This window comes from Hirundo rustica, chromosome 2 (assembly GCF_015227805.2).
Source record: "Hirundo rustica isolate bHirRus1 chromosome 2, bHirRus1.pri.v3, whole genome shotgun sequence".
Classification (NCBI taxonomy): domain Eukaryota; kingdom Metazoa; phylum Chordata; class Aves; order Passeriformes; family Hirundinidae; genus Hirundo; species Hirundo rustica.
Window position 1 is genome coordinate 117625403 of NC_053451.1, and position 140622 is coordinate 117766024.

Sequence of the window (140622 nt, forward strand, 5' to 3'; positions counted from 1 at the left end):
GTTTTAGCCATGATCACCTGAGTGTCTTAAAGATTTGGGATTTTAAGCTCCATTATCACCTGAGGATCCTAAAATCGAGTGGGGTTTAGCCATTATCAAATCCGAAAGGATTTGGGATTTTACCCACCATTATCACCTGAAGATCCTAAAAGGATGGGGTTTTAGCCATTATCACCTTACTGCCTTAAAGGATTTGGGATTTTACCCACTGTTATCACCTGAACATCCTAAAAGCAATGGGGTTTTAGCCATTTTCACCTGAGGATCCCAAAGGATTTTGGGATCTTACCCACTGTTATCACCTGAATATCCTAAAATCGAGTGGATTTTAGCCATTATCAAATCCTAAAGGGTTTTGGGATTTTACCCATTGTTATCGCTTGAGTATCCTAAAAGCGATGAGGTTTTAGCCATTTTCACCTGAGGATCCTAAAGGCTTTAGGGTTTTGCCCACAGTTATCCCCTGAGCATCCTAAAAGCAATGAGGTTTTAGCCTTCACCTGAGGATCCTAAATGACTTGGGGTTTTACCCACCATTATCACCTGAATATCCTAAAATGGAGTGGGGTTTAGCCATTATCACCTGAGGATCCTAAAGGATTTGAGTTTTACCCACAGTCATCACCTGAATATCTTAAAATCGAGTGGGTTTTAGCCATTTTCATCAGAGGATCCTAAAGGCTTTAGGGCTTTAAGGCCCATTATCACCTGAGGGTCCTAAAGGAGTTTGGGATTATACCCAGTTATCACCTGAGGATCCTAAAAGCAATGGGTTTTTAGCCATTATCAAATCCCAAAGGATTTTGGGTTTTACCCACCGTTATCACCTGAGTGTCCTAAAGGATTTGGGATTTTACCCACAGTTATCACCTGAATATCCTAAAATGGAGTGGGGTTTAGCCATTGTCAAATCCTAAAGGATTTGGGATTTTCCCCACTGTTATCACCTGAAGATCCTAAAATGGAGTGGGGTTTAGCCATTGTCAAATCCTAAAGGATTTGGGATTTTACCCACAGTTATCACCTGAAGATCCTAAAACAATGGGGTTTTAGCCATTATCAAATCCTAAAGGATTTGGGATTTTACTCACTGTTATCACCTGAGGATCCTAAAGACAATGGGGTTTTAGCCATTTTCACCCGAGGATCCTAAAGGCTTTAGGGTTTTAAGGCCCATTATCACCTGAGGATCCTAAAGGATTTGGGATTTTACCCACTGTTACCACCTGAGGTTCCTAAAGGAGTTTGGGATTTTACCCACCTTTATCACCTGAGGATCCTAAAAACAATGGGGTTTTAGCCATTATCAGCTGAGGATCCTAAAGGTGCTGCAAGTCCTTGGGAAGTTTTTCCAGGATCCCAACCGATCCCATATTTGGGGTTAAGTTCTCGAATGAACTCGGGTTTATTTCCGGGTGAGCCCCACAGGGATTTGGGGTCGTTAGCAGGGATCAAAGCCAAGATTCCTGCAGGGATCCCGGCACTTCCCAATCCTTGGAAGTCCGGGAATTCTCATTCCCGGCGGCATTTCGGATGATTCCCAGTCGTGTGCCAGAAACCTCTGCAGGAAATAAGGAGGACAAAAAAAAAAAAAAAAATCATAATTTTCTTTATTTATCTGTTAGTTTTCCCTGTGCAATGTCACATGGATTTTAATAATTTAATTTGGATTTATAGGAATTTTATTTTTTTTCTCCCCAGCTCGGGCAGTGATTCCAATGCCGCCAATATTTGGAGGGAGGATTCAACAACCTGATTTAAAAATATATATATTTATAGCGGTGTTTTAAACGTGTTTTGCTTCTGGCTGTGAACCAGCAGCTTCATGAGTGGATGAAATCTGTAGGATCGAGGATTTTTTTGGGGCGAGGGCACAAATTAAAGGAATTCCAGGGAAGAATTTGGCCAGGGAATGTTTACCTGCGTCTTTCAGGCCGGTTAAAATTCACCCCGAAATTTTTGTTGCCCCTCTCTGGCACTTCCAAAGCTTTCCTTGGCCGCGGTGCGGGAAAAACTCGGGGGTTTTTGCGCTCGAGGAATTCCCTGGGGGATGGAGATTCCCTCGGGGTTTGTTTCCAGCGGACATAAATCGGTGTCAAAATACGAATTGGGAAAGTCGAAACACCCGTGGCGGTTCCCAAAAAGGATCCCCAAACCCCCTGTCCGTCGTGAATTTAGGGATTTTAATTTAGGGATGCTAAAAAACCCCTCTTCTGGGGAGAGGCAGCGCCAGCTTTTTGCGTCGTTCCCTATTCCCAAAAGCCGCCGAATTCCCATTTTTCCCGAGCACCTGCGCACGGGGACACCGCGGAGAGCCGCTGTCCTTATCACGGCAAAAACAAAACGAGAAAGGGAGAGGATGGGTGGAATTGGCTAAAAAAAGAAAAAATTACATATATATATATAGGGGAGAAAAAAATTAAAAATCACTAAACTGAAAAAAAAAAAAAAAGGAAAAAATATATTTAAAAAATCACTGAACTGGGGGAAAAAAAGGAAAAAGTATATTTAAAAAAATCACTGAACTGGAAAAAAAAAAAGGAAAAAATATATTTAAAAAAATCACTGAACTGAAAAAAAATATTAAATAATAATAGTAATAAATAAAAGCAAAGGTGTGGTGCTGATGGGGCTGTAAAATAAACAGCTCGATCCGCACCAAAATCTCCTCCCCGGTCGCTCCCTCGCCCTCGACTCCTCAACTCCCCTCGCGGAATCTTCCGCGCACTGAAATAAGAAAATCTTCGCCTCAAATCCGCGTCGAAGTCCCGATAACGCCGGGAATTTGTGGTGGGGGGGGAGAAAAAAAAATGTAAATACGGGCGGATTTGCTAAATCGTGGCGTTTTCTGTGTGTCTCCACGCGCGCGTTTGTTTTTATTTTCTGTTTGTTCGGTGTTTATTTCTGTTTATTTGGTGTTTACAAAGGGGCGCGGTGCAAAGCAGGGAGCGAAGCGAAGCTCAAAGCATCCTCAAAAAAAAAAAAAAAAACCCATAACCAAAACCAACCAAACAAAATGAATTAAACGCTATTTTTTTTTTCCCCCCCCGCCCCACGTTTTAGCAGATGGATGCGCGCATCAGTAAAAGAACTCTTCTTATCTCGGCCGCGCCAGTAAAAAGTTATCGGCCGCTAATACAGCCCAGATGGTTTTTTAAGCTGCGGTTTTGTAACAGCCACTCGCCTGGATAGTCCTTTTTTTTTTTTTTTTTCTTTTTTTTCCCACCCGCCCCCCCAACTTAAAATAGAAAAGCGATTCAAATTCGGGATCGTCGCGCGCCGGAAAGCTGGAAAACGCGGGATTTAAAAAAAAAAAAAAAAAAAGGAAAAATAAGAGAAAAAAAAAAAAAGTTAAAAAACTTAGAAAATAATTAGGAACTTGGCGTGAAATAGCCGAAGAGCCAAATTCGGCTGCTTAAAAACGGGGACCTGTTGCAAGTGCGGCGTGCGGGAGCTTTTTTGGGGAGGGTGACAGGACCCGAAAATCCAAATCCCGGGCAGTGCCAGGGTGAGCATCCCCGGGTCCGGGGACAGCGCGACAGAGGCCACCCGGAGCCCGGGGGGATGCGGGAAAAGCTTGGCTCGTGCCGGGAATTCGCGGCCCGGAGGCAGGAGCAGAGTTCTCCCCGCCGGTTTAATTTGGGTTATTTTGGGTTTTGGGGTTTTTTTTGTGGTTTGATTGTGTTAAAGCTCGCAGCATCAAAGGCGGTGACTCCGTCCCCAAAGCGGCTCCCGGCAAAGCCGAGCATCCCCTGGTCCCGTGAGTGGCCCGGGGGGCTGGCCCGGGGTGCTGGGGGGTCTCAGCGGCTGTGGGGAGAGGTGGGAGCAGCTCCCGAGGCTGTAGAGGTGGCTCGTCCCCAAATCCCAGCCGCAAACCCCGATCTCAAATCCCAAATCCCGAGGGTCTGTCCCGGGCTATGCGGGAGGTCTCAGCCTCTGTGGGGACAGGAGACGCCGTGGTGGGCACAGCTCCTGAGGCCGCAGAGGCCGCTTGCAAACCCAAATCCCGACCCCAAATCCCAAATGCCCACCCCAAATCCCAAATCCCGACCCCAAATCCCAAATCCCGACCCCAAATCCCGGGGTCTCTCCGCTCCCCCGGTGCCGCTCAGCCGGCGAGCTGCGCGCGCCCTCCAGCGGCCACAGTCGGAACTGCACACAGCGCGTCCCCGCCGCCCCCAGCGCGTCCTGACGGGAGCGGCCCCGGGAGTGTCCCCGCGACCACCTCCATCCATCCATCATCCATCCATCCATCCATCCATCCATCCATCCATCCATCCATCCATCCATCATCCATCCATCCATCATTCATCCATCCATTATCCATCCATCCATCCCTCCACCCATGGATCCATCAATCCCTTCATCTCTCTATCATCCATCCATCCATCCATCCATCCATCCATCCATCCATCCATCCACCCATCCATTCCTCATCCCTCCATCTATTCCTCCATCCATCATCCATCCATCATCCATCCCTCCATCATCCCTCCATCTATCCCTCCATCCACAGATCCATCCATCCCTCCATCCATCGAGCCATCCATCCCCCCATCCATCATCCCTCCATCCCTCCCTCCATCCATGGATCCCTCCATCCCTCCATCCATCCCTCCATCCATGGATCCCTCCATCCCTCCATCGCTCCCTCCATCCATCCCTCCATCCATGGATCCCTCCATCCCTCCATCCATCCCTCCATCCCTCCATCCATCCGTCCATCCATCCCTCCATCCATGGATCCCTCCATCCCTCCATCGCTCCCTCCATCCATCCCTCCATCCATGGATCCCTCCATCCCTCCATCGCTCCCTCCATCGCTCCCTCCATCCATGGATCCCTCCATCCCTCTCTCCCTCCCGTGCTGGCGCGGTGCCCGCAGGAGGCCCGGCCATTCCGCGGGCCATGTGGGTGAGATTTGTGGCGGGGAAGCGCCGGGAGAGCGCCGAGAGCGCGGCGGGCACGGGTCGGGATCTCCGCGCTCCCGCTCCGGGTTCCGCTCGCGCAATCGGCGACCAGCATGAAAAGAAACCCAGAAAAAAAAAAAAATTAAAAAATATATAAAAAATAAAGAAAGCCACCCAAACCAAACCCAACCCCCCAGCCCTCCCCCCGGCATCCTCGCTACCGGCTCCGCGGGCCCGGAGCGAGCCGCTGCTGGCCGTGCGGCCGTGCCCGAGCTGTCCCCGGCGGTGCTGTCCCCGCGGCTGGGCTGTGCCGAGCGGCGGGAGGAGGAGGAGGAGGAGGAGGAGGAGGAGGAAGGGCTGGGAGGGATGGCCCTGTCTGCCAGCGCCGCCGCCGCCCCAACAAATCCAGCGGCGCCGGGCGCCCCTCGGGGCCGCGCTCCTGTCCAAGGGGGGCTGCGGGGACACCAAACCGGCGGTGGCCGTGTCGGGGTGTCCCCAAAAATCCCGGAGCAGAGAGCTCCGGCAGCTCGCCCCGGGAGGAGCCGGGGACCGCCGGGGAGAAGCCGGGGACCACCGGGGAGAAGCGGGGGGCCACCGGGGCAGGGCGGGCATGTGGCGGGGCGGTTGTCTGCGGGCACCTTGCGGGGTGCGGGCGGTCCGTGGAGCCCCGAGCGGCCGGGGCGGGCACGGCCGGGGCTGGCAGGAGCGGGGGGCGCCGGCGGCCGCGGAGCCGCGGTGCCCCGGGGGACGAGGCGCGGTCGCGGTGTCCCCGCCGAGGCGGCGCTGGGCTCGAGCCGATTCCGGGAGCCCCCGGCCCCGCGGCCGCGCCCCGGTAAAGCCGTGATTGGCCGGTGCCCTCCCCGTATGCAAAGCACCGGGGGAATGACATTCCTCCGCACGCCTCCGCAGCCCCGACTCGCTCCCGGCCACCTCCAGCCAGCCCGGCGGCCGCCGGCCGGGCGCGCTCCCACCGCGCATCCCGGCAGGAATTCTCCTTCCCCACGGGAAGAAGCGGCAGCTCCCGGCCGTGGGAAGGCGCCGGGGCCGAGCCGAGGCTGGAGCTGCTCTTTAAACCCGGCCGGCGACTTCGGGGCTCGATCGGTGCTTTCCTCCTCCTCTCCTCTCCTCTCCCGCCGCCTCCTCGTTCCGCGGAAGGAAAGATTTCACCCGTTCCAAAGCAGCGGTTCCGTTGAGCGGGGTCGTTCTGAGGTTGTTTTGTTGAGGTGGTTTTTTTTTTTTTCGCTTTTTCAATTTTATTTTTTTTAACTTTACCGCCGGTTTTGGGTTTCGGCGTGGCGCGGCCGGCTCCATCCCGCAGGACGAGAGGGAGAAAAAAGCGGGTTTCCACCTGCTGCGGTTCTCAAACATTGTTCCTGCGGCCGAATTGGAGGAAGACGGTGTGAGATACTGAAAAAAAAAAAAAAAAAATTAGAAAGAGAGAGAGAGAATTGGCAGCGAGCGCCGAAGTTGTTGCAGACTGTTGGTTTGACTGCCGGGGAGGACGTGAGTGGGAGAGAGAGAGCGCTGTTGCACACACAAAACCACAGAGAGAAGCCACAATTTAACCAACATCCCCAGCCCCGAGCTCGCAGCTGTTGGACCTCTCAGCTCGGCGCTCGCCACCGGCTCTGACTTTTTCCTTAAACCGATGAAAAGCGCTGTACCAAAGGCAGAGAGTGGAAGCTCGAATTGCCGCGCACTGAGCTTTTCTTTTCTTTTTTCTTTTATTTTTTCTTTTTTTTTTACTTTTTTTTTGCGCAAGAATGACTAAAAGGTCATGACACGAGCGCTCTCGGAGCGACTCCGACCGAACTACTGAAGCTCACTTTCAAGGCTGCTTTTTTAAAAAAAAAAAAAAAAAAAAAGAAAGAAAGGAAAAGGAAAATCTCGCGGAGAACATTAATGGATTCCCGTCGTGTTTAAATCCTCTGCAGATTCCATTGTAAATATTTGATGAAGTCCGGTAGATGTGCGTGTGCGTGAGTGCGTGGCCGCGAATTTACACCCGGCTGTAGCCGGCTGACCTTTGCTCAGCGAGCCGAGCCCGCGATCCGCCTCCTCTGAAGAACAACCCCGAATTTCCCTCAAAGAGCGATTTTTAAAAAATTTTTTTATTATTATTTTTGGCCTCCAGAAGACGCCGGCGCGTTTTGGTTTCTCTTGGGACCGGAGAGAAATCACCTGGAAGAAACCGGGAAGCGCAGGCTCTGCGCGTATTTCTGCCCGCGTCTCCTGCTTGCTCGCCTCCCTATTTTTTTCACTTTTTTTTTTCCCCCCCATCTGGGAGTTTGGGATGAGCTTTATCCCCCCTCACTTTCCGCGTCCCGGCAAAGCCGCGCCCGTACGACCCTCGCGCTTATCGGATTAACGGGATCTGTTCCGCCTGGCCAGGAAGCCGAGAGTTAAAAAAAAAAAAAAAAAACCAACAACCAAACAAACCAAAAAAAACCCCACCCCAAATTAACTCTGCGGGGAAGACGGGCGCAGGACCAGCTCCAGCCCGCTCCCGTTTATGTTGTTCCCCAGAGAGCGGCTCGCCCAGGAGTTGCGCTCGCCTGGCCGCTCTGTAGGAACTCACTGGAGGTGTTGTGTGGCCCTAAAGGCTTGTTGTGATGCGTATCCCCGTAGATACCAGCACCAGCCGCCGCTTCACGCCGCCCTCCACCGCGCTGAGCCCGGGGAAGATGAGCGAGCCGCTGGCGCTGCCCGGCGCCGAGCACAGCGGGGCTTTGCCGGGGAAGCTGCGCGGAGCCGACCGCAGCATGGTGGAGGTCCTGGCGGATCACCCCGGGGAGCTGGTGCGCACCGACAGCCCCAACTTCCTCTGCTCCGTGCTGCCCACGCACTGGCGCTGCAACAAGACGCTGCCCATCGCCTTCAAGGTAAGAGCCGGGCAGGGCTGGGTGGGGGGAAAGAAATCGGGGGAAGGATGAGCGTCTCGGGGATGGGGGCTCGGGTCTGCGCCCGCGCTGCTCTCTCCGTCAGTCCTTGCCCTCCTTCCTTCCGTCCATCCTTGCGTCCTTTCATTTCCCCCCTTCCTTCCATGCTTTCTATCCCTCCTTCCATCCTTTCTCTTTCCTTCCATCCTTTCCCTCCTTCCTTCTATCCGTCCTTCCTTCCATCCTTTCTCTGCTTCCTTCCTTCCTTTCCCTCCTTCTTTCAATCCTTTCTATCCCTCCGTCCATCCTTTCCCTCCTTCTTTCCATCCTTTCCTTTCCCTCCTTCCTTTTCCTTCCTTCCATCCTTTCCCTTCCTTCAATCCTTTTGTCTCCTTCTTTCCATCCTTTTTTTCCTCCTCCTTTCCATCCTTTCCCTCCTTCTTTCCATCCTTTCCTTTCCCTCCTTCCTTTTCCTTCCACCCTTTCCTTCCTTCCATCCTTTTCCTTCCTTCAATCCTTTTTTCTCCTTCTTTCCATCCTTTTTTCCCTCCTCCTTTCCATCCTTTCCCTCCTTCCCTCTCCCGGCCGCGCTCGGGGCAGAAGAGGTGGCAGCCGGGGGATGCCAAGGGTTGGGAAAAGCTCCCTGCAGCCGCCGCCTCCCTCTTCTGCCCATTCATAACTCCGGCAGCGAGAGGCGGCTCCGCTCAAGGCGAGGGGGGGGGAAATAATAATAATTTAAAAAAAACCCAGAAACAAACACATTTTCTTTTCAAAAGCCGTCCCCGCGGAGTTTGGCCGCGCTGGGGAGAGGATGCCGCAGATGGCTGAGGGTGGCCCGGAACTGAAGGAGCCCCGGGATCTCCCCAGAATTCACCCAGGGTGGTGGCAGGTCCCTGTGTCCCTGTGTCCCTGTGTCCCTCTGTCCCACGGGGACACCGCCCGGGACGCGCCGGGTTTCCACCCCACCCCCTGCCAGGGACTCTGGGAGGGAGAAAACACCACAAAACAACCCGGCCACAATCCCAAAAAACCGCATTTCCTCTTTTCCCTGCCCGGCTTTGAGAACAGCAGAAGCCGCGGCCTAACCCGGGCAGAGCGCTTGGAGCTCTCTCCCCCTCCTCCTTTCCAGAATCCCTCTGCTAAATCCGAGTAAAATCCGGGAAAAAAAAAAAAAGATGGGGAGGAGGGAATGCGAGAGAACATCCCGGCTCTGCTCCTGTCCCGAGCGGTGCGTGGGATGCTTGTGGCGCTTCCCTCCCTTCCCGTTACCCGGCTCCCAGGAAAATCCTCCTTCCTTGGAGTAAAATCCTCCTCCCCTCGCTCTCGCTCTGGGTTTTTTTTTTTGACCCGGGACTGTCGCTGACTCCCTGACCTCGCTGCTTTTCTCGCTGTTCCTGGGGATTTGCTCCGGAGCGAGGGGAGGAAAAGGGAATTCTTGGCGTTATCCTTTTATCCGAGCCGGGAGCCGCACAGACACGCAGCTCCTGGGAGCCCCGGGGCTCGGTTTAGGATCGGGATTTGTCAAGCCCGGGCTTTTTATTTATTTTATTTTATTTTATTTTTCTTTTTTTTTTAATTTTCGCGGTCACTGCTAAGCCCCGGCTGCCTCTGCACAACTTTTTCTCCTTTTCCTCTCGCTCTTTTTTTTTTTTTTTTTTTTTTTTGGCCACCAGACTGGAGCCTTTGCTCCGCTTTGGGGGCGAGGAGAAAGGAGGGAGAAGGGAATCGGCTCTGCTTCGGGAATTCCCGCTGCCGAGGGAAAAGTTTTATTGTGTCTGCTCTTGTTCCCCGCAGATAAGAGCGGGGCAAAGGGAGGAACTTGATCACGGGGTCACTTCCTAAATTCCCACATTTAAATTAATTATTACACTCTTCCCCCGCGCAGCGGGCTGTTAATTAGCCGAGTTTTCCTGCTGGAAGGTAAAAGTCCGGCAGTGAAAAGCGCTCCGCCCCGCCGGGAAGGGAGATAAGAGGAATCCCGGATTTTCCTGGAGGATTCCAATGCCATCCCGGTCACATCCCGGCGTGGCTCTTCCCTCTCCTGCCCCATCCTCATCCCTAAGAGCTGGGAATGCCCCGTTGATGGTGGAAATTGCTCCTGTATAAAAATAAAATAAATTCCGGGGGCGGTTTCAGAGATGCCCGCAGCCTCTTTTCCCTCCTCTGTCCCACGCCCGCAGCCTCAGCTCCCCCCGCAGCTTCTCTGGGAGTTTGGAAAAGCGGGATAATTTCACCTGGAAATAGCCAGGAGGCGGGAAAAAAACCCCAAAAATTAATCAAACCCGCCCGAAAATTAGGAAAAGGTTTCATTAGGAGAGACTGGGAGGGTGGGCTGGGAGGCACCTGCTGCCTCTTCCACCCCCCAAATCCTCTCTGCTGAGAAATAGATCCTGAAGGAATTTGCCGCATCTCGGTGGCTTTCTACTAAATATGAAGGATTTGCAAAGCTGTTGTAAAAATCGGGGTTTTTTTCAGATTGTTTGGCCCCCGGAAAAAAAAAAAAAGAAAAAGAAAAAAAAAATCAGTTCAGATGATTCCTCTGCTGTCAATATTTTAGCTTGCATCCGGCAAAAAGCGCTGAGTTTTCTCGAGTGTTTGTTATTTTTATTCATTGTGGGGGTAAAAAGAGGCAGATGGAGAGTTTTCTCCTCACATTTAGGAAAAATCCACTAAAAAAATCTGGTATTGGGATTGGGGTATTATTTCAAACCAAACCGATCAATTTTCACTGGCTCCTCCTAAATTTAAGAATGATCCTGAAAGACTTAAGAAGTAATTCACAGTAACCAATAAGGTGCCACGTAAAAATCCATTGTCCAGACGCTGCTAAGAATCCAAATCTTAATTTAAGAGGCCAATTTGGATTAATTGGTGCAGGAGAAGGAAATTTAGATACCCCGCAGCTCTGCAAGCCTGATATTCTTCTCGCTCCTCTGGAAATACAAATTTTTAGAGGTGAAAAGTACAACAAAGTCCTTGATAACTCCGGTAACAAGTCCCAGCTTATCTGTTTAGTCTTTTTTTTTTTTCTAGTGTCAATATTTGTATTTCTGTTTCTATTGTCTGTGGCTCTAAAGTCTAGTTTCTTTTCTGGGCTGGGTCAGTTTTTGACTCGTTTTTCAGATTTTTCTTCCCGTTTTTTTCATCGCCGAGGTTGGGATCTGAAGGCTTTAAAATATTTCTGTCAGAGACAATTGGCCCTGGATCCGTGAAAAAGTTTGTGAAAGCTTAAAATCCCGGCGTAAATTCCCTTAAACCCAACATTTGCGTGGCAGGGTGATGCCCTGATTTTCCCCTTTCCCTGTTTTTTTTCTCTGTTAGATGTGGATGCTTCAAGGTTTTGCAGGACTTTTTAAGAACTGGCTGAGGAGCTGCTGATTTTGTGAGGATTTCCAAGCTTCGACATTTCCAGCAGGGCCTCGTTTCTGCCAAAATCGGGGAAATCTGAAGAGCCGAGCTGAGAGCAGGCCCAAAAATCAAAAAAAAAAATCAAATTACAGCACAGAGAGGAGAACAAAAACCCAAAAATCAGGGCCAGGGAGGAACGGGGAAAGGGGAAGTTGAAATCAAGATGTAAAGAGGGAATTTTGACCCAGAGATTTTAGCTTTGCATGTGGAAGTGAAAATCAGGGCTAGGGGTGAGCAAAGGGAGAGGACAGACGTGAAAAGCTCAGCCTCCTGTGGAACAACAGAAAAAAAAGCTGGGAAATACCTGGAAATGGGAAATTCTCTCATATTTTGGGAGGTGGCTGTGGCTGGGGAATAAAAATCAGGGCCGGATCAAGTAAAGGAGCCGCTGCTCCTGTTTCTAAAGAGCAAACGGATCAGAAAAGAGAAATAAAGTCAGGTTGTGACAAACTTCAGCCAATTTTAAGTGCCTGGACTGAAGTCAGAAAATGTCAAGAGGAAGGAAAATCTCGAGCTGCAGCTTGGAGGACGCAGTGCAGGGCTGGTTCCTCTTCCAGAGGGCAAAAGAGGAATTAAAAACAAGCTGGGTTTTTATCTCTGGGTTTGTTTTTCTGAGTGTGGGTTTTTTTTCTTTTTTTTTTTTTCTTTTTTTTTTGTTTTTTTTTTCTTTTTTTTGTTGTTGTAGTGCGTTGGAATTGGGGAAACAGCAATGGGTTCTAAAGAAAATCAGACAAAATAATTCAAGCTCTGATGTTTGTCAGAGGAGAGAGATCCCGGATACCCACGGAACTGAGTTTGTTTGGGGAATTCAAAAAGATGCTAGAAAAATTAAATTTTTCATCGTTAAAACAGTGTGAGCAGTGTAAACAAATCTGAATATTTGTGTTCAGAAATCTTTATATTTCTCATCAAACACCCAGTGAATCCTGTGTTCCTAAAGTTTCGATGGATTCTGTCACCCAGGAGCACAAACCTTTTAGGGAAAGAGGAAAGTCCTTCAGTTCAGGTCATGATTTCCATCCATCCACTCAAGGGTGAGGTCTGAAAATTATTTGCTTTATGCTCCTGAAGGAAAAAAAAAGGAATTGTTCAGTAATTTAGGATTAAACGTTTGATTGAGGCCTGATTTTCCGTGGCCTTGCTCTGGATTTCTGCTTGGGCAGCTCTGTTAAGAGCTCCTGATATAAATCAAACCATCGAGGGCTGCTACTCGAATTTATTTATTGACAATTACAGAGGTTTTGGAGAGCTCATTTTCTGTATTTTAACTCTCAGAGCATTTTTCATTTCACATCACGCCGGGGGTTTCGGAGGTGCACCAAAGAAGAAAAATTTCTGTCCAACCATTAGGAAAAATCGGGTTTGAAAATGGTAGAAATCCATGATGAGTTAAAAAAAAAAGATGTATTTTCAAGAATATAAGTTATCGCAATACAATGGTGTTCTAAAAATCCACTCTCTTAGGTCCTTTGGCTCTCCAGGAAATGGGGAGGAGAAACTTTTTATCCGGATTGGAAAACATTTTAGTGCAGCAACAAACCAAATCCCGCCATTTAGCGGGATTTATCGTTTCAGAGCTCAAATTCTATCCCCAACCTGAAAAATCCCTCGATTAGAGAACAACGAAGGGCACAGCGCTCGGGGGAAGAGGAGGATTCCCATCCCAGCAAATCGGGAATGGTTCCCATCTCCTCCAACACCCGCTTGGGCCCACCCAGATTTCCACGGCGGCTTCTTCCTCCCGCTTTTACCTTTCCATGAAACGAAGGAAACTGAGGGTTCTGCTCTTGCTTGGTTGCAGGTGGTGGCCCTGGGGGACGTCCCCGACGGGACCCTGGTGACGGTGATGGCCGGGAATGACGAGAATTACTCGGCGGAGCTGCGCAACGCCACGGCTGCCATGAAGAACCAGGTGGCGCGGTTCAACGACCTGCGCTTCGTGGGCAGGAGCGGCAGAGGTACGGGGTGGGGTTCCGTCTCCATCTTCTGTCCCTGGAAACAGAGTTGGGAAATTTTTTTTATCCGCCAAGGAATGCTGGAAGATATAGCACCATTCCGTCCCAAAGGCGCGGGGTGAGCTGGGGGGGTTTCCGTGTTTCGTTCCCAGCCCGTTTTCCGCGTCGCTCCGGTTTTTAAGCGCTGAAATCCCATTGGGGGAAAAAAAGGTGAGAGCCCACCCAGAGAGTGACATTTCGACTCTGGCAGCCGCCCCTGCTGATTTAGGCCGCGCAGTATTTCCCGTGGTTAGGTTTAAGTGGCAGATTTTCAAATTAAAGCGAGAATTTTCAGCTCGTGGTCGTCTCGGGGCTCCCCAGCGCTCCCTGCAAAAACTGATCTCTGCAGCAGAGAGAGTCAGGCTAAAAACACAAATAATTCCCACACAGACCTAAAAATTTCACAGGTTCCTGACGTGCTGAAGGCTCTTTCTCTGACCTTTTTTTTCTCTCAAAATTCAACGGTCATGGCAGCTGATGTCTCCTGAAACATGGAGAGGAGGGACCAGGCAGGACAGAGGGGTTTAAAATCTGATTTATCTCTGCCACGACCAGTAGTTACCGGTAGGAAATAAAAAGGCTTTTGGAGCGTAAATAACAAGTAAGAGTTGAAGCTGACTTAGAGTGGGACTGTGTAAAAATATTAGGAAGCTGCAAAGAGCGCCTGATGTGAGTGGGCAGTGCATAAAGCTTCATCCCGAAAAAAATCAGCAGAATTCCCTTTAAAACGTCACTCCTTAATCCGATATCCTACAAATTCCAAGAGAAGCACTTAAAATAAACCGATGGAATGGTGAGGAGACTTCAGGGAGGTTCAGTCAAACCCCCAAACAGAAGCCAGCGAGCTGTGGCACAGAAAAAGCTCAGGAGAAGGAGCAGCCTCTCTCTTTTAAGGTCAGGGATGAAAATCTGTCACATTTCCAGTGTGAACTCAAGGTGTTATTTTATTACGTGTCTTCCTTCTGTTTAATTCGTCTTTAAAATTGGAACGGGGCGTTGCGGCATTCCAGCGTTATTCCAGGACAATTTAGTGACAGGGCAGCATCTCCTGAACTTCAGGAGGTCTCATTTTGGAGCAATCTGTGCTCTGGTGTCCCTCGGAAGTCAGGGGTTGCTGCCCCTTCCCCACCACCTTCCCCTCCCTCTGTTCCCATGCGACGCCCGAGCCGCGTCCTGGTTCCACACGCGGGTTCCTGATTTTCAGGAGAGCCCCAAAGCTGACCCACTTCTGGCTTTTATTCCAAGCGGGGGAGATGTGTCAGGCTGGAGAGCGAGGAAGTTCTCCTGATTATACACAACAGCCTTTCCTGGCCTTTGAAGTGAAAAGCACCCGTGGACACCCTTCCAACACAAACACCGCCGCAACACCGCGAAAGCGCGGCCCCCGCCGGAGCGCTAAATACATTTTAGGAACAAAATCCCCATCCAGTTTTTCCTCTGGGTCCTGCAGGGTTTTTAGCCGAGGGTACGGAGGCAGCAAATTGCGTTGTTTGGGCCGTCCTCAAATGGAAAACACCCGCAGCTGAGAACGTCGCCTTGTAATGCCAGTGAGGAATAATGATAGGGTAATGCAGAGCAAATTATATCCATTTACTGAAAACATGAGAGATGCTGTAATGTCTAAAAGTATCAGTCATTAAACGCGGTCATTTGGAATATTAAAGGTACCACCTTTTCAGTAAATGGAATTTGCATTATGATTCAGAGCTGACTGTTTAGAAGATTCAAATGAATAGCTGGCAGAGAGCGCTGGAGAAGCTCATAAAAACAAACCTGTGGTTCAGTTCCTGGCCATGGTAATGAGGCTGGAAATCATAACAGGCAACTGGGGGGAGCCTCAAGGTCAAAATCCAGCGGCTGGGACAAAGCAGGCCCTATTTCTTGGGAATACGGATCCCTTACCCCGCTCCTTTCGCCGCTCACGGACACCAGCCCGGGGTTTCCAGGCGTGGTATCCCAATCCAGGCGCTGAGGATCCTTTAAGTGGAGGGATTTGGGAATGCTGCGTGCTATTAGTCAGGTTCAACATCCTCACCTGCCCATCTTTGGGGCGGTGACTAATGGATGCTTTTGTTTACTCCTCCGCCAGGGGATTGTTTTCCAAAGGTGGGGATTGTTTGCCTTTGTGCGGGATTTCGGGAGCTGCTGTTCTGCGGCATTTGCACAAAGCCTGCAGCAGAAGGTGGCTGCTTCAAAGGGCACTGCTGCCTTTGATACTCGGCTGCAGGAAAATGAGCCCCGACTTTGTTTGCCGTGGAATATTTGAGCTGGGATCAGCTCAGTGCCACCGGTGATAATGCGGTGCCAGGGGCGTTGTGCGAGCAGGAACCGAGAGTTCACGTTGGTTCAGGCCACGGTGGAGGCTCCTTGTGTCCCTCAGGGGATTTAAAATCCTTGTTTTGAATCCCTGATGGAGAATCAGGAGTGGTTTTGAGTGGCGATCATCAAGTCCCCATTAAAATCCCCTCAGCAGCCGCAGCTCTGTCCCTTCCAAGGAGGAAATTCCCGTTCTTGGCCCTCTTCATAAATAATTTCAATGACTTCCATGAAATCCAGCAAGGCAGGTCTGTGTCCAACATTATTTTCCCTGTTTTCCTCCTGGTTTTGGGAGGGATCCCCCTGATCTGGGGGCCGATTTCCCCTCATCAGTATTTGGCACCAAATATCAGCCAAACTTTCAGCCTCGTTCCGCGCCTGACACCCGCGAGTTTGCCCCGTGCCGCTCGGCCTTGTTTAGAGTTAAAAACCCAAAATGTTTCATTTTCTTTGCACCCAAAATAGGAGCGAGACTGTCACAGGTCACCCTAAAAAGTGGAAGAAAAGCAGTTTGGCTTTTGGTGGGGTTTTTTTGTGGGTTTTTTTTTTTTTTTTTAGTCTCAACCAAAGAGATTTCCATTGGATTTGGCCGGGATCCAAGGCTCCGATTCCTCAGCCCAGTCGGAGAACGCTACTGGGCAAACCTGCCCGTCTGGCTCGGGAGCCCCACCGAGTCATTTCGGGAAGAAAAATGTCCTTTTAAAACTCCAGCCAATCTCAGCCTCCCCCCCCTCGGCCTGATTACCTGCTTAAAACAAAATTAATCTTGATTTTTCGCCCTCCGTTCGTGAACGTTCCGAGCTTCCAACTGCTCCTGTTGCAACGTATCCCTGGGGTTTTTTTGTTTTTTTTTTAGTGGATAAAGAACCGGTTTAGGTCACTCTGATGAAATGGATCTGATGCAAAAAAAAAAAAAAAAAAAAAAAGCCTGACACCGTAAAAGTTCATTGGTTAAAATTAAAAATAAATAGTTATTTTGGAGAAGGGAAAGCTCCGTGGCTCGGGGAACGTGAAATATTTTCCTCATGGAATCATTAATCCCAGTTCCTATCTTCTTTGGAGGACGTAAGATTCCAAAAAATCCCAACAAATAAACATGTTTTCCAGATGAAAATGATTATTAATGGGTTATCCTAAGAGTAGCTAATGGAGAAGTGTCTTGGCTTGCTGCAGGAGATCTCAATCTAAACCTGAGAGCTGGAGTTCCAGGAGAGTTTTAGAAACTGCACCTTGGAAAGGACGGAAAATTAAATCCATGCGTGTGTTTCCTCAGGATTAGAGGAACTGGAGCAAATTTTGTGGTATTTTTTCAATTTCCCCGGAGCCAAAGCAGGTGTAGCTTTGTAGAACACCAGAGCTTTCACCGAGCGCAATTTCCCCCGTCAGGACTCCTCCCTCTGGATGTCATTCCCAGGGAAAAAAAAAAAATATATATATATATATATATCGCTCTAAGACAAAAAAATCTCGAAAAATACTCAAACTCCAAAAATTACTGGCCAGGATTCCAAATGCAATTATTTTTATTGGTCTCCCCAAGCCAGAGTTTTGCTCCTTCTTTGCGGGCTGCGTTATTTGAGCACTCGGTTGAGACTGATTTTATTTTTTTTGACCGAAATGCACTCAAAATTATAAAAGTATGTGCAAAACAGAGGATGCTGCCCTTCAGCAGGGTCGTAAAACCAGTATTAAGCAGGCGTCCAGGTTCTGATCCAAGCCTTTGGAATGCTGCAGGGGACGTGGGATCAGATCCTGGAGTCGCAATAAGCGGAGTTTGCCAGATGGGATGGAAATCGGAGAAATCCATCAGCAATCGGCTGGGGGGAAAAAAAGGGCCAATGGATGGAGTTTAAAATAAAATATTTGTTTGGAGCTTGGATTGATAAGGATGTGGCAATTGAAGGAAGCTACAGCCAGCGGAAGGGAATGGGGATTTTCTTTGGATCTTGGGAAGAAATTCTTCCCTGTGAGGGTGAGGAAGGGCTGGAATGGATTTCCCAAAAAGCTGTGGCTGCCCCTGGATCCCTGGAAGTGTCCAAGGTCAGATTGGAGCAACCTGGGCCAGTGGAAGGTGTCCCTGTCTGGGGAACTGGATGATCTTTCTCGTTCCTTCCAATCCCAAATCATTCCATGATTTCGTGACTCAGTGAAAGGAAGGGGCTGTGCCCTGGGCGTGTGTTGGAGGATCTTCTTCCATGACTCTTCTCCAGGGACTCTTCTCCCTCCATTCTGTTCTGAACGCTGAATCTTCCCTGAAATACAGAGGCCAGGAGCGAGAAGTTTATTTTTAAGTGATTTAGGGTGGCTTGGTTGCGTCACTCATTTGAGCCAAGGTTTCCGTGCGATCCCAGCAAACCCAGCCCTCCAAAGGGGATGGAAACCTTGGCAGGGGAGTAATGGAAGGAGGAAAGGAGAGGAAAAGCCTTTCCCAGAGCCTGAGGTGCCTTGGGCTCGCTCCGAGCGGCCGGGGCTGTGGAAATCTCCAGTGGTGGAATTAACCCCATGGGTAATTCCATACAAGGGCTGGACTCCCAAAAACCATCCTGTGGGATGAGGCTGGCCCTGGGCAGGGATGTGATGGCAGGAGAAAGGAGAGGAAAAGCCTCTCCCAGCGCCCAGGGTTCCTTGGGCACTCTTACTCCGAGCAGCCGGATTTGTGAATTTGTGGAATTAAATCCACGGATGATGATGTTCCGTGCAGTTGTTGGAGTCCCATAAAACATCCCATGGGATGGGGCTGAGCAGCAAACCCAGCCCTCCAAAGGGATGGGAACCTCGGCAGGGATGCAGTGGCAGGAGAAGAGGAGAAAATCCTTTCCCAAGGTTCTGAGTAGCTGGGTTCAGGAATCCTTGACTGAGGAATTAACCCCATGGATGATGCTGCTCCTCACAGGGGCTTGGACTCCTCAAAAAATATCCCATGGGATGAGGCTGAGCAGCAAACCCAGCACCTTCCAAAGGGCATGGGAACATTGACAGGGATGCCGTGGTAGGAGAAGAGGGGAAAATCCTTTCCCAGTTCCTGAGGTGCTTTGGGCTTGCTCTGAGAAGCTGGATTTAGGAATTCCTGAAGGAGGAATTAAACCCACAGATGATGCTGCTCCATGCAGGGCTTGGACTCCCATAAAATATCCCATGGGATGAGGCTGAGCAGCAAACCCAGCACCTTCCAAAGGGCTGGGAACATTGACAGGGATGCAGTGGTGGGAGAAGAGGAGAAAATCCTTTCCCGGTTCCTGAGGTGCTTTGGGCTTGCTCTGAGAAGCTGGATTTAAGAATTCCTGATTGAGGAATTAAACCCACAGATGATGCTGCTCCATGCAGGGCTTGGATTCCCATAAAATATCCCATGGGATTAGGCTGAGCAGCAAACCCAGCACCTTCCAAAGGGCTGGGAACATTGACAGGGATGCAGTGGCAGGAGAAGAAGAGAAAATCCTTTCCCGAGGCTCTGAGTATCTGGATTTAGGAATTCCTGATTGAGGAATTGACCCCACGGATGATGCTGCTCTATGCAGTTGTTGGAGTCCCAAAAAAAACCATCCTGTAGGATGAGGCTGAGCAGCAAACCCAGCACCCTCCAAAGGGATGGGAACCTCGGCAGGGATGCAGTGGCAGGAGGAAAGGAAGGGGGAATCTTTTCCCGGTGCCCAAGGCTCTCCCTCGCTCCGAGCAGCCGGATCCAAGAATCCACGATTGAGAAATGAAACCCCACGGACAACACTGCTCCTCACAGGGGTTGGACTCCCAAAAAAACCCCATCCCGTGGGACGAGGCTGAGCGTGCCTGCAGTGGCCCTGCCAGCTCCCAAAAACCCCTCTCCGCCTGGCCACTAAAGATTTCATCGGGGCGAATAAACTCCCGCTCCGAGCGCGTCAACAGGAGAAAAATAATGGCAAGAGGGCTCGGAGAACTTCCTGTCTCCGGGAGCATTCCTGCTGTAAACAGTGGCCATGCCAAGTGCTGAACCACTGCCCTCAGTCCAATAACAATAAATCTATTTTTTGGTTCTGCACAGCTCGGCTTTGGATATATTTTTTTTTTTCTTTTTTCAGTGCTGAGGATGAGGCAGACGCCACCCTGGGAGCGTTTTCCCAATTTTTTTTTTTTTTTTTTTCTTCCTCGTTGTTGTTGTTTTTCCCCTGATAAAAGGGCTTCCCAGAATGTTGTTTAGGGAAAACAAAGTACCTCTGGAGATGAAAAGGTTGCATAGTTTCGAGAGATCTTGGTTTGCCCTGCAGCTTTTTTCCTGTTGGTTTTACTTTTTCTTTTTTCAAATTTGCTTTTATTTTGCTGATTGGTGGGTTTTTTGGGGTTTTTTTTTTTTGTTTTTTGGTTTTTTTTGGTGCTACCCTTCGGATCTCCTGGAATTCCGGTTTAAATATACTGATTTTTGTGTGTGGGAGGGGCTGTGTCCCCACATCCCAACTCCAACAAGAGCAGCTGTTTTGTCACCGAGGTAAAATCCTGCCAGGAGATGGATTAGGCTCGGGGCCGGCCAGAGAACTTGAGCAGGAGTGAGGATGCTGCAAATCAGCGGTCTCAATCGCCGTCAAGAGCGTCTTTTCCAGCACAGTCATGTGCATAAACCCTCATCCGGCTGAATCAGTCTCTGTTCCCTTCCAAAAACCCTGCAGGAGCGGGAAAAAAATATTAAAAATAGACTTTTTTTTTTTTTTTTTTTTTTTTTTTTTTTTTTTTACATTTCCTATTATCTTAACGCTGCGTCTCTCCACCTTTTTTTTTTGCCCCCATCCCTCTCCCCAGTGTTTTCCCCGCCGTTTTATTTCCACGGGAGTTCTCTCAGCCTCTCCAAATCGTTTATTCCCTTCATTTCTGCCCACCCTTTCCTCCCTCTCGGGATGATATGCCCAGGAATCCCCTTGGAGAGCTGCAGCCTCTGGGCTCAGGGTGGGAATTCTGTGCAAAAACCTTTTGGCATCGTGGTAGGTTTGGGGCTCAAAAAACCAAAAAAACAACAAAAAAAACACCTCAAAAATGGAAAAAAAAAAAAAAAGGAAGAAAAAAGAAAAAAATAAGATGCAAGGAAAGATCCTAAATTCCTTTTGGCTTTTCCCACCGAACCCACGTGAGGAGGGAGAGGGAGAGGGAAGGAGCTGAAGGGAAAAGCTTTGGCAAAGGCACGGATTTTCACACAGGCTTGGACTTTGCGCACGGAGCCCTGTCCGCCTCCAAGGGCGCAGAGCTGGAAGCCGGCAGCTTCCAGGTTGGTAATGGCAGCGTTTTCCCCCTTCCCTGGACATCCATGGGGTTCTCCCGAGCTCTGGGATCGATGTGCGCCGCATTGGTGGAACGAGAGCACGGGCACTCCTTGCTCCGAGGAAGCAGCCCCAGGGCAGCTGCAGAGCGCAGGGAGCCGCTGGAGGAGCGGTCAGGTTGGGACTGATCCTCTCCAGGTGGAATTCCTCTCTGCTGGAATGGTGATGGGAGGGTTCCTTGCCTTTCCTGCTCACGCAGGGCGTTGCTCTTCCAGGGAATCCGAACATTCCCTGCTCCCTGCAGCTGGAGTCTCTGCCTGCTGGCGAGCTCAAGGGTCACCAGTGCCCCTCAGGGCAGGGACAGGGTTTGTTCCCAGCTCCTCTGTGCCACGGAATCATGGAATGGGTTGGGAAGGATGGGATTGTAAAGATCCAACCCCCCTGTGATGGGAAGGGACAATTTTCTGTGTCCTAGGTTGCTCAGAACTGCATCCAGGCTGGCCTTGGGCACTGCCAGGGATCCAGGGGCAGCCACAGCTGCTCTGGGAATTCCATCCCAGCCCATCCCCACCCTGCCAGGGAACAATTCCTGATTCCCAATCTCCCATCCAGCCCTGCCCTCTGGCACTGGGAGCCACTCCCTGTGTCCTGTCCCTGCAGCCCTTGGGAATTGTCTCTCTCCAGCTTTCCTGGGGCTCCTTCAGGCCCTGCAAGGCCACCCTGAGCTCAGCCCAAAGCTTCTCCTGGCCAGGCTGAACCATTCCCCCTGTACTGGCACTGCAAAAAGGAGAGGGACTGAGGTAAAATCCAGGTCTCCAAGGGATTTTTCCAGGTTTCCAGGACAATGCACCAAGCCATGAATATGCCTGGGAGTGGGATGTGCCAAAAGCAGAACACCCACGGCACGAGGTTTTCCTGGTCTGAGGATCAGGCAAAGGATGAGGAAAGTGCTTTGAGGGGAAAAGAAATCATAGGCTCAAACAGAAAAGCAGCCAGAGAATCCAAGAATGGTTTGGGAATGATTTTAAGGATCCATTCCCACCCCTGCCGTGGCAGGGACACCTCCCACTGTCCCAGGCTGCTCCAAGCCCCAGTGTCCAACGTGGCCTTGGGCACTGCCAGGGATCCAGGGGCAGCCACAGCTGCTCTGGGAAACCTCTGCCAGGGCCTCACCAACCTCACAGGGAACAATTCCTGATTCCCAATCTCCCATCCAGCCCTGCCCTCTGGCACTGGGAGCCATTCCCTGTGTCCTGTCCCTGCAGCCCTTGGGAATTGTCTCTCTCCATTCGCTGGAGAAGAGCAGCAGCTTCCAAACCACGGGGAGGGCACAGAGGCCGCAGCTCAAGGCCAAGTGACGCCTCTTGAGGCCTCGAGGGCTTTGGGGTGTTTTTTGGGAGAAGCCCCCTCAGAAATCCCCCTGGACTGGGGGCAGGGGAGAGGTGGGAGGTGGAATTTTGGACTTAATCCCGCTTCAGACGGATAAATCCGCTCGTGAATCTGGGCCTTAACCTTTCCATGTCTCTGTCATCCCTATAAAGTCTGGGGGATAATTTCTACCTCAAAAAAGCTGATGAATGGTCTGGAACTACAGCTGGGCTCAGGGCTATCATTAGGCTCAAGGATCCCAAGGCATTTTCCGCGAGAGGGTGGGAGAAGCTTTGCGCTGGAGCCGTTTCATCCTGAGCCGTCCTTTCCACCCGCTCTTCCTGGTTTTTTTCCCTTTCCTCGGACTCCTCGGCAGTGACGCAGCAGTGAGGACAGTCTGTGGGCAGAGCTGGATGCACTTTGTGCAGGTCAGGTCATTTCTGAGCACCCCAAAACCATTCCGAGCTCTGGTCCAGACGAGCGTAAAACAAAAACGATTCTGCACTGAGAAGGAAAAAGCAAAATTCCCTGATGTTTAGACAACAGCTTGGAAGCAGAGATTCAGGTTTTGGGGAGCCCGTGCATAGAAGCATCAGAAATTTCCATTAGATCAATTTCTGGGGAAAATAAATAAAAATAAAATCATCCCACCCTCTCCAAACATGAAGTTTGTGGAAACAGAGCATCTCTATTTCAAGCCTTCAGATATTTTAATGGCATTTTTTTCTTTCTGAGGGCTCCAGCTGACATCTCCTTGTGCTGCCACTTGTGCAGGGGCCGGGCACCCCAAGCACCTCATTCCTGCTGGGCTGTAATTATTGTCTCCACCCAAGTTCCTAAGAATTTTATGGTGGTTACTGCAGCAGCTCCACTTAGAGGTAGAGGCTGCTCGGCTTTTCCATTAAATTCTCTTCCTTCCTCCCCCCACCCCCTCCCCACTCCATGGATTTTAAAGCTTTGATCCATTTTGGAAACTTGATCTGCAGGCTTACAGCCCCAGGCAGCATCCCACCCCACAAATCCAGCTCCAGCAGGACGCTGGGGTTGTTTTTGAGGACGAAAAACAACGACTCAGCGGAGGTTGGTGTAACTCTGGTGCGCAGACACAACCACAGGAACCACCTGCACCACAAAGCTGAGATTTCCACAGGACCTGAGGGTGCTGGGACACAAAGGATGATCCTGGCAGCCAAATTCCTCCCACAGCTCCCACTCTGGAATTGGCCATCAGCACACGGGGCATTCCTGGGGCTTTGGGGTTGGCAGAGGTGGCTCGTGGCTGTGGCAGCTCCTGGGTGACAGCCTTGGGTGGCTTTTGTGTCCCCTGTGCCCCCTGAGGTGAGAGCCCAGCTGCAGAGCTGGGATCCAGCACAGGGAGCACCTGGAGCTGCTGGAGAGAGCCCAGAGGAGGCAGCAGGATGAGCAGAGGGATGGAGCAGCTCTGCTGGGAGCAAAGGCTGGCAGAGCTGGCATTGTTCAGCCTGGCCAGGAGAAGCTTTGGGCTGAGCTCAGGGTGGCCTTGCAGGGCCTGAAGGAGCCCCAGGAAACCCGGAGAGAGACAATTCCCAAGGGCTGCAGGGACAGGACACAGGGAATGGCCTCAAACTGCTAGAAGGAAGGCTTCTCTTGGATATTGGGAAGGAATTGTTCTCTGGGTTGGTCATGAGGGACTAGAATGGAATTCCCAGAGCAGCTGTGGCTGCCCCTGGACCCCTGGCAGTGCCCAAGGCCAGGTTGGACACTGGGGCTTGGAGCAGCCTAAGACAGTGGGAGGTGTCCCTGCCATGGCAGGGGTGGGAATGAGATGATTTTTAAGTTCCCTTCCAGCCCCGACCATTCTGGGATTCTGCTGCAGGACACCCTGTCCTCAGAGAGCTCCTCTTTTCACATCCTCTTTTATTCCTCTCCTCTCCTCTCCTCTCCTCTCCTCTCCTCTCCTCTCCTCTCCTCTCCTCTCCTCTCCTCTCCTCTCCTCTCCTCTCCTCTCCTCTCCTCTCCTCTCCTCTCCTCTCCTCTCTCCTCTCCTCTCCTCTCCTCTCCTCTCCTCTCCTCTCCTCTCCTCTCCTCTCCCAGATTCTCGGTCATTTTCCTCTTTTCCTGCCGCAGCTCCTTCCCGATCAATGGCCACCACCATTTCCTGCCCACCCAACTCAGCTGACACCTATTTTCACGCTCTAAGCACAACAAATTGTGCTTTTGTGGCATCTCTGCTCAACATTCACAGGGAAAAAACTCCCCAAGGTGGCAAAAGCAGCAGCCTGAGAGAGGGGGAAAACAGGAATCCGGCTGAGAGTCCGGTTTTACACCCCAGCCACGAAATTTTTCCAGGGAATGCCCATCTAAACCCGAGGTGCTGGAGGGCAGAAGGGCCATCAGGTGCCACCGGGCTGCCCTTTTCCACACTTTGTCAGGCTGGCAGGGATCAGCACAGGACGGTGTCGTCACCACAGCCCACGGCCCGGGGAAGTGAAACCCCTCGGCAGCGCAGAAGTGAAACCGGCGGCGCACAAATCGCCAAATTCGAGCGTGAAACATCTGTGTGTCCTCCCCACCCCCGAAAAAAAAAAAAAAAAAGAAACCAAAAAAAAAACCAACCATAAAACCGTCACAGACAGAAAAATCATCTGGTTCAGTGAGCTCAGTCCCAGCCTTGCAACATTTCTCGGCTTTTTGTGTGAGAGAGGCTTCTGAGGGCTCCGGGTGAGATGCTGGAGGTGCTGCCTGCTCCAGGAAGGGACAAAAAAGCAGAAATGTGGTTTTAAATCGGCGCCGACCCGTTCCTGGCACGCCGGGTGCTCGTCCCACCAGGAGGGTGTTTCTCTCAGGAAAGGGATTTGAATGTTGGTGCCACTGTGGCTCGAGAAAAAATGGGAAAAAGTGACTTTAGAACCTCCCTCCCCATCTCCTTGGGGCAGCTGAGATTTCAGGGAGCCCTCCAGGGTGGGATTCCCAAGATGTTTGTGCTCTTTCGGTGTCCTGGGATCCACCTGGAACTCCTCTGAGGATCCCCCAGAGTCTTTTCATCCCTTGATTCAGACTCCCTCTGTCCCAGGGAGCAGCCCCAGCCTCCTGCCCGGGCTGATTTTTCTCTTTTCACGGAACCTGCATCACCCTGAGACTCCTCCCAGGCATTTCTTGGGGGGTGGGGGGTGGAATTTTTTCCACTTCTCTAAGGAATTGAGGCAGCAAAACTCAGGGCCCGAGTTATCTTTATTAGAACAGCTGGAAAACAACAGCAGCACCAGTTTCCGCACCTGCCGGGGCGGACGTTTCATGTCCTGAGACGGTATTTTTGACTTCCGAAAGAAGCAAACGCTCAGGGAAAATCTCCCCCGGAGCGCCAGGGACTTCCCTGGTCACCCGCAGAAGGTGACATTCCCATCCGAGCGCCCGCCGAGCTCGACAGCGCTCGAGCCCCCTGATGTAATTCGGGTCGCTCCATGGAATTCCTGCCTTGCCTGGGGTTCAGAGTGCCGAAATAATTCGGGCTGGGCACCTGTCATTTGGACCTCGCCGAAATAACTGGAAGGATTCCCCCCCACGAGGTTCTGCTGGCCTCCTTGCTCCGGGAAGAACGCAGCGGCTCTGCTGCTTTTCCCAGCCCAGGGTTGGAATTGTTAGGAAGGAAAAAAAAAAAACATGGAGAAAAGGAGGGAAAGAGTTTGGAGGGCATGTGTGGAGTGCTGCAGGGAGCTGGGGAGGAAAGGGAAAGGGGAAAAGCCAGGATCAACCAGGTCCCTGCAGGAATGAGCTGGTTTTCCAGCTTTATTGTGGGAAAAAAATCGGGATTTGAGAGCTGAGAAAGAAAGGAAAAGGGAAAAGCCAGGATCAACCAGGTTCCTGCAGGAATGAGCTGGTTTTCCAGCTTTATTGTGGAAAAAAAATTGGGATTTGGGAACTGAGAAAGAAAGGAAAAGGGAAAAGCCAGGATCAGCCAGGTTCCTGCAGGAATGAGCTGGTTTTCCAGCTTTATTGTGGAAAAAAATCAGGATTTGGGAGCTGAGAAAGAAAGGAAAAGGGAAAAGCCAGGATCAACCAGGTTCCTGCAGGAATGAGCTGGTTTTCCAGCTTTATTGTGGGAAAAAAATTGGGATTTGGGAACTGAGAAAGAAAGGAAAAGGGAAAAGCTAGGATCAACCAGGTTCCTGCAGGAATGAGCTGCTTTTCCAGCTTTATTGTGGAAAAAAAATCAGGATTTGGGAGCTGAGAAAGATAGGAAAAGGGAAAAGCCAGGATCAACCATGTTCCCGCAGGAATGAGCTGCTTTTCCAGCTTTATTGTAGAAAAAAAAAATCAGGATTTGGGAGCTGAGAAAGAAAGGAAAAGGGAAAAGCCAGGATCAACCAGGTTCCTGCAGGAATGAGCTGCTTTTCCCACAAATATTGTGAAAAAAAGAGAAAAATTTTGGGATTTGGGAGCTGGGAAGGAAAGGAAAAGGGAAAATCCAGGACCAGCCATATTCCTGCAGGAATGAGCTGCTTTTCCGGGTTTATTGTGGAAAAAAATCAGGATTTGGGAGCTGGGAAGGAAAGGAAAAGGGAAAAGACAGCACCAGCCATGTCCTTGTGGGAATGAGCTGCTTTTCCAGCTTTATTGTGGAAAAAATCACAGTATTTGGGAGCTGGGAAAGAAAGGAAAAGGGAAAAGCCAGCACTGGCCACGTTCCTGAAGGAATGATCTGCTTTTCCACAAATATTGGGGAAAAAAAATAAAAATTTCAGGATTTGGGAGCTGGGAAGGAAAGGAAAAGAGAAAAGCCAAGACTGGCCGTGTTCCTGCAGGAATAAGCAGCTTTACCATAAATATTGTGGGGGGGAAAAAAAAAAAAAAAAAAACACAGCCAAAAAAAAACCCCCAAAACCCAAAAAAACCCACCAAGATTTGGGAAGGAAAGGAAAAAAAAAGACAGCACCAGCCATGTCCTTGTGGGAATGAGCTGCTTTTCCAGCTTTATTGTGGAAAAAAAATCAGGATTTGGGAGCTGGGGAGGAAAGGAAAAGGGAAAAGCCAGCATCAATCGTGTTCCTGCAGGAACGAGCTGCTTTTCCATCTTTATTGTGAAAAAAATCAGGATTTGGGAAGGAAAGGAAAAGGGAAAAGCCAGCACCAGACACGTTCCTGCAGGCATGATCTCCTGTTCCACCTTTATGGTGGAAAAAATTTCAGGATTTGGGAGCTGGGGAGGAAAGGAAAAGGGAAAAGCCAGGACCAGCCATGTCCCTGCAGGAATGAGCTCCTGTTCCACCTTTATTGTGGAAAAAAAATTCAGGATTTGGGAGCTGGGGAGGAAAGGAAAAGGGAAAAGCCAGGATCAACCAAGTTCCTGCGGGAATGAGCCGCTTTTCCCACCTTTATTGTGAAAAAAAAATTCCAGTATTTCTGGGGTTTCCAGTTTGCAGCAGGACCCCTTTTGGCCCCGTAGAAATGCAGAACAAAACATTTATTGATTTAGAGCGCTGGAGATTTCATCCTGGGTAAGGAGCTGCTGTGTAAACACGGAGAGCAGAACTTCCTGGAGTGAGAAATGTTCCCAAGGTCAGGTTTCTCCGAGCCAGGCTGCTTTGGCAGGAGGGAAAGGGGGTGTACTTCCCAAATTTCCAGTCTGACACGTGCTCAAACCTGAGAGAGATCCATAAAAATTACAGGAGCGGCTCCGTCTCCCCCTGTGACGGATTCACAGGGACAGTTCTCGGAACCGTGGAACGGTTTGGGTTTGGGAAGGACTTTAAAAATCATCCAGTGCCACGGGCAGGGACAGCTTGCACTGTCCCAGGCTGCTCCAAGCTGGCCTTGGACACTTCCAGGGGTGGGACAGCCACAGCTTTTCTGTGCCAGCTCCTCCCCACTCTCACTGAGAGGAATTCCTGCCCCAAATCCCATCTAATCCTGCCCTTCTCCCTCTTAAACCATTCCTGCCCCTCCATCCCTTGCCCCAAGTCCCTCTCCAGCCATTTTGGAGCTCCTTTAGGCTCTGGAAAAGGCTCCGAGTTCTCCCTGGCGCGGTTTTTTTTCGGGCCACCACCCTCATCTGGGCGTTTGGACCGTTGGTCACAATTTACAAACCGTCTCCAGCTGAGGTGAATAACAGCTTTATTTCATATTTAAATCCAGTGGCATCTGTGGTGCCGCTGGTAAACAAATCATGTTCTTCTTTTTTCTTCTTTTTTTTTTTTTTTTGATGCCTCTCTCTCCAGCTGCAGCTCTTTTTCCTTTCTTTTTCTTCTGATGAAACAGCACCAGATCGAACATGAGAGGCAAAGTTTCCTCCCGTGCCAAACCCTCACTGAAAAAAGCCACCACCTGAGCACGGAATTTCCCCTGGTGCAGGCTTTGAGCACCTAAAAAAACAGGGATGAGCAGCTGATAATTCACGAAGGGTCCAGAGATTTCGGCCCTCCTCGGCTTTTTGGTCAGATTTGGAGCGCTCGGAGATAAGGGCAGGCAAAAATTGGCCCCAGCGTCTGGGAGGTGACATTTGGGGATGGATACGGGATGTGTGGATGGCATCCTGGAGGTGTTTAAGTGCGGGAGAGCTCCTGGCTTTGGCAGAGAGCCAGGGAGATGCTGTGAGGAGCCAGAAAAATGGGGAAAATTGAGTATTTAGCCTGGTTTAATGCCGGTACAAAGGGGCTAAAAGGTAGAAGCTGGATTAAAAAAAAAAAAAACACAAAAACCCTCCGAAATAAAATCATCCTGTTTCTCCCCAGAACCTGGAATTCGCTCTCCTTAATAGAATAGAAATGTCTGTAATGTCATTTGAGTTGCATTTGGGCCTTGCATTTTGTGGTTTTCCATCTATACATTTGTTCTTGTCAGTACAGACATTCTTGGCTGCTTTCCTTCTATTTTCCCTCTCCTTTTTATTTAATAATTTAACAAATTTTTGAAAAATAAAAAGGATTAAAAAAACCCCAAACAACCAACCCCAAATCTAACAGCACGAAGGTTTGTTGGAACGAAGCCCAAAAGGGAAAGGCAGTGATTACACCAACCCCATTTCTTTGCCTTTTTCTCCCCCCTCCACAGCCAAATTTCCGATTTTCCATTTTTTTTTTTCCCGTTCCCACTGGGATGACCTTTTATCCATGGGTGGATAAAGGATCAAAGGCTCGAAATGAAGCGAGAGGTTCAAGTTGTGGCCTCTTTTCCCAACAGTTCCTCCCTCCCTTTTCCCTCTGCCCATGGAGCCACTTTTATTAGAAGTGTCCCTCCCGCCCGCGGCCCCAGCTGACGGTGACACTGCTCCGGGATGACTCAAGCAGGACACAGGAGCTTCATGTGACCCTGGTGTCACCCAGGATTCATGTTTTCCCCCTCAGACATTCCCAGGGGCCGCAGCTGGCGAGCCTCTTGCTCCCTCTAGAGCTCTCCAGGGCGGTTCTAGAGACCACTGGAATCCTGGGGGGTCTGGTTCTTCTCCAGCCTCTGGAGAAGGGACGGACCTGGAATGGAGGCTTCAAATCCTTGGATTTCGGTGCAGGGCACAGGCAGAGGCTTTGATCTAGGAATCTTTGATCATGGAATCGTGGAAAAGCCTGGGCTGAAGGGATGATAGCACAGAATCCCCAAATCCCCGAGGCTGGCAAATCCCTCCCAGCCCAGGCAGCGCCAGCTGTGCCCCGTGCCCACCTTGTCCCCAGCCCGGAGCACTGAGTGCCACCTCCAGGTGCCACCTGCAGGGATGGGCACTGCAGAGCTCCCTGGGCAGCCCCTGCCAAGGCCTGAGCCCCTTTCCATGGGGAAATTCCTGCTGCTGTCCGAGCTGAGCCTCCCCTGGCCCAGCCCGAGGCCGTTCCCTCTTGAACTTTGCTCTTCGTTCTTCCTCTGGAGTTCTCTCAGTTTCTCCCAGTCTCAAGGGGCCTCCTGAGCAATCCTATAAATGTGAGGGCAACTCAGAATCCATCTGAGGTGGTGGAGTCTCCATCCCTGCAGGTGTCACCTGGAGGTAGCCCTCAGTGCTCTGGGCTGGGGACAAGGTGGGCACGGGGCACAGCTGGCACTGCCTGGGCTGGGAGGGATTTTCCCGTTCTGGAAATTGGAATTGACTCTGGAATCCCATGACTTCAGCTGCCAAATCAGTGACACTTGAAGGCGCTTTTGCGTTCCGGTCTCCACCAAACCCCCCAACAGTGTCCAGATCACATTCCCAAACTCCGCCGTGTATTCCAGCCAGGACTGCTCCTGTTTCCGTTGGTTTTTCTGGGTGGGTTCTGACCTTACACCTCTTGCAATAATCAAACATTCCCACATGATTTTTCCTACCCTGGCTGAGAGGGAAGAGCTGATGGAAGCAACGAATCCTGGGCTGTGCCCTCACACATTTGAGGCCTTGATGTCTGTGGGAAGGGTTTCCAAAGGCAGAGCCCTGTCCCACCTCTGGAGAATTTCACCCTGGTGCTCAAAAGGTGCCTGTCTTAGGAACCACCAGGGATAATTCTAGGGAGAAACAGGGTCTGATGTGGCTCTTGCACCCCAAAACCCCTTTCACCCCTCATCAAAGACCCCCAGGATGACCCCAGAACAATTGGCTTCCATCCACGCAGCCCTGAGCCGATTTCTGGGGGGTTTTCCATTGATTTGTGGGAATGTTGAACCCAGAGGCTCCTGGACTTTGAAGTTAGATCACAGTGCCGTGACGCTTTCAGGGTGACTTTTGGAGGCATCCAAACACGGCCAGAGTTCCAGGATGACTTTTGGGGCTGTTTGTTCCCCGTTTCCGGTGGCCAGCAGGGTCGGGTCCTCTCCGCCTGACTCAGTTTCGGTCAGTCCGTCCGTGCAGACACTCTGGGTGCATCACGCGGGTGTCGCTGGAAATAAAATCTAAAACCAGGAGACGCTTCTGGCCCTGCTGTCACCCCAAACCAGGGACACCCACGAACCCCACGTTTAACTCGCAATCCCTCCCATCCAACAGTTGTCGGGCAGCGCCGTAAACGATGAATAACTGGGGAGCCACAAAACCACTGCACCGAGCTGGGTGGAGACGGGGCAGAAGCAGAAGGGGGTAAAAGGCAGGTGGAGTTGTTTGGTGAGCAGCAGTGAGAGACGGGCAGGTCGGTGCTTCTGGGGGCTGCGGTTAACCAGGATGTGGTTCAGGAGCGGTCTGCCGCCAACCAGGAGACACCCAAGCGTCTTCCTGCTCGGCCAGCCCCGCGCGGGCTCGGTCGAGTTTGCTCTGGGGAAAAAGAACAACAACAAAAAAAATTCTTTAAAAAAAGTATAATAAAGAAAATCGGCTCCCTCTTCTTCTTTATTCTGGTCTTGTTGGCTGGAATTATGGGCACATTGTTGTTGGGGTTTTCTCCTGCGCTTATTTTCCGTAATAGAAACTTCTCCAGAGCTTTCTAAAGAAATGAATTTGACATTGTGTTCCAGCAGAGAAGTTGGGGGGAAAAAAAAAATTAAAAAAAAAAAAAATTAAAAAAAAAATTAAAAAATAAATAAAATAAATAAAATAAAAATAAAAATAAAAATAAAATAAAAAATAAAATAAAATAAAATAAAATAAAATAAAATAAAATAAAATAAAATAAAATAAAATAAAATAAAATAAAATACAGCCCCCCCCCCCCCAAAACTGGAAGCAATATAGAAATGCTGCAGATTTGTCCAGTAAATGAAGTATATTTTTACATTCTCTCTCTGTTTTAGTGAAAAGTGTTTTATTTGGTGATACAGGAAATTGTATTTTGGAGAGAAGGAAGATCTCTGTCCAGGCCATTATCCCTGTGGGAATTCTTCTTTATCCAGGTTTTAGAGACTGGAATTATGGCCACATTTTACTGCGTTTCGCTGTTGTGTTTGGGGTTTCTCCTGCATTTATCTTCTATGTAGAAACTTTTCCAGAGCCTTCTGAAGAAATGAATTGATTGTGTGTTCTGGCAGAGCAGCAAATGTCAAAACTGGGAGTCAGATGGAAATACTGCAGTAAATAGCCCAGTAAATGAAGTATATTTTTAAATTTTTAAAATTTAAATTTTCTCCCTCTTCTTCTTTATCCTGGTTTTAGAGACTGGAATTGCGGCCATATTTTACTGCATTTCACTGTTGTGTTTGGGGTTTTCCCTGCATTTATTTTCTATATAGAAACTTCTCCAGAGCTTTCTAAAGAAATGAATTGACACCGTGTTCTAGCAGAGAAGTTGTCAAAAAAACCATCCCAGACTGGGAGCAATATGAAAATACTGCAGATTAGTGCAGAGAATAAAGCATATTTTAAAATTCTCTCTGTGTTTTAGTGGGTCTAGGTGTTGTATTTTGTGATGCAGGGAATCATATTTTGGAAAGAAGGAAAATGCCTGTCCAGGTCATTCTTCCTGTGGGAATTCTTCTTTATTCTGGTCCTACAGGCTGGAATTATGGCCACATGTCACTGCATTTCACTGTTGTGTTTGGGGTTTCTCCTGTACTTATTTTCTGTATAGAAACTTCTTCAGAGCTTTCTAAAGAAATGAATCGACGTAGTGTTCTAGCAGAGAAGTTGTCAAAAACAAAAAAACAAAAAAACAAAACAAATGAACAACAGCAACAAAAAAAAAAAAGGCACAAAAAACCCCAACAAAAACAAAAACGAAAACCCCAAAAAAACCCCAAAAAACCCTGGAAGCAATGTAGAAATGCTGCAGATTTGCCCAGTAAATGAAGTATATTGTTACATTCTCTCTCTGTTTTAGTGAAAAGTGTTTTATTTAGGGATATAGGAAATTATATTTTGGAGAGAAGGAAGATCCCTGTCTAGGCCATTATCCCTGTGGGAATTCTTCTTTATGCTGGTCCTAAAGACTGGAATTACGGCCACCTTTTACTGCATTTCGGTGTTGTGTTTGGGGTTTTCCCTGCATTTATTTTCTGTATAGAAACTTCTCCGGAGCTTTCTAAAGAAATGAATTGACACCGTGTTCTAGCAGAGAAGTTGTCAAAAAAACCATCCCAGACTGGGAGCAAGATGAAAATACTGCAGATTAGTCCAGAGAATAAAGCATATTTTAAAATTCTCTCTATGTTTTAGTGGGTCTAGGTGTTGTATTTTGTGATGCAGGGAATCATATTTTGGAAAGAAGGAAGTTCCTTGTCCAGGCCATTCACTTGAGTGCTGGACTGGATTATCCCTGTGGGAATTATTCATTATTCTGGTCCTACAGACTGGAATTACGGCCACATTTCACTGCATTTCACTGTTGTGTTTGGGGTTTCTCCTGTACTTATTTTCTCTATAGAAACTTCTCCAGAGCCTTATGAAGAAATGAATTGATTGTGTGTTCTGGCAGAGCAGCAAATGTCAAAACTGGAAGTCAGATGGAAATACTGCAGTAAATAGCCCAGTAAATGAAGTATATTTTTAAATTTTTAAAATCTAAATTTTCTCCCTCTTCTTCTTTATCCTGGTTTTAGAGACTGGAATTGCGGCCATATTTTACTGCATTTCACTGTTGTGTTTGGGGTTTTCCCTGCATTTATTTTCTATATAGAAACTTCTCCGGAACTTTCTAAAGAAATGAATTGACACCGTGTTCTAGCAGAGAAGTTGTCAAAAAAACCATCCCAGACTGGGAGCAAGATGAAAATACTGCAGATTAGTCCAGAGAATAAAGCATATTTTAAAATTCTCTCTATGTTTTAGTGGGTCTAGGTGTTGTATTTTGTGATGCAGGGAATCATATTTTGGAAAGAAGGAAAATGCCTGTCCAGGTCATTCTTCCTGTGGGAATTCTTCTTTATTCTGGTCCTACAGGCTGGAATTATGGCCACATTTCACTGCATTTCACTGTTGTGTTTGGGGTTTCTCCTGTACTTATTTTCTGTATAGAAACTTCTTCAGAGCTTTCTAAAGAAATGAATCGACATAGTGTTCTAGCAGAGAAGTTGTCAAAAAACAAAACAAAAAAAAAAAAAAACAAATGAACAACAGCAACAAAAAAAAAAAGCACCAAAAACCCCAACAAAAACAAAAAACCAAAACCCCAAAAAAACCCCAAAAAACCCTGGAAGCAATGTAGAAATGCTGCAGATTTGCCCAGTAAATGAAGTATATTGTTACATTCTCTCTCTGTTTTAGTGAAAAGTGTTTTATTTAGGGATATAGGAAATTATATTTTGGAGAGAAGGAAGACCCCTGTCTAGGCCATTATCCCTGTGGGAATTCTTCTTTATCCTGGTCCTAAAGACTGGAATTGCGGCCACCTTTTACTGCATTTCGGTGTTGTGTTTGGGGTTTTCCCTGCATTTATTTTCTGTATAGAAACTTCTCCGGAGCTTTCTAAAGAAATGAATTGACATAGTGTTCTAGCAGAGAAGTTGTCAAAAAACCATCCCAGACTGGGAGCAAGATGAAAATACTGCTGATTAGTCCAGAGAATAAAGCATATTTTAAAATTCTCTCTATGTTTTAGTGGGTCTAGGTGTTGTATTTTGTGATGCAGGGAATTATATTTTGGAAAGAAGGGAAGTTCCCTGTCCAGGTCATTCTTCCTGTGGGAATTCGTCTTTATTCTGGTCCTACAGGCTGGAATTATGGCCACATGTCACTGCATTTCACTGTTGTGTTTGGGGTTTCTCCTGTACTTATTTTCTGTATAGAAACTTCTTCAGAGCTTTCTAAAGAAATGAATCGACATAGTGTTCTAGCAGAGAAGTTGTCAAAAAAAAAAACCAAAAAAACAAAACAAATGAACAACAGCAACAACAACAAAAAAAAGCACAAAAAACCCCAACAAAAACAAAAGACCAAAACCCCAAAAAACCCCCAAAAAACCCTGGAAGCAATGTAGAAATGCTGCAGATTTGCCCAGTAAATGAAGTGTATTGTTACATTCTCTCTCTGTTTTAGTGAAAAGTGTTTTATTTAGGGATATAGGAAATTATATTTTGGAGAGAAGGAAGATCCCTGTCTAGGCCATTATCCCTGTGGGAATTCTTCTTTATCCTGGTTTTAGAGACTGGAATTGCGGCCACATTTTACTGCATTTCGCTGTTGTGTTTGGGGTTTTCCCTGCATTTATTTTCTGTATAGAAACTTCCCCAGAACTTTCTAAAGAAATGAATTGACACCGTGTTCTAGCAGAGAAGTTGTCAAAAAAACCATCCCAGACTGGGAGCAAGATGAAAATACTGCAGATTAGTCCAGAGAATAAAGCATATTTTAAAATTCTCTCTATGTTTTAGTGGGTCTAGGTGTTGTATTTTGTGATGCAGGGAATCATATTTTGGAAAGAAGGGAAGTTCCCTGTTCAGGCCATTCACTTGAGTGCTGGACTGGATTATCCCTGTGGGAATTATTCATTATTCTGGTCCTACAGACTGGAATTACGGCCACATTTCACTGCATTTCACTGTTGTGTTTGGGGTTTCTCCTGTACTTATTTTCTCTATAGAAACTTCTCCAGAGCCTTCTGAAGAAATGAATTGATTGTGTGTTCTGGCAGAGCAGCAAACATCAAAACTGGAAGTCAGATGGAAATACTGCAGTAAATAGCCCAGTAAATGAAGTATATTTTTAAATTTTTAAAATTTAAATTTTCTCCCTCTTCTTCTTTATCCTGGTTTTAGAGACTGGAATTGCGGCCATATTTTACTGCATTTCGCTGTTGTGTTTGGGGTTTTCCCTGCATTTATTTTCTATATAGAAACTTCCCCAGAACTTTCTAAAGAAATGAATTGACACCGTGTTCTAGCAGAGAAGTTGTCAAAAAAACCATCCCAGACTGGGAGCAATATGAAAATACTGCAGATTAGTGCAGAGAATAAAGCATATTTTAAAATTCTCTCTGTGTTTTAGTGGGTCTAGGTGTTGTATTTTGTGATGCAGGGAATCATATTTTGGAAAGAAGGAAAATCCCTGTCCAGCTCATTCTTCCTGTGGGAATTCTTCTTTATTCTGGTCCTACAGGCTGGAATTATGGCCACATGTCACTGCATTTCACTATTGTGTTTGGGGTTTCTCCTGTACTTATTTTCTGTATAGAAACTTCTTCAGAGCTTTCTAAAGAAATGAATTGACATAGTGTTCTAGCAGAGAAGTTGTCAAAAAAAAAAACAAAAAAAACAAAACAAATGAACAACAGCAACAACAAAAAAAAGCACAAAAAACCCCAACAAAAACAAAAAACCAAAACCCCAAAAAACCCAAAAAACCCCGGAAGCAATCTAGAAATGCTGCAGATTTGCCCAGTAAATGAAGTATATTGTTACATTCTCTCTCTGTTTTAGTGAAAAGTGTTTTATTTAGGGATATAGGAAATTATATTTTGGAGAGAAGGAAGATCCCTGTCTAGGCCATTATCCCTGTGGGAATTCTTCTTTATCCTGGTCCTAAAGACTGGAATTACGGCCACCTTTTACTGCATTTCGGTGTTGTGTTTGGGGTTTTCCCTGCATTTATTTTCTGTATAGAAACTTCTCCGGAGCTTTCTAAAGAAATGAATTGACACCGTGTTCTAGCAGAGAAGTTGTCAAAAAAACCATTCCAGACTGGGAGCAAGATGAAAATACTGCAGATTAGTCCAGGAAATGAAGTATATTTTTAAATTCTCTCTGTTTTTTAGTGGGTCTAGGTGTTGTATTTTGTGATGCAGGGAATCATATTTTGGAAAGAAGGAAGTTCCTTGTCCAGGCCACTCACTTGAGTGCTGGACCGGATTATCCCTGTGGGATTTCTTCATTATTCTGGTCCTACAGACTGGAATTACGGCCACATTTCACTGCATTTCGCTGTTGTGTTTGAGGTTTCTCCTGCATTTATCTTCTATGTAGAAACTTCTCCAGAGCCTTCTGAAGAAATTAATTGATGCCATGTTCTAGCAGAGAAGTTGTCAAAAAAACATCCCAGACTGGGAGCAAGATGAAAATACTGCCGATTAGTCCAGAGAATAAAGCATATTTTTAAATTCTCTCTCTTTTTTAGTGGGTCTAGGTGTTCTATTTAGTGATACAGGGAATCATATTTTAGAAAGAAGGAAAATCCCTGTCCAGGGAATTGAGAGCTGGGCTTGATGATCCTTGTGTGTCCCAACACAGGATAATTTGTGATTCTGTGATCTCCAGGTGCCTCTCTGATGGGCGATAAAGCTTTTTGGGAGGGGATTCGTCAACTTTTCTTCCTGATGCCTCTTCTGTTGTGCTGGCAAGGGAAAGACAAACAAAATTTTATCACAAAATTTGCCGTTTAAAGGGTGTCAAGAGCTCAGCCATCCTTGTTTGGGGTAGATGCAGCACCGAACGCCCTGAGAGAGGGATGTGAAATGATGTTTGCAATTCCACCCACCTCCTGTATTGACTCTTCACCTCCCACAGCTCCTCATCCTCGGGGTGGGCAGGCTGAGCCCCGAATTCCCAGGGATGGGATGGGGACAATTTCCAGGGTTTGCAGTGGCCACGGAGCATTTTTGGGGAGCTGCACGAAGGGCAGGATGGAACTGCCAGGGAATGCTGCTGGGGTGGGGGGAATAGTGCTGCTCCAGGCTGGCACTAATATTTCCATTTCTCCTTCTGTTTCTATTTCTATTTCCATTTCTATTTCAATTTATTTATAAAGCTAACCGAAGCACACAGTAAAAATGGGTGGGAGGGAAGAAGCTCCGCACTTGGGCTGGAGCCAGGTGGGAAAACGAGGGAGAAGGAGGAAGCACCTCAATTTTCTTACAACAATTCCTGGTTATCCCACTGGGGGTGATGTCCCCCGACGCCTCTGGCTGATAACAGAGATTCCTGCCAGCCTCTCAGTGCTCTGATGCTGAGATAACCACGCTGAAGCTGCTGCCGGGCGATGTTTTCACTGCTGCCAAGGCCAGCGCCATCATCTGAGGTCTTATCAAAGATGCAGAATGTTGCTCCCGTTCTTGCGGAAATGCCAGGAGTAAATCCAGGGGTAGCAGTACTTTTCCCAAAATAGAGCCTTGCCCTGCACAGAACAACTTGGAAAAGGCCTTCGCCATTTTCTTGCTGAATAATAGAGAAACTGGGCTTTATCCTCTGCTGTGGCTCCATAAAATGTTTTAATTCTCTGCGGACGAGCTGTAGGGATTTTTATTATTATTATTATTATTATTATTTTTTCCATTCCCTTCTTTCTTGGCATTGCAGTAGCAGATGATTTTCAGCGGGCTGGGCTTCACGAGATGGAATTGATCTCCTGCTGGCCTCAGCCACGGGGTGTGGGATTTTCCAGCCTGCCTGGGGGATCTGAGCACCCGCTTCTCATCCCTTCTTAACAAGTGCTGCTGCTCCGATTCCCGTGGCAGTTTTGGAAAAGCCAGCCACGATTTCCCAACCTCCCTGCACGAACTCCCTTTGGAAAGCACAGATAACACACCAGAGTCAGGAACATCAGATAAACCCTGGCTGTTCAGGGTAACCTCCTTTTTTTTTTTTTTTTTTTTTTATTTAACAAACAGAGTGTAGATGATTTAAATATAAATTAATTTTGTTTCCCCGAAAGCTTTGAGCAGTTGCCATGGAGGGAATGCATCCAGCACCAGGATTCTACACCCTATAAAACCTTTTAGTGCCTTGCAGGGCGTTCAAGCTCTACCAGAAATGAGGAGTTTGCTTTTCTCAACGCTTGCTCATGGATTTTTTATTATTATTTATTTATTTACTTATTTATTTATTTTGCTCAGTAACATTTTCTTTCTTCCTGTTGCAGGGAAAAGCTTCACTCTGACCATCACAGTCTTCACAAATCCTCCCCAGGTAGCCACGTACCACAGAGCCATCAAGATCACAGTGGATGGACCTCGGGAACCCCGAAGTAAGTGAGCTCGGGAGAGAATTTCCAGAGGGATAAACTGATTTAATGTAGGGGCTCATCCCCAGCCACACCAAATCCAGCAGCACGTGGAGAAAAGGGAACGTTTTAAGCTTTACAAGTGGTTTCAATCCTGCCTTCCTGAAGTTTCCCTTTTCACTGGTGTCCAGCTGATCCAGTGACTTGCATTTCTGAGATAACCAGCCAGGCCTGGCTTGGCCCGTACCCAGGAGCTGACAGAAGGGATGCTGGTAAAAGGGGGGCAGCGAAGGCCTTCCACATCATTTCTTGCTTTTCAAATGTTAAGAGAATTTTAAAGCATTGATCAAACCCATATGGCATTGATCAAACCCTTCAGGCTCAGCCACTCTGAAAACAGGAATAAATCCCATGGTTTGCTGCTTCCTGGAGCTCCCTGAACCTCAGCTGTGGGGCAGCTCGGGAGAACCCATTTATTTACGCAAACAGCAAATATTCTTTCTTTTCTTTCTTTCTTCTTCTTTCTTCTTCTTTCTTTCTTTCTTTCTTATTTCTTTCTTCTTTCTTTCTTTCTTTTCTTTCCTTTCTTTCTTTCTTTCTTTCTCTCTTTCTCTCTCTCTTTCTCTCTTTCTCTCTTTCTCTCTTTCTCTCTTTCTCTCTTTCTTTCTCTCTTTCTTTCTCACTTTCTATCTCTCTTTCTCTCTTTCTCTCTTTCTCTCTTTCTCTCTTTCTCTCTTTCTCTCTATCTTTCTGTCTTTCTTTCCTTCCTCCTTCATTCTTTCATTAATTCTTTCTCTCTCTCTCTTTCTTTCTTTCTTCCTTCCTTCCCTTTTTTAAAAGAATAAAGCACAAGGAGGAGCGGAAGGATTTGCTATTCCCAGGGAATGCCTGAGCCTTGCACACACGGGGTTGTTTTGTTCATGTGCTGAGGGCAGACAGTTCTGTCTGGGTGAAATGCAGTGAGGGTGGAGCAGACGTGCAAAGAGAGATCACAGAATCAGGGAATGATTTCCTTTGGGAAAGAAGGGGTCTTAAAGATCATTTTGTTCCACCCCCAGACACCTTCCAGGCTCCAAGCCCCAGTGTCCAACCTGGCCTTGGGCACTCCCAGGGATCCAGGGGCAGCCACAGCTGCTCTGGGCACCCTGTGCCAGGGCCTCAGCACCCTGCCAGGGAACAATTCCTGATTCCCAATCTCCCGTCCAGCCCTGCCCTCTGGCACTGGGAGCCATTCCCTGTGTCCTGTCCCTGCAGCCCTTGGGAATTGTCTCTCTCCAGGTTTCCTGGGGCTCCTTCAGGCCCTGCAAGGCCACCCTGAGCTCAGCCCAAAGCTTCTCCTGGCCAGGCTGAACAATGCCAGCTCTGCCAGCCTTTGCTCCCAGCAGAGCTGCTCCATGCCTCTGCTCATCCTGCTGCCTCCTCTGGGCTCTCTCCAGCAGCTCCACGTCCTCCCTGTGCTGGATCCCAGAGTGCTGGATCCCAGAGTCTTTGGCGGTCACCAGAGGCAATCCTTGGCTTCAGTCACTACCCCAGTGGGGCATTTGCATATTGTTATCAAAATGTAAATTGAGGTTTGGAATGAGTTTCTTGCACCTCTCCCACGCTCTTGGCAGAAGTTCTGGTTGTTGCTTAAGTGGAATCGTCCTGGGAGAACAGAGCAGCAGGGCTCAAACACCCTCCAGGGAACGAGACTCGCAGCTTGGGGCTGCTTAACCAGGAAAGAAATGTTTCCTACTTCAGCTGAAATAGCTTAGAAAACTCAGGTTTTCTTCTGGAGCCTCCATTTACCTGAGTTGCGTCATGATCCATGTTTTTAGTGGGAAAATCTGACTTATTTTTTTGGATTTGAGTACAGGCCTTAAAACAAATACTCTGTCAGCGTAAGGCTCCTTATTTATTTATTCTTATTTCTTTGGTTTGTTGTTTGGGACTTTTTTTTATTTACATTGTGGTTGAATTGTCCCTGGAAAATATCCCCAGTGAACCAGGCAGCTGTGCACGTCAAAGAGATATTTGCGTATGCAAATTCCAGATTTGCATATGCAATTACCTGGGCATGCTCAGGGTTGGCAGACAATGAATAAACTTTAGTTCTTTGAATATGCATCTGCTCGAAACAAAATCCTCCTGCAGGCAAAGCTTCTGTTGGAAATCAATTCTTCAGTTGGTAGAGGAGTTAATATTTAATGAGATTGTGCATTTTAAAGAGGAACTGGAGATACGATCCATACGGAAGCAGCAGACGTATCTGCCTGACCCAAATGCATGCAAAGGCTTCCTCGGAATTCACATCCCTTGTTTTAGGCAAATCAGCTGCACAGGGAGGGAGGTTTTGGGTACCTCATGAGGAAAGGCTGGACTCCCACCAGCAGGAATCCCCCCAGTAGGAATTCCCCCCAGTAGGAATTCACAGGTTTTTTTATTGCTGAGTCATTCATGACACAGCACAGAAGGGATTGTGGGATCATGGAGTGGTTTGGGATGGAAGGGATTAAAGATCATCCATCTCCACCCCTGGATGTTTCACAGGGATTCCAAGAGCTGCAGGAGCAAAGCTCTTCCGAACCAGAGTGTAATGTCCCATGGTGTCTGGAGAGAGAGGGAGAGCTGGAATTTCCCTGTGTTACAACCTCTGTTCTTGGGTGATTTACCACAGAAATGTTCTTTCATGGAGTCATGGAATGGTCGGGTTGGAAGGGAGCTTAAAATCATCCAGTGCCACCCCTGCCATGGCAGAGGCACCATCCACAGGGTGCTGTGAAAAGAATTTTTTGTTAAGAAATGACCCAGAAAAACCTTCAGGAAGGGCTGAAGAGACTCTTCTCCAGTCTCTGATTTCAGACAAGTGAAAAAAGCTGAAAAACAAAAATACCAAGTGCAGAGGGACGACTCCAAAACCTAATGCAGAGATAAGGAGAGTTGTAATTTTCGTGTGTTATAACCCCCGTTCTTGGGTGATTTACCACAGAAAAGTTCTTTGATGGAATCATGGAATGGTTGGGTTGGAAGGGAGATTCAAATCATCCCATTCCCACCCCTGCCATGGCAGGGACACCTTCCACCGTCCCAGGCTGCTCCAGCCCCAGTGTCCATCGTGGCCTTGGGCACTGCCAGGGATCCAGGGGCAGCCACAGCTGCTCTGGGAATTCCATCCCAGCCCCTCCTCACTCTCCCAGGGAACAATTCCTTCCCAAGATCCCCTCCATCCCTTCCATCTCTTTAAAACCATTCCCCCTTTTCCTGTCACTCTCTGCCTGCATAAAAAGTCCCTCTCCTTCCAATTTAGAACCTCAGGAAGGGGCTCTGAGCTCTCCCCAGAGCCTTCTGCTCTCCAGGCCAAACACCCCCAGCTCTCCCAGCTTTTTCCAATGGTTACATTTTGCTCCCTTCATTTTTAAAGTGGGCCTCAAAGTCCTCAAATCTGACTTCTCACTGAGATTTCCAAATCACAGCCACGACCACTCCGATGTCTTTTCCCTAAATTCCTCTGATGGAGACATGGGTTGGCCTGGATCTGCGGTGGGCCCTGTCAAAGCAGGCCTGGCGTGGACTGAAGGGATTTAGAAGGATATCAGCCTGCTTGGATTGGGACGGGAATCAAAACAAAAACTGCTGGACTTGAGTGTTTTAGTTGCAGTAATCGATCTTTGGGAGCGTTCCCCCGGATCCATGACTCACTCAGTCACTCGAGCTGAAGGAATTCCAAACAGGCCGAGATGTGCTTTCTCCTGATTCCCCAGAGATCTGTGGAAGCAGTGGGAACAAACTGAGCTCCTGCTGTCTTCCAGAGATCTAGCAAAACCTGCTGAGGTCCAAAACCAACTCCAACAAACAGCTTTGGATTAATCTCCTAAAACCAGCTCCAACAACATTTTTTGATACCTTTCCTTCATGGTTTTGATGGTTCTCAGACAGCCTGGATTCCAATAAGTGCAATAAGGGGCCGAGGGAGGTTGAGATTAAGGATTAGAAACAATTTTTTCCTGCCAGGGTGGTCAGGCCTTGGGCTGAGCTGCCCAGGGAAGTGATGGAGTCCCTGTCACTGGAATTGTCCCAGAGGAGTCTGGTTGTGGCCCTTGGGGACACGGATTGGGGCGATTCTGGTGACACTGGTGGTGGGACTGGGTGATCCCGAAGGGCTCTTCCTGCCTTTCTGGGTTTCTGTGGCTTTTGGGCTCTCTGGGATGTGTGGAGGTGACAATAGGTGACAATAACAGTGTCACAGGGCCACCTTTGCTCTGCACAAAAGCTGGTGGACATTGTGTTCCTGCACATCCCATCCTTCCTTAGGTCCTGATTGCTGGGCTGTCCAGGTCTTTGTCCAGCATTTCTAATTGTGACAAATTCCCATTTGTGGGAATTCCACATTTTCTGGTCTCTTTGGTTTTTTTTTTTGTTTTTTTTTTTTTTTTTCCCATTGGATTCCTCTCTCTGCCTACCCAGACAAAACTTCTCGAATTGTCACAGCTCATAAGGAGAGCCAAGGTACTTAAAATGCTGGCTCTTCCTCCCCTGCTTTCATTATGGATTTTTAAAACCTCTTTTGAACTGAGCATTTTTATTCCCCACTTCTGAATAGATGCTTATTTTCAAAATGTTTTTGTCTTTTTTTTTTCTTTTTTTCTGAAAAGAAATCCTGCTGCACTGTCAGGGAGAAGGGCAGGATGACCTAACCCATCATTTTCTTCTCCAACTTCTCTGATTCTATGATTCATAAAGCAATTTCTGTTTTTATGAGCAAACTCCATGGGGAAAATCATTAGCAGAAGCCAGATCAAGAGTAGTGCTCCTGATGAAAATACTTTTGGTTAGGAAACTTGGTAGAAATAGTCTGAGTCCTAAATTAAATATTTCCCTTAGGCCATTTGACCTGCTGTGTACATCTGCTGAAAAATTACGGGTTTTTTTTCTCCTTTTGACTGCTTTTTTCTGCTTTTCCTCATTGAATTGTTTTAACCTACATAGCTTTAAAAAATTCACTCGTGGCCCAGGTGCCTGGAAGCAATGTGAAAGGAAATGGCTACATGGATTTAGCCTCAGTTTAAAGTTAAGATGGGCACTAAATGTGACTATTCCCTTTTGAATATGTAGTTTTCCCAAATATTTTTGGGAAAATAAAATATCCAAGTGTGGGATGCTGAGGGGTGGGGAGAGGGGGAAAATATTGCTGAGCAGGAGTCGAGAAGGAGCCTAAAAAGCTGCTGGTTCTGTTCTGAAGGGAATCTTACCCTGCCTGGGGTCATTTTTAGGAAAACCCAAAAAACTTTTTCCTAACATAATAATAGTAAAAGTCAAACTCTTCTCCAAAAAAAAAAAACCTTTTCATTATTTCAGTGGGCTGACATAATATTAATGCCCTTATTTCTTGCTCATTTTCTGCTGCAAGTGCCTCATTTTGGAAATTGGGGCTGGATTATACCGAGTAACAGCTTAGAAACCATTTTAAAAAAAAAAAAAAAAAAAAAAAAAAAAAGAACTATTTTGTTATTGGAAAGTACCCAACATATGAATTTCAGTGGTGGATTATCAGATCCTTCCAGTCACCTGGAGTTACGGAGGCTGAGAGACAGGAGAAGCTTTGGGCTGAGCTCAGGGTGGACTTGCAGGGCCTGAAGGAGCCCCAGGAAAGCTGGAGAGAGACAATTCCCAAGGGCTGCAGGGACAGGACACAGGGAATGGCTCCCAGTGCCAGAGGGCAGGGCTGGATGGGAGCTTGGGAATCAGGAATTTTTCCCTGGCAGGGTGCTGAGGCCCTGGCACAGGGTGCCCAGAGCAGCTGTGGCTGCCCCTGGATCCCTGGCAGTGCCCAAGGCCAGGTTGGACACTGGGGACAGCCTGGGACAGTGGGAGGTGTCCCTGCCATGGCAGGGGTGGCACTGGGTGGGATTTAAGATCCCTCCCAACCCAAACCATTCCATGATATAAATTCTGTAAGAAAGCAAAGTCACCTCCTGGCCAATACATTCTTCCATTTTTCCTTTTTTTAATTTTGAAGAAAACTTACAAATCTCTAACAATTAAAGGATCTCATTAGGGAAAGACAGGCTTGTCTTTTGTCTGGAGGTAAAACTGAAATGTGACTATTTCCTGGCACTGTTCTAGCCACTCCTGAGCTTTTCTTCCTTATATCCCGTCTAACCTTGCTCTCTGACAGTTTGAAGCCACTCCCCATCGTCCTGTCACTCCGTGCCCTGGTGAAAATCCCTCTCCAGAGTTTTGGTAGCCTCTTTATATATTTATGGAATTTAGCAGGTTGGTAGTGCACTGGATTATTAAATTTATAGGAATGCCGGGGACAGAGCAGTGATGGTGAGGATCCTTTTTTTCCTTATCCATAAGTTGGACCTCAGTAGGTTTTTAATGCTCCCATCCTTGAGGATTCACAGTGCAGACAGTCCTTTCCCGTATGGAATGGGATTATTTTCCCTGGCGTTTTTCAGTCTCCCTGCTGAGGCTGGAGAGCTGAGACTGGGCAACGTGAGGCAGGGAATTTGTAATTTATTTAGTTCAACGAAAGGGTCAAATATGTGGAGCAGGAAACCTGGTGACAACACTGCTTTTCTGGGAGTGCAGCAGATCCTGTAGAATTGCTTCTCAAATTATTTTGTTGGGTTTTTTGTTTGTTTGTTTGTTTGTTTTTAATGAAACACAGAAGTTTTTTATCAGAACAAGCTCCTTGCTTGAGAAATCAGGGACTCGGGAAGCCAGAGCTGCTGCACTGTGGGTTGTTAGGAATGAATTTAAGTCAGGCCCGGTCCCGTAGAAATTATTTCAACTCCAACTTTTCTTAGCCACTTCATCCCACACTGCTCTTTTTTTTTTTTCACTCCTCTTGAATTAACGTGATTTTCAGCCTAATCGCTTCGGTGACCCTCCTTGATCTTTGAAATCAGAGGGAAGTGCTCTGAACTGTGACAAAACCAGAATCAGGGGAAAATGGAGATTATTCCCCAACGTGTCTCGCTAGGCCTGGCTTTCTCTTGCTGGCTGCACTCGCTACAAAGGTTTTGTAGCTGTTAAAAGCAGGGAGGAAGATGAAAGACCTTTTGGGATGAGACCATTTTCCGTAGGAACTGGAAAACACGAGGGAACAGAAGGTTTGGTGGGGCTGGGAAAGGATGGGCCTGGCGTTGGATCCCCTAAGTGGAGGTGCATCTTGTGGGTTTTAGGGAGTTGTTTTACCTTTCCCCTTCCCAGAAGGATATTTGCTGGCAAAGCCGGGCTCTTGGAGCATCGATCCTGCTGTCCCTCAGGACTGGCAGATGAGAGGTTTTCCTTCAGAGTTTTCCTTCCCTCTGTGAGCTGATCCCTCCAGCCAGCTCCCCACAGGAGACGGGACACAGGGTGATCCAGAGGAGCTCTGGGAAACCATTCCAGCTGAATTCTCTTATCACTTCCTCTGCAAAGCTCAGCCTGGCTTGAAGAATCTTGCTCCTCACTTGGAATAACTGCAGCCAAAATGATGTTTTTGGTACCATCCCGTGCTGAGCATTGAAATGTTCCACCAAGTGATCCCGGTTTTCTGTGTACAGAGCCACCAAGAAGGCAAATTGGGATTTACAGATTCCTGCTCTCCCTATTTTACCCAGGGAGCTTCTTGCACCTCCTTTGGAAGTTCTGGAATTTTTTTCCCCTGTGTGTTTTAACAGTAGTTGGACAACATTTTGATAAGATATTGTATTCCTCAGGGAGCTGGGAGAAGGGAGAGGGAAACTTCCAGCCCTCATGGAGAGCTCAGACACTTCTGTGTGCTGAAGATTTTGGTGGTGCAGGGCCTTTTTTAGAGCCTCAGTTTTTGAGGAGATTCCTTATTTAGGGGTTCCTCCAAACACCACGTGTGTGAGGGAGAGGCTGGAGGACGCTACGCAGCATTTTCAATGACCAGCCCCTCTTTTTTTCTTGAAACACAACTGCAAAGAGTGAAAACCCACCTGCACTGCAGCTCCTCCCAGCTTTTCCTGTTCTGGATTATCAGCTGGAGCATTCCCCACTTGCAGGCTCACACTAAAACACCGCAGGCTTCTGCTTCATTGTGGTGAAGAACGGAGCAAAGGCTTCACTTTTGCTCTGCATCTCCGTTTGTGCTCCTGCTTTTTGGGAATTGCAATGAGGGAATGCGTTTTCTCTTGGTGTTCGTGAGACATCTCAGGTCAGGCTGATCCCGTGTGTGTGCTGTGTGAGGGTGTGCAAAGCAGGAGGGAGAGAATGCTTGGGAGAGAATTGTGCTCTTCCAGTGCCTGAAGGGGCTCCAGAAGGGCTGGAGAGGGATTTTTCACAAGGGATGGAGCAGCAGGACACAGGGAATGGCTTTCAGCTGAAGGAGGGCTGGGCTGGATGGGAAATTGGGAAGGAATCATTCCCTGGGAGGGTGGGGAGGTCCTGGAATGGAAGCTGTGGCTGCGCCTGGATCTCTGGAAGTGCCCAAGGACAGGCTGGAATAACGTGGGATAGTGGATGGTGTCCCAGCCCATGACAGGGATCTTTAAGGTCCCTTCCAACCCAAACCATTCCATGATCCCATGGGAAGCCATCTCAGCTCTGCTTGGGAATCATCAGGGCAGGAGTCGTCTGTACTACAAGGACACAATGTCCTCATAAATCACTTAAACACCTCCTAAAGAGACAGAAGGATGGGAACATCTTCCCTGCCTTCCTTAATCACGGAACAGATTAGGAACAGCATGTAAAAACGGGAGGAGACAGCAGAAAGAATTTCCCCAGTCATAAACAAAACACTGAGACATTTTAGTTTTGTTTTTTTTTAATAGTGCCTGACCTTTGCTCATTTATTCTTCCTTTGAGCTTGGTCCTCGAGTCCATCAAGCCCCACATCCACCAGGCTGTCCTTCTGGGACTGACCAGTCCAGAAAAGCCAGGCTGTGTCACAACCCTCAGCGCACAATGCTGCGGGAAAAATAAAACATTTATGGGACGGCGTCGATTTAATTCTGAAGGATTCTGTTTGTCTGATTCCTCCCTCCAGCCCAGCACCACGGGCTGTTCCTCATTACCTGCCCCACGTATCTCCCCGATCTCACCACAAACAGTTTGGGTTGACCACACCACTTCCCTCTCGAAAGTTAATCCAGTTTGACTCACCCTGCGCCGCTCGGGCCGAGCCAAGGAAAACAAGGCAAAGAATAACCTGCTTGTATCCAGTTTGGAAACTTCTCAGAGGCCCTGCTTTCAGAGTGCTCCACAGTAGCTCACTATATCTCCCTGCAGCTGCAGAGAAAATCAGGGAAGCAAAAAAAAAAAAAAAAAAAAAAGAGAGAAAGAAAAAATAGGAAAAAAAAAAAGGATTCCAGAAGTTTAAAATAAAGCCCAGGCAGAACCACGTGAAATTTATGAGTTTGCAGTGGAGCATTGGTGCAGAGGAGGAACGGACAGATTAAAATAGCCAAACTCACTTCTGTGGAAGGCCAGGTCTTTTCAACTATGGCGTGGTGACGCCAGGCACTGGATTCGGTAAAAGCAAAGCTCTTCAGCTCGAGGGAGGGGTGCAGCCCCAGTTAAACCCTTTTCTTGGGCAGGAGCGAAGCTGCAAGCGGTCAAAGCCTGAGCAGTCAGCATCTACGGGGAATAAATTTAATTTGGTGTTGCCAAACTCCCCTGGCTTACATAAACACCGAGCCACAGGACCTGACCTTTAGGTTGCAGGTGCCTCACTCAGCCCTGTCTGAGGGTGAGCGATGGGGCCCTTGCAGTGCCTCCAGATATTCGTGATGAAACGCACCTGCCTGAGCAATTCCTCTGGTGTTTGTACAACCATTGCCCCGCTTGGAAGTCACCGCAGAGGTGACAATTGTCCTCGCCCCTGGCTTTTCCCGCTCGGGATGAGGGGGATTGGGGTGGCTGGGTGAGGTCTCTGTGGCCAGCACTAACAGAACCTCCTCCCAAGGGCTGCTCAAGTCCTGGGGCGGTTTTGAGTGTCTCAATATAAAGATCAGAAGCTCTTGGAGAGCGTCCCAAGGAGGGCACAAAGGTGGTGAAGGGTCAGGAGGGGCCTTGCAAGGAGTGGCTGAGGGAGCTGGGTTTGTCCAGCTGGAGCAAAGGGCACCGAGGGCAGAGCTCCCCAGGGCTGCAGCTCCCGCTGGAGCTGTTCCAGCAGGGATTGAGGTTGGATTTTAGGGAAAGGTTCTTCCCCCAGAGGGTGCTGGCACTGCCCAGGCTGCCCAGGGAATGGGCACGGCCCCGAGGCTGCCAGAGCTCCAGGAGCCTTTGGACAGCGCTGCCAGGGATGCACGGGCTGGGATTGTTGGGGGTCTGGGCAGGGACAGGGGCTGGATCATCCTTGTGGATCCCTCCTAGCTCAGGATATTCCAGGATTCCGTGTGTTTTCAGCAGCTTTCCCTCGGAGAGGGGAGTTTTTTTGTGCCTGTATTTTGTTTTTCTCTCGGTCTTTCCCTGAGCTGGTGCTCGGCTGGCCGGGCCTCACTCTGCACCTTCTCTTGCAGACAAATCTCCGTCTCTGCTGCCCCAGCCGTGGCTGGAGGGGAATCCTGGGGCACTTCGGGAAGATGCAAAGCAGAAAGAAACAAAAGAGACTTTTGGCAAAGCAGTGCTTGACTTGGGACTCATTCAAACTTCAAGGGCTTGGGGTTTTAGAGGCTGAGACAGGGAAAGGGAAAAGAAAGCCAAGGCTGTAATTTTGCAAACTCATTTAATTTTTTGTGATCAGCTTCTTCCCTCCAAACCCCAAACACTCCGTGACTTCTACTTCAGTGCCATGACCTAATTCCTGGGGTTAATTCCAGGGGATAATTATTACACTTCCACAAGAGACAGGGCACAGATTCAGCAGAAGCTTAGGTGGTTCTACACAAAACAATTGTGGTTTTAGTGGAAATACACTTGTGCTTTGCCTTTTGTACCTCACAGGCCTCACCAGCAGAGCTGGGCGAGAGGAGGAAAAATTCCTGCCTCAGAAATGTGTCAGGATTGCTTTTCCTGGGTTTGGGAGCTCGGGGTAGACCTGAGGATTTTCTGTGTTCATCAGGAGGAGGGAGAGAGTGGGAGAGACCCAGCCTGGAGCACGCTGTGGTCTCACAGTCCATGGAGAGAGGGAAAGCAAAGCCTCCACTTGTCCCTTTTCCCGGGAATGTTCCCCCTGGAGATCTCCTGGCACAACTGGGCAGAGGATCAGTGATGGGAAGGGCTCCCAGCCTGAAATTAGAGCAGGAAATTGGAAATTGGAAGGCCAAGGAGGGCATGGAGTCTCCATCTCCGGAGATATTCCAAACCCACCTGGATGCATTCGTGTGTCAGCTGCTCCAGGTGACCCTGCCTGCTCTGGGTGAGCTCCAGAAATTCCTTCCCTCCCTGAAAATTCCGGGATTCTGTCAGCTGAAGTTCATTTCCTAGAATATATCAGGCAAGAGGATTAATCTGGACTCTCCCACCTGTTCTGGTTTGTCTGGGGACAGAATTCCTTCTTTTTTTACAAATTTTCCTCTACCTAAAATGTTTGTGTTTAAAAAAGAAATCTAAAATCATTTAAAATTATTTTAAAAAGAGGAGCTATGCAAAACTATCGAGTCAAAATATTGTGAGCTCCAGGAATTCCTTCCCACCCTGAAAATTCTGGGATTCTGTCAGCTGAAGTTCATTTCCTAGAATATATCAGGCAAGGGGATTAATCTCTTAATTGTCCTGGGATAGAATTCCTTCTTTTTTACAAATTTTCCTCTACCTAAAATATCTGCATTTAAAAAAGAAATCTAAAATAATTTTTAAATTATTTTAAAAAGGAATGCTACACAAAAAAAAAAAAAAATCTTGTCAAAATGTTGTCCAGCTACCGTTAAAACACACAGGGGAAAAAATTCCAGAACTTCCAAAGGAGGTGCAAGAAGCTCCCAGGTAAAATAGTGCGAGCAGGAATCTGTAAATCCCAATTCGCCTTCTTGGTACACAGAAAACCGGGATCACTTGGTGGAATGTTTCAATGCTCAGCACGGGATTGTACCAAAAACATCATTTTAGCTGCAGTTATTCCAAGTGAGGAGCAGATTTTTCCAGCCAGGCTGAGCTTTGCAGGGGAAGTGATAAGAGAATTCACCTGGGAAGGTTTCCTAATATCCCAGAGCTCCTCTGGATCAGCCTGGCCATGGAACCAGGGCCTGATTCCCACATTTATCCAGCACCAACACTGCTCCTGATGCTAATTACAGGCAGGGCATGAGAATATTGGGATAATCTCCTGTCTGTCACGATGTTCCTTCTGGCTGGAAATCAGGCTTGTGCTGTCCAGCACTTAAAGGAAAACAGGGAAAAAAAAAAAATTGTGATTGCTGATGTATCTCCTTGAAACTCTGCCTGCCTGATCTGTGCAGGAAATAGCAGATACCCTACAAGGTGCCTAATTCCGTTTTTAGTGGGTTTTGGAATTATTTTTGAACGATGGAGAAGAGGTTGGCGAGCTCTGACACTGAGCTGATCCCTCTGATGTGCAGAGAGGAGATCAAGGGAAAAGGGTGGGCAAAGAATTCCATCTCTGGGATGTCTGGCACACAGGAAAACTACGTTTAGGCACTGTTAATAAAATAAAGATGCTTGTTTTGCAAGCATTTATATTTTATAGCATTTCTCAGCTCGGTAATAATATAGAAGCATTATATTTTAATTAATAGAAACACAAGATTGGGTTGTGTCCTTAAAGCTCATCTCATTCCACCCCTGCCCTGCAGTGACACCTTCCTCTGTCCCAGGCTGCTCCAAGCCCTGTCCCTGAACATTTCTATGGGTGAGGAACTCATTTCTTTTCAAGAATATATTAATTTTTGTTTTTGCACTGAACACGGTGTTCGCTCCCTAGAACGATATGAGTGAGCACCTTTCCTCTCATCATTACACGAAATAATCGCATTCATTTCAGCCCCGAGGCACAGAACAATGTTCAGCACTCTCTTAATGGACACAATGGAATTTTGGTGATTTTCTACCTCACTAAAGCTGGAGCCAACCCAAACCCCTCAATAAAACCAGAAAAGAGGGGATGCTTGGATCAAGGCCCAGAGTGCCTTCAAGCAGACAGGTTTCTTTAAACTCACTCCTTACTTCGGTAAAGCCTGGCCAGGCTCTGCTTTTTCCTGGGAATATTTCATTTTTGGGGTGTGAAATTTCCTATTCCACATGGGAAGAGCGGAGGGGGCAGAGGAGAGAAGAGGAAGAATTCAGGGACAAAGGCTCAGCTTAATTAAACTCCCCTGTTTTGGCTTAACCCCAGGAGCAACTAAACCACACTGAGCCCCCACCTTCCATGGTGGGATGGAGAGGGGAATTGGGAAAAAAAACCCAAAACCCTATGGGTTGGGATAAGAACAGTTTAATAATTGAAATTTGAAAAGGAATAAAGAAAAAAAAATCAATAATGTGAGAAATAAAAGCTTTTCCTGATCCCCAGCCCAAACCTTCCCTGACACAGCTCCAAGCCTTTCCCTCAGATCCCTGTGCTCTGATTTGGGAGTGGATGACAGCAAGTGACTGAAGAGTGGAGTAATTAAAAGGAAAAGAAAACAAAAAAACTTGATTTAAAGACCAAAAAAAAGGCCCATAAAATCATAGAATGGTTCTGTTTGGAAGAGACCTTAAAGATCACCTAATTCCACCCCCTGCCATGGACAGGGATATCCATGAATCCATTCCAGCAGTGTTTGCTTGGGACAATGGTCCTGGTTTTCCACCAGAATTCCAGCTGGGAGAAGGAGAGGAGCAACGCCTTTCCTTGGCCTCTGCTTTACCCAATTCTGCCTCTCCGAAAGGCATCGAAGGATGCCTGCAAAAAAAATAAAAAACTAAAGGAAAATTCGAAATTGAAAAGGAAAGTGACGGAAGCGCGTTCCTTTTCCTTGCGGATCCCAGGCTGAGCCACCGCTCCCCACAAAGCCAGGGGCTGCCAAGCCGCTCCGCCGCTGTCATTTCCACATCCAGGATCCCGACATCTGGCTGCGGGCCAAGGCTGAGTGTTCCGCGGCCTCTCGCAGTCTATAAAACTGCATTTCCCTGCCATTAAGAGGGGAAGCTCTCTCATGTTGCCTCGCTGTAAAAGTCTCGGGAGAGCCAGGGTTTGCCCTGCCCTCCCTGTGTAATATTCCATGTCAAAAAAAAAAAAAAAAAAAAAAAGAATCCTCCTGACCTCACTCGGGCAGCATTTGGAAGGGATAAACAAAAAAAAAAAAGGCAAAAAGGCCGCAAAAGCTGTGGTTTAGCCAAGCTGGCTGCGTGTCTTGTTTATTCCAGAGTCCCAAACACCGACCCTGCAACCTGAGGGGAAAAAATTTTTCGCTTTTCTTTTCTCTTTTAATTGATCCTTGTCAAAAAAAACCCACAAAACCCTCTGGGGACACGGGGAAGGGAAGAGGGCAGCAGTTCCACCTCGTGTGAGCTCTGAGCCAAGGTCTTCCTTCAACAGCTGGAACTGTGAGCGGTTTTCATCAAGATTTGTGGCCAAAAAAGTGGTTCGGCAGAGCCAAAGCAGCTTCCAAACTCCTTCCTGCTGCTCTTTTTCATCCTGGAAAAGGGAGGTGCGGGCTTGTGGTCACCTCACGGGGCTGGGAGCAGAGTGGTTGTCACAGGGTCACCTGCTGGCCGTGGGCAGGGCAAACCTCGTTTCTCTGTCATTCCATTTTTCCAGCTGGAAAAAAAGGGTTAATAACAGTCCCAGCTCTGCCAGGGGTGAGCTGAGGATACTGTGCCTGCTCCAGCAAGGTGTTTAGAGGGGAACTTCAAAGCGGAGCTAATAAACACCAAAATGCAAGTCGCCCTCACAAAGGCCTGCCTGTGCTTTGAGAGTGGCTTGGGAGAAGTATTTATATCCGTGACGTTTTTCCTGACGCCCTCCTTCGCTTCTCTCCTGTGGAGCTTCGGTGCCAAGCGGGTTCTGCGCGGTCACAGGAGGAGAGATAATAAATAGATTTTCTGGCGGGGTAAAGAGGCATTTTGGGAGCTGCACCTTGAGGTGACAATCGCCTGGCCGTGGTTCCGAGTGTCTCCCGCCCAAAATTAAACCGCAGGCACAGAAGCAGCAGAGTTCTCCCGAGGAGGAACCGGTCGGTGCTGCTCTTTCTCCCTTGCATTGGCACGAAGGGAATTTCCACAAATTCAAGGGGCGAGACAGATCTTGACTGTGCCCCTGCACCCCTGGGAGTCACAGGAGGCTGAAACACTCCCAAAATTCAGCTGGATGCTCTGGGGCAGCACAGGGAGGGGTGGGGGGGGGGTGCTAAGTTTGGCTTGGTGCATGCAGGGTATGAAGACACCTTGGAAATCAGGAGGAATTTTGGACAGCAGGAGGAATTTTCTCACAGAATTTTGTTAAACATTCCGATGGGCTTCCTAGGGAGGTTTGGAGTTCCCCACCCCTGGAGATGTCCAGTGGATGTGGCACTCAGAGCTCCGGGCTGGGGACTGAGATCCATCTCTTTGGGGATGAGATCCATCTCCTTGGGTGTCCTTGGAGACCTTTGGATCTTTGGCACACGAGAGCCTTCAAAGAGTGAAAAGAGGAGCTTCCCAGTGGATGTTTGGATTTTGGGAAGCCTGGATGTTTGAATTTGGGGAAGCTTGGCAGGTTTTAAGGGGTACAGGGCACAGCTGGGACTCCATGGGCTGGGAGGGCTTTGCCTACCTCAGGGATCCTGGAATTCTGTGAGACCTGAGATCCTCCCACCAGCCTGAGAGGAGCCTGGGAGCAGCCTGGCACTGCAGGAGAGGTGGGAGGGGAAGGGGAGGTCACGGGAGCTCAAACTTGGCCTTCAAGTTTGAGGAGATGTCCGAGGTGAATCTGAAATCAGGGATAAATTCCAGCGTGGGGCTGGAGTTGGAAGGATGTGGCTCTTGGCTCTGCCAGCCCTGGGTTGAGCCTACTGGAGCTTAAAATAATCCCCGTGGATGAGGTATTTTACACATCTTGTGTGACTCCACATGTTGGCGTTCACATCCAGGGTCAGGAGCCCAAGGCTTGAGGAGCTTCCAGAGTTTCTCTGCTGACAAATGCAGCGTTTGCTCCCGACCAACCAGAACATCAGATAAAAGTCCTTTTCATCTGTCTTTGCTTCTCCCCTCCTTTTTTTTTTTTTTTAATTTCTACTTTTTTTTTTTTTTTAAGCCCTAATGGGTGTCTTTAATGATGAAACCACTGCTATATAATATGTCTTTTTATATTTTAATTCCACCCCCTCCCCTCGGGATAATTTACAGCACAGCGCGGAATCTGAGACAGTTCAAGCTGTGCCAAAGGGCCTGGCAACGGGAAGAAATGCCGAGCCACTGAGATTTGGAACCATAAGACAAGTTATAAAATTTAATTTTAGAAATGCAGCTACTGGGAACTGCTTTTAAATGCACATTTTCCTTTTAGTGCATAAAATGGGCCTGTGTCTTGATTGAGCTGTCAGGGTGGCTTGAAAGAGGTCTCTGTAGAGGAAGGGGCCTGCAGGGCTCTGCAGAGAACTTCTTGCTGCTTATTCAGTGATATTCAACATTGAGAGCAGGATTTTTAGGAATGTTTATGGATTAAATGCTAAGGGGGGCATTGTGGGATAAGGGACAGGGGATTAAAAAAAGAAAATAAAAGAATGCCTACTTTTTATATAATCATGGAATGGTTTGGGTTGGGAAAGACCTTAAAGTTCATCCCATTCCACCCCTGCCATGGCAGGGACACCTCCCACTGTCCCAGGCTGCTCCAAGCCCCAGTGTCCAACCTGGCCTTGGGCACTGCCAGGGATCCAGGGGCAGCCACAGCTGCTCTGGGAATTCCATCCCAGCCCCTCCTCACCCTCCCAGGGAACAATTCCTGCCCAATATCCCATCTAACCCTGCCTTCCTCTACCTTAAGGCCATTCCCCCTTTCCTTGCCACAAGTTCCCCTTTTTCTTCAAGGGAGCAAGTAGAAAAATGGAGGTGTTCGACCTCTGGGCTGGAGATTTGAGCTGCATTCCTGGCAGGACAACAGTGTCCGATGGAAAGGAGGACGAAAGATAAGGCACAAAGGTCCAGGATGTCCTGAGACAAATCCAATGTGCAGAAATCATGGAATCATAGAATAGAATCATGGAGTATCCTGAGCTGGAAAGGATCCACAGGGATCATCCAGTCCAGCCCCTGGTCCTGCCCAGACCCCCCAACAATCCCAGCCCGTGCATCCCTGGCAGCGCTGTCCAAAGGCTCCTGGAGCTCTGGCAGCCTCAAGGCCACGACCTTTAAAAAGGCTGGCAGAGCTGGCATTGTTCAGCCTGGCCAGGAGAAGCTTTGGGCTGAGCTCAGGGTGGCCTTGCAGGGCCTGAAGGAGCCCCAGGAAAGCTGGAGAGAGACAATTCCCAAGGGCTGCAGGGACAGGACACAGGGAATGGCTCCCAGTGCCAGAGGGCAGGGCTGGATGGGAGATTGGGAATCAGGAATTGTTCCCTGGCAGGGTGCTGAGGCCCTGGCACAGGGTGCCCAGAGCAGCTGTGGCTGCCCCTGGATCCCTGGCAGTGCCCAAGGCCAGGTTGGACACTGGGGCTGGGAGCAGCCTGGGACAGTGGAAGTAGAAAGGTGTCACCTCAGTCCTTCCCGCTGAATCTGGGTGCGTCCTGATGCTGTCCTGGCTCTCTGGGACCTTCCCTGTCCCCTCCCAACCCCGGACCTTCATGGGGACTCCAAGGGCTGCTCTGGGAAGTGCTGGGCCCTGTAATTCCCACGTGGCTGTGCCCAAGTCCCCTGTGCCCTGGCTGACGCTCTAAATTCATCATTTCCTCCCTTAGAGCTGAGTGTCTGATGGGACCTCACGTTCCCAAAGATCCCAGTGCCACCAAGAGAAACCTCATTATCCCAGTTTCAGTTCTGCCGGCGTTTATTTCCCATTCCTGTCCATAAAACCATCGTACAAGAATCCAAAAGCAGGATTTGAGTTGGCTTGTTGTTTTATAGCCATGGTAACAATCTGGGATCGAATTTTCGAGGAGTTATCGCAGTGCAGGTTTAGCACAGAGGCTGTTTCCTCCTTTTGGAAACCATGGGAAGGGTAGAAAACCCCTGAAATTTGCAGTGGCTCAGGTTCTTCAGCCCTGGGCACATATCAGGCTGCCCCACGATGAGATTGCAACGCATGAGACGCGATTTCAGATTCATTCCCAACGGTCCCAGCTTAGGACCTTCACCGGCAGATCAGGGGTTACAAAAAAGAGGAGGGAAAAAAAAACCCAAAAAACTTAAAAATAAACCAAAACCAACCGACCTCATGTACCAAGTGAGCTTTTCTGATCTTTTTCCCCTCCCCTCCCACACTAGGACATCGTCAGAAAATAGATGAGCAGACAAAGCCCGGCAGCTTGTCCTTTTCTGAGCGCCTGAGCGAGCTGGAGCAGTTGCGTCGCACGGCCATGAGGGTCAGCCCACACCACCCAGCCCCCACACCCAACCCTCGAGCCTCCTTGAACCACAGCACAGCTTTTAACCCTCAGCCTCAGAGTCAGATTCAGGGTAAGTACCCGAAATCCTCCCCCCCGGCTCGCCCACCTCCGTCCCCGCGGCCTGCGGGGCCTCACAGCCGTCTCTTTGGGGTTCTCCTTGGAGATCTTTGGATCTTTGGCACGTGAGAGCCTTCAAGGAGTGAAAAGTGGGGCTCCCCAGTGGATGTTTGGATTTTGGGAAGGCTGGATGTCTGAGTTTGGGGTTTTGGGAAGCCTGGTAGGTTTGAAAGGGTCCATTCTAATCCTCCCTCTGCTCAGCCACCTCCACCCCGTGGCCTTCAGAGGGTTGGAGCCCTGCTCTGGTTCCGTCTCTTCTGGGCTTTCCTTGGAGATCTTTGACATGTGAGAGTCTTTAAGGAGTGAAAAGAGGGGCTTCCCTGTGGATGTTTGGATTTTGGGAAGCCTGGCAGGTTTTAAGGGGTCCATTCTGATCCTCCCTTCACTCGCCCACCTCCATCCCTGCGGCCTACAAGGGTTCACAGCCCTGCTGGGCTTCCGTCTCTCCTTGGAGATCTTTGGATCTTTGACACATGAGAGCCTTCAAGGAGTGAGAAGAGGGGCTTCCCAGTGGATGCTTGGATTTTTGGAATCTTGGATGGTTGAATTTCGGATTTTGGGAGGCCTGGCATATTTTAAGGGGTCCATTCTGATCCTCCCTTTGCTCACCCACCTCCATCCCTGTGGCCTACGGGAGCTCACAGCCCTGCTGGGCTTCTGTCTCTCTTTAGAGATCTTTGGATTTTTGACACATGAGAGCCTTTAAGGAGTGAGAAGAGGGGCTTCCCAGTGGATGTTTGGATTTGGGGAAGCCTGGTAGGTTTGAAGGGGTCCATTCTGATCCTCCCTTCGCTCACCCACCTCCACCCCTTGGCCTGCAGGAGATTGCAGCCTTGCTTTGCTTCCATTTCTTAGCAGCTTTCCTTGGAGATCTTTGACATGTGAGAGCCTTTAAGGAGTGAAAAGTGGGTCTTCCCAGTGGATGTTTGGATTTTTGGAAGCCTGGATGTTTGAATTTGGGAATTTGGGAGGCCTGGCATGTTTTAAGGGGTCCATTCTAATCCTTCCTTTGCTTGTCCACATCCGTCCCTGTGGCCTATGAGGGTTCACAGCCCTGCTGGGCTTCCATCTCTCTTTAGAGATCTTTGGATCTTTGGCACATGAAAGCCTTCAAGGAGTGACAAGAGGGGCTTCCCTGTGGATGTTTGGATTTTGGGAAGCCTGGCAGGTTCTAAGGGGTCCATTCTGATCCTCCCTTCGCTCACCCACCTCCACCCCGCGGCCTACAGGGGATTGGAGCCCTGCTCTGCTTCCTTTTCTTCTTGGATATATTTGAGATGTGAGAGCCTTTAAGGAGTGAAAAGAGGGGATTCCCAGTGGATGTCTGGATTTTTGGAAGCCTGGCAGGTTTTAAGGGGTCCACTCTGTGCCTTCCCAGTGTCAGCGCAGCTCATGGGGTTTTGTTTGCCTCGTAACACCCGCAGAGCCGTTGTTGTCCAGCAAAGCCAGGCCTTGTTCCAGGTGTATTTCCCAATGGATATTTGGCCACGAGTGCGCTGGAGAATGAGGGAAATGCTGTCAAAACCTTGCTTTGACCTCTCCCAGGAAGGGAGCAGCAAAGAGAGCTTTGCAAAGTGCTTCATCCCCCCAGAATTACCTCTGAGTGCTGAGACTTTCTTAGGACAGGCTGCTTTGGAGGTGTTTCTGTGGCTGGTGGTTTTCCAAGGGGTTTTGTTGGAATGAAAACCTGCAAAAGGGTCGCTCAGGAGTCTGATTTCCTCCCAGGCTCGGATGAAACTGAGGCACCCAGCTTGGAATCTTATCTGGCATCCCCTAAAGCTGAGCCTCTCCCTGCTAAAATTCCCGCTGGAATTTGGGCAGTGGGTCAGGTCACTGAGCTGCTCCTATCAAAATGTGGATTCATGGGGAGATGGACACAAAAAAGTGGGACAGCGTTGGTTTCAGCAGGTGCTGTTCCTAACAGAATTTTCCTCTCCTCTTCCAACCAGGAGGAAATGGGCTCAGTCAAGGTTCTCTCCTGGGGTTTTGGAGAGGAATAGTTACAGGGAATTGGGATAAATTCTTATTTTGGGATTTATTTCTGAGAGCAGGGTGCTCTTTCCTGCAGGAGGGAAAAGTTATCGCTCACCTCAGGCAACACTTAGAACTTTCTTTTATTCCCAGGGTTTGGAAGGTCTGTGGCTTAGCGGGATTATTGCAAATCTGCTGGGTTTGGGCTATTTTTGGGAATCACAGAATCAGGGAATGGTTTGGGTTGGAGAGGACCTTAAGCATGATTTAGTTTCAGCCAAAACTATCCCAGGTTGCTCCAAGCCCAGTCCAAGCTGCCCTTGGACGCTTCCAGGGGTGGGGCAGCCACAAAACTCTGTGTGCAACCTGCGCCTTCCTCACAGGGAAGATTTTCTCCCCAGAATCCCAATCTAACCATACTAAACCCCACTGATTTTACTGCTAAAAAAATCAACAAATTATCATGTGCTGTACAAAGCAGAAAGAAACTGGAAGCACCCCCCAGCTCCTTCCCCTGACTGGAGCAACTCCAGGTCAGCTCAGGTGAAGGATCCAACCCCTCACATTCCCCTCATTTCTCTCCCTGATTTGCACTGGGTTTCTCCTGCTCACAGCTCTGTTCCTGTAAAAAAAAAAAAAACCACCAAATTTTGTTGTGGCTGCTCAGCAGCGAGAGCAGACGTGGGTGGAGGTGGCAGCCTCACGCTCTCCGGTTTCCTGGGAACACTTTCTGCTCAGCAGAGTATCGGGTTTAACACTCAGGATCCCTCTTCCCTGCTTCCCTGTGGAATTCCCGATGGGTTTTGCAGGAAGTCAAGGCACAGAAAATTCTCAAAACCTCGTGCACACAGGCCCAAACACAGCAGAGGATACAGGGTTGGACTTGAGGCCTTGGGAAAGGCTTCCAGCTTTAGGGACCATGAGCAGGAATGTGGGTTTGTAGCTCAAGCAGAGACACATTACGCTAGGTAGAGGAGAGTTTAAGGTTTTAAATTTAGGATATAGAAGTAGTTCTAAAGGCAATAAGAAGTTTTAGGGTGCAGTTCTGTAGGATTGTGTGTCACTGTATGAGTTGATTAAAACGTCCTCATTGCGGCAGGATGTGTGATAGAGTTTAATTGGCCATTGGTGTGAAAGTTCAAACAATCTGTGTGGCAGCAGATTATTGGTTAATAAACCTTTAAAACCCATTATAACCCGTGGCCTGGTGAGCACTGACCACAAACTCCTGGCTTACGCAGTAAAGACGTTCTCGCTCCTTGAGACTGAGGCAATAAACAACATTTTCATAAATCACATTTCACATAAATCATCTCCTGGTGGTCCCATCTCTCTTAAAATCCCAATAGGTTTTTAATGCTGGGCCCTGGATCCAGCTGCTCCCTCCTGGAACAGTTGTAGGAGGTGGCAGGGCTTTGCTGTTTCAAACAGGATTTAATGTGTTTCACCTGCTGATGTAGCTCAGCCAGGGGTGTTTCCTCATGGATGTTCTCCTCTTCTCCTGGTTCCACTTTCCCTCCCAAACCTGTGTTACCCACTGAGGATGGAATTTCTGGGGTTTGCAGTGGATATCAGGAAAACAAACCCCAAACTGAAGCCTCTCTCATTTGTCTGTTGCCATCATCACCTTTTAACTTTCGGGGCTCATCTTTCCAGGGTCACGGTATCACAGCAGGAAAAAAGAGATGGGGTGGGAGAAAACTCCAGGACCATCATTTTTACCTCAGTGATCAAAGTGTGGTTGGATTAGGGTTGGATCTCCTGTGTGAGCTGGGATATTTCATTTCTTTTTGTTAATATATTTGTTTATTCAGTTTCATAGCAGAGGCCTCCAAAACAAGGGAGGGGAGGGAGAAGGAGGAAAGGCTGGCAGAGCTGGCATTGTTCAGCCTGGCCAGGAGAAGCTTTGGGCTGAGCTCAGGGTGGCCTTGCAGGGCCTGAAGGAGCCCCAGGAAAGCTGGAGAGAGACAATTCCCAAGGGCTGCAGGGACAGGACACAGGGAACGGCCTCAAACTGAAAAATTACAGGTTTAGGTGGGATGTTGGGAAAAAAATCCTTCCCTGGGAGGGTGGAGAGGGACTGGAATGGAATTCCCAGAGCAGCTGTGGCTGCCCCTGGATCCCTGGCAGTGCCCAAGGCCAGGTTGGACACTGGGGCTGGGAGCAGCCTGGGACAGTGGGAGGTGTCCCTGCCCATCCAGGAGTGGAACAAAATGATCTTTAAGATCCCTTCCAACCCAAGCCAGCCTGGGATTCTGGGATTCCGTGAAAACCAAAGCAATTCTGAACATCCCATTTCACACCTTCCTGCCCATTCTGCATCCTGAAGCATTTCTCACTGAAGAGAGCACAAAGTGCTTTCTATAAGACCAAACCCTCATCCGTTCCTAAATTCCAAGCAGTATCCCAAAATTTTGCTTTAACTCCCACCAGCAGGAGCCACAAGTTGATCCTCCTCTCATCCAAACCCGCTCATCATTTTTAAAAAATAAAAAACAAAACCAAAACTAAAATAGACATCTCAGAGCAGTTCTTGGACGGCAAGGGGCAGGTTGCCATGCCACTAAACCACTGTTTATTTGTTGAGGTTTTCAGCTAGAAAAGGATTGAGGGCAATTTTAACTTCCTATTTTAGCAAGTCTTGAGCGGGAGAACAAAGCCATTGGTGTCACGGATTCAAATCCACGTTAAGAGCGGAATTCAGAGCCCATAAATTGCTTTAATCGAGTTTTCTGCTTCTTTCATATCACAAGGAGGGAGCCACGTCCACCTGTTCCCTTGGAAGTTTTAGCCATGGCCAATTCCCAGACCAAAGGGGAGCAGGAGGGGAGGAAAAGCTTCCAGCACATGGTTTAAGTTGAGAGATTACTTCGTGCCAGAACCAAGCGTTAAAATGTCAAAGGATTTGACCTCCATGCACCAGAAAAAGGAGATTCTGACCTCAACTCACCCCTTCCTTTGTGCAGAGAGGGAAAAAAAACCAGGCAGAGCCAATGTGTGCTGTGCTAAGGGGTTTAGAGCCTTGAGAAGCATATAAATAAATATAAATATAAATATAAATATAAATATAAATATAAATATAAATATAAATATAAATATAAATATAAATATAAATATAAATATAAATATAAATATAAATCTGTCTCTGCATGAAGGTTGAGTTTCTCCCAACACCAGCCTGGACCAGACACTAAATCCACAATTCCTAATTTTACAGTGGTTAAAGTTAACCAGAGTGAGTAACTCCAAAAATTTACGAGCATAAGGTTTCTTTACAGTAATTTTTTTTTTTTTTTTTTTGATGGGGCCAACAGAAATATTTGAAAATTCAGGCCCAGAAGATTCTTGTGGCGGCAGAGATGTGGAATTAATAAATTGCATAAATAAATGGGGTTAGTAATATTATCCAAAAATGTGCAATTAAATAACTTCTTTTTTTCAACTTGCCCACAAAATGTTCACATAATCATAGAACCAAAAACGGTTTGGGTTGGAAAAGAACCTTAAAACCAGCCAGGGAAACCTCCACTGCTCCAGGTTGCTCCAAGCTCCGTCCAACCTGGCCTGGAATATTCTCCGCTATTTTCCAACTGTTTGGTGATGTTTTCACCTGGGGATTTATTAATTATTTATTGAAAAAAAATAAATTAAATCAATCTATTTTCTCTAGGGAAAACAAATAGTCGCTTTAAGCTACACCTCCGGTTCCTTTTTTAGGCTTTTGATAACCTTAAAACACCTGAGTTTTGCTTTTTTTCAAAGCAGATTTTGTAACCTTAGATGTTCAGTTTCCCGCTTTTATGACCAAATCTAAAATCCCTGGAAACGAGAGGCTGGGATAAAATTGCTGACAGCTCTTGAAGGGAAGAATTAGCCCTGGAAGCGAAGCGAGGGAGATCATTTAAAGCTCAGCCCTTTGAATTAACACCAAACAGGAGGACTGAGGGATTATTTTGTTACGAGCCGGGCTTTTGTCTTCCTCCAGGTGCACCACACTTCGTTTAAGAGACGTTTCAAGGTCCTTGCTATCGGGATCTTGGACAAAAAAAACCCCCACAGCCTGGCTTTATCAAAGTTCCCAGGAACCGCTGAAAAGCAGGAGGAGAGTCAAGGGCAGCACTGAAACCAGGGAATTACGACAGCTTTGTTCCGCCTGCATCAAGCCCCAATTTTTAATATTTCCGTTTTTAATTTCGCTTCGCACGCTGCGCCCTTAACAGAACCAGAAGAATTTGCAGCGTTTCGGAAGGGATTTGGTGGGGTTGTCACTCTGCCCCCACGCTTTGCTGCTGGAAAATGCCGTTTCCAGGTGATTTGGGGCGTTGGGATTGGCGTGCTCGCAGCTCCCAAACAGATCCGGAGCCTCCCAGAATCAGGGAATTCCCAGTGTGGGAAACTCCCAAAGAAGGAGCTAAAGCCACCCCGTGGTGGGGACCCGGAGCTCCAGTGCCAAAGCCACTGGAAGTTTGTGGAAGTGGGGATGCTTTCCCAAAATATTTTGCCAACCAATTCTGCGGAGCTGGCAGGGCTCCAAGTGGCTCCATCGGAAAAGGGAATTTTTGTAGAGAGAAATGTGTTTTCCCTGAGAGTGCAGGAGGTGATTTGCAACTACTGCTCAGCAGGTAATATTGATCTGGAATTCCCTCAGCAACTTCCAGAGTTTTCCTTTTTCAGGAGCACTTTTGAAGTGCCACCAGCTGCGGGTTCATCCTGGCGTCACAAACCAGTTTGCATCCAAACCGGTGAGCACACGAGCCGGGGGAGCACACACGGAGCAATTCCTCTGGAATTCTGGCACTCTGGAAATCCACTCTGAGGAAATAATGCCTGCTTTTTTCACACCTCCCTACTACAAATAGAGATATAAACCTCCTGTTTGGTGGAATTATAGAATGGTTTGGGTTGGAAGGGAATTTCGAAATCATCTCTGTGGCTGCCCCTGGAAGTGTCCAGGGCCAGGTTGGACACTGGGGCTTGGAGCAGCCTGGGACAGTGGAAAGTGTCCCTGCCCTGGATTTGGATGATCTTTAAGGTCCCTTCCAGTCCAAACCATCCCGTGATCCTCCAAGATGTGCATAATGAACTAAATAACTGCAGTTATTAGAGAATTATTATATATTAATATACTGTCCATTTTTCTCTTGGCTCTGTCCTTCCACATCACTTTTTTCACTCAATCATTTCGTCCCCTGTGGAATGGGGCTCCTTACAGCAGGAGCCACGTCTCCTGTTGGATTTCTAAACTCTCTAATTCCATCTGGATCCTCCCCAAGGGCTGATTTGGACGGGGATAAAACTCAGTGGCTGCCACAGATCATCTCTGCCAAGCTTCTTCCTCATCAGCTGTGGCATGGCACAGGGATGGTGATCAGGAATCTCCTTTATTCCCGGTAGATTCTCCTGGGAGGAACTTGAGGCAGAACAACAAGTGGAGAATGACACAGGCGGGATACACAGAGAAACAGAGGCCTTGATTTAAAGGAGGGGTTGGCAGAGCCAGGTGGGTTCAGTTTTCCAGAAGAAAGGAAGAGAGGAAGGACAGTTCCAGGCATTAAGCATGGCAGAGAGGCTCAGCAGCAGGGAGGGAGCAGAACCATTCTGTGCTGGCTCCAGAACAAGTTGTGCTCCTCTAAACTGTCGATGAATTTAGGCTGGAAATGAGGAGATGATTCCTAAGGATAAGAGCAGCCCTGGATGTCTTCCAGGAGCTCTCAGACACACAAAGATGGAGTTTAAGATGGATTTTGCTCTGTAAGCGCAGAGCACGAGGTGTGGCTGGGCTGCAGGGCCCAGGAGAAGCTCTCCAGGCCCATCTTTGCCTCCATACAACCAGTTCTCTGCACCACTGGCTTCATCCAGGGAGTTTTAATTCTCCAGGACAGGCAGGAGAATGTTTGGGATCTTCTCTCTCTGCTCTGGAGCCAGGCTGGGAGAGCTGGGAGTGCTCACCTGGAGAGGAGAAGCTCCAGGGAGAGCTCAGAGCACCTAAAGGGGCTCCAGGAGAGCTGCAGAGGGACTGGGGACAAGGGACGGAGGGACAGGACACAGGGAATGGCTCCCAGTGCCAGAGGGTGGGGCTGGATGGGAGATTGGGAATCAGGAATTGTTCCCTGGCAGGGTGCTGAGGCCCTGGCACAGGGTGCCCAGAGCAGCTGTGGCTGCCCCTGGATCCCTGGCAGTGCCCAAGGCCAGGTTGGACACTGGGGCTGGGAGCAGCCTGGGGCAGTGGGAGGTGTCCCTGCCATGGCAGGGAGTTGGAATGGGATGAGCTTTAAGGTCCTTTCCAACCCAAACCATTCCATGATTCCATGATTCCATGAGTCTCAACCCTTTCCTCTGTTGATTCCCAGTCTCAAGACAAAACCATTCCTCTCAAACTCCCAGTTCCCTATGTGGACCTCCAATTCCCTCAACAATTCCCTGGATAAATCCCAGCTGTGCTGGAGCCTCCGTTGCCTTTCCAGCACCGGCATCTGTCCGGCTCCTCCAGGATTCCTTCCCTTCAGCCACAGATTTGTCCTTCCTTCATCCGCTCCCACACGGGGCAGAGTGAGGTGAGGATCCAAATCCTCAACACCTGCCCGTGTTCCCGGCAGCATTCCCAGCTCCAGGGCCTCAGCCTTGCTCAAGAGCCTCACATCCAGCTTGGAAAACAAAACAAACAAAAAAAGTGGCTTGGAATTGTTTGGCTTTTCCATCAACTAATGGAAAGAGTTATGTCATGGTGGTTAATCCGCAAGATTTCCAAGTGTCGATATATTTGAGATACCGATCTTCATATTCCAAATGCCTGGCGCTTCCTGGGATTGAAAAAAGCAGCAGATAAAGCAACAAATATGATCTCAGTCCCCAGGCAACACCTCCACTTCCACCAGTTTTTTAATTCTGCCTTTTTCTCCCCCATTTTTCCCACCACACGGAGCATCCTCAAGGATAACTCTAAATAACAAAAAAAAGGAAATTTGGGTTTCAAGCAGAGAAGTTGAGAGAACTGTATTTTATTCCAAATTTTGACACTAATTCCGTGATTTCCTAGGCAAATAATTGAGAGTTTGATTTATTACAGAGCATTTAGGAAAACCCAGGAAGCAGGAAGGTGTCTCGGAAGGATTTTTGAAGGTGTCCAAGCACCTAAACCACGGAGAAACCAATCCCCAGAGTTTTCCCTGCCTCTGGTAAACCCTCTCCCTGAATCTTCAGGCAGCCGTAAAATTGGGCAGCTCATGCCCAGGCACAGTTTTATTTTCCTTAATCAGTCCATGTCTTTTACCACGGCAGAACTGATGGATCCTGAGAGCAGAGCTGGCAGGCAGGGACAAGTATTCCCAGCTCAGTTTTGGACTTGCACAGCGATTCCCTTCTGGTTTGTTTGCTTTGATCCCCTTCCACTCCCCGAGCCCTTCTCCGTTATGTCCTTGGGAAAGTGGAGCTGATCTCTGACCCAGGGCAGGAATTTTGTGCCAGGGTTGTCCCAGAGAATTCCCTGGGCTTGTTCCTTGCTCTTTTACCTCCCTCACCTCTCCAAGGTGGAGCCTCTGCCTGCTCTTCTCCTCATTTTTGGGGTAGCATCGTTCAGCTCTACCTCAGGGGCCATTTCTGTCACCTGGGACTCTTCCTTTTCCATGGAAACACCTCAGCCTGGCTCCCTGCTTTCTCCCAGGGCTAATCTCATCTCATCCTGGAGGTGTTTGAAGTAAATATCTCTGCCTGCCCCAAGGGCGGCTTTAAACTGGATATTGGGAAGGAATCCTTCCCCATGAGGGTGGGGAATGGAATTCCCAGAGAAGCTGTGGCTGCCCCTCGGAAGTGTCCGAGGCCAGGTCAGAGCAACGTGGGAGAGTGGAAGGTGTTCCTGCCCGTGGCAGGGGTTGGAACAAAGTGATCTTTAAGGCCCCTTCTGTTCCAAACCGTTCCGCGATTCTGAAGTTTGGATGGCAAACGTTCAGGATTTGAGGTTTTCTGGTCTTTGGGGTTGTTCCCCACTGGCCCTCAAAGCATTTTCTTGGCCTTTGAACGTCCCAGTCATGAGGAAGATGAAAAGCACTGATTGCAAAACTCTGCTAAATCAAACCTCTCCGAGTTCTCTACAGACAAACCCAGTTTCTTTCCACAGCATTCTCCTCTCTAATCCCCTCTTGGCAGAACACGCCGAGGTTTGGATACCAGAGCTCAAATTACCTTCCGTGGTAAATAAAACAAACCAAAAAAAAAAAAAAAAAAAAAAAAAAAAAAAAAAAAAAAAAAAAAAAAAAAAAAAAATTAACAAAAATAATAAATAAGGGCTCCTTACCCTAAAAACAAACACCCACTGAAAACAGCTCCTCCTTCACCTGGTGCTGCCCAGGTGCCAGGAGATGCCGCTCGGATTTTGTAATTGAAGGTGTTCTTTGCCCTCAAATTCGGAACTGAACATCTCCAAACTTGAGCTGTTGCTGGGGGCCGGGCTCAGCTCCCAGGGAACAGGGACAGGACGAGAGGAATCAGCCTCGAGCCGTGCCAGGGGAGGTTTAGCTGGATGATTAGGAAAAATTTCTTCCTGGAAAAGGCAGCCGGGCCTTGGAAGGGGCTGCCCAGGGAGGTTTGGAGGTGTCCGAGGAAGGTCTGAACGTGCTCTGGGCTGGCTGGGCATCAGGCACATGATCTTGGAGGTCTTTTCCAACTTTAATTCTGGGATTTATCCACGGCTTGCGGGGGGCTCCTGTCCAAGGCTCCTGTTGCAGGCCTTTAACAGGACGTGGCATCAAACGGGATGGTTCCCTCCGGAGCCCACGTGGTGCCGGCGCTCACAGGGCTCCTTTTATGTGGCTGAGTACACACAACACCCTTAACAAACACCTCGCCGAGCCCTCCCTGTGTATTCAGCCTATTATGACCCCAACAAACCGGGATTGTTCACGGGCGAGGAACAATGGGCTGGGATGTGCTGGAGGAGGCGATCGATGACCTGGGGAAGTGCACATTAGCTAATCAACCGGGCTCCATCTGACCATTCCCAGCTTTTTTGTACAACTCTGCTCTTGAAAGCGTAGAAAAACACAAGGGTGTTCAAGAGGGATGTTAAAAAAAGCGTGGGGTTCGCCCTCAGGTTGGGATTGAATTCCAACAAGAAATTCCCCATGTCAGAGGTTTTCTTTGGTTCGTCCGTGTGGGGCAAAATGCTCAGTTCGATGCCAGGGATTCTGGGAGCTTCCAGGGTTTATTGCTCAGCTTCAGGAGCTTTTAGGGATATTCTTACCCAAAGAGACTTTTGGAATGTCTTTGGTCAGGTACATGAAAATGGGATAGAAATAGAAATATTTGGGAGCAGAAGCTGCAGGAGTTTGCATCCTCTGTCAGAAATTGCTTGGATTTGGGACCTTAAATCCCATCCATCCCACCCCTGCCATGGCAGGGACACCTCCCACTGTCCCAGGCTGCTCCCAGCCCCAGTGTCCAACCTGGCCTTGGGCACTGCCAGGGATCCAGGGGCAGCCACAGCTGCTCTGGGAATTCCATTCCAGTCCCTCTCCACCCTCCCAGGGAAGGATTTTTTTTCCCAACATCCCACCTAAACCTGTCATTTTCCAGTTTGAAGCCATTCCCTGTGTCCTGTCCCTGCAGCCCTTGGGAATTGTCTCTCTCCAGCTTTCCTGGGGCTCCTTCAGGCCCTGCAAGGCCACCCTGAGCTCAGCCCAAAGCTTCTCCTGGCCAGGCTGAACAATCCCATTTCTTCTTGGCTTTTTTGCATGTTTAATTACAATTATCAATTATTTTACATATCGCTTGGCCAATTTGGGCTCTCTCAGCTTCTCGTGAATTGAATTCAGGTGATCAATAACAACAAGAACCAAACGAAACCAAAATTCCTTTGCAAGGAAAACAATTCCTGTAAATTGCTGCATCCTCTGGCCCGTAGGAAAGACAACACTGAGTGAAAGGCGACTCTTGATTTTATTGGGGCCACGATTTACAGATTTTACCAGGGGAGCACTGGTGGTGGCCTCAGCTCTCATGGCATAAAGGTGGATTTCGCTTTCCAATTCCCACGTCCAAACAATGCTCCTCATTCTGCAACCTGTGAACAACTGCTCCGGAGCTCAGCGCCTTTGATATCCTTGAGAGCTACACAAATATGAGCAATTTGCCATGCAAAACCATTGGCAGATTTGAATTCGGGATTAATTAGTTCACGGGGGAAGGAATCCACCAGCAAACACGAGCTGCTCTGCCACACAGCAGAAAAGTGAAGAGTTGTGTTCACTTGAAAAGGGGAAAAGTGGGAAAGTGCAGGAAAAGCCCTGGGGGTGCTGGTGACAGGGGCTGGACACGAGCCCAGGGGTGCCCAGGTGGGCAAGAGGCCCCTGGCACCTGGGCTGGATGAGGAATTGTGTGTCCAGCAGGAGCAGGGCAGGGATTGTCCCTCTGTGCTCCAGGGCTGTGTCCAGCTCTGGCTCCTGCAGGAGAGCCCTGGAGGGGCTGGAGCGTGTCCAGGGCAGGGAAGGGAGCTGGGGAAGGGGCTGGAGCCCCAGGAGGGGCTGAGGGAGCTGGGGAAGGGCTGAGCCTGGAGAAAAGGAGGCTCAGGGGGAACCTTGTGGCTCTGCACAAGCCCCTGACAGGAGGGGACAGCGGGGGGGGGTCGGGCTGTGCTCCCAGGGAACAGGGACAGGAGCAGAGGGAACGGCCTCAGCCTGGGCCAGGGGAGGCTCAGCTCGGACAGCAGCAGGAATTTCCCCATGGAAAGGGGGCTCAGGCCTTGGCAGGGGCTGCCCAGGGAGCTCTGCAGTGCCCATCCCTGCAGGTGGCACCTGGAGGTGGCACTCGGTGCTCTGGGCTGGGGACAAGGTGGGCACGGGGCACGGCTGGCACTGCCTGGGCTGGGAGGGATTTGCCAGCCCCTGGGATTCCATGGAAAGGGAAGGAGACATTTCAAGTGAGGGAAATCCATCCCTGGGTGTTTGTGCCAGGCTCTTGTGTCCAGGGTGGTCTCCAGCATCCTCCTCCCCCTGCCTTGGCCAGCAGGAGCTGCAGGACCAGCCGGGCACCTGACGGAGTCAGGGAGGGAGGGAAGGAGGGAGGAAGGAAGAGAAAGAGAGAAAGAGAGAAAGAAAGAGAGAAAGAGAGAAAGAGAGAAAGAGAGAAAGAGAGAAAGAGAGAAAGAGAGAAAGAGAGAAAGAGAGAGAGAGAGAAAGAGAGAAAGAGAGAAAGAAAGAAAGAAAGAAAGAAAGAAAGAAAGAAAGAAAGAAAGAGAGAAAGAGAGAAAGAAAGAAAGAAAGAAAGAAAGAAAGAAAGAAAGAAAGAAAGAAAGAAAGAAAGAAAGAAAAAGAAAGACAAACAGCTGTGCTAATCCCTGTGCTTGTTAGATCATGTTCAGAAGCTCCCAAGCTGCCATGGCAGGGCACGGTTTTGTTTCAGGAGGGTGGTGCCTACCGAGGGCACGTCCATGTGATTTTTGTGTTTGTACATTAAACATTTCCCCAAGATGTAATTCCTTCCCTCCTGCACTCAGAATAAAGAGACTTTACGAGCCGAGCTGCCTCCAGAAGGCAAGCACAGGAGGGCTGCTGGGGCAAGATAGGGCAAATGGAAATGTGTCTGAGCTGGCTGCTCCACCCAGCCTCTCATCTTTTAGAGAGAAAAGGAAAAAAAAAAAACAAAACAACAACAAAACAAAACCCATAAATGTTTCCAGCGAGCCGGAGAGGCCAGGCCTGATGAGCGCAGACGGTCTGCAGGCATCTGCCCAAGGAGCTGACGCTTGGCTGGTACATCCTCCTCTGATTTATGTTGTGTGTGTGCGTCTTAAGCCTTAAATTGTCGAGTCTCTGGCTGGCTGCGGCGGGATTACGGGAGGCTTGGAGGGTGTTTGCAGCTCGCAGAGCTGGCGCTGATACCGGGGCTCCTGGCGCTGAGTCAATCCCAATCTCACACCTGTCTGAGACAATGAGGGCCTTGTTGCACACATCTCCACCAAAGGCTGTCATCCCACTTGTATTTCGTGTTGGAAGGAGGAAAAAAAAAGTTTTAAAAAAATAAAGGGAGGAGTGAGGGAGCGCTGTCTCCTCACGAGGCACATGTCCCTCTTTTCTGTGTGGGAAAATGTATTTACAGGCCCGAAGGGAGAGATGGAGAGTTTATGTACGAGGAATGGAGTGACAGGACAAAGGGAGGCTGCAGACTGAGGGCAGGTTTCGATTAAATATCAGATATTCGCCTTGGCTGTGCGTCCTTGCCCTCGGGGTCTCCCTTCAGCCACTCTTTGTCCCCCGGTTCTGCAGCACAGATGTCTTAGAGGTGCTCCCTGTGGAAGCTGGAATGGTGAAGAACCTTCTCCTGCCCCTTCTCTTTTGTCATTCCTGGTGCTGAGCTGGCGGCAGAGGGAGCCAGGGGGTGCACACCCATCCTGGGCAGGTTTTTCCATTTAATCTGTGCTTGTAGGAAGGGGCTGGAGCCCCAGGAGGGGCTGAGGGAGCTGGGCAAGGGCTGAGTCTGGAGAAAAGGAGGCTCAGGGGGAACCTTGTGGCTCTGCACAAGCCCCTGACAGGAGGGGACAGCCGGGGGGGTCGGGCTGTGCTCCCAGGGAACAGGGACAGGAGCAGAGGGAACGGCCTCAGCCTGGGCCAGGGGAGGCTCAGCTCGGACAGCAGCAGGAATTTCCCCATGGAAAGGGGGCTCAGGCCTTGGCAGGGGCTGCCCAGGGAGCTCTGCAGTGCCCATCCCTGCAGGTGGCACCTGGAGGTGGCACTCAGAGCTCTGGGCTGGGGACAAGGTGGGCACGGGGCACGGCTGGCACTGCCTGGGCTGGGAGGGATTTGCCAGCCTCAGGGATCCCGGGATTCTCTGCCCGTGGCATTCTTGCTGCAGCCTCCATTCTTTGCCCCAAAACATCTTCTTGAGCAGCAAAGTCGGGAGGGGAGAGGGAAAAGGAGAAGGAGGCACCTCTACCCTGCAGTGAGATGGAAAAGGGTCGGAATCAGAGCCAAACACAACTCCTTGCTCTCCTCCCCGGCCCAGCTGAGGCTCTGCCCTTGCACCTCGCTGGGAGAGGAAAAGGAAGGGTGAACTCCTCGAGGAGCGAGCACAAAGACAGATGGCAAAGCTCCTGCTGCCGGTACTTGCACGCCTTTGTTTGAGCACCCAGGAAAAGGCCCCGAGGTGAGAAAGGCAGACAGGAGCTCGATGTTATCCACCTTATCGATGTTATCTCCTCCAAACCTCGCTCCCGGTCCAGCGGTGGCCACTCTCCAGCGCTGCCGGGCTGCTGGGGAGCAGGAACGGCTCCTTCAGCCTTCCCAAACAGCATTTCTGCCTCGGGGCCCCAATCCTTCCAACATTTTCCTTGGGAATTGTCTGGCTTTGCCTCTTTGCGTCTCACGCTGGGCTGCTCTGGAAGTTCAGCCCGGTTGAGAGAGGGTGAGGATGGGGAAGAGCTGCTGGAGCACCGGGGGATGGATCCTTTCCTGCTTCATTCCTTGGCAGGAGGTGCCAGGGCAGCTCTGAAATCGTTTCGGGATCGCGGTAAGGGGGGAAAAAATGAGTAATGCAGACTCTTAATTGAAACAGATGAAAGAGCTGCACAAATAAACAAAGAGGATTTTTTGGGGTTTTGGTTTTTGTTTTTTTTTTTTTTGGCGTTGTTTTGTTTCTCTGGCGGCCTCAAAATATCAACAACTGCAAAACAACGCCAGCCAATGTGTAATTGTGGATGAAGTCAAACCAATCGTTTCCAAATGTTGCTGGGGTTGTTTTTTTTTTTTTAATTGTGGAAATGCAGATATTAAAAAAAAAAAAATTAAATTCAATAATAATAATAATAATTCAATTCTTGAAGTTCTTCCCTCCTGACCGAACCGCCAATATAATCGACAGCAACCTTGGGTTTTTGCCGCTGCGTTGGATTTTTTTACATTAAACATAAAAACATTTGGCCTTACCCCTATTTAAATAATATTCGCTTATGTATCAAGATTGTGTTTAGCTTTGAGACGGTTTCTTGAAATGGGAAAAAGTTCCTTTTGCTCACAGTGATGACTTTGGGCTCTCCTTGCCACGGCTGCCCAGAGCTGCTCTGCTCAGCACATTGTGGCAGCTCAGATGTGTTCAGCGGGGTTTCTGAAAACTTTCTGGTTTGCAGAATTGCAAAGGGACAGCGAGAATTTCACGGGATATTTTGGGGCAGACGGGCCGCTCACGGGGTTGTGCTTGAAAAGAGATTTTAGCAAGCTGGACTTTTCGAATCCGGGAGTTTTTGGGGAGCTAAAGGTCAGGGTTTGGCATCTAAAGGTCGATTTTGATGTTGTTTAATACAGAAAGTGAAACTCCTATTTGTATAAAACATCCAGCATTTCCCATTCCGTCAAAGAAATCTTCCCCAGCCTGGCAAAACAACGGCACTTTGTTGGTTAAGACTGGGAATTACTGTATTTCTTCCACACCGGGACATTTTGCAACGTTTGACGTGTGTTGACACTTCTGTTCTCCACGGGATTACAACTTTCCTTCCACGCTGTTCTTCCTCACTCCACCCTGGCTGCTCACACCTCCCTGCACACAAACCTGGAACCAGGAGAGTGATGGAAGAGCACAAAATTTAGGGAAGCAGGGCAGGGATTGTCCCTCTGTGCTCCAGGGCTGTGTCCAGCTCTGGAGAGCCCTGGAGGGGCTGGAGCGTGTCCAGGGCAGGGAAGGGAGCTGGGAAGGGGCTGGAGCCCCAGGAGGGGCTGAGGAGCTGGGAAAGGGCTGAGCCTGGAGAAAAGGAGGCTCAGGGGGAACCTTGTGGCTCTGCACAAGCCCCTGACAGGAGGGGACAGCCGGGGGGGTCGGGCTGTGCTCCCAGGGAACAGGGACAGGAGCAGAGGGAACGGCCTCAACCTGGGCCAGGGGAGGCTCAGCTTGGACAGCAGCAGGAATTTCCCCATGGAAAGGGGGCTCAGGCCTTGGCAGGGGCTGCCCAGGGAGCTCTGCAGTGCCCATCCCTGCAGGTGTCACCTGGAGGTGGCACTCGGTGCTCTGGGCTGGGGACAAGGTGGGCACGGGGCACGGCTGGCACTGCCTGGGCTGGGAAGGGTTTGCCAGCATCAGGGATTTGGGGATTCTGTGTGGTTGTCCCAAGTTTCCCACAGGAAAAGCTCCAGGAGAAGTGGCAGGGACGTGTCCAGGACTTGGGACATCCGCAGCTGCCCCCAGGTATCACTGACACATAGCTCCGGTGATTTCCCTTTTCAATTCCCCCTTCCCTGCCCCGAGCGCTCTGATGCCAAGTCTGTGTCCAGAGCATTTCTGGCTGATCCCTGAGCATTCCCAGCCCTCTGCCTGCTTCTTCAGGGCTGTCACATTTGGCACCTTGCTTTGGAAGGACACTGAAGGGTTTCTGTGTGGGTTGATTTGATTTTCTTCCCCTTTTCACCTTCAGAAGCACCAGAGAAGCACTTTGACCCTCAAAACTCCCACTCCCTTCCCCTTCAGATTTAGAACCAGCTTGTTCTGAGCAGGGACAGCACCCAGGGAGCCAGGCCAGGAGGGACTGAGGTTGGATTTTAGGGAAAGGTTCTTCCCCCAGAGGGTGCTGGCACTGCCCAGGCTCCCCAGGGAATGGGCACGGCCCCGAGGCTGCCAGAGCTCCAGGAGCCTTTGGACAGCGCTGCCAGGGATGCACGGGCTGGGATTGTTGGGGGTCTGGGCAGGGACAGGGCTTGGGTTGATGATCCTGTGGGTTTATTCCCACTCAGGATATTCCACCATTCCATGATATCCAGAGGACATTTCCATGTGCCCCGCAGAGCTGATCCAGCTGAGCTGGATCCAGTGCGTGCCTTGAACCCACAACTGTTGCAAAAGATCGAACACGGAGATGAGTCCTTGCCTTCCCCCAGACCTCTGCCCCTGGCTGTGCCCCTGCAGCCCCTCTGCTCCAGGGTGGCTCAGGGACAGGTCCTGCTGTCACCTCCCGTGGCCACGGCCCGGGGGGAAGGGGCTGCTGCATTCCCCAGCCGCTCTCCAAGTGCCGAGGGATTCCAGAGAGGAAGCAAAACATTTCTCCAGGGGTACTTTAAACGGATTTCTGTCCTGAATGCCCCTGACCGGGCACTGAGCTGGGGTTTTCAGCACCTGCTCCTGGGCTCGAGTGGTTTTCCATCTGGCTTGTGCAGATCTCAAATCACGAGAGTTTCAGGGAGCAGATCCCTCAGGAGAGTTTTCAACAAGCCTGGTTTAGCTGAGGATCACAGCGAGCCACAGCTCCTCAGTCACCTTTTACACCACGACCTGTGCGTGGCTCCGAGTCTGTGCAGAGAGGTGCTCCCGTGGAGAGGACCTCACTTCCCACAAAGCTGCCCTCTGGAGAGAGGTTCCATCCGGCAGGATTCCTCTCAAGGTGACTTCGGCAGTTCGAGTATGAAGGTTGCATTTGATATGTCACCTCCTCAGTCAAACGAGCCGGGGTGTCTTCAGATCATCAGAGATCTGCTCATTACCGAGAGTTGGTTTTTAATCTTCGGTGGGATTTAAGAGAATCCGAGCAGATTTCCGTTTGGGTTTGGGGGGTGACTGTGTGCCCCTGGACGAATCCTCCTTTGTCAGAGTTTGTGGTGCTTTCTTCTGAGCGCTTGGGATGGCACCATGAAAGTGGAAACGGCTGTCATCTTCAAAGGCCTCTTTTATTCTGACAAAACTCCACCTTACGCACCCGTATTAACAATCTGTTGCCATCCTAATTAGTTCACATCAAGGTCAGTGTTTGGTGGGGGATAAAATGGCTGTAAAGCTCCAGAGAGCAGCTTGTTCTTCCGCTGCTTTCATGCTGGAGAAGAGCAGGGAGCAGTGAAAGTGGAAAAGAGGAGATGGATGAGGACTTTTTGTTTATCTCTGGGCTAAAGGACTTGGATGCAGGGTAATTAGTTCACATCGTCAGGAGCAACCTGCGAGGCACCTGAGGCCACGCTGCGCTCGCTCATTTATCACCCAGTGAACTGCAGAAACTCCTTCACTCAATCCTTTTCCTTCAGGCGCTGATTTCCCAGTGGGAATAACACATCCAAGGGGATTTCAGCCTGGGATTTGTCTTGAAATGCAGACACGGAGCTGGAAATGTGTTACTGTGGCAGGAACTCGTGACTGCCCAGAGCAGCTGTGGCTGCCCCTGGATCCCTGGCAGTGCCCAAGGCCAGGTTGGACACTGGGGCTGGGAGCAGCCTGGGACGGTGGAAGGTGTCCCTGCCCATGGCAGGGGGTGGAATGGGATGAGTTTTCTGATCTCCAGGGGATCAGAACATCCTCACAGGAGCAGCAGGGTCGGGTCCAGCCCATGGCTGTGGAAGCTTTGCCCAAGAGAGGAAGGTGCAGCTTTGGCCCCACAATATAAGAAGGATTTAAAGCTCTTGGAGTGGCCAAAGGAGGGACACGAGGATGGGGAAGGGTCTGGAGGGGCCACACGAGGAGAGGATGAGGGAACCTGGATTGTCCAGCTGGAGGAGAGGAGGCTGAGGTCAGACTTCACTGGGAGTGCAGCTCGTGCCAAGGGACAGCTCTGGGCTCTGCTCCTGGCACAGCACCCAGGGAGCGGCTGGAGCTGTTCCAGCAGGGATTGAGGTTGGATTTTAGGGAAAGGTTCTTCCCCAGAGGGTGCTGGCACTGCCCAGGCTCCCCAGGGAATGGGCACGGCCCTGAGGCTGCCAGAGCTCCAGGAGCCTTTGGACAGCGCTGCCAGGGATGCACGGGCTGGGATTGTTGGGGGTCTGGGCAGGGACAGGAGCTGGATCCATGATCCCTGTGGGTTTATTCCAGCTCAAGATATTCCATCATTCCATGATTTAATCCCACGTCTGCAACCAGTGACTCAGAGTCACTTCCAGGTGCTGGCTCAGGGAATATCTCTCAGTTTCCTCCAGTCTTGCTTCACCCTGTGCAGGGGAAACTTCTGAGGCTCATCCAGGCCGGGGCTCGTTTCGCTGAGCTCCAGCCGCCTGTGCCCCGCGTGTCTGACACAGTCACGGGCTATCTCTGCCATCGAGGAGGGAAACAGCTGTTCCTGGGCTGTGATTCACCCTCCTGGCTCGGCTGGGATGTCTCCCTAAGGGTGAAACAACCCGAACCCCACCAGCGTCTGCGGCTCTGCCCTGCTGGCAGCAAAGTCTGCAGTCTAGACAGGCAGCTCCGCAGCTCTCAGGTGGGCCGGATCCCCCCCGGGAGCCGGGACGGCGGGAGACGGCCTGATTAAGCTTCGTACGCAATTAACGGGAGTTGCCTGCGTTTCCAGGGCACGATTTCCCCGCCCGAGCGCTGCCCCTCACCTGACCCTTCGGGAAGGGCTGGAGGTGGGAATTCAGCGGCACAAAGCAGATCCACCTCCCCCGAGCTGCTGCTGCGGGTGAACTTTCCCCGCCGGGGTGACAGCGGGTGATTTCTCTGACTCAGCCCAACCCCAGCCTTGCCCTTCTCCCCCGTGCTCCGGCTAAAACCTGGGATTGCGGGAATTCCTCGGGAGGCAGCGTGGGGATTCAAGGGATTCTTCAGCTGTGGAGGCACTCCCGGAGCTGGAGAGGCTCAGGAGAGCGGAGTGCGGGACCCGGAGCAGCCGGGGAGGGCACGGGTGGGGCAGGAGATGTCACACCCGGCAGGGTTTGGCACCGGGGAGGCTCCCGCAGGTCATCCCCCTCCAGACGGGGATTCCTCAGGGATTTATCCCCGCGGATTTACGGGGAGCAGCGACCGCTCCAGGAGGTGCCATCCCCTCGTCCCTGAGGCTGCGGGTGTCGCCTCCCGGCAGGGCACAAGGGGGGACAGCGGTGACATCAGCCGCCCGCCGCCGCCCCCGTGCCGTGTCCCTGAATTCCCGATTCCCGCTGGCCGTCTGGCCTTGGGGACAAACTCCCAGATAGGGCAGGACACGGCAGCGGCACCGAGTCTGGCAGGGCAAGGTCAAGGTTGAATTCTTTTATTTTTATTTTCTCTTCTTTTTTTTTTTTTTTTTTTTTTTTTTTTTTTTTTTTTTTTTTTTCATGCCTCGCCCGCGCGGGGAGGGAGGAGGAGGAGGAGGATTGGGAGGAAGGGGAGGGTGGGACGGAATCTCCCCGTCGAGCAAATACCCGCGGCTCTGCCGGCGCTGGCTCACACCTGGGAGGCAAAGAACAACGCGGCGGCGCTCGGCTTTGCGAGCCGGGCTGTCCGCGGCACTCCGCGCTTCTCCCGGCCGGGAGGAGCGCAGGGACGGCTCGCGTTTCACCGGAGCACTCCGTGCACCGACCTGCTGGGATTGTGAAATCCCGCTTTTCACACCCCCGGGCTGGCTTGCGCTCCCCGCTGCTGGCTCCGAGAGGGGTTTTTAGGGGACCCCGTGGGGCGCTGCTGGTTCCTTCAGGGCGCACGTAAAGCTCCGAGCAGCTCGTTCGGGGCAGCATGAAACTCGAGGGATAAACTTTATCCCCGAAACATCCACAGCTGCTTTCTCCCGCTGCCTTCAAGATCATCTCGCTGTCGCTGCAGCACCAACTCTCTTGGCGTGGATGTGAGGAGACTGAAGGATTTTTTTTATTATTTTTTTTTTTTTAAACCCAACCTTTGGGATGCGCTCCTTTAGTTTTCCTCCTTCCCTGGCAGCTCTTTCTAGAGAAAAGCTGGTGAAAAATCCTCCCCCACCGCAGCTAGGACAGGCTCAGCCAGCTGGTTTGAAAGGTTTCTGCTCGAGGCCCATGTTTGTCCCCTTAATTTCAGGAGGCGATGCCTTAGCGTGGAGAAACCCCCTCGCTCCCCCATCCCAAAGGTTTTATTTTTAGAGGCTCCATAACTCCTCCAGGCTTCTCAGAGCTCCAGGAACAGTGAAATAAACCGACAGCAAACACCGAGGCGGGAGGTGCCTGGCCAAAGATCCCTTTGTCCCGGGGAACAGCCGGGGATTTGGGATCCTCTCCCACCCCAAAACCCCGCGGCGCGTCTGTCACCGTCGCTGTCAGACAGAACCGCTCCTGTCACCTGTCAGCAGCCCCAGAGGGGCTCCAGAGGGAGCAGGGAAGCCTCATCCCCCACAAATTCCCAGCGGAAAGGAGAAACCCTTTGGAAAACTTTCCCCCGGGGGTGCCCCCGGTGCCACGGGCTGGCACCTGGAGGGGCACCGGCCCAAAGGGGGGAAAAAAAAAGGAAAAAAAAAAAAAAAAAAAAAGAGCGGCTGGTGGAATTTTACAGTTCTCTGGGTAATTTTCCAGCTCCGCCGTTCCAGGGCTGAGAACGCCAGCCTTGTGCGGCCGCTGCCCTCCCTGCCCGGGACGGACCGGGCCTTTTTGGAAAGTCCCCCTTTATTAATGCCAATGACTAATTGCTTCAGCCGCCGGGACTGCCGCACCTTTCTGGCCGCGCTGCGTTGGGCTGGGGATGAGCTGGGTGCCGAGGGAGGGGAGGGAAGAGGGGAGGGAGGGCTGAGTCATTTTTGCACGCCTGGCTTCGAGCAGGTCAGAGGCATTCCAGACCCTTTCCCCCTTTTTTTTTTTTTTTTTTTTTTTAATTTAATTTTTTTTTTTTACTTCCCGTTGCTCCACCTGGAGCCGGCCGGGGAAGAGAGGCAGAGCCGGGCGGGAGGTGACGGCAAAAGCAGGAGGAAAAGCCGCGCTGGAAAATTTTTTTTGGCATTTTCCCGCCGAGCACGAAAAGCACACGGGGTATTTCTGTGCTCACAGGTCATTTCCTCGATTAGGCAAGAGAGCTCGGTGAACGAACAAGCCCGGTCAAGACCGCTCCTGCCTCACGCTCCGAGGGAAGGCAAAGCGACAGCGGGAGAAGTTTCCCTTTGGAAAGATTAGCGAACGGCAGCGGGGGAAAGAGGGAGGGGGAAGAGACAAATCCCAGCCTCGGAAAAGCTTTTTTGGGTGATTCAGGAGCCGGCTCTCCTCCTCTGGAGTGCCCGGAGTTTGGCAGCACCGAGCCGGTGCCCGCTGCCGGCTGCCGCCTCTCCCATTCCGGGCAGGAATTGCGGAGCCGCTTTTGGGTTTTGTTGCGTGTGACTGACAGAAATCCGAGCGGCTTGCGAGAGAAAAGCCCGGCAGCGGTTTCGCAACTCCTCCGGCCGCGCCGAGGATGGGGCGGGGGGGGGGGTTGAGATGACAATTAGCGGTTAATGAGGCGCTCGGCGCTGCCCGCGCCGCCCCTCCCCGTCCTGGCCGGGCAAAAATCGCTTCGTGGGTTTTTTTTGTGAGGGTTTTTATTTTTGTGTGTCAGGTGTTCCGGGCAGGGGAGGGCGGATTGGAGCCGGCAGGAGTGATGAGGGAGGTGGAAAGGCCGGGGAGGGCAGGAGGCCTGGCAGGAGGGGAGCTGGGAGTGAGAGGGGGTGAAGGGAATGAGAGAGGGATGAAGGGAATGAGAGGAGGATGAAGGGAAGGAGAGGGGATGAAGGTGGGAATGAGAGGAGATGAAGGGAGCGAGAGGAGGATGAAGGGAATTAGAGAGGGATGAAGGGAATGAGAGGAGGATGAAGGGAATGAGAGGGGATGAAGGTGGGAATGACAGGAGGATGAAGGGAATAAGGAGGATGAAGGGAATTAGAGAGGGATGAAGGGAATGAGAGGAGGATGAAGGTGGGAATGAGAGGAGGATGAAGGTAGGAAGGAGAGGAGGATGAAGGGAATTAGAGAGGGATGAAGGGAATGAGAGGAGGATGAAGGGAATGAGAGGAGGATGAAGGTGGGAATGAGAGGAGATGAAGGGAATGAGAGGAGGATGAAGGTGGGAATGAGAGGAGATGAAGGGAAGGAGAGGGGATGAAGGGAAGGAGAGGGGATGAAGGTGGGAATGACAGGAGGATGAAGGGAATGAGAGGAGGATGAAGGGAATTAGAGAGGGATGAAGGGAATGAGAGGATGAAGGGAAGGAGAGGGGATGAAGGTGGGAATGTGAGGAGGATGAAGGTGGGAATGTGAGGAGGATGAAGGTGGGAATGAGAGGAGGATGAAGGTGGGAATGAGAGGAGGATGAAGGAGGGAATGAGAGGAGGATGAAGGGAATGAGAGGAGGATGAAAGTGGGGATGAGAGGAGGATGAAGGTAGGAATGAGAGGAAGATGAAGGTGGGAATGAGAAGAGATGAAGGGAGTGAGAGGAGGATGAAGGTGGCCGTAAGAGGAGGAGGATGAAGGTGGCAGTGAGAGGGGGGATGAAGGGAATGAAAGGGGGATGAAGGTGGGGGTGAGAGGAGGAGGAAGAGAACGAGAGGAGGATGAAGGTGGCACTCCCATCTTCATGAAGATGGCAGTGAGAGGGGGGTGAAGGGAGTGAGAGGAGGAGGAAGGGAATGAGAGGGGATGAACAGAATGAGAGGAGAAGGAAGGGAATGAGAGGAGGACGAAGGTGGCACTCCCATCTTCATGAAGGTGGCAGTGAGAGGGGGATGAAGTAATGAGAGGAGGATGAAGGTGGCCGTGAGAGGAGGAAGGTGGCGGTGAGTGGAGGATGAAGGAAGTGAGAAGAGGATGAAGGGAATGAGAGGGGACGAAGGAAGTGAGAAGAGGATGAAGGGAATGAAAGGAGGATGAAGGCAGCAGGGAGAGGAAGATGAAGGAAATGAGAGGGGGATGAAGGCAGCAGTCTGGCCCATCCCGAGGTGTACCTGCTCCCGCCCCGCTCCACGGCCTGACTCACATCCTGCTGCTGCTTCCTGCAGCTCCCAGGAACGCCGGATGATGCCGGGATCCAGGCTGGCAGCGCCGCTTGGCTGGGAGCAGCAGCAGCAGCAGCGTGTGACCCGCGGGGACACGCGGAGCTCTCCCTGCGCTCCAGGGCCTCACACACATCCACGTTTGCCTGGCAGCTCCCGGGTGCTCCGGGATCCGTCACCTGGTTTGGATCCGGAGCTTTTAACGCGGCATTTTCTGCTCAGAACGTACAAATCCTGTGGGGGTTCCCTTTCAGCCAGCGTGGTTTGTTTGTTACGTTGAAATAGAGGGAGGATTTTTGCCGTGACCTCAAGGAAAAACCTGACCTGGGGTTTATGAATCACCCACTGAAAATTGCTGATCTGTGGCATCCCAACAGGATGGCACCGTTCTTGGAGAGATCTTTTATTCTTCCCAGAGCAGCTGTGGCTGCCCCTGGATCCCTGGCAGTGCCCAAGGCCAGGTTGGACACTGGGGCTTGGAGCAGCCTGGGACAGTGGGAGGTGTCCCTGCCGTGGCAGGGGTGGGATGGGATGAGCTTTAAAATCCCTCCCAACCCAAACCAGCCTGGGATTCCATGATTCCCCACTAAAACCGAGGGAAGGAGGGAATGACTTCGTTGTTGTTGTGCCTTTTCCCGGAGAACACCAGGTGCTGTTTGGTTCCAGTCTGTGGAATTCCCTCACTCTGAGAGCTTTAATTGGCCAAGAGTGATAATTTGTAGTGCTTAAATTTAAGTGCAGAACACCATTTAAAAAAAAAAAAAAAAAAAAAAAAAAAACAACCACACAGCTGGAGACTGAGAATTTTGGGGGCTTCATCCAGCAGTGAGGATGAAAAATCCAAAGGGGGAGGCTGGGGAAGAGAGAGGAGCCTGTGGAGTTGTTGTCCCGTGTCCTCAGTCGAGAGGATTTATGGCCATCACCGAGGATGAGGTGGCTTTGGACACTGGGGCTTGGAGCGGCCTGGGACAGTGGAAATTGTCCCTGCCATGAAAAGGGTGGCACTGGGTGGGCTTTGAGGTCCTTCCCAACCCAAACCAGTCTGGGATTTTGTGATTCCACAGGTGTCCCTTACATTGTTCCCCCTCCAAAATAGAATCACCATCCCAGGACTTTCTTTGTCCCAGTGATTTCTACTTCCTCTGTGCTTTGGGGCAGTTTTCTGGAGCAGAGGAGGCTCTGGGAGAGCTCAGGAGTTGTGCTGTGCTTTTGACAGAGGCCTTGACCCGTACGACCCCTACTGAGTGATTTACTGAAAATATTTGGTGAAGTCACAAACTTTTTTTTTTTTTTTTTTTTTTTTTTTTCTTCTCTCATTAGAGACTAATTTTTACTTGTGGCAGTTATTTGAAGTTTAGTTATAATTGGTGTACGAAACCCCACCGCCAGTTCCTGCTTGCTTTTTTTATTGCACAGTTTTAACACAGGAATTTTATTGTGATTTTTTTTTCTTTCGGTAAATCTATTTTGTGATTTTTAACGCATTTATTTTTCCTTACTGTGCTCGAATTGAAATGAGACTTGATATCAAGGCAGTGTAAGCGTACCGACAGGCCACAAAACGCAGCAAACGACACTTTTCAGAATAATCTGCATCCATGACTTCTCAGAAACAGCTCTGGGGCCGAGCTGTGCTCCGTGTCACACCTGGCAGGGGTTTGCTTGCCCTCCTTCCCCGGGCAGGTCCTGCTGGGCAAGGATGGCTCCAGGTCCTGGCAGATCCGCCTGGGATGCAGGCGCCATCCGAGGAGAGGCTGAGGGAATTTGGATTATCCAGCTGGAGGAAAGGAGATGGAGGGGAAACTCACTGGGATTGCAGCTCCTCAGAGGGACAACTCGGATCTCCGCTCCTGGGACAGGGACAGCGCCCAGGGAGCGGCTGGAGCTGTTCCAGCAGGGATTGAGGTTGGATTTGAGGGAAAGGTTCTTCCCCCAGAGGGTGCTGGCACTGCCCAGGCTCCCCAGGGAATGGGCACGGCCCCGAGGCTGCCAGAGCTCCAGGAGCCTTTGGACAGCGCTGCCAGGGATGCCCGGGCTGGGATTGTTGGGGGTCTGGGCAGGGACAGGGGCTGGATCCATGATCCCTGTGGGTTTATTCCCACTCAGGATATTCCATCATTCCATGCCCCCTCCTATGCACCCCTCTCTTGGACACCCCCAGGGGATGCGTTTTGAGGTAATTCCCGGTTGGGAACAAGCAGGAGCCGTTCCCAGAGCGCTGTGGGGGCTCCGGGAAGCCGCAGCTCGGGGTTTTGGGGGGTTTTGAGGGGTTTTGAGGGGTTTTGGGGGGTCCGGGGCTCTCGGGGCCAACGCTGCCCGGAGCGCCAGCGCCACCCAGCGGCCACACCGCGCAACAGCCCCCCCCCGCGGGCACAGCTGGGCCGGCGAACATCTGGCGAAACATCTGGGAAAACAGCTGGAAAAGCAGCCGGGAACGCTGGAAACCGGCGCGAGCGCCCCGCTCCCGGTAGAGGGTTTTTTTTTTTGTTTTTTTCAGCCCCGTCCCTGCCCCCGGAGCGCCTTTGGTTAAGTGGTTCAAGGGTTGCGCAACCTCCGCGCGGGTTAATTACAACTGTTAATTACAGCTGTTAATTACAGCTGCGGAGCGCCCGGAGAGCGCCGCGATTTCGGGGCAATAAAGCAAGACGAGGCACGAAAGAGGGTTCAGGAGCCGGCGTTTAATGAGGGGAAGGGGACGGGAGGCCGCAGGAGAGGTGCGAATTATTGCCCCGTAATTCTCGCCCTGCAGCGGCTGGGTGCAATTAATAACTGTTTTCACGTTCGAGATGCGTTTTCTCACACCGTTAAAAAAAAAAAAAAAAAAAAAAAAAAAGGCAGGAATGGAAATTAATCACTAGCGGGAGGAGCAACCTCGCTGGTTTCATGGTGTTTTGAGGGGTTTTTTCAGTGATTTGGGGGATCCTGTCCGGCTTTAAATCTGCGCAGACCCAAAGCTCTTGAGGTTATTTCCTTGTGTCGAAGTTGTTCTCCCTGGAAATCTCTTCACAACAGCTGGGAAGCAACTCCCGTTTATTTGCACCAGGTTTTCACCAGGTTAACCTCAACCACTCCGGTTTCCCATGCCAAGCTCCCAGCTCCCGAGCCCTCTTTATTTGGGAAGCAGGAAAGACTTTGTTGCCTGTTTTTTTTTTTGTGGTTTTTTTTTTTTTTTTTTTTTTTTTAATGTGTTCAATTCCAACCCGTTCCCGTTTAATTCGTGGAAACCTGAAAGCTGAAGGGAAGCAGACATCCCCAAAATAAAACCTTGTTTGAGGCCCTCGATCCAGCAGCTGGGAACGCAAACCTTGACTTTACTGGGAGCTGGGTCTGCCTCTCGGTGCTGAAACTGGGCCATAAAAACGCAATTCCAGGGATACTTTTCTCCCCTCCTTATTAAAAACCCGGGAGGGCGGTGCCTGGGGTTATCAGCACAACCTGCTTTCGTGTGTGTGTGTGTGTGTGTGTGTGTGTGTGTGTACATCTGTAATTCGCTGTATTAACATCCCTCAGCCGAGTGCAGCTCCTTAACCAGCCCGAGGGCAAAGAGGGAATCTTTAAGAGCGAACTCAGGGATTGGGAATGCAGGTAGCCAGACGGAAAATTGATTCGTTGTTTGAGCCTTCACTTAAGAAAGACTTAATGGGATGAGGAGATTAATAAAGGAGGTTCCCTGGGGCTGCTGGCGTTGCTTTGGGGAGCCCAGAGGTCAAGATAACAGGAAATGGATGAGGTGGGTCAGGTATTTCCAGGATTTCTGTGGATGTCCTTACGGAGATTTCGGTTCGTTATTTGATTTTTTAGTCAAGGCAATTGCAGCTTTGTGCACTGATGTTTTTCCTTCTGGGGTGCACAGGACGAGCATTTCCCAGCAGGTCAGGGCTGATCCTGCCCCTCTGCCCAGCCCTGGAGGCACCTCTGGGTGCTGTGTCCAGCCCTGGATCCTCAGCACAGCAGGGATGGGAGCTCCTGGAGCTGGGGAAGGGCCTGGAGCAGCTCCGTGCCCAGGAAAGGCTGAGGGAGCTGGGGCTGCTCAGCCTGGAGAGGAGCTCAGCTGAGAGGGGCCTCAGCCCTGGCTGTCCCTGGGTGTCTGTCCCTGTCTGTCTGTCCCTGGGTGTCCCTGTCTGTCCCTGGGTGTCCCTGTCTGTCTGTCCCTGTCTGTCTGTCCCTGTCTGTCTGTCTGTTCCTGTCTGTCCCTGGGTGTCCCTGTCTGTCTGTGTGTCCCTGTGTGCCCTTGTCTGTCTCTGTCTGTCTGTCTGTCCCTGTCTGTCTGTCCCTGTCTGTCCCTGTCTGTCCCTGTCTGTCCCTGTCTGTCTGTCCCTGTCTGTCCCTGGGTGTCCCTGGGTGTCCCTGTCTGTCTGTCCCTGTTTGTCTGTCTGTCCCTGTTTGTCTGTCTGTCCCTGTCTGTCCCTGTCTGTCTGTCTGTCTGTCTGTGTGTCCCTGTCTGTCCCTGTCTGTCTGTCTGTCTGTGTGTCCCTGAGTGTCCCTGAGTGTCCCTGTGTGTCCCTGTCTGTCCCTGTCTGTCTGTCCCTGTCTGTCTGTCTGTCCCTGTCTGTCTGTGTCCCTGTCTGTCCCTGTCTGTCTGTCCCTGTCTGTCTCTGTCTGTTCCTGTCTGTCTGTCTGTCCCTGTCTGTCTGTCCCTGTCTGTCTGTCTGTCCCTGTCTGTCTGTCTGTCCCTGTCTGTCCCTGTCTGTCTGTCTGTCCCTGTCTGTCCCTGTCTGTCTGTCTGTCTGTGTGTCCCTGTGTGCAGGGAGGGGCAGAGCAGGGCCCAGGCTCTGCTCCAGGCCCAGCAATGGCCCCAGAGCCACGGGCAGGGACTGAGCCCAGCAATTCCCCTGAAATTCTGCCCAGCCCTGAGCAGAATGTCCAGAGAGCCCGTGGGGGGGTCTCCTCCCTGGGGAATATTCCAGAATTTGGAATTTCCCAGTGACCTCCTGTGGTCCCTCTGACCTCACCCACCCTGGGGCGCTCCTTTTAGCAGCACTCAAAAGGAAGGAACCAGATTTAAATCCACTCTCAGTTCTTGGTAAACCTGGGACAAGATCTTGATTCCTCCATCTTTTCGTGCATCTTTCCGTGTCCATGGGATTCTGGGGTTCCAGGATTCTGGGATTCCGGGATTCTGGGATGCAGCTGAGCAGAGCTGTTGGAAAGGAGGTGACAGAGGGACCTGGAAGAGCTCAGCCAGGGCTCCCCGGGCAGGGTGAGGCAGTTCCCATCCCTTGGCTGGGATTCTGTGTTGGAATTCCCATCCTGGGATTCCTGAAATCCATGGATCGCCAGCCGAAATCAGGGAGCAATGAGTGAACTCGCCCCATCTCAGCACCGAAACCTCTGCGGTGCCAGCCCAGTGCAGGGCTCACTCTGGGGATGCTTTGGGGCGTTCCTTTTGATGCCAGCCCTGGAGATTGAATTCCTGTCCGTCCCTGTGACCTTTAATAAGCTCCAGCCATAAATTAACAACTCTGCAGTTCAGAACACAACAGGTTCTGCGCTCTTTTTGCTCCTCCTGAAGCCCATTCAATGCAGGTGGATGTTGCTTTTTTACCAGCACGAGTCAACTGATTTTATTTGGAAGGAAGGCTGCCTGGAAAAAAAAAGAAAAAAAAAATTAAATATTAATCGTATCTGAATTTGAACTTGTTAATCAGCAGAAAAATCTAACTTCAATCTGCAGCTTCAGCAGTGGCTCTGGAAAAGCTGGGAGTTTTGTCTCAATCCCGCCTTGTAAACAGATGGAGCAAACAAGACGTGAAAACTCATCTCCTTAAAGAACAACAAAAGAATATTTTCCAGATGGGCTTTCTGATGGGAGATCAAAGTCCTCATCTCAGATTTGGGAAATTTCCCTCCCTTGCTGGTATCAGTTTTATCTGCATGCAGATCATCCAGCATTTGGGGTTTTGTTTTTTTTTCAATAAAGACAATTTTCTTAAAGGAGTTGCTCTTAAAGCTGAAGAAAATAGAAAAGATTTTACTAAAAATAGGGGGGGAAATGGGTGGGTAAAGGGGAGAGGAAACTCTTTGATTCCTTTGATTTATACAAAAATGAGATATTTCAAAATCCCAGCTTCACCTGCAAAATGGAATAAGGAGGAAAGAATTGAGGCAACTGATTTGGACCAGCTCATTTTTGGGCTTCTCTGATTCTAAACCTCATCCAAACTGGTCCTGTGGCCAGAAAATAATCCCATGGTGGTTTTAGAGGGGTCTGCATCCCCTCAGGAACCGCAGTGACAAGGGGGGAATGGTTCCCGGTGCCAGAGGGCAGGGCTGGATGGGATCTGGGGCAGGAATTGTTCCCTGGCAGGGTGGGGAGGAGCTGGGAATTCCCAGATTTGCTGTGGATCCCTGGCAGTGCCCAAGGCAGGTTGGACACTGGGGCTTGGGGCAGCCTGGGACAGTGGGAGGTGTCCCTGCCATGGCAGGGGTGGCACTGGGTGGGCTTTGAGGTCTCCTTGATCTCCTGCACGACAATTTTTTGTCTCAAAGAGCTGTGAACACCCAGCCCCAAAGATGAAGGAGGAGTTTTCCCCTTGGAAATTTTAATCTGGTTTTCCCTCTCTTCTCTTCTCTGGCGTTGGGGCATGGGCTGGATCTCAAAGGTCGATGACCTCAAAGGTCTCTTCCAACCCTGTGGAATTCTGTGTGTGATTCTCTGTGTGATTCTGTGTGTGATTCTGTGTGTGATTCTGTGTGCGATTCTGTCTGTGTAATTCTGTGTGTGATTCTCTGTGTGATTCTCTGTGTGATTCTCTGTGTGATTCTGTCTGTGATTCTGTCTGTGATTCTCTGTGTGATTCTGTCTGTGATTCTGTGTGTGATTCTATCTGTAATTCTGTGTGTGATTCTGTGTGTAATTCTGTGTGTGATTCTGTGTGTGATTCTATCTGTAATTCTGTGTGTAATTCTGTGTGTGGTTCTCTGTGCGATTCTGTGTATGATTCTGTGTGTAATTCTATCTGTAATTCTATCTGTCATTCTGTGTGTAATTCTGTGTGTGATTCTATCTGTCATTCTGTGTGTAATTTTTCCTGCTTGCTATTAATGGGAAACACCAAAAGAGCCTCACAAGGAAAAAAAAATAAAAATCAAAATAAAAACAAAAAATAAATAAAATAAAAGCAAGTAACGCTACAGAAGGAAACTCACTCGACGTCCTCCTGACGAGGGCGTTTTACAGAACTGAAATTTCCTCACCGGGGCAATTCCAGCCTCTGTTCCCGCTCCGGGCTGGCGGGTTCTGTCCTTCAGAGCGGCCCATGGGGGTGTGTTTGTGCTTGCAGACACCCGGCAGGTGCAGCCCTCGCCGCCCTGGTCCTACGAGCAGTCCTACCAGTACCTGGGCTCCATCGCCACGCCCGCCGTGCACCCCGCCACGCCCATCTCACCTGGCCGCGCCGGCGGCATGACCTCGCTGACGGCAGAGCTCTCCAGCCGCCTCTCAGGTAAGGACAGCGCCCACGGCGACGAAGGGACGCTCCCCCGGTGGCCCTGTCCCCAGCCCTGCTGTCCCCAAGCCAAGGGGACGCTTCCCTGGTCATAAATTCATGGCCCTGTCCCCAACTCTGAGTCCCCCGTGACAAAGGGACACTCCCTCGGTGGCCTTGACCTCACCCCGATACTCCCGTGCCAAGGGGATCTTCCCTGGTGACAAACTGGTGGCCCTGTCCCCAATCCTGGGCTCTCCTTGCCAAGGAGACGCTTCCCTGGTCATAAATTGGTGGCCCTGTCCAAACCTCTGGGTCCTCTGTGACAAGGGGACATTCCCACTGTGGCCTTGTCCTCACCCCGATGCTCCCGTGCCAAGGGGATCTTCCCTCGTGACAAATCTGTGGCCCTGTCCCCAACCCTGTTTCCTCCAAGCCATGGGGACGCTTTCCTGGTGATAAATTCATGGCCATGTCCCCAACTCTGAGTCCTCCGTGACAAGGGGACATTCCCACAGTGGCTCTGTCCTCACCCCTGCTGCCCCCATGCCAAGGGGATCTTCCCTGGTGACAAACTGGTGGCCCTGTCCCCAACCCTGTTTCCTCCATGCCAAGGGGACACTTCCCTGGTGACAAACTGGTGGCCCTGTCCCCAACCCTAGGCTCTCCTTGCCAAGGGGACACTTCCCTGGTGACAAATCAGTGGCCCTGTCCCCACTCCTGGGCTCCCCATGACAAAGGGACACTTCCCCCGTGACAAATCTCTGGCCCTGTCCCCAGCCCTGCTGTCCCCAAGCCAAGGGCACTCTTCCCTGGTGATAAATTCATGGCCCTGTCCCCAACTCTGGGTCCTCTGTGACAAGGGGACACTCCCCCGGTGACCTTGTCCTCACTCCTGCTGCTCCTATGCCATGTGGACCATCCCTGGTGACAAATCTGTGTCCCCAACCCTGTTTCCTCTATGCCAAGGGGACACTTCCTTGGTGGCAAATTGGTGACCCTGTTCCCAATTCTGAGTCCTCCGTGAGAAAGGGACACTTCCCCGGTGACAAATCTGTGCCAAGGGGACCTTCCCTGGTGACAAACTGGTGGCCCTGTCCAAACCCCTGGGCTTTCCATGACAAAGGGACACTCCCCCGGTGGCCTTGTCCTCACCCCCGCTGCTCCTATGCCAAGTGGACCATCCCTGGTGACAAATCTGTGGCCCTGTCCCCAGCCCTGTTTCCTCCATGCCAAGGGGACACTTCCTTGGTGACAAACTGGTGGCCCTGTCCCCAACCCTGGGTCCTTAATGACAAAGGGTCACTTTCCCAGTGACGAACTGGTGGCCCTGTCCCCAGCCCTGGGCTCTCCATGACACAGGGTCACTTCCCTGGTGACAAATCAGTGGCCCTGTCCCCACTCCTGGGCTCTCCATGACACAGGGTCACTTCCCTGGTGACAAATCAGTGGCCCTGTCCCCAGCCCTGGGCTCTCCATGACACAGGGTCACTTCCCTGGTGACAAACTGGTGACCCTGTCCCCAGCCCTGCTGTCCCCGTGCCAAGGGGACACTTCCCCAGTGACCAGCTGGTGGCCCAGGTGATGGCCCAGCCCTTCAGGGGCTCTCTGGGCAAAGCTTGCTCCGAGGTTCTGGGGGATGTGTGGGAAGAGCAGAGGAACAGAGAATTTCAACAGACGAGCTGCGTTTTGATAAACCACTCACGGAGTTAATTAGGTGGGGGAAGATCCCAAAGGTCGCAGATTCCAAGCTGTGCCCCATCCCTACCTTGTCCTCAAGCCAGTGCCACATCCAGGTGTCCCCTGGACACCTCCCCGGGCAGCTCTTCCCAAGGCTTGACCACCCCTTCCATGGGGAAATTCCTCCTGGTGTCCAGCCTGAATCCCAAACTGGTTTGGAGTGGGAGGAACTTCAAAGCTCATCTCATTCCCACCCCGCTTTCCCCTCTCCCAGGTTGCTCCTGGGGTTGGGAGCCCAACAGAGCATTGTCCAAAAGGAAGGAAAACGAGGAAAAGCAGCTCTTTGGAGGTGCAGGGAGCTATTGAAATGATTTAGATTGCCGAGGAATCGCCAGCTTGCCGAGAAACGGACGGCACAGGCATTCCAGCTCCGTTTGCTTCCCTCCCTCCAAATCCAGGGCGGGGCACGGCAGGTTTGGGGTGGGCGTCGGCTGCATGGACGGTGGGGTTGGACATTTCGAATGTTGCGCTGGATTTTCTTGTTTTCCACATCCATCAAATCGCCCTGCCGTGTCACGGAGACACACAAAGCAGTCACACGCAGACAGGAGATTTTCGCAAGGCAGAGGTCCTTCCGATTCCAGCTCACAGCTGAGAGAGCCGAGAGAAGAAGAGACCCCTTTGTTTATTTCTTACTTTTTATACATTTGTGGGTCTAGCAGAAGATTGGCTTTTTGGGGTTTCCACCCCTCAGCCTCAGCGGCCAGACCAGCTGTCAGCTACAATTGTTTTCAGGTTAGAAATATGCAAACAAAGGACAGAGAATGAAAAACAAAGGGTTTGTTTATGTTACATCTGTGGGAAAAGGTAGAAAACTGCTCTTAATATTGTACAATAACTAAAAAGATTTGACTCCATTTAAGAAAATCAAAAGGCTCAGAAAAACCAGGGTAACACTGCAGAGCTTTAGAAGCCACCAGAAAAGTGGAAGTGAAATCCCCCCCCGATTCCACCCAGTTTAACCGTCCCTGACCTGCACATCTTGAACCAATCCGTGCGTGCAGCAGCAGGAATCTTCTATAAACGAGCGAGAGCCATATCATTCTAATTTGCATAGAGCTTTTGCAAAAATCCCCCCCTTTAACTCCACATCTTGCTCTCATTTTTGAAGGCTCAGGGCTTCTCCTAAGATCAGAGGGAACCACTTGAACGTGCTCCAGCCTGTTCTGTTGTTGTCGTGTAGAGCTCGCTTTGAAAGCCTCACACCAAATCTAAATTATTTGTTAGGTCTGGGTGATAATTGCACTGTAGAGAGTGCTGAAAACACAGGGAGCTTTTCAGAGAGGGGGAAAATTAAAAAAAAAAAAAAAAAAAAAAAAAAAGCCATCTCTTCTTAAAAAAAAAAAAAAGTCTGTAAAGATTCTCATTCTTTATTTACACAGAATGAGAAATCAAAAAATAATAATAAAAAAAAAAGTTAGAATGCCCCCTTGTTTTCCACCAGGACCCCCAGATCCTTCTTCACAGAGTTGCTTTTTCTGCCCATGGCCACATGGATTTTCCTTGGAGCTGGCAGAGTTTCTCCATGCCTTGTGAGGGAACCTAGAAAGGTTTTGTTCCCACGTCAACATCCTTCTTTTCCTGTTCTAATTCCTTGCACTAAACGTCACTCAGCGTTCCTGGGAAAATCTGTCACAACCTTTTCTGTCACCTGCACTTGGCGCCTCTAAAAATTTCCTCTTTGGCGGAACAAAGTACAAATTTGAGGAGGATTTTAGGCCCTCCCAACCAAAGACCCGGAGCCTCCAAGTGAAAAACAACAATCTGGGATATATTTGAACCATCTTGACGCTAAATGTCATTACTCTGCTTTTTGCCAGGGCAGAACGAACCCTCCCCTGATTAACGATGTATCCGGGCGGTTTTAGGAAGTTCCTCAGGAATGAGGTGTGGGAGCAACATTAAAAATCTGGCAGATGCCACCTTAACCTTGGCTCCTCCAAAGCTCCAGCTGCTCTGTTCCATCGTGTGTTTTCACACGTTAAACCTAAAGGTGACGGGGTTTGGGGGAAAGAAACGCGTTCCCGTTGGTTTTCCAGGGGGGAAAAAAAATGGATGGCAAATCTTAAAGGAAGCAAAGAGCAACTTCAGAGCTCCTCTAAGAAATTAAGGGAAGCTCGTCAAGGTGGGCTGAGGTGTCCTGGTGAGCTTTCAGAGCTTGGCTCTGGAGCGTGTCTGCTCCAAGAATCCCAGACTCAGTCTGCTCCAGGTTGGAATCCGGGGAGAGCCAAGGGCTTTGTTTTCCCTCTGCTCCTCCTCAGGAGTATTTCCTTCAGCACGCGGCACCTCTGCTGCAGACTCCACGCCTTGGCTGCCGGGAGAAGCTGTCTTTCTTCTGGAAAGACTTTTTTTTCCGTAATTATTATTGTTGTTATCTTAACCAGGCAGAGCCGCCAGCTCTGAGGATGAGACCTTCCATTAACCTGAGTCACGATGAGGATCCTTCCTAAAGAGGATCTGCTCCGCTTGTTTAATCCGGGCAGGGAAAGGGAGGATGGGGCCGGACGTAATTCCATGGATGTCAGACAAAGCAGAGCGGGATTTGACTCTCCTGTGGAACATTTCAGAGCGAGAGGCTGGGCCAGGGGAGGCTCAGCTCGGACAGCAGCAGGAATTTCCCCATGGAAAGGGGGCTCAGGCCTTGGCAGGGGCTGCCCAGGGAGCTCTGCAGTGCCCATCCCTGCAGGTGGCACCTGGAGGTGGCACTCAGTGCTCTGGGCTGGGGACAAGGTGGGCACGGGGCACAGCTGGCACTGCCTGGGCTGGCAGGGATTTGCCAGAATCAGGAATTCTGTAATGAGCTGAGGAAGGGGATGGAGCCCCAGGAGAGGCTGAGGGAGCAGGGAAAGAGGCTGAGCCTGGAGAAAAGGAGGCTCAGGGGAATCTTGAGGCTCTGCACAACTCTCACAGAATCACTGGGTTGGAAGAGACCTCCAAGATCATCGAGTGCAACCCAGCCCCAACAGCTCAACTAAACCACGGCACCAGTGCCACATCCAGGCTTTGTTAAACACGTCCAGGGATGGTGACTCCACCACCTCCCTGGGCAGACCATTCCAGGACTTTATCACTCTTTCCATAAAAAGCTTTTTCCTAATATCCAACCTGCATTTCCCTTGGTGCAGCTTAAGGCTGTGTCCTCTCCTTCTGTCAGTGCTGACTGGAGAAAGAGACTGACCTGAGCACAGCCACCTTTCAGGGAGTTTAGAGAGTGATGGGGTCACCTCTGAGTGTCCCTTTCTCCAGGCTGAACACCCCCAGCTCCCTCAGCTCCTGACAGGAGGGGACAGCCAGGGGGAAACAGGGACAGGAGCAGAGGGAACGGCCTCAGCCTGGGCCAGGGGAGGCTCAGCTCGGACAGCAGCAGGAATTTCCCCATGGAAAGGGGGCTCAGGCCTTGGCAGGGGCTGCCCAGGGAGCTCTGCAGTGCCCATCCCTGCAGGTGGCACCTGGAGGTGGCACTCAGGGTGCCAAGATGGGGATGGGTCACTGCTTGGAATCGATGACCTTTGGGATCATTCCCTGTGATTGGGACACGCAAAGCAATCACACGGAGACGAGAGATTTGCAGGGCAGAGATGTTCCTCCGAGCGAGCTCAAGGCTGAGCCAAGCCCAGAGCCCTCTGCCTGTTTATTTCTTACTTTTTATACATTTGTGGGTCTGGCTGTGGATTGGCTTCTGGAGTTTTCACCCCTCAGCCGAATGGCCAGACCAGCTGTCAGTTACAATTGTTTTCAGGTTAGAAATATGCAAACAAAGGACAGAGAATGAAAAACAAAGGATTTGTTTATGTTACATGTGTTGGGAAAAGGTAGAAACTGCTCCTAATATTGTGCAGTAGCTAAAAAGTCAGACTCCATTTTACGAACAATCAAAAGGCTTAAAAAAACTCAGAAAAACCAGGGTGACAATTCCCAACCTAATTAACCCTGCGACAGGTTCATCAAAATGCAGCTCATTTATTAAAATTCCCGGGAGGCGCCCAGGGAAGGCCTGGAGGTGGCACTCAGGGCGCCAAGGTGGGGACGGGGATCGATGACCTCACACCTTCTTCCCCGACCGGACTAATTCCAAGCTCCTCTAACATCTCCCCGCCTCCCTTCCCCTTCCCCGCCGCCCAGGAGCGTCCGACCTGACGGCGTTCAGCGACCCCCGCGTGGGAATCGACCGCTCCTTCCCGGCGCTGCCGTCCATCTCCGACCCCCGCATGCACTACCCGGGCGCCTTCACCTACACGCCCACGCCCGTCAGCTCCGGCATCGGCATCGGCATGTCGGCCATGTCCACGGCCACGCGCTACCACACGTACCTCCCGCCGCCCTACCCCGGCTCCTCCCAGGCCCAGGCCGGCCCTTTCCAGACCAGCTCCCCATCCTACCACCTCTACTACGGCACCTCGGCCGGCTCCTACCAGTTCTCCATGATCTCCGGCGGGGAGCGGTCGCCGCCGCGCATCCACCCGCCCTGCACCAACGCCTCCACGGGCTCGGCGCTGCTCAACCCCAACCTGCCCGGCCAGAGCGAGGTGGTGGAGGCCGAAGGGAGCCACAGCAACTCGCCCACCAACATGGCCAGCACGGCCAGGCTGGAGGAGGCCGTCTGGAGGCCTTACTGAGGGAGGTCGAGCGGGAGGAGCTCAAGGGTCAGGACTGACGGGTTTTCCCCATTTCCCGGCGCGCTCCGGAGGGATCCCAGGAACTTCCTTCGTGGGGCCCCCCGCCGCCTTGGCCCGCGAGTTTCGGGAGCGAAACCCTTCCCGAGTCAGCGCTGCCCGGGGAGCGCTGGCTCTCGTCGCCAGGCCCCGGTGGATCCGCGTCGATCCGGCAAAGTGTTCCCGGCAGGAGAACGAGCTTCTGGAAAGGAGGATGCCCCGGTTGGCGGCGCAGAGGTAGCGAGGGAGGGTAGAAGGGTGTCCAGCCTGATTCCAGGCCTGTGGTTTCCCAACGCGCCTGGGCTTGAAGGTCTCCGCAGCCCTAAAAGAGAGTTTCGGTTCAATTCTATTTTTAAGACGTAAAACCTTAAAAAAAAACAAAAACAAAATTATCAAAAAAAAAAAAAAAAATCCGCCCCCCCCCCCCCCCCCAAAAAAAAAAAACCAAAAATAAATCTTAGCGAGTTTACTGCATCTTATGGACATCTTAAGTTTAAGGAAGTATAGGAAGATTCCCAGAGGGAAACTGTGAACGCTTCTGTTTTAGCAATGCTGTGAATGAGAGGTTTTATATGTTGGACTTCATTCTTTCTTTTCCTCGTTTTGTTTGTATATTCCAAAGAATATGGAATTTTTTTTATTACTGGGGTTTTTTTGTTTTGGGTTTAGTTTTTTTGGTGTTTTTCGGTTTGGTTTTTTTGTTGGTTTTTTTTTTTAAGGATGCAGCTCATCCTGCTTTGCATCTAATTCGTTTTTATTTCTCTTGGCACCTTATAAGTTGCAAAAAAAACCCCAAAAATATTTTTCTCTTTTTTTTTTTTGTTTTGTTTTAATCATGCTTGCTTCTTTCTTGCTTTGTTGACTGAAAGAATCAGCCCCTTTTTCAATGAGTTAATTTAACTTTTTATCTCTTGGATTTTTTTTTTTTTTTTTTAACACAACGGCTACAGCCTTGGGTCATTTTCAACTACTGTATTTCTTTGATGAGTTCATTGATATTTATGCTTGATATTTAGACTTTTCTTATTTGTTGATACTATTATTATTTAAATATACCTATATTAAAAAAAAAAGAGATAATCAGCAATTGCCTTTTTTTGGTAGCAGCCAAAGTCAAATTTCTCACATTGAAAAAGGCTGGAATAACGACGGGCAAAAGTGACCTCCCAGTTCCCTAAAAATATTGTTTACAATTATCTCGCTCTCCTTTTACTCAGCTCAGATCCTCAGAGGCACTGAGGTGCCCAGCTCCTGCTGGAAGGCACCAAAATCCCTGGAAATTTCTGTAGCTTTCCAAGTGGTGGAGTCATCTCTCCCTCCTCCTCCTTTGTCACCAGTGGTGACCCTCAGGATCAGGAATCAGGGTGCAGATACCTCCTAAGGCAAATTCAATATTCCCTAATTAAATACCTGCCCACTGGAGGGTCAGGACGCAGGGAATGGCTTCCCAGTGCCAGAGGGCAGGGCTGGGTGGGAGACTGGGAATCAGGAATTGTTCCCTGGCAGGGTGCTGAGGCCCTGGAATTCCCAGAGCAGCTGTGGCTGCCCCTGGATCCCTGGCAGTGCCCAAGGCCAGGCTGGAGCACCCTGGGATAGTGGAAACTGTCCCTGCCCGTGGCCGTGTTGCTGGATGATCTCTAAGATCCCTTCCAACCCAAACCATTCCCTGTGATTCCCACGGAAAGCGGGGAATCCTGGCCCTGACTGGTGAGATTTGCTCCCAGGATTTCTGTGCGGCGCAAAAGCCCCGTCCCAGTCTGCTGGCAAACAGATCCCTCCCTGGGCAGGGCTGTCAAGCTCGCCTGGAAAGCTCCAGGAAAGCCAGGAATTCCATTCCCACCTTCAGGGAGAAGAGGAGGGCCATTTGAAGTCGGCGTAGCCGAGCCTGTAGTAAATCTACAGGGTTTTTACCAGGAGCAGGTTGAGCACGGAGCCGTCACGGCCGCCCGTCGTCCCAGCACAAACATATCAGATGTCACTGTAAGGGGGTTTTTTTGGCACTATTTTATTGAGGGCTCGCTCTGAACGCAGCCGCTCTTGTACTACTCCTTGACTCCAGACTGCTGATGTTGACACGTGTGTGCGTCCCAAACGAGCTGATTGTTATTTAATGTACCTCTCTCGGAGCAGAGAAACAATTGCGGGTCAACTCGGAGAGCATTTGAAAGCAGGACTTCAGATCAGTGTTTGATGTTTTAAAAAAGAAAAAAAAAAAAGAAAAAAAAAAGGGAAAAAAAAAAAGGAAGTTGAAAGGATTCAAAATTAAAAAGATCCTTGGCTGCAGGCAGCAAAACAGCTGGACTTATTTAAAACCATTTGTTTTTCAAGTTTTCTCTTTTATATATATATATATTTATATATATATATATATATATAATTTTTGCTTCTTTGTTTCATTTGGATGCAGTAGCACTTTGGTATTGAAAAGAATCGAAGAATTTCCATTGTCAATGAGGTTGTTTTTGTGCAGAAAATCAGGAGTGTTTCAAGAGATCTCGGCAAAAGCCCAGAATGTTTCTGTTAGAACACATGGCCTTGTGCTTTTCATTTAACGGAATACCCTGTATAATTTTCCAGAGTTTGCTCTGCAAAAGGACAGAAAACGTCCAGATTCTATCAGAAATATATTTCGAAAGTCTGGAGACCCTGCTGAATACACAGAGACCCCGACTCTAACCTCTTCGGTACCCCCCCCCAAAAAAAGTCCCACATCACTGAGCAGTAGCTCTGCTGCAGAATCCATCCGGCGCATTCTGTGCAATTCAAACCCTGATTTATTACAGCTCTCAATTAAAATCGTAATTGATTGCAGCTCTCGCATCTGCCTTGTGACTGGACCACCAACGTGCACAGAGCTGGGAGTGGAAACACAGCGAGGAGAGGAGCTTGGAGAAACCAGGAAGGGCCAGGTGACCCAGAGAGGGAATTTTAACAAAAGCATGGAGTGATAGGACAAGGAGGATGGTATTGAGATGAAGGAAGGCAGGGTTAGATGGGATATCTGGAATAAATTCATCCCTGTGAAATTTGTGAGGCCCTGGCACAGGGTGCCCAGAGAGGTTGTGGATTCCCCATCCCTGGAAGTATCCAGGGCCAGGTTGGACACTGAGGCTTGGAGCAGCCTGGGACAGTGGAAGGTGTCCCTGCCCATGGCAGGGGTGGCACTGGGTGGATTTTATGGTCCCTTCCAGCCCAAACCACTCCATGATTTGATGATTCCATGAGTTCAGCCCGGTGGTGGAAGTGAGGTTGGTGTGGTCACCAAGGTGAGGTCACCGTGGTCACCACATTGCCGGGCCTGGAGGACACCACAACCTCCTTTCTGTTCAGCCCTTTTAGCCCCCAGAACTGAAACCCACCCACCCTGGAAGCTAAAAAACATCAGGGATTCACAGGAACGGGGAGCTGGCGACTCTCAGACCCTAAATCAAACATTTCTCATGTCTGTGCCTCTCCTTTGTCTCCACTCATCCTAAAAAAGTGAGGTTTAATTTGGCTCTGCCCGGTGTGGACGGGATGAGGAAATGCAGAACTGGTCACCACCACGCTTCCCTGTGTCCTTAATGACACTTTTCTGGAATTTCCCGGTGTTTCCCATGTTTTCATTGCCCGCAACCAAATTTTGCAGCCCAAACCTCTCTGGTTATGTCCAGCACTGCAAAGGAAAGGAAGAGCCAAGCTCATTACCCCTGGCAATTAATCTGTTTAATCACTGCGGGTTTCAGTGTGTTCACTCATCAGAAACCACAGTTTCCTCAAATATTTGGGTTTGTAGCCATCACTAAGGATGGCAAGGCTGTGAAAATGCTCTCACGTCTTTCCTCTTGTATTTTAAGAGCATTTAACAAGCAGGAAAAAAAAAGAAAAAAAAATAAAAAAGACATTTGGATAAAACATTTCCCCATTTCCCCCATCCCCATCTCCAAATTCGAGTGTATAAGTATCTATTTTTATATGGATATAATATTTATATCGTTTTATCATCCCGGGAGCTGGATGGAATCAGAAAAACAGAATTCTTGTGCTGCTGCTCTGGAGCTGCAGCCAGCAGAGCGCTTTAGGTACCTCGCCCTCCCAAAATCCAGCTCCTGGCTGTCCTTACTCCCAGCTTGGGTGCTCCTTCCACAACTCCTTGTCCACGTCAAACATCTCCAAGGCAGATTTTGCCGGCCCTGAGGAGAAATATTTCCCTCTCCAGCACCACTTAAACTCATCTGAGAGTTCCTGCTCGCTCCCAGGGCATCGGAGAGGAGCTTTAACGCAGGGAGAAGAGGATGGGGAGAGCATCCCTGCCGTGAAGGGTTTGATTTGTACAACGATGCCAAAATTCTCCGCCGGGAAGGAGAGAAATCCTCTCCTCCAAACAGCCCAGAGCCTTTGCCAAAGCGTCCCAAATCTCCTGCGCTCTTGAAACATTCACTGCTGCTTCCTGGGTGACCTTTTCCACGGGTGCGTTTGAAATCCAGGGAGGAGTGGATCCGTTTTCTGTCCTCGGAGCAAAACCCTGCCTTGTTTTCCTGCCTTGCACTATTTTCCCCTGGGATTTTTTTGTTCACCTCGCTGGGTCACTCCCGAGCACTCGGCGTTTTCCTCCTTGTCCTTCAAGGGTTGCATCCCCGGAGTTACTTGTATTTATGTCTGTAAATAGATTTCCAAAGCTTCCTAGCCAAAATATTTAGTGCTTGTAATTACTCTGCATTTTTCTCTGGTTTTTGTTTGTTTGGTTTGTTTTTTTTTTTTTTTTTCCCTGTGTTTTTAATGAACTTACCTTTGTGTTTGCTGAAATACTGTAGTGAGACTTATTTCTTTTCCCAGTTAGTTAATTTTAGGCTTCGAGAGGAACTACGTTTTATTCACTTTTGTAAACAGTTATAGCATGGTCTCTTATCCAACATCCTTCACTCTTTTTTTTTTTTTTTTTTTTGTGGTAGGGGAGAAACAAACGTGCAAAAAAAAAAAAAAAATTAAAAAAAAAATAATTCTGTGGGTTATTTGTGGTATTTTGGGCTGGACAATTCCAGCTCTTTTTAAAACCAAAAATTTCAGTGTGAGGTGGCGAGGCTGAGGAGGGGACACAGCCCCATCAGAGTGGCACCAAAGGGAATTCGTTCAGCATTTTCTGGCTGTGTTTACAAAACATTTTCCCTTTCACGCTGAACTCTTCCTGAAGGAGAAACCATCAAGTTGGGGATTTTTTTGGGGGGTGGGGTTGATTACCAGGGATTTTTCTTCCTGGGGAGGGAGGGCAGGGGGTGGCTGCTGATTTTTGGAACCAGATAGGAAAAGAGAATGGAATAGATTTTTTTTTTCCCCCCAGTCCAGAAATCTCTAGATGCCACCCCAGGGTAAATTCTTGCTGTCCACAGGGATGGCTGTGTCCAGCACCACAGGAGAATTCATTACAACTACCCAGAGCAGCTGGACTGCTGCAGTAGTTCTAATGAACACTTTTCCTTCTTTTTTTTTTTTTTTTTTTTTCTTTTTCTTTCTTTCTTTCTTTCTTTGTACCACAGTTTCCTCTGTAAATTCAATATCATAATTAGTGTGAATGACAAATAAAAATGTTTGACAAGTATGCAGGTGGGCCTGGTGCATTCTTTTAGCTGGGAGAAAAACAAAAAAAAACCTCTCAGGGAAAAAAGGAGCCATCAAGAAGAGGAGGGTGCTGACTGGGTGTTACTCACAGCGCCGAAAAAATAGGTTTCCATACTTTTTTTTTCAATTCTTTCCTTCTTTTCTTGTCAAACGGTGTTTTCCTGCTGTGGAGTAAGCTGGTGAAAGGCCTGAAATCCCACGGGACATCAAAGCAGGAGGGAAAATTTACAGTGAGGATGCCCAGAGAGGTTGTGGATTCCGCTGGATCCCTGGCAGTGCCCAAGGCCAGGTTGGACACTGGGGCTTGGAGCAGCCTGGGACAGTGGGAGGTGTCCCTGCCATGGCAGGGGTGGCACTGGGTGGGATTTAAGGTCCCTTCCAACCCAAACCATTCCACGACTCCATGAAATGAGATTTTGCATCTACTGAAGTCCAATAACTGCATTTTATCCCCGGCTTCTTAATTAAATTTCAGTATTTCAGATTTGCCCGCAGCTCTTATTTTCCTTCATATTTTCCTTCTTGGCTTGGATCCTTTTGGGTCGTCATGGTTTGAACCTTTCTTGAGGAGCACCGAAACAAAAAAATGTCACGTTACTTAAAAGATTTGGGGTGTTTTTTGTTTTTTTTCTCTTTAAATAAATAATGAAACAGGACCGTTAAAGAAACATTACAATGGGCGTACCAAGCTTTCAAAATGAGCAAAATATATCCAAAGTTCATTTTGAAAGCCTCTGTATCCAGGCATCTGTAGATATAGATAAAATTCCTTCTAATATTTGCCCTGCAGAACACATTGCGTAATATTAACGAAGTTTTCAGTAATGTCCTTCTCCACAATAATCGGGGAATCACAGAACGGCTGGAAGGAACCTAAAAAATCACCCAGTTCCAAGTGCCCTGCCACCGGCAGGGAACCTTCCAGACCAGGCTGTTATATGTTTTATATATAATTTATATATATTTTTGAATATATATATTTCATATGTACCAGGATTGGCTTCCAGCTGCTCCTCTCAGTGAAGTGAGGAACCAGCTACAAAGCAAATCATCAAGTTGCATTTTTTTTTCCTTCTGACGGCTCTCAGGGTAACCCTCCATCCCGCAAACCGTAATCCCTGTTGTCTGCTTAAAATCCAGGCCGAAACACTAAGAGAAAACAGCGACTGAATCCCAGTCAGAGGCACAAATGTGGGGAGCCCCATCCCTGATGTGGTTTTCGCTTGTGCTGCTCAGCTTGGCCCCTTGAAATATCCTTCCAGCACGACCCTGAAACGTTGCGCTCGTGGTTTTGGGCGGACCCCCCTGCAGATTCCTCCCCGAACCCCGTGAGACCCAAGAGCGTTCCCCTGGAGGCGGATGCTGATGAGGCAGAGCCGCGTTTATTTTGTCTCTGGTTTGGACGGGCAGGGAAGAGAAGCCACAAATAGCGATAGTCAAAACAAACCCAAAAATCTGACACCCAAGGGCATCTCGGCAGAAATATTCGCTGCTGGGTTTTGAAGACTGGGCAGGGAACGGAGCAGCAGAGCTGTGGTTGAGGAGAGGAAGGGAAGGTAGATCCATGGATCCCATTTGGAGCAGATCCGTGGATTCCACTTTGAGGTGATCCATGGACCCCACTTGGAGCAGACCTGTGGATCCCACTTGGAGCAGATCCACGGATCCCACTCGGAGAAGATCCATGGATCCCACTTTGAGCAGATCTGTGGATTCCGCTTTGGGCAGATCCGTGGATCCCACTTTGAGGTGATCCATGGATCCCACTTTGAGGTGATCCATGGATCCCACTTGGAGCAGCTCTGTGGATCCCACTTTGGGTGGATCCCACTTTGAGCAGATCCATGGATCCCACTTGGAGCAGATCCGTGGATCCTACTTTGAGCAGATCTGTGATTCCCACTTTGAGCAGATCCCTGGATCCCACTTGGAGCAGATCCATGGATCCCACTTGGAGCAGATCCCACTTTGGGCAGATCCATGGATCCCACTTTGAGCAGATCTGTGGATTCCACTTTGAGGTGATTCACGGATCCCACTTTGAGGTGATCCACGGATCCCACTTTGAGCAGATCCGTGGATCCCACTTGGAACAGATCCGTGGATCCCACTTGGAGCAGATCCGTGGATCCCACTTTGGGCAGATCCCACTTTGGGCATATCCATGGATCCCACTTTTAGCAGATCCATGGATCCCACTTGGAGCAGATCCATGGATCCCACTTGGAGGAGATCCATGGATCCCACTTGGAGGAGATCCATGGATCCCACTTTGAGCAGATCCATGGATCCCACTTGGAGCAGATCCATGGATCCCCCCGGCTGTCCTTGTGGGAAAGGCCGTGTCCTCCCTCCTCTCCAGGCAGCCTGAGGAGAATCCCTGCCATCCCCAAATTCCCCAGTTTCCAGAGTGGTTGTGCCACTCCAGGGCAGTGGCACCTGCCCCTCTGCCTTCCTCCCTGCCCAGGGCAGCTGGAAAAGAGGGAACAGAGCCCACGGGAACCAGGGCAGCCCTCTGGGACCCCCAGGTGACCCCACCACACCAGTCTGGGCAACTGGAAACGTCCGGCTCAACCCTCCCCGTGTGGCTGCTCCAGAGGGAAGAGGAAGAGGAGGAGGAGATGAAGGTGATGAAGGTGATGAAGACCGAGGCTGGAGGCTGCAGGTGGTGACAGGAGAGGCTGCCAAGGGTGAATGCAAAACGTTGTTGACTCCTTGTGGCACTTCACACCCAGCTTTTAACGAGCTGTAATTACAGAGGCCACTGTCTCCCGCCTTTGAGGGCTCATTAAGCACCATCAGCCCTGAAGGCACCTCGAGCTCCACACAGGAAAAACAACCCAGGTGTGAGTCCAGCTCCACACAAATCTCCTGGATAAATAACACAGGTGTGAGTCCAGCCCCACAGGGATTTTCTGGATAAATAACCCAGGTGTGTGTCCAACCCCACAGGGATTTTCTGGATAAATAACCCAGGTGTGTGTCCAACCCCACAGGGATTTTCTGGATAAATAACCCTGGTGTGTGACAGATCCACAGGGTTTTTCTGGACAAATAACCCAGGTGTGAGCCCAGCTCCACAGGGATTTTGTATATAAATAACCCAGGTGTGTGTCCAGCCCCACAGGGATTTTCTGGATAACTAACCCTGGTGTGTGTCCAGCTCCACACAAATGTCCTGGATAAATAACTCAGGTTTTTGTCCAGCCCCACAGGGGTTTAGTGGATAAATAACCCAGGTGTGAGTCCAGCTCCATAGGGATGTTCTGGATAAATAACCCAGGTGTGTGACATACACAGGGATTTTCTGGATAAACAACCCAGGTTTTTGACCAACCCCACAGGGTTTTTTTGGATAAATAACCCAGGTGTGTGTCCAAATGCACATTGGTGTCCTGGATAAATAACCCAGGTGTGTGTCCAGCTCCACAGGGATTTTCTGGATAAACAACCCAGGGTTTTGTCCAGCCCCACAGGGATCGTCTGGATAAATAACCCAGGTTTTTGTCCAGCCCCACAGGGGTTTTGTGGATCAATAACCCAGGTGTGTGTCCAGATCCACACAAATCTCCTGGATAAATAACCCAGGTGTGTGTCCAGCTCCACACAAATCTCCTGGATAAATAACCCAGGTATGTGTCCAACCCCACAGGGATTTTCTGGATAAATAACCCAGGTGTGCATCCAGCTCCATAGGGATGTCCTGGATAAATAACCCAGATGTGTGTCCAACCCCACAGGGATTTTCTGGATAAATAACCCAGGTGTGTGACAGATCCACAGGGATGTTCTGATCAAATAACCCAGGTGTGTGTCCAGCTCCACAGGGATTTTCTGGATAAATAACCCAGGTGTGCATCCAGCTCCATAGGGATGTCCTGGATAAATAACCCAGGTTTTTGTCCAGCCCCACAGGGGTTTTGTGGATCAATAACCCAGGTGTGTTCCCTTGGGTGCACGCGGCTTCTCCCCTTCCCAGCAGCAGCACAACTCTCTGGGATCCGTGGGGCAGGAGCAAGATCCCTTTCCCTGGAGCGCTGGCTCCTGCCTCAGCGTGTGTGGTCACGGAGCAGACGATAAAACTGCATTATCCGCTCCCAGACAGAGCTTGTTCCCAACCTCCAGAGCTCAGAAATCTGTCACTGCTGCCACCGCCGGCAACGGCCCCGCGCTTTCCAGACATGACTAAAATCTGACTCAGCCCCGCAGCGTAAAAAGGGCAAAAAAAAAGGGAAAAAAAAAAAAAAAAAACAAAAAAAAACACCCACCCCAAAAAACAAAAACCCACCACGATTTCTTCTCATCCCCGCATCTTTTTGCAGCACGGAGTTGAGACGATTTGGGAATATCTCAATTATTACTCCAGGCACCCCCATCTCCTCTCTGGAAGAACAACACCATCCTTCCCTTTTTTTTTTCTCCCCCCTTCGTCCGGGGCTCCCAAGAACTTCGCCACCGGGATGCCCTGTGGGGCAGGACTTCTAAGTGTAGGCAGGAAAGGAATGTCCGAATTCCAGCTCATCCCAGGCTCCTGCCCGCCCGGGGGAGGGAGGCACAGCGCAGATAAAAGCGCGTTTAACCCCGAGGAGAAGGAAAATAAAAGCCCAGAACCTCCAGGTCCCCGGTGGAATGTCTAGCTACTGAATTAGGAAGCTTGTTTGCTGGTTTTGAGTTACAGGGACACCTCGGAGTCTCCCAGACTGGATTAGTCAGCACGAGTCACCGTCTGGGAATTGTTTGGGGTTTTTTTTTTTTTTTTCGACGAGAGGATAAAACAATTTAGGGAGCAAATCTAATGCACGGGTTTCAAAGGCAGCCTGCTCGCAGGGCAGGGAGGAGGGCAGCGCTGCGCTGAGCGCTTCGGAAAATCCTCGCTCCTGGGGGAAGAGAAGGAGCCTGCTCCCTCGCTGATCCACAATTGTTTCCTGGAGCACGCAAAAAGCGCCTCAGGCTGTTCCACTTTCAAATGCCTCCGACACAGGAGCAGCTGGAGCTTTCCTGGGGAAGCTTAAGTGGCAAATTTACACTCGCACATCCAGGAGAAGCTCCCTGACAGCTGCAAGCGCTCCTTCCTCAACACCACCGGGTTTCTTTCCCTGTCTCCTCACACCAGAACCTCTCAGGGCTCAGGCCTCTCAGTTCATCGAATCGCAGAACGGTTTGGGTTGGAAGGGGCGTGAAATTCCTTGAAAATCGGCGAATTTTCACGGAAACAGCAGGATCGCTACATGAAGCCTCAATGGCAAAGTTCACCCCTCCTCTCTGAAGTGAGTTGTTGTGAATCCAGGTTATTTTACACAGGAACGTTCCCATTTTCATTTTTGCCCCAGAAAACTGTGGCTAAATTTGTGGAGGAGGGGGGAAAAGAAAATCTTCCCTTTCTTTTTGAATTCTAATCCCTTGCCTCTGGTATTTCTGCACCTTCCTGCAGACCAGGAGCACAGAGGAGTCAGCCCAGCACAGGTAACTCTGAGGGATGTGTGATCCCATCCAGTGCAACACCAGCGTGTCCATCCCATGGGAATCACGATTCTGGGGCTGGATGAGTGGGAGCTGCTCTGTTTTAGAACAGAAAATCAAAACTTTCAGCACGGAAAAAAAAAACCCGCAAAACTTTCTGCACGCGGCAAAAACCTGCCAGTGTGGTCCTGAAAAAATTGTTCCTTTTGGAAATGATGAAAGCTGAAAGATCTTTGTTGCCAAAGGTTGGAGCCTGCCAATCCTGGGAATGCTGGGCCTTTCCAGGATCATCATTTGTGGGAAGCAGCATGACAAGGTTGGGGTGAGTCAGCACTTGCACCACAGACCATCCCAAATATTCCCAAGCAGCCCCAGGTGTGAGAGGCCAAAATCCAGGGATTTGGGTTGATTTTCGGTGCTGTCCAGACCGTGGCTGTGACCCCACGGGGTCTCTTGGGTGACTCTGCAGCTGTTTTACCTCTCAGTCCTGCCTCTCCCAGTGTGATCCCCTCAATCTGAGCTGGATTTTGGGGATCCCTTTTTTTGCCCGGCTTCCCTCTGTCTCCAGCCGTATCACCCGCCGGAAAATCTTGATCTCCTTCCTCAGTGCCCCACGGCCAAGCTGGACATTTTCAGCTCCCGAAAGTCTTCCACGCACCTTGAGTCTCATTAAGATGCCACGTAATGCATTCCGGAAGTTTCCATGTGTTCACTCAGCGTGGTTCCACCCAGGATGAGGAAGGAGTCACCCATGGAGTCCCCTCTTTGTGGGTGTGGAACTTTGCCACTTCTCGAGGCTTTCAGGACTACAGAACACTCAGGGAAGAGAGACACCCCTCCAGAAACTTCTGTGAGGGGTATTTTGGACATGTTTTGCAGCAGTGTAGACAGGGATATTGAGATGTGCCTCCCACGCAAAGATGGTTTTGGTGGCACAGGAGGGAAGAGCGAGCTGGGGGTGAAGAGGGCCAAGGAGGAGCTCAAATCTATCCCAAATCTTTAAATAAGCAAAATTGTATTTCCAGTCTCTTATCCCTCCCGGGTGGATATTGCAATTAGGAAACAGAAAAAAAGCGCTAGAGGACAAAACCCAGTTCTGTTAAGAGGACGAGGTTTTTCGTTGTCTATTAAAAAGACACAAGAACAGTCCCCAAACTGTGGTTTCTCCAGCTCTAAAAAGCTGGGGGGAAAAAAACCCCAAACCAAACCAAAACCAAAACTCCTGAATGTTCTTTTCTACCCTCAATAAAACAAACGTGTTCGAGCTAAACCATCCCAGGAACCAGATTCTCTTCTGTGATGCTGATGGAGGCAAATAATGCACGGAGGAGAACAACCTCATTTTCTCCCAGCTGCCGCTCGGCATTTCTCTGAATTCAGATTCTCTTTTCTCATCTGTACCACCACTCACACACTCTGTAGACGGAGCTTTCTGGCTTTTGTCTGCTGAGTGATGCATTTCAGCACAGACTGTACCTAACTCAGGGTTTATCCCTGGCTTCTCCGCTTGCTGGAGCAAAATCCCCTCCCTTCCCGTGCCTCGGTTTCCTCCTCGCACAAGTGACGCCGATCTTTGAGAAGCCCTTTGAGCTCCGTGGATGAAAAGGTTCACAGTTGTTGTTATTGTTGTCTCCACTACAAAAACATGCCCATAAATTGTCTTTGAGGAATAGTGAAGCAGGTTTCATTGGCTCCAGAGCTGAGTGACTGCACAGAGAAGAATTTCCTTCTTTGGCATTTTCCCCTGGTTTTAATAACTTTGAACTCTTGCTTTAGATCTTGTTTACATTAGGCTGGTTCAGTAACTGTGTGTCTCCCTCCAGCAATTGTCTCCCTCTTCCCCACCTTCCTCAGGTATTTGGTTTAGGTACCAAACATCTGAGTCAGGTCTTCCTGGAGAATGGCTGAGCTGGGGTGGATGGAAGACAAAAATAATTTTTCCCTGTCAGAGAGGAGAGGGACTTAATGGAGGAAACAGGCAGAGGCCGTGACTGTCATGGACACAGGCCCTGGGAACAAAAAAAAAAACCCCTTGGCTGTTCCCACGCCCTCTGGAAATGTTAAACACGAACTGTACAGATGGCATTGCTGAAACCATTTGGGTCAGAGGACGGGAGTGGGTTCTTTGGAGCTGAACAAGCTCCGGGGCTGCAAAGGTCACAGCTCTGCTCTGGGGCAGCCTCCCCTCGAGTCCCGGGGGCAGCTTTGGGCACCACAACGTGAGAAGGACATCAGCGCTCTTAGAGAGTGTCCCGAGGAGGAGACAAAGATGGGGAAGGGTCTGGAGGGGTCACACGAGGAGGAGCTGAAGGATCTTGGTTTGTCCAGCTGGAGAAAAGGAGATTGAGAGGAGATTCATTGGGGTCTACAGCTCCTCCCAAGGGACAGCTCCGATCTCTGCTCCCTGTGACCTGACAGGACCCAAGGAGCAGCTGGAGCCGTGCCAGCAGGGATTGAGCTTGGATTGGAGGGAAAGGTTCTTCCCCCAGAGGGTGCTGGCACTGCCCAGGCTCCCCAGGGAATGGGCACGGCCCCGAGGCTGCCAGAGCTCCAGGAGCCTTTGGACAGCGCTGCCAGGGATGCACGGGCTGGGATTGTTGGGGGGGTCTGGGCAGGGACTTTGGCTGGATGAGCCTGGTGGGTTTATCCTAACTCAGGATATTCTCAGGATCCTTCTAACTCAGGACATCTCTAACTCTGTGCATTACACCTGTACGACACAGAAGCAGGATTGCACGGGCTGCTCCTGCTTCAGTTTGCGAGGCGGTGCCAGGGGAAGGATGAAGCTGCTCAGAGCCCGGCTCGGCCAGTGCTGCCAGAGCGGGGCTCCTGCTCTGTCCTGGGGGAAAACATCCCCTGAGGAGCGCGGGCAGAGCGGGATGGGGCAGCACGGCGCGGAGGAAGCTCCCGGGGGGCGGCGGCTGCTGTGACTCGCTGAAATTCCCGGCAGATGGAGCTCGACTCCAGGCGATGCTGCCTCAGCCCGTCCTTGGCTCTGTGCACCCAGCGCTGGGGAAACGGCTCGGTCAAACCCAGCCTGGTGTTCGAGCGCCGCAGTCACAGGATCACTGAATTAGCAGGGTTGGGAGAGACCTTCAAGGTCATCCTGGGCAGCGCCAGCATCGCCCCTGTCCCCAAGGGCCACATCCAGACTGTCACCCTAAAGCTCAGCTTAACTCCATCTCACCTCTTTGGCTTTGCAGGAACCTGACCTTTGGCTGGGAGGGACCATCCTGGAGACTCCTCACAGCCCTCGAGGTGCTGAGTCTGGGAGCAGATGAACTGTGAGTTGTGGCACCCTGGATATTTGCTGGATGTGCAGGTGCCTCCTGCTTTTATTTCATGGAATCACCGGGGTGGGAAGAATCCCTCAGGATCACCCAGTGCCACCCCAGTGCCACCAGCATCACCCCAAACCCTGTCCCCAAGGGCCACATCCAGACTGCTCCTGAGCACTGCCACAGACAGTGACTGCAAACCTCCCTGGGCAGCTCAGCCCAAGGCCCGACCACCCTGGCAGAGCAAATTTTTTCCAGATCTCCAATCTGGATCTTCCGTGGAACAACCTGAGGCCATTTCCCTTCCTCCTTTCCCCTGCGACACAGCAGCAGAGGTCTCCCCTGAACCTCCTCCAGGCTAAACAACCCAGCTGGTGGAGATTTCCCCCAAAGCTGGCAGCCACTCACCTCCCTGATATTTCCCTCTCTCTCCCTGCGGCTGGAAGACAGCTGAGGTTTGGGTTTATTATTTATTCTCAGGCTGCCCTTTCAAAGGGTTACCGCCCTCCGTGCAGAGCGATGGCCCCTCAGAGCAACAAGAAACTGGTTATTAAATAGAAATAATTATCATACCAATGCTAAAATCAAAATTTGGCCTAGAACACATCCCATATCCCATTCTACAAGCTCGAGCACAGAGGCTGGGTTGTATCTCTTAAGAAAACAGGGGGAGACACAGTGGTATTTATTCCTGATGAGCATTCCTAAATGAAGAGCAGATTACGTGGCCCTGCAGTTTCCCCGAACAACAAAAATCACAACAAATAACTCAAAGTTATGAAAACCCCAACAAACATGCCAGCATGAGGCCTTGGTTTCCAAGAGCAGTTCTCTTTCCTGGGATGGAGCTGTGAGGGTGGCATTGCCCCCCTCGGGGTGGCACGGAAAGGCCACCAAGGCCGGGTGTCCCCGAGCCGCCGGCAGCACCCTCGGTGGCTCCTGGGGAGCGGGGACACGGCCGCCACCGTAGAAATTACTTCACTGCTGTAGGCTCCAGGACGGTGTGGATGAACGTAGACAAGAGATCTCTGAAGCTGGGTTTTAGAAGATGAGGTTTATTGTAAGGGATGTGAGGCCTTGCTCTGAGCTGCCAGGCTGCAGCTCATGGCCAGGCCCAGGAGGTGGGGAAGGGAGAGGTAGGGAGAGGAAATTCCAAGAGAGGAAAAGTCCTCAGGGAAGGGTGCCAAGCAAAGAGGAAGAGGGGAAAGAGCAAAGAGCAAAGAGACCGTCCAGCCCCCTGGGGACCCCTTATCAGGGGTCTCAAGGTGGGCTGGAACAGGGCTTGTGCCAGTGGTGTCACAGACACCTGATACTTCAGGGGAGGGTCACAGGTGTGGGATGAACCCTGCATTGGGGGTGAGACAGGACATTCCCTTTGACCTCTGGGTCTGGCTGCAGGTGACCTTCAGCTGGCCACATCACTGTTTTCCCAGACATCCAGTAACTCTCAAACATCAAAACTTACTTTCAATTCTATCTCACTTACAGGTTTCACATTCTCAGAGTCTAAGCAATCATATTTGTTGTGCTCCTCTGAGGAATGGGTTTTCCCCTCAGAGTCCCCCTGAAGCCTGTGCTATGTAGTTCAACCCTTTTTCCCTGTCATACCTACTCCTGACCCTATTGGCTCAGGGCCAATATCTTTCCTTGGCCCAAAACTAAATAAACCCCTGTTTCTTCCTGGTTCTCTCTCTCTCTCCTCGGCCTCCTGGAACATCACATCGAGAATAAAGCTTGGACGGAAGCTGGGGGTGAGAGCCACTCTTTTGAAATCTCTATTCTGTCTCTCTGAAATATATTTCCCTAAAACCCCTGAATAACTGAGCTAGCGAGAGCCGGGGGGTGGCTAGAGGGAAGTATATTTTCACATATTTATAGGGCTTTCTGGCTTCATCCTCCCCACCACGCCACCGCGGCCACCGGCGGCCACCGCAGGGATCCAGGACAGGGCCCCGGAGGCCAGGGGCAGAGCGGGGCCCGGCGGAGCCGCGGGGCCGCTCCGAGCGCGGCCGCACCGGGCCGGGACCGGCGCCGCACGGGGCCGCAGGGACCCGGCCTCCTGTCACACACGGAGCTGCTGCAGGAGCCGAGGAGGAGCTTCCGTCCCCGGAGGTGTGATCCTGGCGTTCTGTGAAAGGTGTCCTAAAACAACAAAAGCACCGACGGGGCTTGGAGCCACCAGTGATAGCGGAAGGTGTCCCAGCACAGGTGTCACGAAGCCATGAGGGAGAGATGCCTCTGCCCCAGTGTGAAAAGTGCATATTATATGGCTCTACGAAAGATATTTACTGTATGTATTATGTTGTATTGATTGTTAATGTTGTATTAATATTTTGATAGTATGGTAAATGTAGTTTTGTAGCTAAAATGCAGTTTTTATGTACCAACCACAGGAAAACTTAAATCTTTCAGAGAAAAAAGAATTTACTACTTCCTTATCAGAAGAGACCAACTTCTCCTGCCTTGCTCAGACCTGAGGATGCCATAGAGATTAAAGGAAAAAAGTGATACTAACCAGAGACAATTCTTTGTTTGAATAGAATTTACGCATCATGTATGAAATGTGTGAATATTCAACAGGCGATTGCTTTTAAGAGATAATGTTTTGTTAACAGGGATACTTCTCCAGAGCTTTTTGCTCGGGGAGGCACCCAGACGTCTGTAACTTTTTTTTATTGTCTCGTAATGTCCTAACTCTAATTGTTCAATTTTTTTTACTCTAATTCTATTTTTATAACCATCTTATTTACTATTAAACTTTCAAAATTTTAAAAACAAGTGATTGGCGATTTTCACACCCAGTTAAGGGGCAAACGAGACCACAGGACAGCAACAGAGGGATTTTATCCGATATCAGGGGCTTGGCTGCACGAGATGCGTGAGGTAGGGAGAGAGAAAGAAAGAGGAAACACCTGTCAGAGAGAGGGAGACACAGAGCACGAGGTGCTCGGCTGCTCAGGTCCCTGCCGAGCCCAAGCGCTCTGCCGGGGCAGGAGCTGTGCGGAGCCCAGAAGCGGCTCCGCAGCTGCTCCCTGCTGAGCGCCGAGCCCTGGGCAAGGACACGGGAGCAGAGGGAGCCGGGCTCTAGCCGCGGGCTCAGCCGCAATTCCTTCTGCCGGATGCTGTGCGTGCAGGACGGAAGTGAGAGCGGCGAGAGGAGGCTCTGCTGCCCCTCGGCAGGCACAGCCAGCCCGGGAAGGAGCAGCCGCTGCTCCCGGCCCGCGCCAGACGGGCGCTGCCTTTGGACCCCGGCCCGGCTCCGCGGCCACGGGCAGCGCCAGAGCGGGGCTCTGGTGCCTTCGCTGTGCCCCAATCTGGAGACTCTTCCCTTGGGCCTTACAAACTTTACGAGAAAAAATAGACAAATTATTCTGTAACTGAACAGCGCTGGGACATGATAATGTATCGCAATTACAGCATCTTGTATATTCACGTTTTTATACCACAAACTGTAATATAAACAATATAAACAATATAAACAATACAAATACAAACAATACAAACAATAAAAATAACAATATGTAATAAAATAAATTATTTGTTAATTTTAGTAATTAAATTTTCTCTTTATTTTTATATTCTTAAATTATTTTCCTTATTGTTATTCTTCTTCATCTTATTACTCTTCTCTTCCTTACTACTCTTCTTCTTAGCTTCTTCTATGTATTTTTAAATTCTCATTCTTATTCCTAATACTCTTCTTCTCCTTCTTCTACATATTTTTTAATTCTTATTCTTATTGGTCTTCTTATATATATTTTTAAATTCTTATTCCTATTCCTATTCCTATTACTCTTCTTCTTCTAAGTATTTTCTAATTCCTATTACTAGGAATTACTAGGAAGAATTACTATTCTTCCTCTATGCATTCCTAAATATTCTTTGGGCCCTTTGGGGAGCATTTTCCAAGCCTCGCTGCCCAGGCGTTTGGAGACTCTTCCCTTGTGCCTTACAAACTTTACTAGAAAAAACAGACAAATCATTCTGTAACTGAACAGCTCTGGGACATGATAATGTACTGCAATTACACCAACTTGTATATTCATGTTTTTATACCGTAGACTGTAATGTAAACAATATTAACAATATAAACAATAAAAATAACAATATGTAATAAAATAAATTATTTGCTAATTTTATTCATTAAATTTTCTCTTTATTTTTATATTCTTAAATTATTTTCCTTATTATTATCCTTCTTCTTCTTACTATTCTTCTTTTTCTTACTACTCTTCTTTGCTTCTTCTATGTATTTTGAAATTCTAATTCCTATTACTCTTATTCTCCTTCTTCTACATATTCTTAAATTCTTATTCTTATTGCTCTTCTTCTTCTATGTATTTTTAAATTCTTATTCCTATTCCTATTACTCTTCTTCTTCTAAGTATTTTCTAATTCCTATTACTATTCTTCCTCTATGTATTCCTAAATATTCTTTGGGCTCTTTGGGGGTGTAATGGTTTTAATTTAATGAAAACGGGCAGAAACACTAATTAATGTAGGGGTTTTAGCATTTATTCTCCTTTTGTGGGAGGGAGGGATTAGGAGAAAAAAAAACTAAAGCAGGCTTAAGCTTAAAAATGAACAAAAATAGTTTTATTAACATACACTAAAAGAATGAAAAAAAAGAAAACTTAAAACAGAATGACACTTTAAAACACGCTTTTCTCCTTTTACAAACTATTAACTTTCTTATTGAACAATATAGAAAAAACACAATTTAGGATTTTCAGCCAGTTTCACTATTTAGACATAAGCACTCATAACTTTTTAGGAGAAGAGCCTCTCTAAAATTTTATGAAGACGTTTGCTACAAGACAAAATAGTCCAGTGCTCCCAATGTCACACATCTGCTGCCGCCCGGAGTTTTCACAGACTGTGATGTTCTATCAGCAGAGCTTCTCAGTGTATCTGGGCTACTATTTACGAATACTCCTTCTAGTCTAAAATCATCTTTGTCTCAAAGACTGAGACCTCCTTTTAATCCAGGAGCAGGGGCTTTAAAGTTCTTAAATAAATCTCAATTACATCAGTCCTTAATTTTGATTAGAATAGCATTCTACCCAAATAATACTAAGATGCCGCAAAGAACAGTTCATTTCTCCATAATTTACCTTAAAGGAGTCCGGTTAAAAATGTCAATTCTTCAATCCTATTCCAACATTATTAGTTCTTTTACTTCTAATCTGACTTCACACGGTGTCTGTTTCTACGTACCTTCTCTTTTTCTTTCTTCTTTCTTTAAGGAAGAATTGTGCTTTAAAAGTTCTGTGTTGCTAAGGAAAGGTTACATCCGCTTGGGGCTGCAAAAGCCACGTGCAAGCACCGAGGCTGCAGGAGCTGGAGAAAAATGCAAAGCTGTGCTGATGGAGGAAGCTGGCAGACGTCCTTTTTTCCACCCCTTGGTCTCACAGAGTGGCTCAGCTCGGAGTTGTTATGGAGCTGCAGGCTTTCTTTCTCTGCTGCCAGCGGTGATTAGGCTGGGCCATGGTTTGGCCCTTTCTGCCGTGGTCTGAGCACATGGACAGCACTGCTGAACTGCAGCTGCCTTTATTCCCTGCCAGCAAGCAGGGAATAAAGAGCTCAGCCGGCCCAGGCCCTCCCTGCGCGGGCAGCGGCTCTCGGAGGCCCGGCTAAGCCCGGCCCAGCCGCCCACGATGTTACCTCATGGCTGATTCCAACGCGAGAGCGAGCGATCAGCAGCAGATTAGTTGTAAATGCCCCTTCCAAAGTCTCATTGACACCTCCCATTGGTCAACCTAGCTGCCAATATCCCGGCCAGCTTTTTGATAGATCCCTGTCCTCCCCACCCAAACCACTGCACAGTCAGGGCAGGGAGAAACATTTCACATTTCTAAAACAAAATTGTGCCAACCCATGATAGGGGGGCATTTTCCAAGCCTCGCTGCCCAGGCGTTTGTGGCTCTGCACGATTTGGTTTTGCTGGCCTCACTTGGCTTTGGTTGCCCATCAAAAAGCCCTTCCCTGGCCTGGCCTGCAGGAGCTGCAGCTGCAATCTTCCTGCTCCTCGAGCTGAACCGAAGAGCCGCTGCTCCCTGTTGAGGGTTAAGTTTCCTGTAGAATTTTCCCCCCCCATAAGTTGCTAGGAGACTAAATGCTGATAGTTAAAAGGGTGCTCAACCCGACAAAGGAAGTGGATCACTTAGTTTTGGGGGAGGGAAAAAGCTCCCCGGAGCAGAGGGTGGAGGACTCACTGCTCTCGGTTTTCCCGGGGAGGACGGTCGGGCTACTAGTAGCTGCCTGGAGTCCACGGCTAACGGAGGAGTCTGGTCCTGGGAATTCCATCATCTGTTGGAGTGCCCAGGAATTCGGAGCTTTTTCGCTGCCCTGCTGGATTTTGGGTCAGCCCGGGTCCAGCTGCTGCAGGTTTTCTCTGGCACTGCCCATTTCGTCTGCCAGGACAACCCCCTGCCTGCCGAGGACAAAATCCACCACTTTCCAGCCATCAGTGCCGGAGTTTCCACCGTTTGCCCTCGGGGTTCTTGGTTCTGTTTTACTATTATTATAACTGCTGTTGTTTGTCTGTCCTGTTATATTTACTAGTAAAGGACTGTTATTCCTTTCCCCATAGCTCTGACTGAAAAGTTTTTTTTTTTAATCTTCCAAATTATAATAACACGGAGGGAAGGATTTGAATTCCTCATTTCCTAGAGAGGCCTGCCTCTCCCTAGCAGATACCTGTCTTTTAAAACCAAGACACTCCCACACCAGAGGAGAGGGACCGGCGGGAGCGGGGCTGTCGCAATCCAGAGACTCCAGCCGAGCTGCTCCGTCTGCCCTCGAGGGGAGCTCAGTGCCAGAGAGACACCAGGGCCGTGCCTCCTGCTGCATGGAACTCCTCCGTGGAAGCTCCACTTCCCTCGGCGTGAAAGCTGTCCCTGCACTGGCCTCTCCATCCTGCCTCATCCCTCACTCTTGGCGTGCTCCTCCGCAGGCTCAGCCCTTGCCTTTGGGTGGGCTGGGAGTTGGGATTCCCCTTCTCCATGTCCATCCCTTCATCCATCTCTGCCATCTTCTGCTGCAGAGCCATCCAGGGAGCTGCTGCCTCCTGAACAGGCAGCATTTCCCTGGACACTGTTTGTCTCCGTTTGGGACAGTTCCCTGGGACTGTCCTGTGCCCCTTGGCAGAGCCCTGTGTCCTCATCTGCTTCCCACCGGCAGAGCCCTTTTGTCCCCACCTCCTTCCCATGGGGACAGGTCTTGGACATTGCCAGTCCCTGGGTTTGCGCACAGGAATGAAAAATGTGGCATGCTGAGCTGAAATGGGATGAACAGGTTTCATTTTGGAGCAGGAACTGCTGGATATCAATCCCGGCTTGGCAGCCAATTTGTTCAGCTTGGCAGAGGTGAGACGTGTCCTCACCGCTCTCACAGCCAGTACTTCAATCACAGAGCACAGCATTAAACGGGAGAGGTTCGTCTTTTCTCCCACTCCCTGCTGCCTCCATCCAGAGCTTCCCAGCGCACCGGAGCCGTGGTGACCGTGCACAGTCCCACCATGGCACCTCTGCTCAGAACCCCACCATGGCCCCTCTCCTGACAGCCCCATCATGGCACCGCCCCTCACAGCTTCCCTCTGCCCCTCAATTATTTGGTAATTCTACTTTTTGAAAAGATCTTTTATTTACTTATGGATTCTTAACTAATCTTCTTCTATACTCCTTCTTCTTACTACTCTTCTATTTTTTTTTCTTCTATGTATTTTAAAATCCAAATTCTTATTAGTCTTCTTCTGTGCATATTTAAATTCAAATTCATATTCTAATATACTCTTGTATTTCTATATTTTAAAATTCTTACTCCTTATTCCTATTCTTATTCTTATTCTACATCTATGTATTTTAAAAATTCTTATTCTTATTACTATTCCTTTTTCTTCTATGCATTTTAAAAGTAGCCTTCTTCTTCTTCTTGTTCTTGTATCACTGTCTCCTTTTTCTTCTCTGTTTTCTTTATCTTCTTCATCTTCATCACCTCCTTTGTCTCCTTGGTCTTTGGCATTTTTATCTTATTTGCCTTTGTTGACTTCATCTTCTTTGCCTTCATCTTCTTAGATCCCTTCATCATCCTTCATTATCTCCTTCCTCTTCTTCGTTGCCTTTGTTTTCATATTGCTCATCTTCCTCTTCCCGTTTGTGCCCAGCTCCCGTTGGTGTTGGCAGCCCCATGAGCCGCACTCCTGCGGGGAGGGAGGCTCTGGGAGCAATCCCTGCTGTCGGTGCCCTGGCTTTTACTCCTCCGGCCGTGGCCTCATGCAGGAAGCCCGGAACAGCCCCCGCAGCGCCCGCAGCGCCCGCCTGAAGCGGGAGGGACGTTTCCTGGGGGCAGGCGGCTGCCCGCGGAGGGCCTGGGCTCCCAGCGGGGCAGGCCTGGGGCTGGGGGGGCCGTGCGGGGCAGGCACCGGGCTCTCTTCCCTTCTGCCTGTGACTGCTGATGGTACTTCTACAGCCAGGCATCGCTGAAGGGCACAGACTCCTGTCATCTGCTGCCTCAGTGCCTGGCTCAGGATCTCCCTGTTGATGCTCTGCTCCCCGTCTAGTGAAGTCAGGCTGCTGGCCGGGGTGGTGGAGGCGACACTGCGTGGGCTTTGTGTCCCTGTTGATGGCACCTCATCACTGACCACACAAGGTGCCTCTTCTGCCTGGGACGCGAGAAGCTCGGGAGGCTCCTCCTCCTCAGTAGCTCCGGTCGGGGAGGCAGCTGCCAGCTCGGTGACCGTGGGACTCCATAGGGCAGGAGAGGCACTGGGCAGGGCACGGGCTGACTCTGCTGTCTCCTCTGTGCCCACACGCCTGGAACAGCTGGGTTCCTCCAGGGGCTCCACGTCATCCACCAAGCCCAAGGGTTTGTTCCAGATGTTGTCCTGGATGCCAGCTTCCCCTTGGGACACCTCCTGAGCTGCACAGTGCTTCCCTTTGGAAAGCACTTCGTCATCGTCACTGGAAAGAAGAATTGACATGGCGTCCAACAGGTCTTGCCATTGGTCCTCCACATCATCACTGCACCATTCCAGAGGGGACTGTCTTTGACGTCTGAGAGCTTGGTCCTCTTCCTCCTCCTCAGCACCATAATTGTTGGGGAAATGGACTACCAGCCATTCCAGCACCTTCAGATATCGCGACACTCCCTGCCGTTCTGGCAGTTCACATGACGAGCTTGAATTGCTGTCCATGCCACCGAGCAGGGCCCTCCTTACCAGCTCTATGTCCTCATCTTCCCAAACGGAGAGATCTTCATCCTCATCTTCTTCGCAATGGGAGACCTCTTCATCCTCATCTTCTTCCCACTGGGAGAGCTCTTCGTCCTCATCTTCTTCGCAATGGGAGACCTCTTCATCCTCATCTTCTTCCCACTGGGAGAGCTCGTCGTTGTCATCTTCTTCCCACGGGGACATCTCTTCAACATCACAGTCCTCCCCAAACTTCAGCTCTGGGTCATGTTTGAAATCTAATGGGAAAAGCTTCTCATCCTCCTTGTTATCCCCTTGGGACAGCTCTTTGTCACTGTCACTCTCCCCTTGGGACAGCTCTTTTTCATGCTTCCCTTCACCCAGGGACAGCTCCTTGTAACTCCTGTTGTCCCCTTGGGAGAGCTGATTGTCATCTTCCAGTGGGAACAGCTCCCGGTCACTCGTGCTGTCCTCTGAACCAGCCTCAATGGCCTCTTCCACTTCAGACAGCTCCTTATCAGTCAGGCTGTTCCCTGAAATGATCACGATGTCCTCTGCCACAGGGGACAGCTCCTGGTCACTTCTGCTGTCCCCTGAAATGACCACAATGTCCTCTTCCACTGAGGACAGCTCCTCGTCATTTGGGCTGTCCCCTGAAATGACCATGATATCCTCTTCCACTGAGGACAGCTCCTCGTAACTCAGGCTGTCCCCTGGAATGACCTCAATGGCCTCTTCCACTGAGGACAGCTCCTCGTCATTCAGGCTGTCCCCTGAAATGACCACGATGTCCTCTTCCACTGAGGACAGCTCCTTGTCATTCAGGCTGTCCCCTGAAACGACCACGATGTCTTCTTCCACTGAGGACAGCTCCTCATCATTTGGGCTGTCCTCTGGAATGACCATGATATCCTCTTCCACGGAGAACAGCTCCTGGTCACTTCTGCTGTCCCCTGGAATGACCTCATTGTCCTCTTCCACTGAGGACAGCTCCTCGTCATTCAGACTGTGCCCTGAAATGACCATGATGTCCTCTTCCACTGAGGACAGCTCCTCGTCAATCATACTGTCCCCTGGAATGACCTCAATGGCCTCTTCCACTGAGGACAGCTCCTGGTCACTCCTGCTGTCCCATGCAACCACCTCGATGGCCTCTTGCACTGGGGACATTTTGTCATCACTTGTTCTGTCCCCTGATGTGGCCACAATGGCCTCCTCCACTTGGGACAGCTCCTCATCACTCAGGCTGTCCTCTGAAATGACCTCAATGGCCTCTTCCACTGAGGACAGCTCCTGGTCACTTCTGCTGTCCCCTGGAATGACCTCAATGTCCTCTTCCACTGAGGACAGCTCCTCGTCATTCAGACTGTGCCCTGAAATGACCATGATGTCCTCTTCCACTGAGGACAGCTCCTCGTCAATCATACTGTCCTCTGGAATGACCTCAATGGCCTCTTCCACTGAGGACAGCTCCTGGTCACTCCTGCTGTCCCATGCAACCACCTCGATGGCCTCTTGCACTGGGGACATTTTGTCATCACTTGTTCTGTCCCCTGATGTGGCCACAATGGCCTCCTCCACTTGGGACAGCTCCTCGTCAATCATGCTGTCCCCTGCAATGACCTCAATGGCCTCTTCCACTGAGGACAGCTCCTCATCATTCGGGCTGTCCCCTGCAATGACCCCAATGGCCTCTTGCACTGGGGACAGCTCCTCGTCACTTGTACTGTCCCCTGATGTGACCGCGATGGCCTCCTGTGCTGGGGACAGCTCCTCGTCAATTAGGCTGTCTCCTGAAATTACCTCAACAGCCTCTTGCATTGGGGACAGCTCCTGGTCACTTGTGCTGTCCCCTGAAGAGACCCCAATGGCCTCTTCCACATCGGACAGCACCGGGTCAGTGTCGCTCTCCCCTGGAGAGAGCTCGATGGCCTCTTCTACTGGGGACAGCTCATCACAGCTTGTGCTGTCCACTGGAAAGAGCTCGCTGGCATCTGCCACTGGGGACAGCTCCTGGTCACTCCTGCTGTCCCCTCGAAAGAGCTCGGTGTCTTCAGTTGCTTCAGAGAGCTCATGTTCACTGCCATTTTCCCTTTGGGATAGCTCGTCGTTACTCTTTTTCTCCAGTGCCATATCCTTGAGGCTGCTCTCCGCAGCACGAGCCCCTGAGGGGATGGGCGGCAAAGGCTGCAGCTGCCAGCTCGGGGACACACAGCCTGTGCCCTCGTGGGCCACCCTGAGTGGGGACAAGGACACCCTCGGCATGGGGCTGTGTGCCTGCCAAGGACAGGGGCCGCAGGGCTGCGGCCCCTTCTCCCCTGCGCTCCCCAGCTTTGTGCCCCGGCGCTGAGTGTCCCTGGGGCTCACCAGGCCGGGCAGTGCTGGCAGCCGTGGCAGCAGTGGCAGTGATGGCAGTGGTAGCAGCCTGTCCCCAAGGAGGGACAGGGCCGGGCTTCGGCTACCCTGCGGCTGCCTGAGCTGCACCTGTGGGAGATTGAGGTTTTCAGCTATTTTGGGTCCCACCTTTGTCTGCCTGAGGTGCAGGGCTGGCAGCTTGATGGGCATCACTGAGGAGCAGGAGGATGACGAGGAGGCGTGGGATGGAGATGGCTCCCTTGGCAGGGCAAAGGTCCTGGCCCACTCCATCCGCTGGCCCCTCTTTCCGGCGTCATCACTCTCCCTTTGCCTCCTTCGCAGGCTCAGAAGTTGCCCTTGGGCGGGCTGGGAGTTGGGCTTCCCTTTCTCCTTGTTCATCCTCTCAATAATTTCTGTCTTCCTCTAGCAGACAGAACCAGGGAGCTGCTTCCTCCTCAGAGAGCGGCTCTCCTGGGACTGAGCACCCCGGGCTCTGTGCCCGTTGGATACCCTCAGGCTCCAGGGCGGGGCTCCCTGATGTCACAAGGCTCTCTGGCCACCACCACGTCCCACATCACCAAGGGATCCCCACACCAAGCGCCTGTGTCACAAAGGGCCACCCCGGCACCCCGACAAGAGCGGAGCAGGCAGGAACCGGCACGGAGCAGCGCCCGGTCTTGTGGCCTCGTGGCCCCGGCTGTGCCCAGAGCCCTGAGGGGCTTTGGCCGCGCTCCCACACGGCAGCCCCAGCCCCACAGGGCAGAGCCCTGGGTTTGCAGCCTGCGCTGTCCAGGGCACGAGCAATTGGCCGCACGGACGTGCCAGGGACTCGTGGGCAGCGGCTCCACGAGCCGCGGGAGGCCGGGCACCTCGGGGCTCCGCCAAGGCACCGGGGCCGTCCCTCGGGGCTCCGCCCGGGCACCGGGGCCGTCCCTCGGGGCTCCGCCAAGGCACCGGGCCTGTCCCTCGGGGCTCCGCCCGGGCACCGGGGCTCCTCACCACCTTTAGCGATGGCAGCCAGGGACCCCGAGCGCAGCCTCGGCGCCTTTGCCGGGGCCGGGAGGCTGAGCGGGGCAGGGCCAGCACGCAAGGACGGGGCCATCCACAGGCACCTGCACCCGCTGCACAAGCGGCAGCTTCGAGCGCTTCCACAAGGCCGGGGGCCGGCTGCTGCTCCCGGCCCGGGGCAGTGCCCCAGGCACCGGCTCCCGCGGCTCTCCGCTCGCCTCTGCGGCACCACGGGCACAGAGCCCGGGCCCGGGGCTCGGTGGCTGCTGCCAGCGGGGCGCTGCCGAGGGCTCCCCGCCCGCCGGGGCCGGGCCCGGGCGCTGAGGGAGCGGCGCCGCCATCGCTGCCGCCCTCAGGGGCTCTGAGGGGAGCGCGGCTCCCGCCAGCCCCGCTCCGCCCCTGAGGGCAGCACGAACACGGAGCACAGAGACACACGGCGCTCAACGATGTGTCCGTGCCCTTCCAAATGCACCGGGACAGCGGCCCGAAGGGATGGGCTCGGCCGCGGCAGCATCGCCACACGGCTGCCCCAGCGCCAAATCCCCTGTGCAGATACCGGGGCCGGGGCTGTGCCGTGGGACACGAAACACTCGGGGTTCAGTCTCCTCGGGAGAAAGAAACGAGTGTTTGTTGCTATTTGGGAAAAGGTATCTACTTTCGATGGCACTAGGCTGTTACACTTAGCGTTCAAAAGGATAATAAATAATAAAGAAGAAATAATTATGAATCTGTGTCAGTGAAAAGGCATACAAGGGAGTTATGAGCAACATCTCTACTGACAAAAGATTTTGGAAAAGAAAAACTACACTTGAAAAAGCCTTTCATCTGCAATTTTGTCACTGGTTGTTCCTCTCATCAGCTTTATTTTGGAAACATGGAAGCAAAACTGAGCAGCATCAAGGAAACAACAGCTGGGTACAAGGCTTCAGGATCAGTGTGGAAGAACTGGAGGAGTCACACGCTTCAGACGTGTGAGTGCATGTGCACAAAAGCACCTCTCCTTTCTGAGGCTGCATCGCAGCACGCAGAGACTAAAATAAAAGTTGCTCCTGATCTAACAGTAAAAATGCCTCTTGTGCAGATTCCTGCAGCAACCAACTTAGTGACCATGAAACAATATTGGATTCCAGAAGCTGGGAGTTGGGCTACCCTTTCTTCTTGTCCACGTCTTCATCCTAAATTCTTATTCCTATTCTTCTTCTTCTTCAATATATTTCTAATTTTGTATAACTCTTCTACTATGCATAATTGAAGTCCTACTCTTCTTCATCTATATTTTCTTAATCTCTGTCTTCTCCATGGTCTTTGCCATCTTCATCACCTTCTTAGTGTTTGTCCCATTCATCCGCATCTTCCTCTTCCCGTTTGTGCCCAGCTCCCGTTGGTGTTGGCAGCCCCGTGTGAGCCGCACTCCTGCGGGGAGGGAGGCTCTGGGAGCAATCCCCGCTGTCGGTGCCCTGGCTTTTACTCCTCCGGCCGTGGCCTCATGCAGGAAGCCCGGAACAGCCCCCGCAGCGCCCGCAGCGCCCGCCTGAAGCGGGAGGGACGTTTCCTGGGGGCCGGCAGCTGCCCGCGGAGGGCCTGGGCTCCCAGCGGGGCAGGCCCGGGGCTGGGGGGGCCGTGCGGGGCAGGCACCGGCCCTTGGCTGCACGGCCCCAGTGCCGGGCGCTCAATCCAGGCCTCACGAGGAACAGGGACCGGGAGCCCGTCTGCCGCAAGAACTCTCCATTTTTGGTCTTTGTCCTCTTCCAGGGGCAGCTCCTCGACACTCAGCTCGTCCCATTCATCATCCTCTGGGCGCAAGGGCTTGGTCCCGATGTGCTCGGTCTCATCCTCCCAATTGTCCTGCATGAGCTCTTTGTTGCTGTCATTTTTCCAGCTGGAGTGTCCTGAGGACCTGCTGCCATTCCCTCTGGACACACCTTGGCCAATGCAGGCTTCTTCCCAGCTGGAAACTTCTTCACAGCTGATGACATCTCCTTGGGACTGCCCTTGCTCGATGCATTCTTCCCAGTCTGAGGGGTCCTCGGAGCTGCTGAGTTCTTCCTGGGACAGTTCTTGCTCCAAATATTCTTCCCAATTGGAGAGTTCATGGTAACTGATGACTTCCTCACCTTCCCACTGGGAAAGCTCTTGCTTGATGTCACCTTCATCCTCAGTTTCCCCACCAAAGTAGGTTCTCTCCTCACTCTCTTGCACTGCCCTCACGGGCACTGACGCTGTCCTCTCCTGCTGCTGCTCCCTGGGGGCCTGGGCTCTCAGCTGGGCAGGGCAGGCGCTGCCTCTGCTGCCACTCTGTGCCCACGGGGCTGCGAGAGCTGGGCCCCTCTGGGGGACAAGTCTGGGTGTCCTTCTCCTTCACTGGGCTCACAGGCTTCTCCCCAGTACTGGAGCTCACATCATCCTCCCACTGCGTCAGCTCTTGATCTCCCAAATCTTCCCCTCAGGACAGTTCTTGAAAAGCGTAGTCTGGCCCTTGGTACAGCTCTGGGTCACTACAGGACTCCCCGTCACTGTCCCAAGCCCAGGTGGTGGGAATACACAAGACAGAGAGTAAAGCAGACAATCAGCATGGGTGGTTTGATAACCAAGGTGCCATGGCAGGAACAAGCAGAGCCTTGAAGATTACAGGAGATGGGATTAAACCTGCTTACGGGAAGAGAGGAGATTCAATCAACCCTCTGCAAGCAAAATATGTTGTAAATGTATGAGTTGTACTTATGATCTTCTAACCAAATTGTTGTAGTGGAAAAAGATTAACCTTCCTGAAATGGTATATGAGCTTGTGGAAATGTATGAGTTGAACGTATGAACTTTTAACCAAATTGTTGTAGTGGAAAATTATTAACCTCCCTGAAATGGTATATAAGCTTGTGGAAAACCTGAGTAAAACCGAATTCTGATCACCGAATCCATCTTTCCATCTCTCTGTCAGTTGTCAATACAGGTCTCCTGGCTGTCCTGCTGTGCCAGCTCTGACTCTGCCCCTGCCCACTCCTGCTGCTCACTGGGCGCCTGGGCTCCCAGCTGGGCACACAAGGGGCCAGGGGTGCTGTGCAGGTGTTGAGGTTTAAGTCTCCTGTAGAATTTTTTCCCCCTCCCAAGTTGCTAGGAGACTAAGTGCTGAGTGCTTAACCTGGACAAAAGAACTGATAACTTAGTTTTGGGGGAGGGAAAAAGAGCTCCCGGAGAGAGCTGAGGGTGGGGGGATCTCGCGGCTCTTTTCTTCTTCCGGGGGGAGCACCGATCGGGCCACGGCTGGCTTCTGGAGTCCACGGGTAACGAAGGAGTCTGGTCCTGGGAATTCTACCATCTGTTGGAGTATCCAGGAATTCGGAGTTTCTTTGCTGTCCTGCTGGATTTTGGGTGAGCCTGGGTCCCGCCGCTGCGGCTTCTCCGGCACTGCCACCTCTGCCTGCCGAGGACACCCCGTGCCTGCGGAGGACAGTCCACCGCGCCCGGCTTCCAGCCATCAGCGCCGGAGCCTCCACCGTGTGCCCTCGGGGTTCTTGGTTCTGTTCTACTATTGTTATAATTGCTGTTGGTTTTTTGTCTGTCCTGTTACATTTACTAGTAAAGGACTGTTATTCCTTTTCCCCATAGCTCTGACAGAAAAGTTTTATTTTTGATTTTCCAAATTATAATAACACGGAGGGAAGGATTCAAATTCCTCATTTCCTAGAGAGGCCTGCCTCTCCATAGCAGACACCTGTCTTTTCAAAACCAAGACAGCAGGGCAGGCACTGGCCTCTCTTCGCTCTCTGCTGTAGCTTCTATAGCCATCTGTTGATGCAGGACATACGCTTCTGTCATCTGCTGCCTCAGTGCCTGGATCTCCAGCAGCACCTGGCTCATGATCTCCCCGGTGATGCTCTGGTCCTGTGAAATCTGGCTGCTGGCCAGGATGCTGAAGGGGCAACTGGGTGGGCTCTGTGTCCCTGCTGATGGCACCTCCTCACTGGGGACAGGAGGCTCTGCTGCCTTTTCTGCCTCCAGAGCGAGAGGCTTGGGGGGCTCCTCCTCCTCCTCAGCTCCAGATGGGGCAGCAGCTGCTGGCTCAGCCTCCATGGGACTCTGTGGGGAAGGAGAGGCACCGGACTGTCCCAAATCTTGGAGCTGATGTCATTTCTCCATCGGGACAGCTCCTGGCTGCTCACGTGTTCTTCCCATTGGGACAGCTTTCGCTCACTCACTCCTTCCCATCAGGGTGCTCTTGGGCTTCAGCCTCTGGTCCTTGGGACAGCTCCTTGTCACTGCTGGCTCTGACTGGGGACAATTCTGGATCGCTCCTGTCTTCCCATCAGGAGGTGTGGGAGTGCACATCTTCCCATGGTGAGAGGTCTTGGTACCTCTCACCTTCCCTCTGGGACAGCTCTTGGCCATTGTCCCATTGGGAATCCTCTGTGACACTCACATCTCTCTGCAGGGACAGCTCAGGGGATCTCTCATCTCCTTCCCATCCCAGCTCCTGCTGCCCTCTCATGTCTGTTTCCCATTCAGAGACTGTTTTGGTTTGTGTCACATTCTTCCCTTTCACTCATCTCGGTACATCGCACCATCCTCTTCTCCAAGCCTCTCTGGGCAGGAGCCCCTCTGAGACATAAACTTTAGAGAATTAAGGATTGTTAGAGGGGTTAAGATTTTAGTTAGAGATAAGCTTTGCTGAAATTTACTAAAGTAGATGGGTAGGCTTTGCTGAAATTAAAAGTTAGTAATTAACTAAGAGAAACTGGGTTTGGGATCACTTCCATATTAGAATAACTGATTACTTGTCAACTTTATGTTTGGTTAGCTGTGTTTACAATGAAGAATACAGAAACTGATGAACAGCTTTTAGGAACATGAGACAGTTGTAGGCATCCTCTCCCCAGAAACCCATTGAACAGTCACGAAGACAGGAAATAGGAGTCCTACCAAGGGTTCATTTATCACATTTACATTGAAAAGGTAGAAAGGTCAGAACGAGGAAGACTTCTTTACTTCCTCATTTTGGGGACCCTTCCCCAAGAAAAGGACCACTGACCCATTTCAAAGAACAAACTATGCATGCTTAATAGCTTTTGAGTTAATTACCATACGAAGAGGGGAATGGGATGTACCAGGGTTATGAATATCCATTTGTGTTTTGGGCATTCAATACTTTTGTAAATAAAAGGACTCTGTGATCACCTGTAAATTGTGGTGTGTATTTGGGAGCCATCCCACACGCTGTCTGGCGCCGTAATGAACATACACTTTCTAACTTTAAACTGTTAGAGTTTTTGTCCGTCTCAGTTGGGTATCGATACTAGATCAGTAACCCTTATTTTCTTTAATAAGTTACCTCAGGGCAGCTCCACCTTGAACAATTCCTTCTCCCATTGCAGGAGTCTCCTTTGGTGTGGACAAGGAAGAAAGAAAGGAGAATTGCTGCCTTCCCCTCTCTCAGGGCTGCAGAAGTGCTCAAACTTCCCTCCTGCTGCTCCCTCACACAGGATCGCTGGCCTAGGGACTCCTGCAGTTGGATATTGGGCAAGGGAGGAGGGAGACACTTGGTTGTCCCTGGACACAGAAGAAATTGTTGAACATCCAGCCCCGAACATTCCTGTGTGTCATGGATTCATCAAGGTTGGAAGAGACCTCTGGGATCATCCAGTGCCACCAGCATCACCCCAAACCATTTCCCAAGAGCCACACCCAGACTCCTCCTGTCCCGACAGTGACTCCACCACCTCCCCGGGCGGCTCATTCCAAGGCCTGATCACTCTGCCAGAGAATGTTTTCTTATCACTCTTCTGAACCTCCCCTGGTGCAACCTCAGGCCGTTTCCTGACATCCCTTCCCTTGGACTGGGCAGCACAGACCAGCCCCCAGAGTTTTCGGGGGAGCCTGGCAGACTCTCCACTGCACCGATCCCATTTATCAGCTCCCTCAGTGCTCCTTCCACGTCCTTCCCAGCAATCAGGGTGAGCCACATTTCCAAGCCGTGCCACAAAAGTTCAGCTACAGCTACAAAAACTCAAAAGGCAGCTTCATCATCTTCCTCCCTCAGGGCTGTGCTTCCCCACCCAAAACACTCAGCACCATCTCCACAAGAAGGAAGAATTTTATTGTTTCCATGTGACAGGTTTCCCTGGGAATGACCAGGACAGTTCTCTAGACAGCCTCTCTCATGATTTTGGTGAGTTTCTGGATCTTGGACCTTGTTGACATGTCCACATACTTCTCCCCAATATTGACAATCATGCCACCAAGGATCGATGGATCAGTCTAAGGAAGGAACATTGAACAGAAAGTCGATTAGCAGAAGTTTGTTACCACAGGGTACAAGTTTTACACTAGCAAAAAAAAAAAAAAAAACAACCAAAAAGCCAAAAACAACAATAAAAAAAGCTTTTCAAAGGGCCTTTTTTTGAGATAACTTTGCGGTCATTGCCTTCCAAAGTGAAGATTTTAGAAATTAAAACATCATCATGTCTACAAGAAAGCACAGAACCATGTAACAAAGCAACTGGATTCAATAAAATCTTTTGGTTTTGTAAAAATCAGAAGCCCTTAACGTGAACTTAATGACATTTCTTTGCAAGTCAAAATTCCAGACCTTAGTTTCCAGCTTCAACACCTCTCCTTTAGCCAAGAACCCATTCAGAGCGCTTTTCAGTTCAGTGAGGCTGGCCTCATCCAAGGGCTGAATAAAAAAAGAACACAAGAGAAAGAAAATTAAGAACTTAAAAATACTCAAATGATATAATGAGAACCCAGATTTTCTCCTCAGGTCCCTTGGAAGACACACTTCCATGAGGAAGGCAGCATCCTGGAACAGGGATAGCCCAAGGACAGCAGAGGAACAACAACCACTTTATGCCCTCCTGATTTCATGAAACATTTTCCCCTTTGAAAGAAGAACAGGGGCAGCTCTGCGTGCAGACCAGCCTGACTTTTGTCAGTCCCTGGGTTTGCGCACAGGAATGAAAAATGTGGCATGCTGAGCTGAAATGGGATGAACAGGTTTCATTTCGGAGCAGGAACTGCTGGATATCAATCCCGGCTTGGCAGCCAATTTGTTCATCTTGGCAGAGGTGAGACGTGTCCTCACCGCTCTCACAGCCAGTACTTCAATCACAGAGCACAGCATTAAACGGGAGAGGTTCGTCTTTTCTCCCACTCCCTGCTGCCTCCATCCAGAGCTTCCCAGCGCACCTGAGCCGTGGTGACCGTGCACACCACCTCCCCTCGGAAGGCGCTCATGATCTTCCCGAAGGCAGAGACGATGCCCGGGGTGTAACGCAGGCGGCCGTTCTCAGCCAGCAGATCTGCAAAACAGCCACGCATCGAGGGCTTAAAGCACCACCAGAGGCAGATCCCAGCAGCAATTCCCATGGATGGCACTGCTGGGATGCTCTCCTCAAGCCTCAGAGGTCACTCACTCATCAGGTTGACAGTGATTGGGGACATCTTCTCCCTTGCCAGGGCGTCATTCACGGCTTTTTGTTTCACTGAGCTCTTGGTGTGAGGGTTCATCACCACACTGGACAGCTTGGGGTCCTTCAGGAGGCTCTGAGGGGATACACAAGGATGTGACAAACGCCAGGGGTTTTCCTGGCATCACAAGGCCCACCTGGAGTAGCCAAAGCAGGCAACAGGGGCATTCCTGGAATGAGAACAAAGAGCTCTGGAGCTGATGGGAAGTGAAACGGCTGCTCCAGCTCCATCAGGGAATGGTTTGGGTTGGAAGGGACCTTAAAAATTGGATGGACCTAGTCCCACACCTGCCATGGCAGGGACACCTCCCACTGTCCCAGGCTGCTCCAAGACCCAATGTCCAACCTGGCCTTGGGCACTGCCAGGGATCCAGGGGCAGCCACAGCTGCTCTGCGCACCCTGCCAGGGAACAATTCCTGATTCCCGATTTCAACACCAGGGCCACAGGCAGGCAGTACAGGCATAGGCTGGGAGTCTCCCAGCTCACACTGCCCCAACTCCCTCTGCTCCCAGCCCCGGAAGCCCGGGCTGTGGAGAACCTTACCCACACCCGGGTCAGCTCCTTCTCCACCTGCTCCAGCTTCTTCTGCTTGCTGGCTGCCGAGTAGAGGGCGGTGGCGTAGCGCCCTTCCAGCCCGTACACCTGGATGGGCGGCTGCGGGAGCAAGGGCGGGCGCTGAGCGGGGGACACGGCGAGAGACCCCCGGCCCCTCGCCTCGGCCAGCCGGGAGCCACCCCTGCACGCTGCCCTCACCGTGACCATCTGGGACACCCGCCTTGAGCCCCTCACAACCCGCCGCCCTGTCACCTTGACCCGCCGGGACACCCCCCTTAACCGGCGTGGGGACCCCCTCGACCTCCCCACGGCCCTCCTTCCACCTCCTCACCTCGACCAGCTTGGAGACCCCTCCGGACCCCTTCAGGCCACCCCCTGCCCCTTATCTTCACCGGCTTTGAGGCCCTCCCTGTCCCCTCCCTTTGACAACGCCCCTGCCCCTCACCTTGACCAGCTTGGACACCGGTCTCGCCGCCGTCGTACTCAGCTGCCGCACCTGGGGGGGAATAAGGGGGAGAACGGCGGCGTCGGCGCAGCCCTCGAGGATCGGGAGGAAGGGGAAGGTCCTGGAGGGCGGGAGACGGCGCTATTCTCCCCCAAAGCCGCCCAGGCCCCGCCGCCCCCCAATTTCACCTTCAAGACGAGCCCGGCTGCCGCCGCCATCTTTCCCGGCCGCCCCCTGGGTCACCGCGCACCGCGCAGGCGCGGCGTGGCCACGCCCACCCCTCGCCGTTAGGGGGCCGCTCCTGCCGCGGGGCACGCTGGGAGCTGTAGTTCCGCGGGGCGGCGGCTTCGAGCCGCGCGCCCCCTGCCGGGCCATTGGGGGAGCGCAGACCCAGCGCCCCCCCCCGGGAGTCCCTGTGGTACCAATGTCCCTGTGGTGTCACTGTGGTGTCCCTGTGCCACCAGTGACCCTGTGGTGTCCCTGTGCCACCAATGACCCTGTAGTGTCACTGCGGTGTCCCTGTGCCACCAGTGACCCTGTGGTGTCACTGTGCCACAGTGTCCCTATGGTATCCCTGTGGTGTCACTGTGCCCCATGTCCCTGTACCCACGGTGTCCCTATGGTGTCCCTGTGGAGTCCCTGTGGTGTCCCTGTGATACCAATGTCCCTGTGGTGTCACTGTGCCACAGTGTCCCTATGGTATCCCTGTGGTGTCACTGTGCCCCATGTCCCTGTACCCACGGTGTCCCTGTACCTGCGGTGTCCCTGTACCACCAATGACCCTGTAGTGTCACTGTGGTGTCCCTGTGCCACCAGTGACCCTGTGGTGTCACTGTGCCACAGTGTCCCTGTACCCACGGTGTCCCTGTACCCACGGTGTCCCTGTAGTGTCACTGTGCCACAGTGTCCCTATGGTGTCCCTGTGGAGTCCCTGTGGTGTCCCTGTGGTACCAATGTCCCTGTGGTGTCACTGTGCCCCATGTCCCTGTACCCACGGTATCCCTATGGTGTCCCTATGGTGTCCCCGTGCCACAGTGTCCCTATGGTGTCCCTGTGGAATCCCTGTGGTGTCCCTGTGGTACCAATGTCCCTGTACCCACAGTGTCCCTGTACCCACGGCGTCCCTGTACCCACGGCGTCCCTATGGTGTCCCTATGGTGTCCCTGTGGTGTCCCTGTGCCACCAGTGACCCTGTGGTGTCCCTGTGGTGTCCCTGTGCCACCAATGTCCCTGTGGTATCACTGTGCCCCATGTCCCTGTACCCACGGTGTCCCTATGGTGTCCCTGTGGTGTTCCTGTGCCACTAATGACCCTGTGGTGCCCCTGTGCCCAGTGTCCCTGTACCACAGTGTCCCTGTGGTGTGTCTGTGTCCCTGTGCAAGTGTCTGTGTGGTGTCCCTGTGTCCCCGGTGTCCCTGTGCCCTCAGTGTCCCTGTCAGTGTCCCTGTGTACTCGGTGTCCCTGTGCCCACAATGTCACTGTCAGTGTCCCTGTGCCTGATGTCCCTGTGCCCTCAGTGTCCCTGTCAGTGTCCCTATCCCCCTAATGTTCCTGTCCCTGTGGTGGCCCCATGCCCTCAGTGTCCCTGTGCCCTGGGGTCCTCCATGGACTTCTCCAGCATGGGTACTTCCCATAGGATCAGTTCTTCAGGATCAAGCTGCTCCTGTGTGGGTCCCTCTCCATGGAGTCATTCCTACAGAGGGGGTCCCTTTTCCCAAGGAACCCCAAGTCTTCCAGAAAACCCACTCCAGTGTGGGCTCCTCTCTCCACAGAGCCTCAGATCCCTGCCAGGAGCTCCTCCAGGGTGGGATTCCCATGGAATCACACCTTTTGTGTGAGCCCTGGTCTGGCGTGGGCTCCTCCAGGGGCTGCAGGTGGATCTCATCTCCTCCATGGATCTCCAGAACTGCAGGTGGATCTCGGTTCCCCATGGATCTTCAGAACTGCAGGTGGATCAGCTCCTCCACAGACTCCAGGGGCTGCAGGTGGCTCTCAGCTCCTCCATGGATTTCCAGAATTGCAGGTGGATCTCAGCTCCCCATGGATCTTCAGAACTGCAGGTGGATCAGCTCCTCCACAGATTCCAGGGGCTGCAGGTGGCTCTCAGCTCCTCCATGGATTTCCAGAACTGCAGGTGGATCTCAGCTCCTCCACAGACTCCAGGGGCTGCAGATGGATTTCAGCTCCTACATGGATTTCCAGAACTGCAAGAGGATTCCACCTCCCTCATGGATTTCCAGTCTTCACCTGCCCCAGCCCCACCAGTCCCTCCATTCAGGAGAGCGAAAGGAGCATCCCACGAGTTCTTCCAGACTCAACACTTCCCTTCTGTGCTTCCCTCAAAGAAACCTCCAAAATGCGGGAATTATTTCCTCCCCATGGATAAACTTCCTCCCAACCCCTCCGGAGGCAAAGTCTCTTCCAGGTGGGACAAAGCAGGGAGCTCTGTCCCTCTCCCTGGTGACCTTGAGCACTTACCTGGAATGGTTCAACTCTTCCTGTCCCAAATTCTTCCATCTTTTATCCTCCCCATGCAGAGCTGGCACGGAGTCGGAGCCGTTCTTGCTGGGGCTTGGGCGGTGGCTGCCATGGAGATGCAGAGCCTGGCGGGGATGGGTGATGGATAAATGGATGGATGGATGGGTGGATGGATGATGGATGATGGATGGATGGATGATGGGTGATGGAGGGATGGATGATGGATGGACAGATGATGGACAGATGATGGATGGATGATGGATGGATGGATGGATGGATAATGGATACTAGATGGATGGATGATGGATGGATAGATGATGGGTGATGGAGGGATGGATGATGGATGGACAGATGATGGATGGATGATGGGTGGATGGATGATGGATGATGGATGGATGGATAATGGATACTGGATGGATGGATGGATGGATAGATGGATGATGGATGGATGATGGATGGATGATGGATGGATGATGGATGGATGGATGGATGGATGGATACTGGATGGATGGATGGATGGATGGATGATGGATACTGGATGGATGGATGGATGATGGATGGATGATGGATGGATGGATGGATGGATGGATGGATGGATGGATGGATGGATGGATGATGGATGATGGATGGATAGATGATGGGTGATGGAGGGATGGATGATGGATGGACAGATGATGGACAGATGATGGATGGATGGATAATGGATACTAGATGGATGGATGATGGATGGATGATGGATAGATGGATGGATAGATGGATGATGGATGGATGATGGATGGATGATGGATGGATGATGGATGGATAGATGGATGATGGGTGGATGATGGATGGATGGATAGATGATGCATGGATGGATGGATGGAGGGATGATGGATGGATGATGGATGGATGGATGATGGATGGATGGATGGATGATGGATGGATAGATGATGGATGGGTGGATGGATGATGGATAAATGGATGGATGGGTGGATAGACGGGTGGATGGATGGATGGATGGATGATGGATGGAAGGAAGGATGGATGAAGGGATGATGGATGAATGGATGATGGATGGAGGGATGATGGATGGATGAATGATGGATGGATAGGTGGATGGATGGAGGGATGGATGGATGGATGATGATAAATGGATGGATGGATGGATGATGGATGATGGATGATGGATAATGGATGGATGATGGATGGATGAATGGATAGGTGGATGGATGGAGGGATGGATGGCTGTGGGAATTCTGCAGGATCCAGGCACTAGGTGCTGCTCTCGCTGCAAATTCCGAGCACTGGGATCGTTTCAGGACATCAGGACAGAGTTCAAGTGAGGCTCTTCAGGAAAGGCTCAGTGTCCCACTGGGAATAAGGCAGCAGCTCCATCCAACAGGATTCATTTGGGCTGGTGGGATTTAATTCCCTCCTCTCTCCCTGGCTGCATTCCGGGGTGACGCTCCAAGGCACAAGGACAGATTTGAGCCTGACATAACTCAGACACAACTGGACAGACTGGGAGAGCTGGGAATGTTCACCTGGAGGAGAGAAAGATCCAGGGAGAGCTCAGAGCACCTAAAGGGGCTCCAGGAGAGCTGCAGAGGGACTGGGGACAAGGGCTGGAGGGACAGGACACAGGGAATGGCTCCCAGAGCCAGAGGGCAGGGCTGGATGGGAGATTGGGAATCAGGAATTGTTCCCTGTGAGGGTGTTGAGGCCCTGGCACAGGGTGCCCAGAGCAGCTGTGGCTGCCCCTGGATCCCTGGCAGTGCCCAAGGCCAGGCTGGACACTGGGGCTTGGAGCAGCCTGGGACAGTGGGAGGTGTCCCTGCCATGGCAGGGGTGGCACTGGGTGGGCTCTGAGGTCCCTGTCCTAGGGTAACTTTATGATGCTTGTATCCCCAATCGTCTGTTCTGTTTGTGCTGTATATTGAGTCCTGTGCCTTTAAGACTGGTTCTAAGAGCAAGGAGAAGCGCGGAGTTTGTTTTGAGAAAACTGCCTGACTCCTCCACATTCTTCTGCGGACAGCGTGTTTGGCGGAGGCTTGGAGAGACTGCAGGACAGAGATTTTGTTTTGCTTTTAGTTAGTTTCAGCTAGCTAGGGCAGAGAAGTTCCCTGGACTGTTTTTTTCCTTTTTCTCAGAACTGTTTAAACCTGCTCTGGACTGAAAACCCAGGGGAGCACTGGGGGCTGCACCTGCGGCCCACCGGGGCCTGGACCTCGGCATTTTCCAGCAGCGCCGGAGGGACTGGGACTGAGGAGACGCTGAGAGAGAGCCGAGCTCCACCCACGGCAAGGACTTTCTCAATTTGCCATCTCACTCCAGAATGAGAGGTTTTATTGTTTCATATTATTCATTCTTTATACTTGTATGCACTTCATTTGTTTAGTAAAATAGTTTTTTCCACTTTTCTCTGAAGAGGTTTTTTTACCGGACCGGTTGGAGGGAGGGGCCACTTGGGTTTGCTTCCTTAGAGGGATCCTCTACAGGGGTTTTCTCCCAAATTTGTCCCCAAACCAAGACAGTCCCTCCCAACCAAAATCCTTCTCTTGTTCTGTCACTGTGCTTTTCAATAACTTTAATAACTATGCTACTGAGAAAAGCATGTCTAAAAATGTAGAAAAATACTTGCTTTTCTTTAATAAAAATCAGGTTTGGCACCTTTTTTTTTTTTTAATTATTATTTTTTAATTGTGATAACGCGCCTGCCCTGAAGTTTTCAAACTGATTTATTTCTAAGGCACTTTCATATCCCAAATTATTTTATTGTTATTCCAGAACACGCTGTGATCTTGCAGCATTTTAATAGACAGAAAATCTGGCTTTTTCAAGCCAGGGAAGTCACTGAGTGCTGAGGGAACTTTACTGGACTGGGGACTGGGTCAAAGCCTGATAATGCTTTCAAGAATTAAAGTCAGAGCAGCTTTCACAGGTTAATTTTGGACAAGTAACATCCCCCAGGTGATAAATAGTTTGCACCTCGATGCGTCACACTGGAAGGAAAATTTAAGCCTGGCTAAAACCTGTCCTTGTGTTTGGATATCTGTCACACTAATGGAGCCCTCCGTTGTCATAGGTGGGAGGTTTTAGCAGTTTTTTCCTCCTGCAAAGCAATTAAATTCCCCACATCGCCCCTCTGACATTTCCCCGTGTTCCTGATTTCAGTTTGGTCACCTAAAGACCACTTGGACACCTGCAAGGTCAGGAGAAACACCTGGAAGAACATTCCCCCGTGGGTGCTCGTGACCTTAAAGTGCTCTTTTTAGTCAAGTGGGGAGAGAAAAAAAAAACATCACTTTTTTATCTCCTGCTGAGTCAGACCACAACTGAAATCATGCAAAGTGCGTTTTATTTTCCTTTCACTCGGAAACCTCCAGAAAGGAGGCGACAGTTCTCAGAGGCGCTGGGGAGGTGCTTCCCTCGGGGCCCTGCCTCAGCAGGCGTCCTAAAAACTGGAGCAAGGCTCGTCCTACTCCACAAACAACTCGCAGCACAGAGAGGTGGACAGAGGAGGTTTTTAACAGCCCACCTGAGATCCTCCCAGTGCCAGGGCTTTGGGAAGGAACCCCCAAAACCAAACCCCTCCAATGGTTAAAACCCCGAGGCCAGCGCTGAAAACACCGAGTGCTTCTCTCCCTCACCTGAAACCTGAGCTCTGCTGTTCCCCACCTGTTATTCAGTAATTGCACCCGGCTCCGCCTGAGCCCGGCACTGGGCACCAGGGAGTCCCAGAGGAGCCAGGGTGTAGCTGGAAACAACTTCCCGACCAGTTCCTCTGGAAAAAAAAAAAAAAAAGCTTTCGGTGTTTACCAGCAGCGGAGGAGTTTTCCTCTCCCGGTGCTCCAGTTCATCATCCCAAAGAACCTGTCCCCGAAAAGCTCATGCCCGTCACAACCGTGGGCTCGTTCCTGCAGCTGCTGGAGGGGTTGGTGAGGGTTTGTTGGGTTTTTTCCCCTCTTTCCCAAGGGTTCCAGAGGCACAGCTGGTGCTGAATCCAGTCCAGGTGTGTGTTTTCCACAAAAAAGTCCTGTTACGTGGCCAGGTAAATCAAGAGCTCCCTGGGGATGGAGCCTGTGCCCACCCCCCAAAATCTCCCTGCCCAGGCACGGCCTGACTCATTTTCCCATTAAAAAAGGGGTTTTTTCACTCAGCAGCAAGGGGCAGAAAACCTTTTTATTTCCCCCCCCCCCCCCTTCAAACCGGAAAGAATGATTAAAAACCCACAAAAATCGTTAGGGGAATTCCAAACCGGGGCAGTGTCAATCGAGTCGGACGACTGCCCTCAGCATCTCAACACTCCTCTAAAAGCTCCTGATTTGCAAAATCAGGCAGCTCAAACCACATTTTCCTGCCCTCCCAGGGAGGTTTCAGGTGAGTGTTGTTTTATAGGAAAAAGATCCATCGTTGTTATTTTGTTGTGCACGTGATGCTTCCGGGGAGCTCGTGGTGCCTTCATTTATTTTCCATGCAGCCGTCGTAAAAGTGGGAGAAACCCACGACCAGGCGCCTGTAAACTTTAAAAAAATAACCTAAATTCTTTTAAGATGCTGTAAGACACCTGAAAAAAGAAAAAAATATTAATTGAAGGGCAAGCTGGCTGGGAGAATAAACACTGCAAATCTTCAGCTAGGAAAGGTGATGTGGGCCCACGGGGATTGGCTTAGAGGTGATTTATTTATTTGTCCTATGAGGTCAGCAATGAAATATCAGAGGTAAAAAGAAGTGTTTTGGGAAACTCTGAGAATAACAGACAAGGGGTAGGCGGCACCAAGAGCTGAGTGTCACCATCTCCCACCTTGGCAGGGGAGCAGTCAGAACGCGGCCCTGAGGCTCAGGAGATTTGGGATCTATTTTCAGCTCGGCTTTGGACCTGCTGATTGGCTTCTAATTATTCCACACCTCGGTTCCCCCATCTGCAAAAAAAAAAAAAAAAAAAAAAAGGAAAAGGAAAAAAAAAAGCAAGATACCAGCATCCTTTATAAATAGCTCTCAACTCTGTTGGTGAAACTCGGTTTATTAATAGCAGTGGTAACTTCTCACACACGCTGCCAGGAGGGGGAAAATAAAAAAATCATTGTAAATTCACAAATGCCACTCAAACTATGGAAATGTGCAAGTGGCTCTGGAGGAAATAAAGCAGAGGAGGAGCACAGGGCCTGTTTAGGTCTTAGGCCTCCAGTTTGTTCTTTGCCACAAGAGGGAAGCCAACACTAATAAAATGACTTTATTTGTGCGTTAGCCATGGTTGTGGTGGAGGGTTTTACCCATTTCGAGGCTGTTGTTTGTCCTCTTTCCCCGTAGCAAACTTGCACTTGATCATATGTCAGAACCCAGAGAACATTATTCCACATTCCCTTTGGTCAATGTCCTGTGAAATGAATTCCAGGGGTTTGCCTGTTCCAATGGCAAATCCATAAACCTGAAACAGAAAGTTGGGACGGAACTGAGCCGGTTGCCCTTGTAGTGGATTTTTGAAAAAAGGGCCTCGCACAAATAAGGGGAAGTTTGGTGGACGCGGGGCTTGAAAAAATTAAGGTGGTTTTTCCCCTCATTTGGGTGAGCATGAGAAATTAAAGACTAATCACAGACAGGGGTATTTTTAGGAGTTTTTTTACCCCACAGCGATGACAAATCAGCTCAGGAGGTCTCTGACTCTTGTTCACAAATCGTGTGAGCATCCTCTCTGTGGCTTCATCTCCACGGCAGAGCTGCTCTCACTGACTCTGCTGCAGACCACGGGATCTGCAGATCTGGGGGATTTGTGGAGCAAATGCGAAAGTCCCCCTCGCTCGGGGGGTTGAAGGCATAACCCTGGTGGGGCAGGATTTATTGCTACATCTCCGTCTGCAGCCAGACCTCGTAACATCCTTGGGCTTTGGGGAGAGGGCTGGGAAAGTGCTGAAAGCAGTGCTTGGGCAAAGAGGGGGTTTTAAAATACCTCCTGTGCAGCTGAACAACAAAACCATCACCCAAATTCCTTGGGTGGATCCTTTCCTGGCTGTCCTCTGGATCGCTGCAAGATAGGAATATTCGAGAGTCGCTGTTCAGGTTTCTGTAGAGGACTGGAATATTTTTTTTTTTCCCCTGTCAGAGTGCTCAGGCCTTGGGCTGAGCTGCCCAGGGAGGTTTGCAGTCACTGTCTGTGGCAGTGCTCAGGAGCAGTCTGGATGTGGCCCTTGGGGACAGGGTTTGGGGTGATCCTGGAGGTTCCTTCCCACCCTGGTGATCCTGGGATTGCTGGCATAGGACGGTGCTCAGAGAGCATAATTCCTGGCGTTTGGAAGTCGGGATCTTTGAGGAATGGCAGAAAAGGGAAGCCAAAGCAGTGCAGAAAATCCCCTCTGGTGAGGTTTCCCGTGAAGACTCCGAGGGTGTTTCCCTGCAAGTGCAGAGCGGGAATCCAGGGCAAGGTTGGGAAAGTCGCAGACAAGGGATTGCAGTCCCCAAAGGACATTTGCATAACAAGCTGCCTTGTCAATTCTATTTTAATATCCTTTAGGAACATTTTGGGTGTTTTGTTCTCCTCCCCTCCACAGCAGGCAGCCCTTAAACTGCTGCCCCAAAGATGCAGCTGGCTTTAGAGGATCTGTCAGGCTGAAAAGGGGAAACAGCCAGAAATATCCCCATGGCCCAGGTGGGCAGAGCCCTTCACACGTTGCTGAGGAATTCCCACACTCCCACCCCTTCTCCTTCCCCTCCGACGCTGTTTCAGGCCCCAGTCCTCGTGGATCTGGGCATGTGTTTAACTCTGAGGACATGAGCAGTCACACCGAGGAGATTCACATGACTGAAGTCATGCACTCGCATAGGGATTTCCTGAATGAAGGAAGGGCATAAAAGGGAACGGGCCAGGTTAAAAATAATGCCGGGGGTTTTTGTCCCTGCCGCAATGCCTTTGACGCCAGTGGAATTGTACAGGGCTGAACGGCATCCAGCTCCCTCACCTGCCAGTTTCCATTGCCGCGTTTTATGGCGGGATAAAAGTCGAGCCTGCGCTTGGCCGGGGGGAATTCCGATCCCGTCGTGTCCTCCAGGGCAGGGTTCTGCCCGTGGAGCTTCAGCAGAGCTGCAATCCCCCCGTCCC

The 140622-nt window shown here is 50.4% G+C and overlaps 2 protein-coding genes across 3 annotated transcripts; one reads left to right on the plus strand and one right to left on the minus strand.

Moving 5' to 3' along the window:
* The first annotated feature begins 6073 nt into the window (after positions 1-6073).
* On the plus strand, positions 6074-96057 carry RUNX1 (RUNX family transcription factor 1). 2 transcript variants are annotated; one of them, XM_040056839.1, is made up of 6 exons: positions 6074-7792; positions 12999-13155; positions 38734-38838; positions 57088-57279; positions 89189-89350; positions 95195-96057. In XM_040056839.1, exons 1-6 carry the CDS (start codon positions 7523-7525, stop codon positions 95686-95688), a joined length of 1380 nt encoding a protein of 459 aa, XP_039912773.1. In that variant the 5' UTR covers positions 6074-7522; the 3' UTR covers positions 95689-96057. The 2 variants fall into 2 exon arrangements, with proteins under 2 accessions (XP_039912773.1, XP_039912774.1); XM_040056840.1 differs by lacking the exon at positions 57088-57279.
* A 32620-nt stretch (positions 96058-128677) lies between these two features.
* Positions 128678-131360, minus strand: ATP5PO (ATP synthase peripheral stalk subunit OSCP). Its single transcript, XM_040055025.1, has 7 exons — positions 131261-131360; positions 131073-131123; positions 130616-130726; positions 130017-130146; positions 129790-129902; positions 129191-129277; positions 128678-128859 (listed from the first exon to the last, which is right to left on the minus strand). The coding sequence occupies exons 1-7, from the start codon at positions 131288-131290 to the stop codon at positions 128746-128748; spliced, it is 636 nt and encodes a 211-aa protein (XP_039910959.1). The 5' UTR covers positions 131291-131360; the 3' UTR covers positions 128678-128745.
* Between the last annotated feature and the right edge of the window lie 9262 nt (positions 131361-140622).

Excerpts from the sequence above, each read along its gene's own strand:
- RUNX1 (XM_040056839.1), top strand. The coding sequence starts at position 7,523 with ATGCGTATCCCCGTAGATACCAGCACCAGCCGCCGCTTCACGCCGCCC. Across the intron at positions 7,793-12,998 it reads CGCTGCCCATCGCCTTCAAG|GTGGTGGCCCTGGGGGACGT; the intron begins GTAAGAGCCGGG and ends GCTTGGTTGCAG. Across the intron at positions 57,280-89,188 it reads GCCTCAGAGTCAGATTCAGG|ACACCCGGCAGGTGCAGCCC; the intron begins GTAAGTACCCGA and ends TTGTGCTTGCAG.
- ATP5PO (XM_040055025.1), bottom strand. The coding sequence starts at position 131,290 with ATGGCGGCGGCAGCCGGGCTCGTCTTGAAG. Across the intron at positions 130,727-131,072 it reads CGGTGTCCAAGCTGGTCAAG|CCGCCCATCCAGGTGTACGG; the intron begins GTGAGGGGCAGG and ends TTGCTCCCGCAG. Across the intron at positions 129,278-129,789 it reads GCACGGTCACCACGGCTCAG|CCCTTGGATGAGGCCAGCCT; the intron begins GTGCGCTGGGAA and ends TTTTTTATTCAG.